The sequence below is a fragment of the Pagrus pagrus genome (genome assembly GCF_965226575.1).
Source record: "Pagrus pagrus genome assembly, chromosome: 22".
In the NCBI taxonomy this organism is placed as follows: Eukaryota; Metazoa; Chordata; class Actinopteri; order Spariformes; family Sparidae; genus Pagrus; species Pagrus pagrus.
Genome location: NC_140204.1, coordinates 2,893,522 through 3,032,281, shown reverse-complemented (window position 1 = coordinate 3,032,281; position 138,760 = coordinate 2,893,522). Strand labels below are relative to the sequence as shown.

General features: G+C 43.4%; 12 protein-coding genes across 28 annotated transcripts in view; 8 read left to right on the top strand and 4 right to left on the bottom strand.

Moving 5' to 3' along the window:
• Window positions 1-3,911, bottom strand: part of LOC311251107 (uncharacterized protein) — an 8,565-nt gene extending 4,654 nt beyond the window's left edge. The window contains exons 1-5 of one of the 6 annotated variants that reach the window (XM_084343404.1): window positions 3,889-3,911; window positions 812-879; window positions 553-650; window positions 315-437; window positions 109-220 (exon numbers count right to left, since the gene is read on the bottom strand). In XM_084343404.1, coding sequence (XP_084199530.1) covers window positions 109-220; window positions 315-437; window positions 553-650; window positions 812-875 — 397 coding nt within the window. In that variant the 5' untranslated portion in view covers window positions 876-879; window positions 3,889-3,911. Of the gene's footprint in view, window positions 1-108; window positions 221-314; window positions 438-552; window positions 654-811; window positions 880-3,152 lie in introns of all 6 variants that reach the window. The other 5 variants (XM_084343401.1, XM_084343400.1, XM_084343403.1 and 2 more) reach the window with 5 other exon arrangements.
• reeld1 (reeler domain containing 1) lies at window positions 3,850-13,651 on the top strand. 3 transcript variants are annotated; one of them, XM_084343393.1, is made up of 6 exons: window positions 3,859-3,925; window positions 5,905-6,163; window positions 8,601-8,810; window positions 9,477-9,777; window positions 9,884-10,044; window positions 10,134-13,651. In XM_084343393.1, the coding sequence occupies exons 3-6, from the start codon at window positions 8,603-8,605 to the stop codon at window positions 12,821-12,823; spliced, it is 3,360 nt and encodes a 1,119-aa protein (XP_084199519.1). In that variant the 5' UTR covers window positions 3,859-3,925; window positions 5,905-6,163; window positions 8,601-8,602; the 3' UTR covers window positions 12,824-13,651. The 3 variants fall into 3 exon arrangements, with proteins under 3 accessions (XP_084199521.1, XP_084199519.1, XP_084199520.1); XM_084343395.1 differs by lacking the exon at window positions 5,905-6,163 and having other exon boundaries at window positions 3,850-3,925; XM_084343394.1 differs by lacking the exons at window positions 3,859-3,925; window positions 5,905-6,163 and having other exon boundaries at window positions 8,414-8,810.
• On the bottom strand, window positions 8,770-24,263 carry slc10a7 (solute carrier family 10 member 7). Of its 5 annotated transcripts, none has more exons than XR_014621351.1 (14): window positions 23,964-24,263; window positions 23,315-23,568; window positions 21,659-21,741; window positions 21,410-21,546; window positions 20,413-20,488; window positions 20,249-20,287; window positions 20,105-20,140; window positions 19,438-19,521; window positions 19,143-19,308; window positions 18,813-18,864; window positions 18,590-18,663; window positions 18,354-18,499; window positions 16,989-17,162; window positions 8,770-8,788 (listed from the first exon to the last, which is right to left on the bottom strand). XR_014621351.1 is itself a non-coding variant. In XM_084343409.1 (14 exons), the coding sequence occupies exons 2-13, from the start codon at window positions 23,412-23,414 to the stop codon at window positions 18,047-18,049; spliced, it is 1,014 nt and encodes a 337-aa protein (XP_084199535.1). In that variant the 5' UTR covers window positions 23,415-23,568; window positions 23,964-24,263; the 3' UTR covers window positions 14,541-17,162; window positions 18,020-18,046. The 5 variants fall into 5 exon arrangements, 3 of the variants coding, with proteins under 3 accessions (XP_084199535.1, XP_084199534.1, XP_084199536.1); XR_014621352.1 differs by lacking the exon at window positions 8,770-8,788 and adding an exon at window positions 12,585-12,648; XM_084343409.1 differs by lacking the exon at window positions 8,770-8,788 and adding an exon at window positions 18,020-18,067 and having other exon boundaries at window positions 14,541-17,162.
• A 94-nt stretch (window positions 24,264-24,357) lies between these two features.
• On the bottom strand, window positions 24,358-29,465 carry ttc29 (tetratricopeptide repeat domain 29). 3 transcript variants are annotated; one of them, XM_084343396.1, is made up of 12 exons: window positions 29,365-29,465; window positions 28,001-28,101; window positions 27,760-27,825; window positions 27,231-27,290; window positions 26,985-27,148; window positions 26,695-26,871; window positions 26,395-26,607; window positions 26,021-26,106; window positions 25,804-25,895; window positions 25,323-25,446; window positions 24,984-25,073; window positions 24,358-24,669 (listed from the first exon to the last, which is right to left on the bottom strand). In XM_084343396.1, exons 2-12 carry the CDS (start codon window positions 28,081-28,083, stop codon window positions 24,511-24,513), a joined length of 1,314 nt encoding a protein of 437 aa, XP_084199522.1. In that variant the 5' UTR covers window positions 28,084-28,101; window positions 29,365-29,465; the 3' UTR covers window positions 24,358-24,510. The 3 variants fall into 3 exon arrangements, with proteins under 3 accessions (XP_084199522.1, XP_084199524.1, XP_084199523.1); XM_084343398.1 differs by having other exon boundaries at window positions 27,760-27,822; XM_084343397.1 differs by lacking the exon at window positions 29,365-29,465 and adding an exon at window positions 28,256-28,434.
• A 3,045-nt stretch (window positions 29,466-32,510) lies between these two features.
• Window positions 32,511-38,183, top strand: LOC311251961 (endothelin receptor type B-like). The gene is made up of 7 exons (XM_084344685.1): window positions 32,511-33,660; window positions 33,950-34,077; window positions 34,534-34,732; window positions 36,325-36,477; window positions 36,557-36,690; window positions 36,782-36,890; window positions 37,583-38,183. Exons 1-7 carry the CDS (start codon window positions 33,094-33,096, stop codon window positions 37,679-37,681), a joined length of 1,389 nt encoding a protein of 462 aa, XP_084200811.1. The 5' UTR covers window positions 32,511-33,093; the 3' UTR covers window positions 37,682-38,183.
• A 2,230-nt stretch (window positions 38,184-40,413) lies between these two features.
• LOC311251550 (transmembrane protein 184C-like) lies at window positions 40,414-45,348 on the top strand. The gene is made up of 12 exons (XM_084344023.1): window positions 40,414-40,707; window positions 41,721-41,895; window positions 41,973-42,103; window positions 42,365-42,401; window positions 42,646-42,851; window positions 42,934-43,008; window positions 43,390-43,483; window positions 43,568-43,680; window positions 43,796-43,895; window positions 43,999-44,076; window positions 44,366-44,459; window positions 44,607-45,348. Exons 2-12 carry the CDS (start codon window positions 41,779-41,781, stop codon window positions 44,879-44,881), a joined length of 1,320 nt encoding a protein of 439 aa, XP_084200149.1. The 5' UTR covers window positions 40,414-40,707; window positions 41,721-41,778; the 3' UTR covers window positions 44,882-45,348.
• Window positions 45,349-47,984: 2,636 nt separating this feature from the next.
• LOC311251549 (NLR family CARD domain-containing protein 3-like) lies at window positions 47,985-58,636 on the top strand. Its single transcript, XM_084344022.1, has 11 exons — window positions 47,985-48,139; window positions 48,862-48,961; window positions 49,084-49,167; window positions 49,945-50,028; window positions 50,671-50,757; window positions 51,079-51,134; window positions 52,083-53,862; window positions 54,273-54,446; window positions 54,542-54,715; window positions 54,917-54,963; window positions 55,237-58,636. Exons 2-11 carry the CDS (start codon window positions 48,867-48,869, stop codon window positions 55,770-55,772), a joined length of 3,117 nt encoding a protein of 1,038 aa, XP_084200148.1. The 5' UTR covers window positions 47,985-48,139; window positions 48,862-48,866; the 3' UTR covers window positions 55,773-58,636.
• Window positions 58,637-60,411: 1,775 nt separating this feature from the next.
• On the top strand, window positions 60,412-66,976 carry LOC311251397 (uncharacterized protein). The gene is made up of 6 exons (XM_084343795.1): window positions 60,412-60,507; window positions 61,628-61,724; window positions 62,411-62,473; window positions 62,838-62,888; window positions 63,292-63,393; window positions 65,614-66,976. The coding sequence occupies exons 2-6, from the start codon at window positions 61,630-61,632 to the stop codon at window positions 66,038-66,040; spliced, it is 738 nt and encodes a 245-aa protein (XP_084199921.1). The 5' UTR covers window positions 60,412-60,507; window positions 61,628-61,629; the 3' UTR covers window positions 66,041-66,976.
• Window positions 66,977-67,639: 663 nt separating this feature from the next.
• On the top strand, window positions 67,640-74,479 carry LOC311251395 (uncharacterized protein). Its single transcript, XM_084343794.1, has 10 exons — window positions 67,640-67,817; window positions 68,652-68,763; window positions 69,611-69,682; window positions 69,844-69,891; window positions 71,217-71,405; window positions 72,103-72,195; window positions 72,606-72,707; window positions 73,025-73,126; window positions 73,241-73,416; window positions 73,944-74,479. Exons 1-10 carry the CDS (start codon window positions 67,652-67,654, stop codon window positions 74,153-74,155), a joined length of 1,272 nt encoding a protein of 423 aa, XP_084199920.1. The 5' UTR covers window positions 67,640-67,651; the 3' UTR covers window positions 74,156-74,479.
• Window positions 74,480-77,507: 3,028 nt separating this feature from the next.
• On the top strand, window positions 77,508-98,275 carry LOC311251548 (serine/threonine-protein kinase DCLK2-like). 2 transcript variants are annotated; one of them, XM_084344021.1, is made up of 17 exons: window positions 77,508-77,796; window positions 77,933-78,086; window positions 78,257-79,628; window positions 82,719-83,104; window positions 86,066-86,192; window positions 87,656-87,787; window positions 87,881-87,969; window positions 88,086-88,158; window positions 88,773-88,878; window positions 89,327-89,384; window positions 89,535-89,654; window positions 89,743-89,889; window positions 89,996-90,129; window positions 90,215-90,292; window positions 90,414-90,510; window positions 91,315-91,395; window positions 91,788-98,275. In XM_084344021.1, exons 3-17 carry the CDS (start codon window positions 79,193-79,195, stop codon window positions 91,911-91,913), a joined length of 2,190 nt encoding a protein of 729 aa, XP_084200147.1. In that variant the 5' UTR covers window positions 77,508-77,796; window positions 77,933-78,086; window positions 78,257-79,192; the 3' UTR covers window positions 91,914-98,275. The 2 variants fall into 2 exon arrangements, with proteins under 2 accessions (XP_084200147.1, XP_084200146.1); XM_084344020.1 differs by lacking the exon at window positions 77,933-78,086.
• Window positions 98,276-98,358: 83 nt separating this feature from the next.
• Window positions 98,359-109,799, top strand: LOC311251860 (uncharacterized protein). The gene is made up of 5 exons (XM_084344505.1): window positions 98,359-101,327; window positions 103,662-104,039; window positions 104,181-104,918; window positions 105,437-106,019; window positions 108,314-109,799. Exons 1-5 carry the CDS (start codon window positions 99,631-99,633, stop codon window positions 109,448-109,450), a joined length of 4,533 nt encoding a protein of 1,510 aa, XP_084200631.1. The 5' UTR covers window positions 98,359-99,630; the 3' UTR covers window positions 109,451-109,799.
• Window positions 109,800-110,344: 545 nt separating this feature from the next.
• On the bottom strand, window positions 110,345-135,396 carry LOC311251986 (uncharacterized protein). Of its 3 annotated transcripts, none has more exons than XR_014621473.1 (18): window positions 134,914-135,396; window positions 128,366-128,402; window positions 125,680-125,720; window positions 123,908-124,013; window positions 123,150-123,285; window positions 122,535-122,694; window positions 121,196-122,455; window positions 119,218-119,289; window positions 117,776-118,046; window positions 116,918-117,203; window positions 116,626-116,826; window positions 116,184-116,236; window positions 115,778-116,013; window positions 115,014-115,045; window positions 114,649-114,823; window positions 113,563-113,651; window positions 112,047-113,063; window positions 110,345-111,996 (listed from the first exon to the last, which is right to left on the bottom strand). XR_014621473.1 is itself a non-coding variant. In XM_084344728.1 (17 exons), the coding sequence occupies exons 1-17, from the start codon at window positions 135,005-135,007 to the stop codon at window positions 112,956-112,958; spliced, it is 3,357 nt and encodes a 1,118-aa protein (XP_084200854.1). In that variant the 5' UTR covers window positions 135,008-135,396; the 3' UTR covers window positions 110,345-112,955. The 3 variants fall into 3 exon arrangements, 1 of the variants encoding a protein (XP_084200854.1); XR_014621474.1 differs by having other exon boundaries at window positions 110,345-112,184; window positions 112,221-113,063; XM_084344728.1 differs by having other exon boundaries at window positions 110,345-113,063.
• Window positions 135,397-138,760: the final 3,364 nt, after the last annotated feature.

Here is a 138,760-nt window from a genome sequence, read left to right as displayed (position 1 = left end):
GCATTACAAACAACAAATCATCAGATACAAGATTTGTGAAACAGTCGCACAAAAAACGACTTGGTTAGGTTCAGGAGAAGAAAGTGACATTTTTTTTTTTTTATTTACTTTCTGGATCCATTTGCATGCAAGCCCCGCCCTCGCTGGTCTTTTTCTGCGTCTGATTGGTCCGATCATTGATCCTGGAGGGGGAGTCATCGGTCCAAACCCAAGAGCCGTTCTTCAGAGAGGAGAACAAGGAGCATGTTTGTGAAACTGCACAGACAAACTCGTGCTTCAACTACGCCCTTTTGTTCTGTGCTGTGTATAATAACCTGTTGTGCCTGGTATCCACCCAGCCACACAGGAGTGTGTGTGTTCATCAGCTGACGCACAAACTGCCTCTCCTCCGGGGTGTGAAGGGACGCCAGGTGACCACCTGTCTGACAGCACATAGACTACACACACACACACACACACACACACACACACACACACACACACTTAACCTTACTGCAGCCAGGTAATAATCGCAGGTGTTATGAAATAAAATGTGTGTTATCCTCAGTTTACCTCAGCAGAGCTCCAGGAGCTCCACACAGGGTAGAAAGCGAAGCATCTCTGCCCGAACAGGAGCCACCGAGGTGGGCACTGAGAGGCCTGCTCCGTCCCTGCTGACACATTATTTTATTGTCAGTAATAAAACACATGAAATATGACTCGGATAGACCGTATTCACACGGCGGCCATCTTCCTCTGATCAACCAAAAAGTGGTGAAATTATGAAAAAGAAAATGGCCGCCGTGTGAATATCATCTATTGTTTTTCTTACCTGAAGATGAAAGTGGGGCTGACAGGAGGACGGCCAAGACGAGAGGAGCCAGACACACCATCATCTACCTGTAACACACACACACACACACACACACACACACACACACACAGAACAGGTGTCATATACCCAACGAACCACACACCGATAGGTCAGTGTTTCTAGGCAACACAGTATCTGCTGAGCGTCATACGCAGGAGAAGAAAGAGGAGAGGAGGACAACATTTTGAATTTGACAAACACAGCAGACAGTCGGCTACGTCTGTGTCGCCCGTGGAGAAAGTTCCCCGCTAGCAGCTGACCCTGGGTTAACCTGGCTAGCCCCGGGGTACCTGTCTGTGGGGAACACACAAGTGGTGCCCTGCAGTGGAGCTGAACTTGTTCTGAATGTCGTCTTACTACTCTAATTACTTTAAGCACCGAGCCCCACGTTGAGTGGATTGTCTGGTTAGCCCACTTTGGAAGGCGTGAACGCATCCTTAGCCTGGAGCTAACTGGTGTGTGATAAACCCTTCAGTCGTTCAGCCTCTCGCGTTTCAAAACACAGCTACAAAGTGCTTCCTGTGGTTGAAACTGGACCTTTAAGGTCTCATCCGTTCAGTTGGGTCTCACTCGATCCCGCCCGGTGCAGAACCTCTCTGTCTGCTGGCTGTCGGATCTGGATCACGGAGGCTCAGGAGACCAGCCTCTCCCCTCCTCTGTTTGCACTGGTTATCAGCTTGAACCTTGTACCGCAGGAGGCATCCGCATTATATTACTGTTGTGTAACGTCTCGGCTAAGTGTGGCCGTCGAGCGGAGAGGTCGAGGAGGAGGGTCATGAGGCTTGGACAGTGCCGGGGACATTTTCACATCACATCCGTCTACGCAAATAAGCTGTGTATATTTGTTTATTTGTCACACGCAGCACTCTCACACCCGGCACGCCGACGTTAGCCTCAGGTCAGCAGGGTTATCCCAACTCTAGAGCAGCGCCGTCACGGTCTGAACACAGGCCAGTCGTTAGTTTGTGTTGGCAGACTCCATATCTAAACAAATCGTGAGCGGAGAGACGAGACGAGGCCGTCCACAGAGAAATCTGAGCCTGAGCATACGCAGTGTGAAGAGTCCTCTACAAGACAAGTGAGCAAACCCAACGAGCCGCCAGACGTGGCTGAAGTCCTCTCGATGGACCTTGACTCAAGAACCTTTTGTCAAACTTCAATGAAAGTTCAGCCTTCAGCCGTTTTTAAACATTCACGTCATCGTTTTTTGGATGTTTGCTCCATAAAATGTCAGAAAATGTCTCCAGAAGTCCAGGATGACGTCCTCAAGTGTCACAGACGAGGACAGACAGCAGAAAATATTCACATTTAACGAGCTGGAGTCAGAGAATTTTCACTTAAAATGACTCAAAGCGATTCATCAATAATCTAAATATATGAATCGCTGCAGCTCTGTGAACATTAAAGACATGTTTAACCAGCGACTGTGAGGTTTTGTTCACTTGTTCAATCTCACTTTATGTTTTTAATGTTAATTCTGCAAACTAACCAGTAAATATTAATGCAGTGAAATAAACAAAACGACATTGATGGAGAGTAGAGACACTCTCCTCGATCATTTCCATTCATTGCCACTTAAACCTCAGCACATCTCACACGTAGCCTACTTTGTTACTTCCCTACGTTCGTCGGGCAGGTTTAACTTCCACTTTTAGATTAATATTCAACATAACCCACAAGCTAAAGGTGAAAGCAGTGTTGTTAGGGTCTTTGTGTCCTGTGTCTTGTAGCCTGCAGCTTGTAAACTGAGTCTTTTCAGGTCAGCTTGTGACCTCGGGGCTCCTGGAGACTTGGATCACAGCAGACGAGCTGTGCGGAGACATTTTATCTTTTCTTTCGTGGACCAGGAAACTTCACCTGACTTAAATAACGAGTGGATTTACACTGTCGGATGAACAAGAGGCACTTGTTCCCACTGAAGATGTGAGAAGACAAGAACGACTCTGATTTAATCATTAACTTGATGCATATACGAGCTGATAGATGTTGTACTTTTTTTGACTTCACTTTAACATTAAAAACACACAAAATGAGATATAATTGACTGGAAATGAGACAAATAAACCTGGTGTAAGTTATTGCAGAGAAAAAGAAACAGACTGAGGAAATCTTCCAGTTCAAAACTGTTTACAACCTTCAGTGTTTGTTTCAGGAAATGCACTTTGGAGTCTTCACACCACTGAAGGCAGTCATTGAGAATTAAGTCTAATCTGCTTAACTGCAGTGTTAAAGACATTTTAACCTGCTTATATATAAATATATGTATACACACATATATATAAATATAATGCTCACCCACCTGAGCTCAGCTGGAGGTCCTCTCCCCTCCTGTGTGTATCCACTTTAAACGGCTCCTCCTATGTAACTAATATTGATGCACGAGCTGGAAAGACTCGACCCTGAAGTATTCAAAGTAGCGTCTGTGCCGTGCATCAGTCACATTATGCGGTTGTGTTTCACTGCACCCTGAGTCAGCTGTTCCTGTCGGACTGGTTTTATTGCCCAGAGGCGAATTTGACTTACAGACAGTACCTGGTATTGATTGTAGGAGTTATCATTGCGTGACGTCCATCGAGACACAAAAACAAACAAACAAACAAAAAACGCTTGGAAATCATAGGGGGGGGAAAAAATCGCTTCCAGAACTCGCCTTAGAAATGTCGGATTTTTAAGTTTTCTTCACTATCAAAGCAATACGGTGTCAGTTACGTGTACATCCATGAATACGTCGCACACAGCTGCTGCTTGTGGTCAGTTCGGCGCACTTTAAATGACAAAATGTAAACTAATATAGGCATGTCAAAGAGGAAAGTACTGACATTGCACGTGATGAGGTCCCACGGTGTTAATCTGAAACAGTGAAGGCTTTATGGTCAGCATGAGGCCGCGCACGCCCCCACACACTCGTTCAGCCGTGCACGTCTCATAAACAGGCTGTAAGATGAACTCAGAGGTCCACTTGGGTCAGGACGGACCAAGTTCACCTGTGAGAGGAACCGGCTCAGAAGCAGGCTGCCATCTTAAAGTAGCCTCACCTTGGTCGACTGAAAGCCCCCACGAGCCTGATTAAAGGTGCAGTATGTAGGAATTGGCCACATGTTGAATCCAAGACAAGACTATCACCATAGTAACCGCTAATCGCTGCTGTAAGCTAGTGAGCTAATTTAGCCGTGAAGTTGGAGTTTGGTGTTTACATCAGTAGCACAGGGCCGGGACGGGCTAGCTGGTTAGCATGCTAACTACAGTAGATATCTAACTTCAAAACTGTTATTTCTTTTAGTTAATTTTTTTATGTTTTCAACCAAAATCTTAAATTTTGCACCTTTAAGTATCAAAATTAATGTTCTGGCAATAAATATACTTAAGTGGGCTAGCTACAAGTAAAAGCTAATTAGCATTTTATCTATATAGCATACCGAGGGTCTGAACGATGATGTGTCGATTCAGCAGAATCTTTGTTGTTTTTATCCCAAATAAAATAAATTAAAATGAGCAGTAACTGAGTAAAAGAAGTATCTATTAAATGCAGTTAAAGGTGCAGTATGTAAGAATTGTACTTGGCAATGTACAAGATAAATGTACTTAGTTATATTACATCACTTTTCATAACATTCAGAGAAAAACAAGCGGTAGAAAGATTTGAATAAAATACTGAAATCATCGATCTGGTTGCTTCCTCTGTTGTAAATGGATTAATGCATCATCTCGTCTGACGCCAACACAAACGCTTCAGTCATGTCAACAAACAGCCAGCCACTGTTTCACATGAGACATGAACAGATACAGAAGGAAATTATGAACCCTCAGATGCACAAGTGAGTCCAAACATATTTGTAAAGAGAAGTTTTTTTTAATCATTTTAGGTTTCAGCTAACATATTTTTGATATCAGATCATTTACATCGTCACTGTTGGACTCATTATGGACCACAGAACCAGAAACATCACCTTGTTTTCCTTTTCAGAGCCTGCTGCCTTCACTACCCACAATGCAATTAAGCCACTGAGTGACAAAAGCTGCCAAATGTCCGCTGTAGCTCGTCTTCCTGTCCTCTCATCAGTGATGAGTGACGAGTCTGTTGATCTGAATTTGCTCTTTAGCCGTTTCAGTCGTAACAAGGTGCTCGTTCGACTAAAATGAGGAGCAGACGTCTCATCTTTTGTGATTTCATTCTTCTTCTACACTCACAGACAGACAGTCAGACACCTGAACAGTGATGATGACAACAGGAGGCAGAGAGTAAATAACAGATATAAGAGATGAAGTGTTTGGGAGATCCTGGAGGGAGGCGGCCACAGCTGGTGTACATCCTGTTAGGTGTGTGTGTGTGTGTGTGTGTGTGTGTGTGTGTGTGTGTGTGTGTGTGTGTGTGTGTGTGTGGTGGGATCCTGATCTCATAGAAATGCCCCGACTAGATAAGAGTGTCTCTGCTGCAGTGTGACATCTCCCTCCGGGCTGAAACTCGGCCCTCATTGTTGCCTCGTTGAGCTGCTTTGTTGTGCAGGAATGAGTCTTGGAAATGAGATAGTTTCCAAACAAACAGGGAGCAGCACATCACCAGAGGGACCGCTAACAGCTGCTCACTATACACTCTCTCTGTTGCTATCTGTGGCTGTACTGTAAAGTCTGCGGCTAACACCAGCTGAAGATAATTTCATGTTTTGCTTTACAACATAAAGTTTGAATTATGAAGTTATTAAATTGACATCCTTACATCTGAGAAGGTGGAGCAGGAGAATGTTTGACATTTGGCTTGAAAAATTATTAAAATGATTAATCGATTGTCAAAATAGCCTGAATTTTATATCAACGTATTGTGTCGATTGTAACCGAGAAAGTAAAATATCTTAGGATTCATCATCGTAAATAGTTATAGAGTAGTATAAAAAATTAGTCATTGGGCATTAAAACAAACATCAGAAAAAGGAAGCAGCCATGACATGATTTGGCTTCCATACACACACAAGAGCATACTGAAGCTTATTATAGTTTTATCCACATTGTGTGTAAAATTACCTGCAGATCTATACATTCTGGTTCTACATCTCCAGCCTGCCTTCGTATCCTGGACCCTTCGTTCCCTCCAAACTTCAAGCTCATCCTCACACACAAACTTTAAAGTCACACTCACTGCTCTCTGTTGGGAGTCCTTCCACACTCAACAACAACAACTAACCTGGAGGACTGCGAGGAGGAGAAGAAGAAGAAGAAGGAGGAGAAGAATAAGAAGAGGAAGAAGAAGGAGAAGAAGAAGAAGAGCATCAGGTCACTGAGATTTTCTTCACATCCTGAAGGTTACTGCTCCATGAGGTAAGGATGCTCATGGATCAAATTCATCCAACCACCTGAGTGTTTCTGTCACCGCTGCACTGTTCATTCATTCATTTGTAAACCAGTGATGGATTGTAACTAAGTACATTTACTCGAGTACTGAAATGTTGAGGTACTTATACTTTACTTGACTATTCCCCCTTTTTTTCTGCTATTTAAAACTTTCACTCCACTAACAATGATTCCAATCACCAGGAAAATGCTGAATATCAGATAAATGGTCGACTATTGAAAATTTCAGCAAACGTCATGGGGATTTTTTTTAATGACAGTTGAAATACGGGAAAATGATCAGTTCTGCAGACGACAGGCCTTGTTTTGTGTCTCAAATCATACAAGAGTAGGTTTCCAGAGACAGTTTAGCCTGGGCTAAAGCAACACTGGCAATCCTACACTGTGTGCTCTTGTTTTGTACATAACCACAATGAAAAACAGGCTATTTTGCATTTCTGTTTTCTGGCGATTGTATTTCTTGTTATACCGAGACCAGTTTTTACATTTCTATTTTATAGTGAAAAAAAGAAATGCCTTGTATTTTAATTTAAATTGTGGGTTGATTTAATTTTTGCATCATAAAACAGAAAATCAAATAACCACTCAGAATATTAAATGACCGAAAATGTACAAGCGAGAAATGTGTTTGTTTCATGATGGCACCCCCGAGTAACAAGGCAACATCGTAATTTCTTTTGTTATTATAGGGTTGCATAGCAAAATTAGGGTTCATTAACTCCTTTATGCTTCACAAACATAGAACATAAATACAGTTATTTATACACATATATACATATATTGTGTAATTTTTAAATTTGAGTCTGAGTGTATGTAAACAAAAGCAACAAGATGGTGATGAAAATAAGCTCAGGCTCTTCACATTAAAAGTTTAACATCTGGTAAACACTGTCTATCAACAGGTCTCTGTAAAGATGTTCTAGGATGTTTTGGTGGAGACAGGACTCTGTAAAGATGTTCTAGGATGTTGTGGTGGAGACGGGTCTCTGTAAAGATGTTCTAGGATGTTGTGGTGGAGACGGGTCTCTGTAAAGATGTTCTAGGATGTTGTGGAGGAGACGGGTCTCTGTAAAGATGTTCTAGGATGTTGTGGTGGAGACAGGTCTCTGTAAAGATGTTCTAGGATGTTGTGGTGGAGACAGGACTCTGGAAAGATGTTCTAGGATGTTTTGGTGGAGACAGGACTCTGGAAAGATGTTCTAGGATGTTGTGGTGGAGACGGGTCTCTGTAAAGATGTTCTAGGATGTTTTGGTGGAGACAGGACTCTGTAAAGATGTTCTAGGATGTTGTGGTGGAGACAGGTCTCTGTAAAGATGTTCTAGGATGTTGTGGAGGAGACAGGTCTCTGTAAAGATGTTCTAGGATGTTGTGGTGGAGACAGGTCTCTGTAAAGATCTTCCTGGATGTTGTGGTGGAGACAGGTCTCTGTAAAGATGTTCTTGGAATGTGTTGGAGGAGACAGGTCTCTGTAAAGATGTTCTATGATGTTTTGGTGGAGACAGGACTCTGTAAAGATCTTCCTGGATGTTGTGGTGGAGACGGCCTCTGGTTTCCTGTTGTTTCTTGGCAAGCACTATACAAATAAAATGTATCATTGTTATTATTATTTTGCCAGCCTTAGTCCCATTTGTCCATTGTATTTTCCAGTGACTGGACATTAGCCAGGAGCAGCCTACAATCCAAGCTGGATTCCATCCAGCTCCACTTCCATCTTCCTCCACTTTCTCTCCTTGTACGTTAATTTAACAGAAGACCTGCAACACTTAATTCTGAGAGTGCATTTAGGGCAGGCAGTAAAATTTGGGCACAACGATAACTAATCGTTTGCAAACATAACATCAGTAACAAACAGTCAAATCTTGTATGAAGCAGTTATTCATAATTTTATCAGCGCAGACAGCTGCACTGAGACAATCAGCAGCAGCTACTCAACACAGAAGCCACAGACTCGTAACCACAATTAGCTTTACAACAAAAGTCTCCTTATCTTATTTGCAAACATGAACACATATCTTGTCCTGCACCTCAGCTTGATCAACAAGCCACAAAACAAGCATTTACCAGGCAACAGTGCACTGATAATTTCAGTTTGCTGCTGCTCAGCTGCAGCACATTAAACAGCACATAGTGATCTTATCTGCAAATGTCATGGTTAGGTCCAGTAAGATGCTGGTGTGGCCCTTGCTTCAAAACTAACACGCTGTTTGCCCACAACATACAGGCTACAGCCCAGATGTTTTTACTCTATGATGCACTCAGCCTGAAAAAGCCACAACTCCTTTTACTTCATTATAACATGACATTAAAAAACATTATTTTAAAAGGGAATGTGTGAATGAGATTTTAGTTGTACTCGTCCAGTAAATTGTCTCCACTGTGTCTCTTTGCTGTGTTTGTGTGTAGAGATGCAGTCCATCCTCCACTGTTTCAGGGTGGTTGTGGTCTTATTTACTCTGGCTCCATCCACCCTGTCATTCTCCCATGGTGCCAGCCACGCCTCCTGTCGTGAGATGATTCCCGGACACATCCGCGCTCAACCCCTTGACCCGAAGCAGAGCCACATCACCCTGCGCACATCCGCCTCTTCTTACCTGCCCGGACAGTTAGTAACAGGTAGTGGATAACTATTATTCAACTTGTTCACTAGTTAACTAACTTAGTTCCTTATGTCAATGCACCTGACTGTACATGTTTTAGTTGGTAAAAGTAACGTCAGATTAACAAAAGTAAATAAGTAAACTATCGAATCGAGTAAGTTTAGTTTATTTTAAGAAAAAACAGGAAGAGGAAATACAGTCCTTTCTATTTCGGCAGCGACCTCAGTAAAATTTACAGCAGCAAAAAAGGAACTTGGATGAAGTAATAAAAAATCTGCATTAAGAAGAAGTCAGGGTGGACAGTTGGGTTAAAAAATAATGATTTCAGGAGACGCAGTAGTAACCAAAATGTTTTCTTTAAACCTAGTCTAGTACTTTTCGACCCTGAACCATACTGTGAGCATACGAGACACCACCTGTCGCTGGTACACTACATCGGTCATGTTTTGAGAATGGTGATGTTTTTCGGAATCACTGGCAATCAATCAATTCAGGTATAACGATGTGTTGGAAAAGAAGAGTGGGAAAGTGACAAAGCGAAAATAAATCCATTATTTAAACTTATAAAGATAGTTTTTTCGTCAAATGGTCGAATCGTCTTGTTGTAACTTTTAATTGTAACAACTTGTTATTATTTAATGTCTCTTCTTCTGTTTCTCTGAATCCATACTCTTATCCCCAGTAACCGTCCGAAGCTCTCGGGACTTCATGGGTTTCCTGCTCCAGGCCCGCAGTGCAGAGGGGGCCGAGGGCAGGGCTGAAGACGGGGTCAGGGCGAGGACTGGATTTGGGGCTGGGGTCTCATCTACAAGACTGGGCCCGTTGCTGGTGGGTGGTTCCTGGGCCATCACTCCCCCTGGCACACACACCCTGCACTGCCTCTCGGAGGGTGATACCCTCACACACTCTGACAAACAGCTGAAGAGAAACCTGTCGTTTGTGTGGAGGGCTCCTGATAGACCGATGGGCGACATCAGGTTCTAGTAAGTATGAACCTACCAGTTCAGGGTTGTCATTGACCACAACCTAGTCAAGTACCATTAGGAATCTTACTGTAATGTACATAACCCTCTTTGTCTGTCATTCCAGCGTCACAGTGGTGCAGTCTTACTTTGTATATTGGGCAGGTATTGAGTCAACAGTGGTGCATGATGGGAGTCATAGTCCTTGTTGTGGGCATAACATCACAGAGATGGATGGAAGCAATTCAATTTTTGTACAACAGGAAGATGAAGTTACTACTCTGCCAGGTACGCACCTTGTGCAATGATGAGCATACATATCAAATGTCCTATTCGTTATTCCTCCGGTTATCTAAAGTTTGTTTGTTGTCGCACAGCTCTCAGAATCCATGGAGCATCAAACAAGCTAACAAATGAGATGACCCACCCTGCTTCTACCCCAGTGCCCCCTACAACAACAAGCAGTCGAATAAGAAGCTTCAAATCTCAGAAAACACCAATAGAAGTCACTCTTCCACTCTTGGAGATGAACAGCTCTGCAACTTTGGCATCCCTTGGAGTTCACCATGAAAGGAACAGCCCTTCGTCTTTCGTTTCTCTTGAAAATCCTTCTAAAGGCAGCGGGACTAACACTCATGCAACGTCTGGATCCCTTTTAGGTGTAACTGAAGAGGCTCAAGAGAGCCCCTCCTCCAACCTTCCTTTTATAGCCGTTTTCTCCTCAGCTGAGACAAGAGGGATGGAAGCAACTGCCTCTCCTTTGCCCAACATCACAGTGCAAAACTCACCCAGTTTTCTTACCCTCATTCCCATTCCCTCCCTGAACGGTGGCGAGATCGAAAGAAAAGAGGCAAAGATGAAGTCCCCAGATCCAAAACTGCCCACTGCTCCTGAAACAAAAGGAACAACATTAAATCCCGAAACCACCCCCACCACAGCTTTATTTTCAAGCAATCACAGCTTCCACACCACAAATCTCCCAAGAATATATATATCCAAGAATCCAAGAAGATCAATCCAGGCCCAAACTAGTTTTGAGATTGAGAGTAGTTCATCGCAGCCTTGGCTGACTAGCATAACCAATTCCAAGGTGAGTCCAGTCAAGGATGAAGTTGGTAGAAAGTCCATGCTCCACTCCCAAACCTATCTTCAGGTTCAAACTTCTCCATCCAAGACTTCTTCAAGTTGGATCTTTCCCTTCATCCAGAAATCTTCATCTACGCCCTTTGCCAAGTCCCAAACTCCTACACCAAACCTTATTGTCCCATTCAAATCTCCTACCCTTCGGTCCTTTCTCCAGTCCCACACAACCTTATCTGTTCCCCAGGGCCGCCCCATTTCCCACCAGTCCATTTTCAGCAAACTCCTGAATGTCCTTTCCTACTACCAGCCCATGAGTGATTCACCCAAACGTCAGCTTGAAAACAGTACATCTAAACCCAACACTAGACAAACCAGTCCACCTCACCCTCAGGTTAAAACAACAGCACCTTTAAACAGCCCTCTTCAACCTCAACCTTTGAAGAGTTTCCCTCAAGCCCTGCCCCAATCGTTCCTCACTCAAACTGAAGATCAAACTAGCCTTCAACAGACAGACCAGTCCCAATATGATACACCACCTAAGGCTTTGAGAATCTCCCCCCAAACATGGTCCCAGCCCCATTCCCAAACAAGTGCACCACAGGCACACATCTTTGAATGGAAAAAAACCTCAGTAACTCCTCTATCCATCAACCCTCTGCCCTTCACATCAAGGTTTGACCCAACCTTAATGCTTGATAAGGCTAAGGGGAACAAAGATCTTCAGGCTCAAGCGGAGATCGAAACCATGAGCCCCATTTTTGCCTCAATTCCCTCAGTCACTCCTTCTCCTTCTTTTTCTTCTTCTTCTTTGCCTACTTCATCCCTCGTTCACCGTGGTTCCACCACGCCTCTTCCTCGCACTGGAAGTTCAACCCTGCTGTCCACAAAAACCTCTTTCGCCCATGCTACTTCCTCATCTCTTCCCTCATCCTCCTCCATGAAGAAACATCCCAAAACAGCTCCAGTCCTTTCTGCTCTCCCTTCTCCTTCCCCAATTTCCATTCCTCCTAATTTTTTCCCCACCGAAACTTCCTCACTTTCTCCTATGCCATCCTCAGTAGCCTCTTCTACCATACCTTCCTTGCACATCTCCCACTATCCATCGTCAGCTCCCTTCTTTTATTCAGTCCCTCTATCAACTTCTTCTACATCTCCCTTGACCTCCTCCCAGTCTATCACAAGTTCAACCTCACCTACGACTTCTTCTGCCACCATTTCCCCATCCCTCTCCTCCATAGCCTCATTTGCTTCTTCCATTTCTGCCTCATCCATCTCTACCTCTACCTCAACATCTTCTTCCTCCTCACTAGGTCCTTTATCTTCCCCCAAGTCATCTACCACCTCTTCTTCTTTGGTGTCCTCCCAGCCTACCTCCTCTCACCCAGAACCCTCCCGAGCTCCCCGTCGCTCTCTCTATCACGCCCTTACTTCCACCTCCTCTCCTGTGCCTTCTCAACAACTCACACGGGGTCAAATGTTGCTAATCCAGAACCGCATCGCATCATCTGATCCTGAGCCCAACGACTACTTTCCAACACCAAGAACAGTGGTTCACCCACACCCAGAGCCCCATCCAAACCTTGACCCAAACTTCAAACTAAATCTTGGCCATGGGTTGAAACCAAACCTTCCCAAGATTGATACTAAACCCAGACATCCCTCCAATCACCCTGGAACTCCCGACAAGGAAGGGAACTATCCAGACATTATCCCCAGACATAGCGCCTTGGAGCTGGGCATGCTTCTGGGCTGCTCAGCTGGCTTGGGCATGCTGCTGGTGGTCGGGGTAAGGTACATGTACCGTCAAACCTGTGGCAAACGGACAGAGGTGACACTGAATGACAGGGAGAGAGAGTATGGGAGAGGTGAAAGAGGGCTGATCCATGTCCAGGAGTGTGGAGATTTGGTCAGAGTCCGGAGACTCAGAGACAACAGTTTTGTGCTCCTGGCAGAGTATGATATACTGACACCACCTGGAGACTGAGATACTAGCTGCTGATCTAGTTAGTTTGAAATACCAAAGTATTAATGGTACTAATGAATTGTAGCATTATGTTACTAACTGAAAAATACAAATAAAGTCACCTTGTCATTGGGAGCTAGGTGCATGCCTTTTGAATTTGTTGGTAAGTATAGCTAGCTTACAGCGTTCTAAAATCATGACCACAAATGAATGAAACAAGGTTGTTTTTATGTATTTTACCCCACTAGCTTTGAGGCTTAAAGGAACAGTCCACCCAAAAATTTAAATTAAGTCATCATCTACTCACCCCTGACATCAAGACAGTGTACATAGGGACTTGTTTAAAATGTACAGAAAGGCCCAAATGCCTGCCATACAGCTAGTCTGGCATAATCCAAATCTGAGTATTCATTGCAGCCTCTAGGGGCAATTAGCATGTCAGCAGGAGTGTTTGTCTTGTTTTCTAGAGATTTTTGCTTGGAACACGTTTAGAAAACTAAAACTACAATCTGCTTCCCGATATAAAGGAGATTAACAGACAACCTTAAGATGACAAACACCATTTGGTGGACACTTTTTGTTTGTTTTTAACGTGCATCAGAAAGATAAATAGACACGGTTTCAACAGACACCACCAGTGCCACAGGCTGTTCTTTCAGCTCTATGATTGTATAATTACATAACGTTTTAATGTAGAATTAGCATGCTGATTTAGCATGCTAACAGGTAACACTGTGATCAAGATTTTGTCCCACCAATGTTCATGTGCATGTACTGAAATCACCAAAGACCACCGAAACCTGCTAATCACATGACTACTTCATCTTTTTGTAAATTGTCATGTTAAGTCACATGGATGCATTTAATAATAAAATATATCTTCAGTATTATACAAGGTGTAATTCTTTATTTTGGCTCTTTTTGTAGGTTTTATGGATGGCAGTGCTGGTTGCTTAGTCATTTCACATCCCGTGGTTGTTTGTTAGAAACAGCACAAGGCCTCTAGAGTCTGTTGGCAGAGATTTCACAGCCTTATTTTATCATTACTTCATCCAAACGATGGGACAGAAGAGCCATCTGTCCAAAAACAGTCGTGTCGTTGAAATGAATGCACTGCCAATATTTCCCTGAGTGTTTTTCTGCAGTTAGATCAGATAATAAATACAAGGATCTATTCAATATTTTCTGTATGTAAACAGGCTGCGAGGAGGAACGCTGATTACAAACATGGATGTGACAAGTCAGACAAACAACTTCAACGCACTTATCTCTGGAGGAGCTGATTAACGTCTGGGTTTCCAGTGGGCAAACTGTTCAGGAGTGTGTAATGATAAAGTGAACAAATACCTGGTCCACTTAGCAGCACACAATCATTATTTAAAACTGTCCTTCAAGCAAAAATACTCACACCCTTTACACAGATATAAGAAACTGAAAAAAAATCCTGATCCACATGGTAGCATGTTGCAGAAAAAAGAAAAAAAACACACCTTTTAAGGTTTAAAGGTTTATTTCCTTACGTTTTTTATATATTTATATAAACAAGTAACAGAGCAGACCCATACATACCCTGATGAATGTATTTCCCTCCCCAAATACACTGCTGGCATAACAATCACACTGTAAACAGACAGAGGCTGACTGTAAACTCGACCCTTACTGGACGACCAATGAAATTGTGCTGTATAGGCTTCATTAACCTCCATAGTAACAGTGGCTGACTCCGATGTGTTAGAGACGAATAAATCCCCAACAACAAGGCTGCAGTCATCTTCATCTCAGGTTGGGGAGATGTGATAACTCCCCTTGGTGCTTTTCACGCTGCACTTATAGCCCCGGGCTAAGAAAGCGTTCACACTGACACGTTTCATAGTGGGCTAACCCCGACCTTAGCCGAGGTCTTGCTGGCCCTGCTCAAGAGCAGGTTAGCCCCGACTTTGTGGGGTTGTCCCGAGAAAATCAACTAAACACGGGGCTAAAGTAATCAGAGTAGTTACACAACATCCTAGAAAATTCAGCTTCACTTCAAAGCACTTGTGTGTTGTGTGACAGTTAACCCAGGGCTAGCAGCAGTGCAGTATACAGTATGTCACATGAAAGCCCTTAAAGGTGTCAATAAGAAGGCCCTAGGGGAAACAGAATTGACATAAAATACCAGAAGTAAGGCTCCTGCAGGTAGTGACACCAACAAATAATTACTGTAATACAGCCCCTGAGCAAAGTCACGCCCTTGTATTGTACATTTTCCATACACATGTGTCAGAAGTTAGCTAACATTGGCTAAAAATACTGGGATACTTGTATGAATGGATGGAAAATCATGCTCTTTCATGGATGTCATGTGTTGCAGCTACAGTTCTTATTGGTTATTTGATTACAAGACAGTCACGTCTGGGTAAACAACTGGCTACCCTGGCAACTTGTTTTACTTCTGTTGTCATTTTCAGCCGTTACTGTAGCATTTAAAGATATATAGTTTAACACTGTGGTCTGACCTATCTGACATTTCTGCTGTGTTTATTTAGGTACTGTGTTGCTTTGCTAACGTCTTTGATAAACTGATGTACACAACAGCGACAAAATTTATCAAATATGCATTTTAGATGAATGAGATGCTCTCAACTAACATGGAGTGCAGGGATTTTCTACCTGGAAGTTGTTGTCAACAAACACTGTGACTGGTTCTACACAGGTAACAATCGGTCTGTTGGTTGGTCCACTTTGGTTCAGACTGAAATATCTCAAAAACCACTGGATGGACTGTCATGACATTTGGCACTGACATTCATTGTGCCCAGATGATGAAGCCCAATCACTTTGGTCATCCCCCGACCTTTCCTCTAACACCACCAGTGGGTCAAAGTTTTTAATTATCCTGTGAAACATCTCAACATCAATAGAGGGATTGTTGTAGAAAATATTCTGTAGACATTCATGGCTGCCAGAGGATGAACTACTTAGACTTTGGTTATCATCTGACTTTTCCTTCAGCGCCAACATGAGGTTAAAATTCTTAAGTGAAATATCTCAACAAATATAAGATGGATTGCCATGAAATTTGGCACAACGAGGGAGCTGGATTAGCAAGATCACGTAATCATGTGACCTCATGAATCCATCTTGCCAGGCTTCAAGCTATGGGCTTGAACCAATCAGCGTCCTTTGAGGAACTACTGGCAACTATGGGTGTGGTTAAGGTGTTAGAAATGACTGTTAGTTCAAAATCACTCAAATGTTTGTATCTACCGAGCATTGTTTTATGACCACACATCACCAAAACGGTTGGCATTTTCACTGCTGTGCTTTGGGTTTAGCCATTTAGTGTTAGCATATTAACACAAAGATGGTATTCATGGAAAACATACCTGCTGTTAGCCTGATTATTGTGAGATTTTAGTTGGTGATCAGTATCATATGACTGTGTCAACCTCACCATATCACAGACTTAGAACAGGGTATCATCTACATACAGGTTAATACGTAGAACAAAGAGCAGTTTCAGCTCCGTAAAACGTATTTTCTCTGCTCTTTACTGTGCTAGACAACGCCTGTAAGCAAGGAGCCCACACCATAATCTGGCTTCCTTGCTGATCCAAGTTAAAACGTTGTGGAAAGGAGTTTGATCAAGAAAGTAAATCAAGCAAGATGAGAGAAATAATCTGCAGCGACTCACAAGAGCTCACAATATTTTGCCAGCTAAATTAGACTCCTTTACTCAATGTCCATGTCATACCTTCATCATTAGGAAAGATAATGTTTTAACTCAACACCATCATCTTAAAGGCGTCACCATAGGACTGTTTCAACAAACACACATGTTAATTAAGGAAGTGTCAAAAATCCAAACAGTTCTCATTATTACTGTATAATAAATCAGATAATCCAGCATTTGTTTGTTTCTATCAAGAACATAAATGTAACAAATGTCCACACTTTCTGGCAGTAACAGCTGGAAGAAAGAAAGAGTAGAAAAAAGTAGAAAATAGCAAGAAAATTAAAAAAGACTGGTCCTGGTAACTCCAAACTTCCTGTTTCATTTGTTTGTAAAAAGAAACAGCTGACCTAGTTTACTTCATATAAAAATAAAACTTGTACTTTTGATTCTTTTAAATATAAAAGAATATATATGATGGAAATCTGAAATATCAGTTTTTTGTTGACTGAGAATATCGAGATGAAGGCACACCTCGTCCACTCCATCAGGCTGAGGTCTCTGTTCATTGGTTGTAATAAGGCACATACGACTGTATCCCTCCACTGCAGTCCACCATCACAGCACAAACTCAAACGCTAGTGCAGAAACACCAAAATCTTCATTTCAGGTTCGTCAGATGGGCTGAAGAGCCGACAGTTTCACCGCCTGAACAGAAAGAGAGGGGAAGAAGCAGAAAGTGTAGAGTGAGAGATTCAGATAGAACAAAAACAGAAGACAGAAAGTGAGGAACAGTTTAATCTTCAGGGCTAAAATGTGACAATTTTCAAAGGGAGTCTGGTGAGTGAATCCACCGTCACTGCCACCAACAGGCAAATCTGACAAAACACAACAGGAGGAAGAATCCTGGAAGTTTGAACATTCGCTGTGTCATCTGTCTCCACTGGTACTGGTTCAGTTGTTCATGTCAGTCAGACAACTTGAACCACATGTGATTGGCATTTTCCAATTTTGTGACATTTTATAGATTACTGATTAAAAAATTTACCAACAGAAACTGATAAGTAGATTTTATAACATGAAGAGGTGCATCAAACATAATTAAGTCACATTTTTTGACAAAATTGAAACAATGAAGATTTAGTAAGATATTTTTCATGGTTTTCACACGTTCTGATTGATGATTTACAGTAATTATCTGTCATCTTTTTCACCCTCATCACACCCACCACCATCCGACCAGGACAACACCACTGGCGCTTAAAGCGAAGCTGGTGAGTTTGCAGCAGTGAGTCCAGCAGCTGAGTCATGCAGATTGTTTTCCTGACAGCAGAGGAAGCTGTTGAGCTTGTTTTTAAACACTCTGCACACAGATGGAGAGGAGTTCAAATCATATCATCTCATAGGTCTACAGTGGTGGAGAAGCTGCTGGACACACTGTCCACAAGCTCACATGAGCACAACAGATCTGCACTTTTGATAATGAACGGCAGGAAGAAGAATTACAGGTTTCCTTTTAATAGAAAAGCTTAATTAAGTGGCTTTGGCGTCAGTTCTCTACTCACTCTGGGGAGAAGTGTTGGAATGTGGCCCTATCTCAACAACAGACTAGACTGTAGGAGAGGAGACAAGGTGAAGAGGTTAGTGTTGGAAACCAGCTGACGAGCTCAGGAAGGAGACGGCAGCAGTGATCCAGTGTTTGTGTTAACCAGTGTCTATGTGTGTGAACCAGTGTCTCCATGTGTGTGAACCAGTGTCTCCATGTGTGTGAACCAGTGTCTCCATGTGTGTGAACCAGCGTCTCCATGTGTGTGAGTAAACTAGTGTTTATGTGTTTGTACCAGTGTGTGTGTGTGTGTGTGTGTGTGTGTGTGTGTGTGTGTGTGTGTATGCGTGTACCTTCTGCCGGCTGGTCATCCAGCTGCGGATGGTCGGTACGAGTATGGAGCCGAGCAAGATCTGAGCCGGATGGTAGATCAACAGCGGGACCGAGATCAGAGAGAGATGCTCGTAGCCTTCAAACACAATCTTTAACATGGGGATACCTGAGAGGGGGGGGGAGAGAGTGAGTTGCAGTGCATGTGTGTGTGTGTGTGTGTGTGTGTGTGCATGTGTGTGTGTGTGTGCGCACATACCCAGAGTGAGAGACTTGTGTGTGGAGCAGAACACGATGGCGACCGTGTCTGCAGCACTGAATCCTGAGCCCGACCTGCAGAGACAAACAGGAAGTAGGAGCTCATCAGTCGCTCTGTGTTGTGACCTCTGACCTCTGACCTGCTACTGCACTTATGTAAAATGGTTCAACTACAGAGGAAGAAGAGCTGGAGGGTAAAAGAGGAGGAGGAGGAGGAGCCTCACCTGGTAGAAAAGGCAAACGTGAGCAGCATGAAGCTCACCTGGATGGAGAAAACTGCAGAGAACAACAAGAGAGACACATTTACTTTCCTCGAGGTTTGAGGTGATGAGCAGCTGAACCATCCTGTCGTCACCATGTATCTAATGAACGTTAGCGCCGTGCTGCTGGGAGCTCCACTTCAAACTCTCCCAGAACACTGGATCACGGTACTTTAACAGAACCAAACTTTTTTCAGTGGTTGATTTGAGTCTTTTACTTATTGATCCATGGGACGGTGTCGTAAATAAAAGAAACTTCCTGCACACACACACACACACACTCAGTGTACTGACTGATGAGGACGACCAGCAGCAGGCTGGTGGGGTCCAGCTCGATGTTGGGGTTGCTGAAGGTGTCGCAGAAGGTGGTGTAGATGATCATGAGGAGGACGGCGCTGCTGACGGTGCCGAACGGAGGCTTTCGCCGCTCCAGACACTCCCTGAGGAAACCACGACACACCTGCACACACCGAGGACAGATTTATCACACAACATCCAGACATACTGAACTATTTCTGTATATACACACACACACACACACACACACACACACACACACACACACACACACACACACACACACTCCTACCTGACCCAGGATGAGAGGAACCACCACAGTCATGAAGAGCTGAGAGAAGATGGAGGAGAAGGGAACGGAGGAGGAAGAGCCGAGCTGGAGGAGGAGAAGGATGTGAGTCAAACAAACACAAGCTTCACACAGTTAATTCACTTTATTTACATTATTTATTCATCTCAGGTACAAACAACCAACAGATTTAATTCAGTCTACCTGCACTAACTGATTCTGACTCCCTCTTTTTGCTCTGTTTTTGGTCTCTACCACTCCCATAGCGCTGTGTTTGGCAGCTCTTTTCAGTCTTAAAAGCTCTTTAGATCAACGTACACTACGATGTACAGCAGCAGCAAACATAGTGACAGACCAGCTGGTGAAAACAGTGAAGCATTTAGCAGCTAAAGAGCCAGATATTTCCCTCAGGAGGTGGTGGAGACCAAAAACGGAGCTAAAAGAGAGAGAAAATTGGATTTACATTCATCAGGTGGATGAAAAGTTACTACTCCAAAGTAGGGCTGTCATTATCGTAACCAAACCAGTTCATGACAACGACATTGTTGCGACATCTAAAGGAATGTTTTAATCTTTATACAGAGCCAGGCTAACAGTCCCCCCTTCCTCCAGTGTTATGCTAAGCTAAGCTGTGTATTCAGTGCATTAACACTCAGCAGGTTTGACTTACAAACAGCAGCAGCAGCACTGGAGTCACTATGATTCCCTGCAGGACAAAGAGAGACACGATTACAGCTTCGGCTCCCCACAGAGCTCACACTGACGTTTCATCCCCGCTCGACTCCTTTAAAACTGCAGCTTCATCTCAACTTACCAGGAAGCTCCCGAACGCCGAGTTAAAGATGGCAGCAGCCTGGAAACACACGAACACGGTCAGACTTTTTAATATCACGACTCAAACACCGGAGGATAATGAGGAGTGTGTGTGTGTGTGTGTGTGTGTGTGTGTGTGTGTGTGTGTGTGTGTGTGTGTGTTACCTCGTTGCCTCCGACAGCCTTGGTGAGAATAACAGCGGATGAGACCGGAGGGGGCATGCAGCTCACCGTCTGTAACCTAGGCAACCACAGGAACAGGATGAAGAGGACGAATCATCATCATCATCATCTGTTTCTATATATAAGAACATTTTCTCTCCTCTGACAGCTTCCTTCAGAGGTCAGAGGTCACGGTCAGAGCTCACACACACACACACACACACACACACACACATATATGGGTAATATTAACAATACTAATAATAATGATAATAAAGTTTAGCATGTGGGACAGTTAGCATGCTAACACGACAAACAAAGATCAGCATGTTAGCATTGACATAATCAGAATGTTAGCATGCTAGTGATAGCATTTAGCTCAAGGTACAAGTAAGGAAGTACAGCTAGCATGGCTCTAAAGTTGTGTTGGCTGAAAGTGTACACACATTTGTTGTATTCATGACTGAGATGAAACATTTCATGACTAATAATTGTCATTGTTTATGTGTAGTTTGTCCACTGTATTGTAATCATGTAACTAAAATATCAGCGCTGCAACAAATTAATCAATTTAGTGGAAAGAAACGTCAGAAAATAGTGGTTTTCGTTCCTCAAAGAGCCGTTTCATAGTTTCATAGCGCCCTCGTGTGGTGTGGAGTTTCATCAAACAAAGAGACATAGAGAGACTTCTGCTGCTGAGTCCGTCTAAAGATCATTTTGATTTGAGGGAAACTCAGCAAGTCTGTTCAACACACACACACACACACACACACACACACACACACACACACACACACACACACACAGCCTGCAGTAGCAGTGAATGTGGGTCTTTGTGTCCGAACATAACTCGTCCTTCAGGTACAGTAAGGCAGGAATAAAGGGTGGCATTCACACACACAACCCCCCCCCCCCCCCCCCCCCCCCCCCCCCCCACACACACACACACACACACACACACACACACACACACACACACACACACACACACAGATCCTACCCTCTGAGCAGCCATTGGTCGATGGCGGTCAGTGCGAGCACTCTGAGCAGCAGCCAGACGGCCAGAGGGAAGAAGATGAGCGTGAAGGACTGAACGAAGAGGTGGAGCCGAACGTGAAGCAACGCGCTGGTCAACTCCTGCAGACAGAAGAAGAAACAGAAGAAGAAGAAGAAGAGGAGGAATAACTTAATCACTCTCATTAATCTACAGGTTAATTATCTATAAACGTGACTGTCTGCCGGCTCTTACCTCTGTTTTCAGCGACAGGCCGCTGTTGAAGAAAATGAGCGAGACGGCGAAGTACGCTATCGTGATCTCCGGCTTCAGTGGACCTGAGAGAGAGGACAGAGAACAGTGATCACAATCAATTATTTACCACTGTAACCATGGCAACGGTCCTGTATCACACTGTGCGACTCAAAAGACTTCACAAAGTAATAAATGAATAATAATCAAGTCACAATAATAAACGTTTCTGCAGCTCACGATGCCAAAATACACCGTGACAGTCTGACTCCATCTGAGAACGGCAGTCAGGACACAGCGCTGCTAATATAATTTATAAGATTGTTATTATATTAAAGATTATTTAATATAATATAATCTTAATATAGTTTTATCTCGTCTTATCTTGTGTCAACAGTTATTTTTATCTGTGATATTTCTGTTGAAATCGATAAAGTGTTTCTGATTCTGACTGATTGTCGATAATAAACAAAAATCGCAGACTTCCTATCTTCCTGTACTCACTGACTTGTAATAAGAGACGGCAGCTATCGAGGAAACCTTTATGTTACATGATACTTCTGAACAAAAGCACTCAGCTGTTTGATGCTGGAATTTACGAGGCGCACCTGAAGGCAGCGTGCACAGTAGCAGCAGGAGCTTATCTAATCTGCAGGATAACATGTGAAGGTGTGACTGATCTCTGATTACAGTGAGTCCACCTATCAGTGATGGTTGTAATCACCACTTCCAGGTGAAGTCATCACAGTGAGCTCCTCCTGGTGTCACCAGGTGCTCACAGGTCAGGTGCTACAGGGTCACATCACACCTGACATCATCCACCGCTGGGTTTAAACAACAGTCAATTACAACAGATGATGTGAGCCAATAACATAGTGTCGTCGTGCATGCGCACACGGGAGCGCGGAGCGGCGATTGACACCCAACCGAGGGGTGTGTTCAAGTGTGTGTGTGTGTGTGTTGACATACTGCTGAATGCAACGTGTCACTACTGCACCAGGTAAGGAAACACACACACAGGAACCACTGTGAGGGCGAGCCCGTCAGCCCAGATGCGCCTCACTCCATCTTCCACACGATGACTGACGAAACTCCATTTAGAAAATCCTTAAATCTACAGTCACCTTCCTCTTTGACAGCCATACCCATTAATTATACCACTACTTTATACGATAACATAGCTAATGAGATTCAAAGATCACTTCGGCACACATCATGTTCACGAAGTAACACGTATTTAAATACTAAATCAACATTTTGGATTAATGAGCTTGTATTTCACACTGTCTCCGTCTCAGCGCGACGGGCAGAGCAGAGTTGACCAAAGTCTAAAAGTTGTCAGTTTGTTAAAAGTTAAATGGAGGCTGGTGAAACACTCCCATGCCGAATTTTTCAGCGGCTCCTCACGGTTAATTAAATATATCAGTTATTCCTCTAAGAGATCAGAAGTGCCTGTCAGCAAACTGAGAAGATAAAGAGGGGAAACTTTTACCAAGCCTGGCACAGATACAGCACAGGGAGCCCTGCTGTGGGTTAATATCTGACAACTGGTACCGGTCGTGTCCACATGCAGATGTTTGAGTGTCTGTGCTGAACTTCAGTGCGTGTTACGACCTGATGAAAAGTGGCTGAGCAGATCCCGAACTCCGACCCACTCACCTCCTCTGACACCGACGCTGGGCTGCAGTTTGGCCGATAAGATGACCAGAACGATCCCGATGATGAACCACTCCTTCCGGACCCTCGCCAGGAGGCCCATGTTTCGGTCCCGGGGTTCACCGGATCACCGCGCCGGGCCCCAGTCACACCAGCCGGACCCAAGTTGTACAACTCCCGAGCCTCTGCTCCGGAGGGTTCCTGTCACACAACACAAGCAGAACCAGCCGAGCCACTTCCGGACACATGGGCCGCGGCTGCCGTAAAGACGGAAGGAGAGGCGCAACCGGTTTTTAAATTACCGCATTACAGCTGAAAGGAACCATTAATTACACCATGAATAAAACATAAATAAGGTTTTATAAAGAAAACAGACCGTTTAAGTTGAATTAATGATGTAGTGTATAAATAATAAATGTACTTAATTCCTAAAATGCTAATTAAAATAATTATAAAAGAATATTAGCTCATTATTTGTAGTTTCCACACATATGAAGTCTTTATATTTATTTTCCTTTAATCACAATGTGTATTTATATTTTATGTGTACGTGTCTCACGCTTTTCTGATTCTGGCAACATTCAACAGCACGGTACATTAATGGTTTTATAATCCACACACAATAATACAGTTGCTGACAAGACGTTCAGACCTTCATCCTCCTCTTCGTCATTTGTTTCTGCTCCACAGACACAAACATGAACATCTGCCTGTCTGGTGTTTGTCCACCGAGGCTCCACCATGAATCAGACTTGGCTCTGACCTGTTGAGGCGAGGACACAGGTTCTGACGGTGTCCTGTGGCGTCTGGTACCAGATCTCTTGAGTCCCGTGGGTCGCGTGGAGCCTCCGTGGATCAGACTTGTCTCTAAGATCTTGGAAATGTGGAGGCTGCACTGTCCTGCCATGAGGGGGTGTACCGGGTCTGTAATGCTGTTGGGTCGATGGTCCACATGAATGTCAGGATCCAACATTCCCCAGCAGAACATTTGATTATAACGAGATGTCACAATGTTGAGATCAGATGAATTATGATGGAGGCTTCCACATCTCTTATGTTTTTATTATGTCACTACTTTGTTACAAAGAAATGAGACGATATCAAACACATTAACATCAAACGGTTCTGATGAAGTTCTCAGGAGGTCGTCTCTCTACACTCCCTCCATCCGTTGTAGGCAGCATTATTCACCAGGACCATCATGTGTCAGTGAGTCGGTACCAGTCTGCACTGACTTCCTGAAGTGTTCTGGTCTGTTTCCAGGCCACCAGTCGTCGCAGAGCGGCGGGCGTGGCCGACTCCACGTCAGCGCTGTACTTCCTGATCAGAGTGTGGGCGCGAGCGCTGGCCACCAGCACCTGACGGAGCCACAGACACAGAACAGCTGTAGGAGATGTTGGATACAGTCGGACGTGGAGGACGAATCTTTATTATATTAAAGACGGTGTCTGTAGGACGGCTGACGTGTTTACGTCACCTTGTTACCTGAGGTGGATGACCAACAATCACATTCAGTGTTTACATGGTTTTAAGGAGCTAACATAAATTTACTGAACAGATTATTAAAGGTTCACGCCACCGCTCTCAATCTCAACCTGACTGAGAATAAATTCAGACCAGTCTCCTCCTGATGAGAAAGCAGCGGAGGTCCTGACGTCTACAACAACTGTACCTGTGCTCTCTGCAGCAGAGCGTCGTCCTCCAGGCTGCAGGCCACTTCATAACCCTGCAGGAAGAACTCACAAGCTCTCTGACACTGACTCTACAGAGAGACCGAGAGGGAAAGATCATTACTCAACAACATCAATAAGATGAAAACGTGGTAATATTTGTTTAAGTGCTTAAGAAGTTGGTATGAACTTAAAGTGCTTATAAATAGTTTAGTAGCTTTAATAACAATATGTTTACAGTTTAAATAAAGAAAATAAAAAGTTAAGAAGCTAATCTACAAGTTAATGGTAGTAAACTGTGTGTGTGTGTGTGTGTGTGTGTGTGTGTGTGTGTGTCGTACCCTCGTGTAGTAGATATTGCCCAGACACAGGTAGGCGTCTGCCAGGTTGTGTTGCAGTCCGTTGCTACGGGAGATGTCGACGAACCTCTCCAGACAATCGACTGTCTCATCTACGTTTCCCTCACTGACACACACACACACACACACACACACACACACACACACACACACACACACTTTGGTTAACTCCGTTTTGCAGATCCAGAGACTGTATGAGCGGCGAAAAAAATGACCCAAAATATTGAATTTCTGCCCAAATACATCTTAATTTGTGTTCATGATGTGAGCTGAAATAACAACAGGGTCGTGTTGATCATGTTAAAGTTTAAACTGATAGAATAATTAATGAGTGTGTTCGTGAAAAAGGAAGATGACTGTTAATTTTGCGATTTTCTAAATGTAGTTTGGTTTTTCACAGTACGTATTGTGGCCAGTAGGCTCGTGTGTGTGTGTGTGTCTGTGTGTGTCTGTGTGTGTGTACCTCTCTACACACTTGGCCATCACCTTGTAGCTCTTCCCCAGTCCGTCTGCGTCCTCCAGCGTGCCGAAGATCTGCATGGAAGTGTTGAGGAACTGGAAACACGAACGGTGAATAAAAGAAGCATCGTGTTGATTCATCTTCGAGATCTGATGACGTCACACACACACACACACACACACACACACACACACACACACACACACACACGCTCAGGTACCTGTTTGGCTCTGTCGTGGTCTCCTGCGCTCTGATAGGTCAGTCCCAGTCGGTACGAGGCCTCGCCTTCCACCTGTTTGTCTTCAGCTGAAACACACACCAGTCACTGCACATCTTCACACACACTTCCTGTTTACTCTCAGAGACAGCTTCATATTCGAGTTTTGTCCCTGCAGGCCACCGTACATCACACACACTCTAACAAACTTTATCATTTTTTGGTTGCTGCCCAGTAAAATTCATGTCTCCTCAACTATCAGGTCACAATATGATTAATCTTGAAACCTGAAGAGTACATTTCTTTGCCAACACAACACAACACAACACAACACACACACACACACACACACACACACACACACTGTGTCCACGTACACTCGATAGCCATGCTGTAGCCCTTGTGGAGCAGCGTCAGGGCCTCGTTGTAGTCCTCGGCCTCCAGCGGAGCATCGGCCAGCCGGCTGTAGATCCTCCACAGTGTTTGGCGAGCCCGGAGCCTCAGGGGCCGCCCGGCCGAGTCCAGCCAGCCGCCTTCCTCTGCCTGCTGGATGCACAGCTCGGCCTGCTGCTGCGCCTGCTCCAGCTCACCTGCAGAGGAAACAAATCACCTGAACGAGGTTACCTGCATCTTGTTTCACCAGTCATATAAGTGTGTGTGTGTGAGATGACGTCCACCTCGCTGCAGGTAGAGCTCAGCCATGCACGCCCGGGCCTCGGCGGCCGGCCTCGAGCTGCCTCCCGGCTCTCTGTCGACACAGCTGTGGTAGAAGTGCAGACTGAGCCAGAGGTTCTCCAGAGCCGAGAAGTACTGACCCAGTAACAGACGCTGCTCACACACCACCGACCAGGAACCTGCACACACACACACACACACACACACACACACACACACACTGAGTCTATAAGTTTTCCCTCACGGTGATTGCTCTGTGTGTGTGTGTGTGTGTGTGTGTGTGTGTGTGTACCCGTCCTCTCAGCCTGCTCGACCAGGCTCAGGTGAAGTCTCATGGTTTCCAGTTGGTCCTGTTGTTGGTCCAGCGGCGTCTGAAGCCTGACGGCTGATCCCGGTTCAGCCGCCGCCCTGCGATCCTGATCGGAGCTCAACAGGAAGAAGAGCTCCGAGAACGACCTGACAAACACAGTTAACTCTAAAAATCCTCAAAAGCTCAACAACAACAGGACTCGACAACACGCTGACAACAGACAGATACCTGTGAAAGCCTTCTTGAAGCATCTGCACACAGATGTTCTGCTTCACGCTGTTTCTGAACCTGGAGAGAAGCATGAAGAGCAGAGCGAGGGTCAGTACTGAAGCTTAATCTGAGTTTGGGAGGTTGTGACTCTGTGTAGCAGCAGAGGGCGCACTAACATCTTCTCTTAACACCAGTGAGCTCAGAGGGTGAAAGGTTTCCTGCTCAGGAGTCTGATTCAAAGTGATTCGTCTCAAAAAAAAAAATTGTCCAAATAAACCTTAGACCTGCCTCGGTCTGCTGGATAATGAAGTATATAGACTAAATAACAAAGTATTTAAATGTATAAGAACTTGAATTTGACATTAAATGAAACTACTGATTATTATTCTTTTATTTTATTCTTAAATTATTTTTCTATATGGAGGATAACGGACATCTCATCGAGCATTATCCCCGATATGTAACACAACAGGACACACTCTGGGATCGTAGGACGGGTCGGCCGGCATCCCGTCAGTTTTCGGATCTGAATGTGACGTTAACTCACAGTGAAATTTCTTCTTTGGAGAGAATCTGAGCTGATTTATCTGACGTCTTCTGCTGCTTCCTCCTGCTGACAACAAACACACATTCATTTTTTGACTAAGCAGTAGAATACTCTTCAATTTCCAGATCACCGAAACAGGAAGAAAAGGAGCGTCTTAATGTAAAAGACTTGATACTTCCTTTACTATTACACCTGCATCATTTCCTTCTTAATTAACACTTGAACTCTGCAGCTCTTCTACCTGAACTGAGTACATCTCCTCCTGTTGGTAGCAATCTCTGGTAGAAAAGGTCCAGAGTGTCGCTGTGACGCTGCTGCGTTCATCTTCACCCGTCAGTCGAACTAAAGGAGAGAGGAAACACAGCGACACATCATCTGAAGTCCGACTGGATTCATCTTTCTATATCAGATCATCATTTTCATATTTTCTGTTCTCATATCCCCTTATGCTGACATTTTCTCATGATATGTGAATGTAATCGCTGCTCAAACAAACCTCCAGTAGGTTAAATAAAATAATGCTGAGGCACATGGACTGTATTCATGTCAGGAACAGTTGTCGGACTGTGTGACGTGGCTGACAGCTCAGGAAAACACCAGTACGTGGACCTTCAGGAGGACTCATCCAGAAAACTGATGTTTAAATACTGTTTTCTTGTGCTCCAGTGCTGCAGGTTTAAGTTGGATATTCGACAGACATTCGCAGCCACTCACACATTTCAAGTGCACCCGTGTTGCAGACTTTACAGTAAACACACGGAGAAGACGGCTACAGTGTGAACCGACTTCCTGTTTTCAAAATAAAAATGTGGGATATTTAAAGCAGATATACTGTGTTTAAAGCTATTGTCAATTGATCACATGACCTGGAAGCTATTGAGCTAAAAGCTAATATTTCCATATAAAAATTAATACAAAATATTTAGAGATGTAAAATGTAAAAACAAGAGGTGTATCTCATGCAGCATTAGCATTTTAGCTCAATAGCTTCCAGGTCATGTGATCAATTGACTCAAAATCAGTGTGGGATCATGTAACTACACTGGCTGCATGAGATACGCCTCTTGTTTTTACATTTTACATCTCTGAATATTTTTTATTAATTTTTAGACTACATGTAAATATTAGCATTTTAGCTCAATAGCTTCTCAATAGCACCTCTGCTTTAAATATCCCACATTTTTATTTTGAAAACAGGAAGTCGGTACACGCTGTAGCCGTCTCCTCCGTGTGTTTACTGTAAAGTCTGTAATACGGGTGCACTTGAAATGAGTGGCTCGCGAATATCTGTCGGATATCCAACTTAAAACCAACTTCCCTGAAGTGTTATACTCATACTAACTTTAAATCCCCACACAGATTGTCACATTTGCTGGAAAAGCGGCAAATAAACCCAAAACTGAGTTAGCTAAAGTTTTGCTAGCTGTTAGCCTAGCTAAAGCTGCTATAACTAACTAGCTAGTTAACCGTTAGAAAGTAAGTCACCGTGTCACGCAGAGCGGACAGACCTGATGCTGTCAGACAGACGCACAGGTGCACTGACACACCTGTGCGTGCACACGCTGAATAAACAGGTCAAACACAGAGTTAATGACAGAAACTCACCGCGGCTCAAACAACCTGTTCAACTCTCTCCAACGTCACAGCACAGCTGAGTTACGTCGTCGCCACGGCAACAGGGACAGGCCGCATTCCAACACGAACACCCTGCTGCCTGCCCACTGCTGCCTGGTTCCATTCAGACACAGTGTTCCACTGAGCCTGTTCTTCTGCTGAGCTGAGAATATGTCAGCTTGTTTGTTTGTTTGTCTGTTTGTTTGTTTCATGTATTAATGTGAAGTTTTGACACACAACAAACATCAAAGGTCATATTAAAGGTGTAACACACAGGCTATCAAATCAGAAATACATGGATTTGAATGTAACAATGTGACCAGGCAGCTCTTAGTGCAGTCAGCAGAGGTCCCTGCAGTGTGTCGTACCGGTGTTTCCTTGCAGATGTTGCAGGGAAGCGTTTCCGTGTCTCCACAGCTGGGATGGAAACTGCTCTGTGGTACGAATGTGTTTCTGTCTCTTCAAAGCGTCGCCGAGTCTCATAAAGCTTCATGTTCAGAGTGGAAACCAGCAGCAGCTGACAGAGGGGCTGTTTCCTGTCAGTCCGCGTCACGCTCACTCAGCGTCTGGGTTTGATTTGCTGCCGTGTTTGTTCTTCTCGCTCTCATAAGCCTCAAGTGTAATTTGTTCATTAACCAGCAGAGCTTCTGAAGAGAAAAGTGAGAATTAAACACGTTTATGTTCACATTAGCAGCGGAGACGAGATAACTAGCAGACACGTGGTGGTCTGACCCACTGACGTCGAGGCGTCCTGAAGAAGTTTGTGCTTCTGCTTCAAATTAAAGACAAACCCACTTTACAAAAGATCTGAGTTTCATCTCTGCAGTAAACTTTATGATACAGCCGGCGATTTACATTCGTCACCTCATTGTACCCAACATGCTCTCTGTTCCTCCTGGTCCTCACATACAGTATGAAGACTCAAACATCAACCATGAACAAACAACCGGGTGATGTTTGTCAGAGGACTTCTGGGGGGTTGTGACACTATATGACACATCCCCTCATGTGCCTGCATGGCTGAAGTCACGTACAGCCTTCATCTGTTTATCTCTGCGTTTACTGTAACAAACAAACACACAGCGACGCTGAGTCAATGTCCACTGAGCTGGAGTCAGGGAGAGAGGAGGTCAGAGGTCACGGAGGAGGGATGGATGGTTGGATGGATGGATGGATGGATATGTGTGTTACAGATGTGTAAACACAACATACTGGCTGTGAGTCAGACAGATGTTTAACCTCTCCAACACAGCTGATCACGGACAGATGTGAAGAACTTTTAGGATCATCTAAGATCATATAAGTTTCAACATTTGTAAATGTGAAGCCACTTGATATCATTTTCACGCAAGTAGCAACAAAAACAGATGTTGGTCGGTCGGTTTTTGGTTGGTTGGTTGGTTGGTTGGTTGATGGTTGGTTGGTTGGTTGATGGTTGGTCGGTCTGTTGGTTTTTGGTTGGTTGATGGTTGGTTGGTTTTTGGTTGGTTGATGGTTGGTCGGTCGGTTGTTTTTTGGTTGGTTGATGGTTGGTCGGTCTGTTGGTTTTTGGTTGGTTGATGGTTGGTCGGTCGGTTGGTTTTTGGTTGGTTGATGGTTGGTTGGTTGGTTGGTTTTTGGTTGGTTGATGGTTGGTCGGTCGGTTGGTTTTTGGTTGGTTGATGGTTGGTTGGTTGGTTGGTTTTTGGTTGGTTGATGGTTGGTCGGTCGGTTGGTTTTTGGCTGGTTGATGGTTGGTTGGTTGGTTGGTTGGTTTTTGGTTGGTTGATGGTTGGTCGGTTGGTTGGTTGATGGTTGGTTGGTTGGTTGGTTAGTTGATGGTTGGTTGGTTGGTCGGTTGGTTGGTTTTTGGTTGGTTGGTTGGTTGGTTTTCTGATTGGTTGGTCGGTTGGTTGGTTTTTGGTTGGTTTTTGGTTGGTTGGTTGGTTTTTGGTTGGTTGGTTGGTTGGTTGGTCGGTCGGTTGGTTTTTGGTTGGTTGGATTTCCACAAACCTTGGCTGGAGGTTGGGTCTCAGCTCAGAATAGACTCTTAACTTTAACTCTTGGTGCAGATCCAGGAACATTTTCTCTCTTTCTGTCTGTACTGTTGGGCCTTGGTGAAGGTTTGCACTCTACTGAGTGCCATTCTTGTTTGTTCAGGATGTTTCTGTTCCCTACAGAACAGGCAGTGGTCGAGAATAGGCACGTTTTTTGACACATAAAAACAATCCCAACACTGTGAAAACCTTCCTTCCATGTATTTAAAGGAACAGGATATATTACTTTAACAGCTGCTGGAAACTCTCAGAAGAAAAAAAAAGGACGTTCCTGATGAAATATGTTTGAACCAGAAAGACTAAAGAGAAGAAGATGGTGTCAGAGAGCGCTGACAGAGAGCAGGACTCAGCGGTGTGATAAACTCAGTCTGAGGTCTGGCACCAATCGTGTTCAAACGCCCCAATAAAGTCAAATTTGTTGTTTGAATACGGCAATAAATTTTACTGCCTCAATTTCCACAACATTGTTTTATGAACAAACTCTTAAGTGGGAAAAGTTCAGAGTCACTTCATGTCAGAGTGTTTACGAGATGTTCCACTGTGGCTGAGAGGAGGAGGAGGAGGAGGAGGAGGAGGAGGAGGAGCAGGAGGAGGAGGAGACGTCGCTTACGTTACAAATGCATGTTTTCCCTATATGCAGATCTAATATAATAACATTCTAGGTTGTTTGTTGTTGTTTTTTACAGTATTTATTTTCAGTTAAACAGAATAATGACAATGTTTTATAATGTTCTGGTGATTCAAGTTATATATTCTCTGGAAAATACACAGACAATTGCTGTTTTAGTATAATGTTAGAAATATGCCACATGTTTTCTATATGCAACATATATTTAAACTAAATAGATGTTTAAAACATAACTTACATCATATTATATATTGAGTGTATGTGAACTTGTCCGATGAGGAGCAACAAAGGAGGCAAGAGGAGAGAAAGTGTGAAGAGAGTGGAGGGAGGAGGGGTAGTGTGGGCGAGCGAGCCTTAATGGCTATCAGAGAGAGAGAGAGAGAGAGAGAGTAAAAACTGAGCTCGACCAGTGAGACTTCATCAGTTTGGTCTCGACTAAGCAGAGGACACGTCTCCTTCTCCTCCTCCTCCTTCTTCTTCTTCTTCTTCTTCTTCTTCTTCTTCTTCTCTGGTTAAGAGGGATTTATTAAATACAAACACAGGTGAGATTTTTAAAAACTTTTTCTTTGTCAGCTGACTGTGATTGTGTTTAAGGTCTTAATCTACATTTCATCACTGTTACTTCAGACGCTATGCTAATAAAACTGAATGATGACATTTTATAACATCGAATAACAGTCCAGCGTTCAGGTCTGAGAGAGCTGTGACAGTGGTGGCTCTCTCTTCTCAGAGCAGTTTAGCATCTTTAAGCTAATTGTTTTGGTTCAACCATCTCAAGTCCGAACTGACATTTTAGGAAACATCTTCATATATTTTATTTCTGCAGAGTTGTGCTTCATAATCGACTTCCTGTTTTGTTTTCATCTTGATTCTCTCAGAGACACCTGGAGAAAACCTTCTCCACTCCTTCCTCGTCCACGCTGACTTCAACCCGGAGAACTTCACAAAGCTGGTTCTGGACTCACAGAGGGTTGTAGGATCTGCTCCATAGCTTGCTCAGCAGGCTCCGGGAAGATTTCTGGAGTCACAAAAGTGGATTCAGTCGAGGGTTCAGGAATGGCGACCGGCTCGGGTTCCAGACTTCCCTCCATTCATGAGATGTTCCCCGTGCTGCTGGTCGTCTGCTGTCTGGTGTCAGTCGATCCAGTTGGTTGCCGCAGAAACGTCTCTTCTGATTCATCTCAGCTGTCAGATGCCATGATGTGGCCTGACTTCCATCGCACTGAGCCGCCTCTGATCCGGAGCTCAGACGGAGGACAACATCCGGTGCAAGACACTGTGAACGAGCCCTCAGCGGAGAGAACAAGGTCAAAACATCCAAACAAGCTGAAGCACAGACACGAGAGGAAGTCCCACTCCAACTCCTCGGTGCCGGTTCGCAAGGAACCGGTAGCACCGCCGCCGAGCTGCAAGCGGGCCACGTCGATAAAAACAGCCTTCAAGTACATCAACACGGTGCTGTCCTGTGTCATATTCGCCGTGGGGATCATCGGCAACGCCACCCTGCTCAGGATCATCTACCAGAATAAAAGCATGAGGAACGGACCCAATGCTGTGATAGCCAGTCTGGCCCTGGGAGACCTGATCTACATTGCCATCGACATACCGATCAACGTCTACAAGGTGCTGAGACCCACACAGAAATGTGCTTATAAAGTAGATCTCAGTGTTAGTGAAGCCTTTGTGCATGAGAACGTTGCTGCATCCACCGTATTTCACCACCACGAGGGCAGAAATGCATTATGGGTACAAAACACCCCCCCATGCTCTGAGTGTGTGTTGTGTGTCTCAGTCAGGAGGTTGAGTGTCACACTGATAATAGCAACTAAAATACCTCACAGACACTGATAACACACTGTGATGCTATGTTAATGCTGTGTGTGTGTGTGTGTGTGTGTGTGTGTGCGTGCAGCTCCTGGCGATGCGGTGGCCGTTCGCTGACAGTGTGTTCGGCCTGTTCCTCTGCAAGCTGTTTCCCTTCCTGCAGAAAGCTTCAGTCGGCATCACCGTCCTCAACCTGTGTGCTCTGAGTGTGGACAGGTAACAGACACACACACACACACACACACAATATACAACCACACACACACACACACACACACACACAATAATGCCAGTGAACAGTAACTAAAATAGGCTGCTTCTTTGGAGAAAGAAAACGAGTGGAGAAAACCACCAGACTCCCTTAGAAAAACACTCAATTTTATGACTTGTTGCCTGAAGTGAAACTATATAAACTTTGTGAAGCTCCGTATTTAATATTGTAAATATTAAAACTCTGAGTTTGCATTTCTTCTACAAAACTACAAAGTCTCTTTAAAGTCAGAAGTTCATGCTTGAGGACACACAGAAGTAATAATAACTGTGCTACCTGTTGCCGCTGACAACAGAAACACCCAGTTATCTTTTAATTAAAACAATTAGTCACTTAAATGTTCAAGTCATAAATCTCCAGGAAGAATAGATGATTAAATGAAATGATACTGTTGGTCGCAGGTATCGAGCGGTGGCGTCCTGGTCCCGGGTTCAGTGCACAGGTGTTCCCACGGTGACGGCGCTGGAGATCGTGGTGATCTGGCTGCTGTCCATGGTGCTGGCCGTGCCCGAGGCCATCGGCTTCGACATGGTGACCTTCGACTACAAGAACGCCACCATCAAGACCTGCATGCTGCAGCCCAAGACGCCCTTCATGACTGTGAGTTACAGCACGTGACTGCATGTGTGTGTATGTGTGTGTGTGTGTGTGTGTGTGTGTGTGTGTGCGGTCTTGTGTTGACTCGTAGAAACAGGTTCTTCGTGTCTGATGGGTCCGTACAGAACCTCAGTGCTGCTGTGACTCAGCATTAATATAGTCGCCCAAACAACCCTTGTGAAACATGTTATATATGACCTCAAACTGAATGTTTTGCTCAGAAAGTTCATTGACTTTATGGATTTAAGCAATTAATTCCCGTGAGACGATGAAGAGACGTACTTTTAAAGGTCAGTGGGTGAAGACATGTACGTGCAGCCGGACTCGTCTGCGTGATGGATGGTCTCTGTGGGGAATACAAGTGGACTCATGATCTGTTATGGTGTTTCAGGGCGGGTCTCTTTAACTCTGATGGTTTACAACATAATTTCCTGTTTATGTCGGCAGGTTGGGACTAAACACAGTCTGCTCAGGCACTCAGGACTGACTCTGGGTCAGCTGGCCTCCTTTAGACTGCTGTCAGTATAACCAGCAAGCCCTGGGCTGAAGTCAGGGTTAGGTCCCTTAACCCGAGGCTAACAGCCCCCTTAACCCGAGGCTAACAGCTCTCTTAACCTGAGGCTAACAGCCCCCTTAACCTGAGGCTAACAGCCCCCTTAACCTGAGGCTAACAGCTCACTTAACCCGAGGCTAACAGCTACTTGAACCCAAGGCTAACAGCCCCCTTAACCTGTGGCTAACAGCTCCCTTAACCCGAGGCTAAAAGCTCCCTTAACCTGTGGCTAACAGCTCCCTTAACCCGAGGCTAACAGCTACTTGAACCTGTGGCTAACAGATCCCTTAACCCGAGGCTAACAGCTCCCTTAACCCGAGGCTAACAGCTACTTTAACCCGAGGCTAACAGCTACTTTAACCTGTGGCTAACAGCTTCCTTAACCTGAGGCTAGCAGCTACTTTAACCCGAGGCTAGCAGCTACTTTAACCCGAGGCTAGCAGCTACTTCAACCCGAGGCTAACAGCTTCTTTAACCCGAGGCTAGCAGCTACTTTAACCCGAGGCTAACAGCTACTTTAACCCGAGGCTAGCAGCTACTTCAACCCGAGGCTAACAGCTTCTTTAACCCGAGGCTAACAGCTACTTTAACCCGAGGCTAACAGCTCCCTTAACCCAAGGCTAGCAGCTACTTTAACCCGAGGCTAACAGCTTCTTTAACCCGAGGCTAACAGCTACTTTAACCCGAGGCTAACAGCTCCCTTAACCCGGGGCTAACAGTTACTTTAACCCGAGGCTAACAGCTTCTTTAACCCGAGGCTAACAGCTCCCTTAACCCGAGGCTAACAGCTACTTTAACCTGAGGCTAACAGCTTCTTTAACCCGAGGCTAACAGCTACTTTAACCCGAGGCTAACAGCTCCCTTAACCCGAGGCTAGCAGCTACTTTAACCCGAGGCTAACAGCTACTTTAACCCGAGGCTAACAGCTACTTTAACCCGAGGCTAAGAATGTGGGTCTATAGATGTTTTGAAGACGTTAAAGAATAAATCCCAACATGTTTTGGTGCTCTTGAACGTGACATCGTGCTTCTCCACGTTCCAGTTCTACCGGGATGCAAAGGACTGGTGGCTGTTTGGGTTCTACTTCTGCGTACCTGTGGTCTTCTCGGCGTTCTTCTACGGCCTCATGACCGGTGAGATGCTCCGACACCGGAAAGGAAGTCTGAAGATCGCACTGAGCGAACACCTCAAACAGGTAGACGCACCAACACGATGAGGTGATTTCTGACGATGACACAGAAAATCAGCTTCTGACGCAGGTTTTCTCTCCACAGCGCAGAGAAGTGGCCAAAGCCGTGTTCTGCCTGGTTCTGATCTTTGCTCTGTGCTGGTTCCCTCTCCACTTGAGTCGCCTGCTGAAGAAAACCGTCTACAGATCCAACGACGCTCACCGCTGTGAACTGTTGAAGTAGGTGCAGAAACACTTTCACAAAGAAAACATAACTTAACAATCATTCAGTCTTCCACCGCTGATGTGCGTTCTTCTTCTGTGGTTGCAGTTTCCTGCTGGTGCTCGACTACTTCAGCATCAACATGGCGACCATCAACTCCTGCATCAATCCCATAATCCTCTTCTTCGTCTCCAAGAAGTTCAAAAACTGCTTCAAGGTAACAAACCAAACATCTTCGCGAGTCGTTTGTCCGTGAGCGTCCGAGCAGCTGTTGATCTGTTGCTTTTTCCCGATGTCAGCGTGACATCACGATGAGGTCACGGGGTCAGAGGGCGTGAGACGCAGATATGAGAGACGCAGGAGGAAACGCTGTCAGACGTGTTTGGGACTGAGGAGTGAGAGAGCGAAAGTTAAACATAGAAAGGTCGCGACCTTTGATAAAAGACTTGTGGGAAGTGACCAGTGACATATCTGTTTAAAGGGGCACTCCACCAACCCCTGGTGATGTCATAGTGATGTCATCACCGTGTATTTCTTCTTTAGTGTTTTTTGTAGTTTTGATGCCATGTACTCGTCATCACTTGTAGTTTTTTCTGCACTTTTCCTACATTTCTGCATTAAAACGTCTAAAAAACGACTGGACCTTTGTTGAGTTGTGTACTTACATGACACCCAACTGTGTCCAAAGGGCGTTTACAAAGAAAAGATGCTGTTTGTTGCATTGTGGGAAATGTAGTTTCAGCTTAAATACTCATCAGGACTAAATATCAGGAGATCTCAGCCTCTGTTGCCTCAATGTTTGACCTCCCTTGGTCTCCCTCAACGTCACGGAGGTGCAGTATTAAATCTCTGGAGCATCCCTTTAATCAAAGTGTCTCCCTGTCTCTCTCCCTGTCTCTCTCTCTCCAGTCCTGTCTGTGTTGTTGGTGTTATTCTGGCTCTCTCTCCAACAGTATGCTGCCTCTCCACCACGGGACCAGCCTGCAGTACAAACACACTGACCACTGAGAGACCGAGACACAGAGAGAGTCCACATCTTCATCTTCACCTTCATCTTCATCTTCATCTTCATCTGCACTCAGAAACTCAACCGGACAGAACAAAGACATCCAGCACACTGAGAGAGACGCTGCTGTTTGACTCTGAGGCTGTTCAGACGTGGTGTTAGCATCCGTCCTGATCCGATCCGCGCAGGTGTTGAACGCCTCCAGGACCACATGTGTCCCGGACCACATCCAAGAACCGCCAACTGACATCCTCTGTGAAACAAGAAGAAGAAGAAGCCACAACAACGGTCTGATCCCCATGTTCTTCACTGTAATGTATGTAACATGTCTGTGAACACACTGTCCACTCAACTAGTAACCACAACATCACCAGACTCCCTTAACAAATCATGCAATTTTAGGATTTGTTGATTGAGGACAAACTTTGCTAAACAGCTACAACAATTTCTAAATCATCGGTGCCTTCTCGTTAATTCGGCAATAAATTCACAGCATTAAGTTCATTCTGTCCTTGTAGAAAGTGCCAGTTTGTCGCATCCCTGCACCAGCCTGTCTGCTACTTAAACTGATTTCACCATTTACATAAGAAAACAACATTTTAGTGACAGTAAACAAGTCATAATGTACAGATACAATAAAGAGTAACCAATATAGGATACTTCATAGATGCCATGAGGAGGAAGACCCCAGACTCCCTTAAAGATCACTCAATTTAGCGATTTGTTGAGTTAGGAGAAACTTTATAAACTCTGTTAAATGCAGTCTGCCTAAAATTCTTAATCATTTGTGCCTTCTCGTTAATTCGGCATTAAATTGAATACATTAAGTTGTTTCTTTCCTTGTTAAAAGTGTCGGTTTGTCTGCTTGTAAAACTTATTTTACCATTTCTATAAAATTAATGAAAGAAGACGAAATTTTACAAATACAGTAAACAGTAACCAATATAGGCTCCTTCTTTGTCCCCTCTGGGAAGAGTCACCAGACTCCCTTTAAAAATCACTCAATTTAGTGAATTGTTGAGTTAGGAGAAACTTTATAAACTCTGTGAAACGCTGTCTCTGATGAATTCTTAATTATTTGGGCCTTCTCGTTAATTCAGCAAATGTTCTTCATGAAGTTCTTTCTTTCTCTGTGTAGAAACATCATGTTTGTCTCAGTGATGTACGTGTTTATTTGTATACAGAGCAGAGGAGTGAGGTGAGGGATGACCAGGTCTGAACAGGGACTCAACAGATTACCACTTTATCGATCCTCTAATGTTTAGCTTTTACCCTTTCATTGTGTATTTATTCAGTTTTAAGTATTATATATATTGTTTTAGACTAATTATTGCTTGATGATATATTTTACACTTGATGGCCAAAAGTATGTGGACACACTTTCTTGTACTTCTGGTTCGGGGCAGTTTTTTGTGAGTAGTATTTATGTCATTATGTTTTATGTGTAAAATATTCTGTTGTAACTGTACAGAAATAAAACAGGTCTGAAGTGTCGGACTGCACTAGCGCCCCCTGGAGGCTGAAGTCTTCATCACAGCCCACAATATGAACTGCTGACGGCTGTGACTGAACAACATACGGGTCATACGGTAACTCATAGTAACTATTGCTCTGACGTCACCAATCCAATCTGAATTATTATGAGTTTTGTTTATTAAAGTATGTATTTGTATATTGTATTTGTATGTGTGTCACCAATAAAGCTGTATTCTCAAAGGTCTCACAAACATCTGCTCTGGTTTGTGCAGATGTGTCAGTGTGGGAGCTAAATGTCTGCTTTGATTAATTTTCCAGTCCGCTGCCCACAATACAGAGCTGCTGTAAAGACACACACACACACACACACACACACACACACACACACACACACACACACACACACACACACACACAGTCATATGGTTCCCAGCTGAAGAGTCTACAGTCATCCCAGGCTGGATGCTCACAGTTATGGAGGACTGATAATGCCAAAAAAAGAAGTAAAGTAAGTGAGAAAATATATAATAATAATAATAATAATAATAATAATAATAATAATAAATGACTAAGATATTTATTGCAAAATGAAATGAGGGAGCTGCCGTTCAAACCGTGTTTCTGGGTCAACTTTTAGCCTTTTGATTGTAAATTACTTTTACATTAAGAAGCAGAAATGCAGAATGAAAATATAAAATAACAAATAAATAAATAAAATGTCAAATTAAATAGGACCATTAATAAGGATGTTAATACAGATGCAAATTATACAATATTTTTGGTGTGTTTGATTGAATGTTAATTTATTCATTGAGTCATTTGATTTTGTCAGATTTGTTCCTCCGTACTCGAAGCTAACATGCTGCTGTTTAGCGTGCTAGCGTGCTAACATGCTAACTCTTCTGAGTAGCAGTTTCACCTCCTCCAGTTAATATCTCACTTTTTGGTTTTAACTGAAGGACATTTACAAGATGGCGGCTGAGGACTTGTTAGTTGTTCAGGTGTGATCTTTGTTTGTATTGTTTTGTTTTGTGGTGCGTTCAATGTTACAGTAAACTAAAGCTTTCCTGTTTATTTACCCACCATGACTTTGTTTAAACGACATTCATCTATTGGAAATAAATGATCATATAACCTGATCATTATGGACGCAGTTTGAACAGGATGTGGGTTAAATCAAGATGATTCAAGAGCCTCGTTGTGTCTCTCTCCTGTGAACCACGTGACCGATCGAGTCTGAGATTTCCTCCCCGTGACGCGGGGCCATGAACACCACACGGGAGACAGGAGGACAGACGCGGACAGCTGCCGCAGCCTGAAGCCGTCCGCTGCGTGGACCGGATCAATGATCCATCAGTGATCGATCAGGGCGGCGATCGGAGGATCAGTAAACAGGAAACAGCTGATCGTCGGTGTGTGTGGTCGCGCGGAGCAGAGATGCGTCGCCTGGTAACGGAAACAGAGCCGAGGAGGAGACCAGGCCGAGCATCTCTGTGAGGAGACATCAGCACCACGGTCCAACAGCCTCATCGGTCATTATTGATCTCATCAGGTTTCAGCTGTTTTACCTCCTCGATGACCCGTTTTCACTGTCGAGTGGATGAATATGACAGTTATTAGCTAAAAATACACCTAGAATGACTGTGTGGTGTCCACTGGGTGTGTTTACAGTGACATCAGTGCATTTTATTATTTAATTACGTGGGAAATTATATATTTTAATACATTTTTAACGTCCATGATATTGTAATAGGACACAATTTATAATGTAATCTTTGTTTTTAACCCTCATATTCTCTATAAAGTGCGTCTGTCGAACACAAGAGTCAGTTTAACTTCATTTAAATGCTGAAAAATATCTTTAAAAAGCTCTGTATTTAATTAGGTCTGTTATCAGAGCGGGAAGGAACGACTGAAATGCTAATGTTACAGCAGAAGTGTGTTTCATTAACGTTAAATGTTAGCTTTAGCCACCTCACAAGGTCTTTGTGACAGAAACAATCAACGTTAATGGATGAAAAATGAGTCAAATCTAATTTCACATCATATGTTGAGATCATGAACACTTTATTATTTTGACAGAACTTTATTCCACCCAATTTTTGTTTATTTGAACGGAGACGCCTCGATCGATAACGTTAGCTAGATTTCCGAGCTAGCTGCTGTTAGCTTCTGAACAGTTAGCTCCCACCTTGAACAGGAGCACAGAAAACCTTAAAACCTTAAAAAATACACTTTTCTTTAATTGTTTTTTATTTTAATTCAAACGGTTTTGTTGTGACCAGTTAATTAGCTCGCTGCAGTGGAGTAGCCTACATCTCAAGAGTTAGCTTTAGCATTTAGCTCAATTTTGGCGAATGTCGACTCACAAACGTGCTGTTGACCAGTAATGAAGCTGCTTTAGCTCAGGAGGGTAAAACTGTGGTCCAGTATTAGCTAGTAAAGAGGTAAAAACGCAATGCTATGTGCAGTTAGCTTGTTTGTGCTAACATTGCAAAATATCCCCAAATTGCCTCCTCAACATCATACATCAACGTCACGTAATCTCACACGTTCGTCCTCCAGGTTCGGCCTGAGGTTTTAGGATGTGCCTGTAGTCAACGCTGAGGGTGAAGCCGCCATCATGCCGTTTTCGTGTGCAGAGTGGAGGAGGTGGATCCGCCCGCTGGTTCTGGTTCTCTACGGCCTGCTGCTGGTGGCCGTGCTGCCGCTCTGCATCTGGGAGCTGCAGAAAGACAAGGTAGACTTCCTGCAGGATCTTGTCTGTTGAGCTCTGTGAACAAGATAACCGTTAGTCACGCAGGTTGTCCTCCGCAGGTCGGGACTCACAGTAAAGCCTGGTTCATCGCCGGCATCTTCGTCTTTCTGACCATCCCAATTTCACTGTGGGGGATCCTGCAGCACATCGTCCACTACACCCAGCCTGAGCTGCAGAGACCCATTATCAGGTGGGAAACACACACACCTTTAACTTGAAGTGACTTTAAAGGAATAGTTCACATCACTAAGGAATGAAAACAGGACACGTTCTTTGGTTTTAAGCCCGAAAACAGCAAGTTTGGCCTCAAGTTTCATCTCAACTCTCTCTCAAACTGTTAAATGTCACAATATAACATTTTTTTACAGCTTTAACTTGTAGAAAAACAAGTAACACGCCACAGTTAAAATGACATTTTCTTCTCCTCTTCCTTCCCGTCTTTCTCCACCAGAATACTATGGATGGTGCCAATCTACAGTCTGGACAGTGTGAGTCATCACACACACACACACACACACACACACTGAGGAAGTGACCGTGATCTGCCCACTCTATTACATTATTACATTAGGTTCCCATGGCAACAGCCCTTAATTGGAGGCAATGGGACGGAGTCACAAGACCAGAGGACACACACAACCTTCTGTGTTTTGGACTTCATGTTATCGCACCATCTGTGTACAGTTAGCTACCTCTCTAAAGACGACCCTCTCTCTCCTCCGTCCCGTCCAGTGGCTCGCTCTGCGCTATCCCAGCCTGGCCATCTACGTGGACACGTGCAGGGAGTGCTACGAGGCCTACGTCATCTACAACTTCCTGGTGTTCCTGCTGAGCTTCCTCAGTAACCAGTACCCCAGCCTGGTGCTCATGCTGGAGGTCCAGCAGCAGCAGCCTCACCTGCCGCCGCTCTGCTGCTGCCCGCCATGGCCCATGGGAGAGTAAGAGGAGGATACACTGTCACAGTACGATAGAAAGATGGACGTGTGGAGGTTAAAGCGCTTCTCTGTCCTCCTCTGACAGGGTGCTGCTGTTCAGGTGTAAGCTGGGAGTCCTGCAGTACACCGTGGTCCGACCCGTGACCACCGTGATCGCACTGTGAGTTCATACTGTAACCATGGTAACAACTCTGTTCATACTGCAGTCACATAACCAACAACAGACGGTAAACAACACAGCTACATGTTTGAATTTATGCTCTGTCACCATTATCCTGGCCGAGAAAACTCACAATAACGAGATTATGGCAGTATCTATAGACATTTGAAAGAAAATGACAGCATCCTAATCCGTCTTTGACTTTGTTTACTGTGTTTTCTCACTTTTTGGCAAATAAATTACCATCAAAATACAGATGTAGGGAGGTGGAGAGAGTCTGTAACCATTACTGTGAAAGAAGGTAGTCCCCTTAGTGCAGACTGAAAACACAGATTGAAGTGTGTGATCTGAGAAGATGGTTGTTTCCTCCTCTCCCTGCAGGATCTGTCAGCTCTGTGGGGTTTATGATGAAGCCAACTTCAGCTTCAGAAACGCCTGGTCCTACCTGGTCATCATCAACAACATATCTCAGCTGGTAAAGACACACAAACCCTTGTCATCATAACATAATGCATTCCCAGAAGTGCACACTCTAACACATGAATCCCTCTCGGTCCAGTTCGCCATGTACTGCCTGGTGCTGCTGTACCGGGCTCTCAAAGAAGAGTTGACTCCCATCAGGCCTGTGGGCAAGTTCCTCTGCGTCAAGCTGGTGGTGTTTGTTTCCTTCTGGTAAGGATGGAGGGGTGAAGGGAGTCGTCTGCTACGTCTCTCGGTTTCATATCATTGTAAACTGAACGACCAGGACATTTGAGGACACTGTTTGAAGCTGTCCTTCTCTCTTCAGGCAGGCAGTTTTCATAGCGTTCCTGGTGAAGGTCGGTGTGATCTCCGACAAACACACCTGGGACTGGGACAGCGTGGAGGCCGTCGCTACCGGACTGCAGGTACACATTGAAAGAGTCATGTGAATTTGTATGTTGGGATGTTGTTGCCAAACGAGCACTGACGGTTTCTCACCTTGACGAACTGATTGTTCAACGGATATAGGACTTCATCATCTGCATAGAGATGTTCCTGGCTGCCATCGCTCACCACTACACCTTCACCTACAAACCATACGTACAGGTAAAATCTGTCCGTCTGTTCATTTCTATCTATGTCTATCGCTTTCAAGATACTGTGTATCTATCTCCATCAATCTCTACCTCTTTCTATCTCTGTGTCCGTCTCTATCCACCTCTAGTTATCTCTCTGATCGATCTCTAGCTTTTTGATCGCTGTCATCTATCTTCATCTATCTCTTTGCATTGATCTCTGCCTCTGTATGTATCTCTATCTGCATTTTTCCATCTATCTAGTTTCACCTCAGTCTGTCCTTCTGTATCTTTATTTTGTTGTCCGTCCCTCCGTCCAGGAAGCGGAGGAGGGATCGTGTTTCGACAGCTTTCTGGCCATGTGGGATTTCTCTGACATCAGAGCTGATGTGACAGAGCAGGTCCGCCATGCTGGTGAGTGTCTCAGTCCGATGAGTCAGTTAAACTCATCAATAACAGGAAATTAATCCTGTTTTGTACTCTTTTTAATTTAACCCTAATTTGTTTGTTTGACATTGTCTCAAAGAAGGTAGAGTAAAAGTAAGTATCCTCCTCCATCAGGTCGCACGTTCCTTGGTCGTCCCAACAAGATGTACTTTGGCAGCGTAGCTCGACCCGAACACACCGAACACACCGGCCTTCTCACAGCCACCTCCCAGGACCCCATCGCCGTGGCAGCCACGTCGATGCCCTCCTCGCCTTCCTCAAGTGGGCGGTACCAAGGCCTCGGCCACACCCCCGCCCCGCACTCCATCTCCGCCCCCGCGGGGTTCACGTCCTCCTCCTGGGAGGACGACAGCGACAACTCGCCTCCTGAGGCGGGTGATACCAAATAACAAGAACTGGGAACTTTTCTCTTTACGTCTTTTGAACCGTTGTTGTGATGAGCTTTGTTGCTGCGGACAAATAAACTCGGATTCTGTTTTAAAGTCAGAATAAAAACACAAACCTGAACTCTCGTCTACAATTTAGTGAAAAAGAAGCTGATTCACGCTTGGATTTTATCAAGACTGATGGAAGGAAACCAGAGAAGAAGAAGAGTCTGCACTCTGTGATGTCAAAGCCATGTTTGTTGAGAAACGTATTTTTGAAATAATCAGCCAGTTTTAAATGTTTGAAATCTGTATTTTGATGTCTGATGATGTCATTTTGATAAACGTGTCTCGAGCTGTTGGAAGGATGTTTGATGTTTTCATCAGAAGAGGAAGCAGCTGGTGGGTTTTACATTGTCACAGTGCTGAAGTGTCCTTGAGCAAGGTTTGACTATTTGTTAAGTTATAATAAATGAACATGACATATCTAATCATGAGAAACTGTTGTTGTTGATGTGGTTAGTCTGGAAATGTCAAGAAAAACAGCCTCCTGAGGACGACGGATACAAGGAGGACAGTCCGGTGGACCTCATGAAAAACTTTGTACGGTAGGACAAATAATTTATTGATCCTGTTGATGTTTGTCAGTTTAAAAGATAATTTTCCAAGTCAATAAAGTCTCAGTTTGTTGTAATTAAAGTAAAATTACTTTAGATACCAGACGCCGTCACTAACGACACTGTTGGCTGTTTTTATTTCTAAACTAACGCTCCTTAATTGTGATTTTAAAATGTTTAATTTAAATCAAACATCACAGATCATCACCATGAACTCTGTGAGGCAAACAGAGAAAACAACCGGATGTATGAGTCATTTCTTTTTTGTACTCTGTCGCAATCCAGGAAGAGGAAGTGTCAGTTATAATATGGCAGTTACTTTACGGTTGAACCCCCATCTGTCAAACACCACAAACAGACAACCACCACACAGACAGGTGTCATTAGAGGAGACAAAGGAAGGAGAAAGGTTTTCTGACAGAGATGTGAGTATCAGTTCAATTTAAATTAATCTGATTAGCTCATTTCATCGTTGTAAATGTAAAAAGGGAAGTCCTCTGCTTTGTTTGTCACAACGCTGTGCTGCAGAATCAGAATGAATCATCCAAGTATGTCGACGCATGCAGCTCAAATTAACCGTCAATATACACGAAGATGGATTAAAAACTGTACTGACACTAAGCTGCTCCATTCATGGGAGTGAGAAGATATTAATAACATGTCGTAGCACTGAGTTTATATTATATTCTTATATGATCAAGCAACAGTGTTTAAATTGCATTTAATGATTTGATTCCCTCCTGGTTGTGATGTTTTTGTAATTTACAAGCTCTTAACATGACTTCAGAGTATGTGAAGAGATAAGAGACTAATAAATAAATAAAGTTCAACAGATAAGTAAATATGCCATTAATGCACCAAAAATGTTAAATATAAATGTAGGCATTAATTAAATCAAAAATGTGACTTAAATTGATATTTCTGTTTTATTTTGCATTTAATTTTATGTATTATTATTTACAATCTTTTTTCTTTTCATGTATTTGTTTCTGTATTCTTTCCACATTGTATTTAGCAAGAAATTAAAAACAAATAAACAACTCACAAAATAATAAATAAATAAATAAATGTTTCAATGAATGAAAATAAATGTTATAATTAATGTTCAAATGCATCAAAAATAATATGATAATAAATATACAGTGATTTTTTAAAATAAAATATTAAATAAAATAATCTATGATTTTATTAAATAAAATAAATGTGTTTTAATTAGCTTCTTTATTATCCCATTTATTTTACTATTTTATCTATTAATTTATTCATTCATAATTTATTTAGTTGTGTATTGTTTTGTAAAATGCGAAAGGAAAAGCTTGTAAAAATAAAAAATAATTTTGTAAACAAAAATGAACTAAATAAATAAATTAGAGAAAACAAGCACGAATTAAACAGAAATATATAAATTCATAAATATCTATCAATGTCATTTTTTGTGCATTTAATCGTCGATAATTCAATTTATTGAGAAATCTATTTTTTAAATGTTTTTTAATTTAGGCCCTTTCAGTCCTCCACAGGGTCAGTGAGGCTGTGCTGTAAGTGAGAGGTTGTTAAAGGGAAACAACAATGGTTCATTGTTGAACTTCAATAAACTCCTCTTTGATAAGAAAGGTCAAAGAGCATCATTCATACAAAGTTTCTCACGCCAGAGGAGCTGCTGAGCTCGATATGAAGTGTTCAAAGCAAACTTCACAATTCAAATCAGAGAAGCACTGCTGCACCGGTTCAGTGTCCATTTAGAGCTCCTTTGGTTTTTTATGGATTATTTTTCCAGCAATCAAAGAACAAAGGAACAAAAAAAACAAAAAAAACAACAGAGGCCCACCCAGGTGCATCATGGTCCTACACACCTGTCCTTCTACCTGTGTTGAAGGACAGGTGTTACCAAACAAAACTAAAAGCTAACCAGACAAAACTGAACAAGGAAATAATTCAACCAAACAAATAATTAGTTAAATAAAATGCTATCAAACTCTAAATGAAGCAAATCAAACACAATATATAAGTTATCATAATAACTCAACCTGACCTTGACCTTCATGTTTTATTATTATTTATTATGAATTATTAAAAAACAAGTTACAAAGCGCTCAAAAAAGTGTAATCGGGAACATTTATTTAAAAAAAGTATTAAAAGTACTCAGTGAAGTTAAAATGTCCCTTGTGAATGAAACAAGTTTTAAATTAACTTTATTTATAAAGCATAACAAGTCATATTTTACTTTAGAAAGACATTTTGAGAAATAGTAATAATAATATAGATCAATGACACAGAAATGCAACTGACAGACACAACAATCAAACATCGACTCACTGCACTTGTTGTTATTCTCCTTCTGATCCACAAGATGTCGCTGCAGATCCATTATAAAACACAGCAGGATCACAGCTTCATCAGCTTACCTCAGAGTTTCTTTAAAGCAGAACTGTATCAGTTACATTAAAACCAAATAAAACAGCTGACACCACACAGGCTGCAGATCCTCTTCACTCATTGGCTCTGTGCTTTATTTTGAAAGAGGATTAGGCGGAAGTGGAGACACCGAAACTAAAAAGTGTTGGGGACTTCCGTCATTTTATTATCGCGTGACAGACAGCGTTGGTCAACAGAAACAATTTGGGATAAAAAAGCAAGAAGCAGAAAACGTGTCGGAGTTCAAACGTGAGTACCTGTTAATGGTTCCGTGTGTCTCCTTGTGTGATGTCCGGGTTCGTTGTTTCCTGACAGGCAACATTTTTAAAGTGCGCAGCAGATATAAACGAAGCTGAGACATGGAGGACAGTGACGACCAAACATGAGTCACGTTGCTACGTTTTGATAACGACTGAGAAGATACAGACAGTAGATAATAACACAGGTTTAAACCAGGGCCCGAGTTATAATCTGAGCTTTGTAAACAAACAGCCTGAGACAAACGGATACAAGAATAACTTAATGAATAACATTAGCCGAATTAACAAGAAGGCCCAAGTAGTTAACAATGTGTGTAGACAGAGCTTCACAAAGTTCAGACAGTTTCTGCTAACGCAACAAATCTTAAAAATGAGCGTTTTTTAAAGGGAGTCTGGTGACGTTCTCCACTTTCTACAAAGAAGCAGCCTATATTAGTTACTGTTTACTTTTTTTTATTTTTTATAATCTGATATGTTAACAACATACAGATTAAAATCTATAAAATTAGCGTTTTTTTAAAGGGAGTCTGGTGACTTTCTCCAAAGAAGCAGCCTATATTAGTTACTGTTTACTGGATTTTTATAGTTTGACATGTAAATTAGACAGAAATAACAATAAACAGGTGAAAAAGATCAAATAAAGTGACAGAAACGCTGATGTAATGCTAAACCACGTCCTTTACTAATCTTCTGAAAGTTGTGTTTCTGCAGTAAAAATGGCCGAGAGGAGAAAGAGAAAGCGAAACGACTCTACGTCGTCCTCTTCGATGTCTGAGCAGCCGGTCAGCTCCTGCAGTGAGCCTCCTGTGAGGTAATATTAGCCTCATGAATAGGCAGGCATAGGTCATCCTAAATGTTGTGCAGTATTGATAAAAACATTCACATTTGAAGGTTATAAAACTTAATAAGTAAAACATGTTTTCCTCTTTTTAGTGAACCATCCACAGCTCCCAGTGTCGTCTCTGTGAAGAGTGATTCATCCATGTATGAGCCGCTCAATTTTAAGAAGACACGAAGGTAATTTGATTCAGTGTGTTCTGTGAAGTATAACATCTTACATCGACAAGCATATTCATTTGAGTGCATCAAATATTCCTTTTGTAAAATGAAGGTGATGTCTACATATCTCTGTCGTGCAGTTCTAGCTGACCGAATCACAATGTTTGTTTACAACAGCTTCAGCTGCTGCATCATGCATTAACTTACAGACAATTTAGCCGTCTCTTTTCATCGTGTTATTTTAAAGTGTGCACAACAAATTAATCGAAAATGCATGTTGGATGCCGTCATAGCTTATTAATAACAACACTTTCACTAACGGTACATTGAACGCCTAAATGAGCTGTTGAAGATAATGACAGCTCTAATAAACCCAAAACATGCAGTTAATCCGAGATGTGCTGTTGTGTAGATACCAAAGACGTTAGCAAAGCAATATAGTACAAAAACATGTAAATCACAGCAGAAACATCAGACACAATTGTACTTTACTACATATCTTTAGATGTTACAATAATGGCTGAAAATGACAGCAGAAATGAGTTTGCCGATTTTACACACACACACACACACACAATGCAAATCATGCCAGTTTTCTACCCAGAAGTGACTGTTGTTGTTAACATGACATCACGGTGATTCGGTCTATACAGTAGGCTATATATATGTGTGTGTGTGTGTGTGTGTATATATTCTAAGTTTGTGCAGTATTAATAAAAATATGCACACTGTACATTATAGCTGTGTTTTTGGTTGGTGACTTAGTTAAGTAAAAAGATGTTTTCCTCTTGTTAGTGAACCGCCCACAGCTCCCAGTGCCGTCCCTGCGAAGAGTGATTCATCCATGTATGAGCCGCTCAATTTTAAGAAGACACAAAGGTAATTTGATTTAGTGTGTTCTGTAAACTACATAAGCATATTAAAGTGAGTAAGATTATAGTGATGTCTACATATCCCTCATGTATTTTGGGTCTAATGGTACACATACATATTTACCCAAACCTTTGGGTTCAGCACATTTGGTTTGGTGCATGACTTTCTTCTGTGTGATCCACATAAACACTGTTGAAAGTGCAAAATTCCACCCAGACAAATGGCAGTGGGTCTGTTGCTGTCTGTTAGCTAAGCTGCTAACCAGGTTAGCCCCTGGAGTTTTATTTCAGAGTGTTATGAATTACAGAGCTAGTAGAGATATAATGGTGGTGGGTGCAGACGGTTGTTGTCGACCTGCACAAGGCTGTTGATAGCTCAACATCACAGTGATACGGTCTCTAATGTTGGACTGTAATGATTGTGCATCTGTCAGCGCCTTGTACTTGTAACTCATCCAGGAATATGAAAGATCACAAACTGTAGTTAACCATTTATTTCAAAAAGATGATATTCCTGGACATCTAGAGTAACACTGACATTATTTTGAGATTTTTGCATCTGCAACTATTATAATTGACTCTGCTATTTTGAGTTAAGCACACTAGTTGTCTTGTTTGCTGGATAGATAAAAAGATTTTGTCTCCACAGTGTGTCCACAGCTCCCAGTGTCGTCTCTATGAAGAGTGATTCTTCCAAGTATGAGCCTCTCAATTTTAGACTTCAGAAGACACAAAGGTATTTTCATTTATTCTATGAAATTAACAATTAAAGCATGTAGTAGTTTTAGCATAAAGACACAATTGTGGTTAAACATGACTGTAACCAGCAGGATGTCAGCGAGAATAAAATGATGCCCTTTTAGCGGCATCATGCAGTTTGACAAACTTGGGCCGATCACAGATCTCAGTTTTTAACGATGCATCTCGGTGTGATCGACAGTTTGAAATATCAATTCAGACAATAGAACCAGCCGAGACATTGTGAAGCTGACAGTAACATGATGTCATCGTAACACATCTGGCAGGACTAATGTGTCGTTTGTTGATCACCTTACAGCCAACAGACTGGAGAGCCCGCCAGCTGTCCAATAAAACATACTGAGGAAGATATCGGTAAGTTCAAACTTTTGTGTGGCCTTGTGACATTAAAAGACATTTGATTATGTATAGTTACTTTAAAGGCTCGGTAGGCAGGAATCCTAGAAAAAAGGTGATCGTTGAGTCTACACGGGTCTCATCTCCTCAGCTCTGACCCGAGCTCCTCCCACCAGACAAGCACGGGCATCTGATGCACGCGCTTCATACACGTACCCGATAGTCCCTGCCCGAGGCAATCGCCAACTAGCCAAAGCTTTTTTTTTACGTTATCCTCCATAATGTCCGAGTCACAGGTAAGAAAATACTTTTTTGAACACATGAGCGATAGTAAATAGTATTTATATTTAGTGTAAAATAATAACATGTGTTACCCCCATGTCGACAAGAGGCAATACTGAACAGTGCTGAATTAGTTCATAAGACTGAAATGGATAACTAACTTTACTCGTATGTTCACCTGTGTGAGTATGCTTACGCGTCACTCATTTCAATTGTCCCGATCATGATTGCGATTGTTAAAATTATAGAAGGGAATTTACTGTCACTCTTAGCAAACTTGGAGGTATGTGAAGACGTTTGAGGTGGAATAGTATGATTCAGGACTCTAACGTAGCAACATAAACTTGATCTTGTATTAGCAGCAGCTGTATGCCTTTGGCTACGGTTAGCAGAAGGCTAACATATTAGCCTAGAGGATGCGCCGAGGTCTGTTCTTCTCTCACATCACTTCATTTACATTATCCCCAAGGTTATTATGGAAGTTTTTGCCCAATATTGCCAAAAATAAGCTGCCTACCGAGCCTTTAAGGACAGGCACACAAATATTTCTCTGATGATATAACATTGTGGAGGCATTAAATTATGATCAAAATTGACATTAAAGTCAAGCTTTTGTGTTCACTTATGCTCTTTTCATGACCTAGCTGAAAAGATTTAATACCAAGCGTGTTTTGATTGTGACAGGGCACAGCCACCTTTTGGAAGCAAAGAAGAATCTGAAAGAAGCGATGCAAAAGAAATATACTTTGACTTCTGAAGGTAATGGTGACCAAGCGAGCCTGAGCGGTATCTACACAGAACTCATCATCACCACTGGAGAGAGTGAAGGGCCACATGACGAACATACGTTCAGAAACATCAAACATAAATTGGAAAGAAAACTTTCTAAACAATCAATCAACCTCAGTGACATCTTCAAACCTTTGTCTGGCCAAGAGACATCCCACAGAACAGTCCTGACAAAGGGCGTCGCAGGCATCGGTAAATCATTCGCTGTGCAGAAATTCATCCTCGACTGGGCCGAAGACCGGGAAAACCAGGACATTGATTTAATTTTCTGTCTTGCTTTTCGAGAGGTGAATTTGAGTAGAGATGACAAAAGCTTGCAACAGCTCCTGACTGAACTTCACCCTGGACTCAGAAGTTTGATAAATTCAGAGGATTACAACAGGGCAGACGTCATGGTGATCCTGGACGGGCTTGATGAAAGCCGTTTTCAACTGGACTTTGCGAAGAAGATGGTAACATCTGTCAGTGAAGTGACCTCTGTGGGCAGTCTACTTACAAACCTCATCCAGGGTAACCTTCTTCCAAATGCAAAAGTCTGGATAACTTCCCGTCCAGCAGCAGCCAGTCAGATCCCTGCAGAGTGTGTCGACATGGTGACCGAGATAGGAGGGTTCAGTGACTCACAGAAAGAAGAGTACTTCAAGAGACGATTTAGTCCCGACTTGGGCCTTGCTGACAGGATTGTTTCGCACATTCGCTCTTCACAGAGTCTCGACATCATGTGTCAGATCCCGATCTTCTGCTGGATTTCTGCGGTATTGTTTGAAGAGATATTTGGAGGAGACGAGAAAGATGAAATTCCTCAAACTCTAACGGAGATGATGGCGCATTTCCTGTTTGCCCAGACCAAACGCAGAAGCAGAAAATATGACGAGATAACTGAGACGAACAAGGAAAGACTTATGAGGAAACACAGAGAATTCCTTCTGAAACTTGGAAAACTTGCATTTGTCCAGCTGCAGAAGAACAACCTCATTTTCTATGAAGAAGACCTAGAAGACTCTGGGATTGATTTAACAGAGGCAACAATCTACTCTGGATTTTGCAACGCAGCGCTGAGGGAAGAACACGTAGTTTCTCAGAAGAAGGTCTTCTTCTTTGTACATCTTACCCTACAGGAGTTCTTTGCAGCTCTTTTTGTCTATGACTGTTTCACAAACAAAAATGCAGAAGAACTTGGCCACTTCCTTGATCTGAAGGACGAAGAACATACTTTCCTTGATCTTCTGAAGATGACAGTTGATAAAGTGCTGGAGAAGAAGAATGGCCACCTGGACTTCTTCTTGCGCTTTCTTCTTGGCCTTTTGGTGGAGTCCAACCGCAGAGTTGTTCGAGGTCTGCTGACGACGCCAGAGCCAAGCCAAGATACCGACAAGAAAATCTTGACTTACCTCAAAGCCATCCGAAGGAAAGCCCTCCCGCCAGAAAGCAGTATCAACCTCTTCCAGACCATGGTTGAGATGAGAGATCACAAAGTCAAAGATGAGATTCAGGAATTTCTCAAGTTGTCAGATCGCTCCAAAACAGAGCTGACTCCCCTGCACTGCTCTGCGCTGGCCTACATGCTGCAGGTGTCAAAGAATGATCTGGAGGTGTTGGACTTGAAGAGTTTCATCACATCAGAGGAAGGCAGACGGAGGCTGATACCAGCTGTGAGGAGCAGCAGAAAGGCCATGTACGTTTTCTTTGCCTGTAATACATAAAATAGTCATGTTGAAGTATTTCTGTTAATTGTGGGGTCTGCAATGGTGTTTGGGTGGGTTGTTTCTTGTAACATGGCATCCAGATGAGTTTCCCAGCAGAACATTTGATTATAGTGCCTGGTCTGGAACCAGGTCGTTGTGTTTCGATGGCCAAAGAACTGGCTGCTGACTGGTTCCAGTACCTAACCCTAACCCTAAGTCTGAACCAGCACTAGTACCAGCCCAGAACCAGCACTTGGTTTGCTCTGGACAAAAAGGGGTATAAGTGGTTTTAAAGTTATGGCTGATGGGTGTCCTCCCTGTTCTGGATGGAAAGTACACCCTTGATACATATTTTAGGTATATCTTTATTTTTCATAGTAAGCCTGTTCTCTACCCTTAGACTTGCAGACTGCAAGGTGACAGAAGGGTGGGTTGAACACCTGGCCTTTGGTCTCAAGTTCCCTTACGTACCTCTAAGAGACCTGGATCTGAGCAACAATGACCTGAAGGATTCAGGAGTAAAGCTGCTCTGTGATGGACTGTCGAGTCAATACTGCAGACTGAAGATACTGAGGTATGTAGTTTGCAGCTTCAGTCTGAGCTGTGCCACTATCCTGCTTCAGCTTCCACTTCTGAGCTACGATAATAAACCACACTTTGTTTTCTCAGGTTATCAGGTTGCCTGGTCACAGAGGAAGGCTGTGCTTATCTGGCCTCAGCTCTAAAGTCCAACCCCTCCCATCTGAAAGAGCTGGACCTGAGCTACAACAACCCAGGAGACTCAGGAGTCAAGGCTCTGTCTGAACTGAGCAAAGATCCACAACACAAGCCCATCAAACTCAAGTAATTCCACTATAAAGTGATTGATTTTTTACTCTTTTTTTACTGAACTAAGTGAGCGAAGCTGCTGGGCTAACACTACATATGCACTATAGTGAGATGGAGTGTGCTGCCAACCATGAAACTAAATTGTTTTGGTGAGTTTTACACCAAAGCCACAGTGTTTGAAGACAACAGCTTTAATCCTCATTTCTTTCTTCACAGTGTTGAACATGGTGGAATTCACCGGATGACACCAGGATTCAAGAAATGTGGGTATCTTTTGCAAAAACAGTAATCTGAGACAGGTTCAATTAAATGTTGTGTTACTACTGTTTTTATTTTTTACATTGGCACCCCTAGGCTAAAATCGGGGTTAGCTTGTGCTCTTTTAGCCCAGGGCTAACAGCTCCTTTAGCCTGGAGCTAAGTGCGGCATGAAAAGAGTCCTGTTTGTACCAGGAATCTTTGCTTGGAGTGACTACTTATGAACCAATCCATTTCTCCATCTTATGCTCCTGCACTGACGTGTTTTCTTACCTCCAGATGCCTGTGAACTCACTTTGGACGCCAACACAGCCCACAAGAACCTCCTCTTCTCGGAAGGGAACAGAAAGGTGACCTGGGTGGAAGCAGAGCAGCCATATCCCGATCACAAAGACAGGTTCGATCACCGCCGACAGGTGCTGTGTGAACAGGGTCAAGACGAGCGCTGCTACCTGGAGGTGGAGGCGTTGCAGCCCTTCAGTATTGGGCTGACGTACAGATCCATTGGCAGGAAAGGAGATGTGGGTGATCGCAGGCTGGGACACAACGACAAGTCTTGGTGTTTCACTTGCTCTAATGATGGTTGTTATGTTTGGCACAATGATGAGATTGTCAGTACTCCTCAGTCCATCTGCTCTCGCTCCAGTCGGGTGGGAGTGTATCTGGACTGGCCGGCTGGGACTCTGTCCTTCTACAGAGTTTCCTCCGACAGTCGGACGCGCCTTCATACCTTCGAAGCAAAGTTCAGTGAGCCCCTTTACCCTGCTGTTGAACTTGAACCTCAGTCTTCTGCATTATTTTGTCAGCTAACATAACTTTCACTGCACTCACACGAGCAACCAAGGGTGTAGATTTGCATGTGGATGTTCGGGATATGTCCCTTAGCAATAGCTTTAGCAATCTAAACTTAATGATTAATGGCTCCTACCCGTTAGTAGCAGATCTAAGCAGAGTTGCCAGGTTTGTCTCTGCAAAACGATGGATGAAGAAAGGCAGAGAGAGGTAACTAGAGAAAGAGGACCAACAGTTTGTTCGAAGCTGAGTCCAACTGGTAGTTTGAAAAAGTTGAGTAGCTAAAGAGCACTGCGAGTAGCTAAAGCTTGCTCAGTCAGTGGCTATATTGCGCCACATGCCAAGAGCCGGTGTCACAGTGCAGTTGGAGAGTTTCTTTAGCTTCAGTAGGCTAATTTGACGTAAAAACGAGTGAAGTGGATGTGGGTGTGGCTAATATGAGCGATACAGGGTGGCAGAGAGACATAGAGTTTTAGAGGACTCCACCAACACCTCCCTCAACGCTCCTGTTAGATCAAGAGGAAGATAACGGTTAAATGAACGCTTCCCACAGACTAGCAGTCAAGTGTAGTTTTGTGTTAGGGAAGTCGTTAGCAAGCAACATCCTCCCCAGCTCCGCCCTCTCATGCAGATAAAATAAAAACAAACTCAAGGCCTCAAAACGGTAGTCCACAAACCAGTGGGTGAGAGATAAATGATTGTGTCCCCAGTTTGAAGCTTTTTCTCAAGACTGCTTCAAGATTTAATAGAGTGTAGATGATCATTTTCTTGAAACAGTGCCAGAGTTGTTGAACAGTGTTGACTATTTTTGTAATATAATTGTAATATGACTTGTAATGTATTTCTTTCAAAGTAATGATCTCAGTCTTAGCCAGCAAAACTCCTGTGTGTGCTTATGAAACAGAGGACATAAACACAAATTCAAACATGTCCCTGCCAGTCTTTAATTCAAACCGACACCCTCTCCAGCAGCAACTGCAGAAACCTGCTGTTCCTGTTTTGAGTTTTATATCCATTTTTCTGCCATCATGTCCAGACAGACGTTGAAACTCACAGATGTATTTCCTCGATGAAAAGCTTTTGGTTTCTGCATACTGTGTAAGATTAAAGTCATAGACAGTGTAGATTTGTTTGCAACTAACTTTAAATGACACAGGTGTGACCAAATCTGTACGACTGTAAGGTTGTTCTGTTGTTGTTTTACTAACTTTTATACATTTTATCATTTAACTTTTAGCTGTACAGGTGTGACCTATTTTTTTCTTTGTGCAGATTTGACCAATAAAACTCTGATGTAATGTTTAGTGTTTTTATGTGGCAAACAACTGATTGTTTCTATCTTTTAAATGCTAACAACATTAAATAACACAGGATTGACCCAACAACTTTAAATTGTGCGGATTAGACGTTTGACTTTTTGGTTTTAGTTCAGTTTTGTTCATGATTTACAATCTTTTATTTACAAGTTGATTTCAGCTGAACAGGTTTGAATGACCAAATAACTTTTAACTGTGACGCTGTTGTAAATAAGTTATTGTTATTCAGTTAATTGTGAGTATTGTATGGCAGTGTAGAGATGAATACTTTACTGTTTTATGCTTTTGGATGGATGTGAATAGGTAACAGTTGTTTGATTGTTTCAGTTAAGTAAGAAGCTGTACCTTTTTATATTGTGTTGACCTTTGCCACTCTGATTTTTTTTTAAATGTTTCAGTTAATTAGCTGTATCATTTACAAGATAGAGATATGAATGATGCATCTGTGAGTTTAGACTCTACATCAATAACGCTGATATACAAAGAAGTTGTGTTTTCATTTAAGTTTTAAACTCCTGCTGCTCTTTTTGTAATCCACTCTTTCAAAACTCTCTACACTATAAACTCAGCTGTACCTTTGCACTTGTAAACTTGCCAAACCAGTCGCGGAAATGGCTGCTACTTTTTTTAAAAACGTGACATTTTCACTTCTCACATGCGAGTTTCATACCATCACTTGTGTTTCTGTGTAATATATATACATTAGCCTCCATGTGTGTTGAGCTGTATTAGCTTTGATTTTGTACATCAGCGTGTGTTATGTTGAAGTTGTGTGCATTTATGTGTTCTGAATACTGTTTCAAGTTTTTGTTGTGATTTTGTGGCAGACTGTGTTTTCCGTCATCCTAGCAACATGTATCCAGGGATGCTAATGTCTATTGGTCAGTCCTTTTTGGTCCAGACTGAAACATCTCAACAAATATGAGCTGATTACCATGAAATGTGGTACAAACATTCGTGATCCCCAGAAGATAAATATAAACGAGTTTAATGGTTTTGATTTATGACCAAATACCTTCAGAATCCTCATCAGCCTCAACTGTACTGTTAGCATGCTTATGCACTAAACATGGATGGTGAACATAGTGAACGTTATACTTAATTGGTGATAGTTGTTAACCATCAGCATCGTGAGCATGTTAGCATTCTGGCATTAGCATTTAGCTTAAAGCACTGCTGTGTCTCAGCACAACCTCACAGGATGCTAGCATGGCTGTAGACTCTTAAAAGATATAAAATGTAGGAGTTCTGCATTATATGAACGACTAGATGTGTTTTATATATGTTGTTGAGTTGTACACCTACATTAATCAAAATGTTCCCAACAATGTTTAAACGGCTCCAGATCAGAGCAGAATCTGATGTATTTATGGGTGAGTGTTTACTCCTCCAGAAGATCTGGCTCTGCACCCGACTTTCAAAATAATCTTGAATTATAGCAACACATTTCAATGATCTGACCAGATGTAAACAACTTTAACATGTTTGTATTATGTTTGAACTGTGTGCATATTAATGTGTTTTTAATTCTGTAGGTTTGTGTTCCATAAGTAAAAGTTGACATCCCTTTATTTACTTTAGGAGATTGTACTTTATAGATGGTATTAATATTCCAGTTTCATGATGTTGTTAAGTGTTGCCTTAATATTTTGTGGCTGAGAATAAGAAGCTTTTCCAAATCAAGTTAATTACACTGTTATGTAAGGTATTAAAAGATTAAGAATTATAAATAAATATGTCAAGTATTCAGATACAGTAAACTAATATTTGGGCTCACATGTAACACATGAAGAGTTTATGTGAACAAATAAATGTCGTTATTCATCAAAACAACCCAACAGTAGATTAAATGATTTCCATGTGTATGTTAACAAAAAAGATGTATGATCTGTCCTGGTAGAAAACTCACCTTTATTTACTTTACCTTCAATAAAAACATATTGTTGCAACAAACACTCTTTTTAATTATTTATTTTTGTTATTATTATTATTATTATTATATAAAATATATACAAATGCATGGTTATATGGTCTTACTACTGATTGAAGATTAAAATACAAAGATAATTATATTTTCTCACAATGCTTTATGTCTTGCAACTGTACTGCATTTTATAATTGAGCCTTACAAAATACATTTTCTCATGAATGTGAATGATATATATTATATGCAACGTCAAATGTATGCAGTTCAGTTACATTATAGCCACTTTGTACGTGCATGTTACAAGTAAAGTTACTGCATCAACATAGTACAGTCAGCCATATTTAAAAATGTTTGTTGTGGTATTAATGAGCTGAAATAAACTGCAACATCCTTGACACAGTTTGGGGTTCCAGATTAGCATACTTAGCTTTAACATTTTTCCTTTTCTTCTGATAAATAATATTGTAACACAATTTTAAAAATGTACCTTGTGACTCAATCCAACCATCAACACTCTCTGACGCTCTGACGTACAGGTAGGATATTTTGTACAAATCTGAATGAACTGTTTCCACAGAAAAAAAACCCTATATTTTTATAGAAAATGTCTTCTCTTTGGGTGTCATGTGAATTCAAACTTTTGGATAATAGTATGTGGGATATAGGGATGAGAAAACAAGGGGCGACAAGGCAGCTGCTTTGACGCCCGTGCAGGAAGTCTCCAGACTCCCCTTAAAATCGCTCAATTTCGTGAGTTGTGGCGTTAGGAGAATCTTTCTAAACTTTGTGAAACGCTGTCTACAACAAATCCTTAATCACTTGGGCCTTCTAATGAATTCGGCATACGTCATCTACAACTGCTTTGACGCCGGTGGATAAAGCCCCCAGACTCCCTTTAAAAATAGCTCAGTTTTGTGAGTTGTGGCGTTAGGAGAATCTTTCTAAACGTTGTGAAGCGCAATATACAACAAATTCTTACTTGTGTGGGTTTTCTAATTAATTCGGCAAAGGTTGTTGTAAAAACGGCTTCTTTATTCAGCCATCAAACGTCATCTACAACTGCATTGACGCCGGTGGATGAAGTCCCCAGACTCCCTTTAAAATACGCTCAATTTTGTGACTTCTAGCGTTAGGAGAAACTTTATCAACTGCATTAAACGCCGACTACAACAAATTCTTAACAATGGTGTACTTCTTATTGATTCGGCAAACGTTATACATCAAGTTATTTCCTTCTTTGTGTAAAAAACCCCGTTGTATCCGTTTGAAGTGATAATCGTGTGTTTGCACACAGAGCGGGGAGGTGAGGTCCGATCAGAAGAGTGATGACGTCTTCCCTACGCGTTACCGTACATAATGATGTATGCGCGCAAGCGAAATTTTAAGTGGCGCCTCTACTACCGACCCGCCCGCCTTAAAACACCTAAAGTGAAAGTAAGTTCGTCAGAAGTGCGGCGAAGTGTGTGAGACGACGAGGAGGACTTTTTTTGGAGGGGAAAACAAAGAAAGTCCAAAGTAAGTTGTCCTTTATGACTCCGTGTGTGTTCCGGTACCGTTAGTTCTGCTGCTGCTCTACCTGGTGAGTTACAGCCGTTATAGCACAGTTGTACCGGAGCAGCTGCTGTAGGCCCACATCCTCCTGCTGCTGTTAACGGTCCACAACAGCCCGAACCGCTCATCATAACATCATGATGTGCGTTTACAAAGAAGCCAGTGAGCTACTTTAACATGTAACAGAGAAATCTACATTTAAAATGGGACTGTTATTATTTTTATAAAGATACTGAGGCCTGCCGAGCAGAAGGGTAGGCGAGTAGGCGAGAGGCCATAAAGTAAAATGGCTGCCGTGTTTCCCAGCTGAAGACCACGAAGGTCAAAGCCAGCAGGGGTCAAACCCGGAGGGTCCAGGGGGTCACACACAGGACAGGTTACAGTATAAGACAATAAAAACAGCTGTAACCGACACCAGTCTTCATTTTGTCAGCACTGAACAACAGGTCACTCTTTATGTGAGCTAACGGTTAGCTGAAGTTTGCTAACTAGCCACAACAACATTAACCAGTGTTTGTAGCAGCAAATTAGCATCGAGCTAGCTTCCTTAGCTGGCAGGGTTAGCAACACTACTTCTGGTGTCTGGATAAAAGTGTCCTGTAGTTGTCACCTCAAGTTAAAGGGGCATTATGTCGTTTGTGAAGGATTAATTTAAGCCCAGAATTTTAATATTTATAATATTAATGCAAACTTTTCTACATCAGTGAATAAACAAGCTGCTCTCAGGGGAAAAAAGGTCCGAGAACACTGAAGCTAGAAAGGTGGCAGGGTCCACCACATATAAACAAAATAAAACTGTATAAACTGTGTTGTCCTTTAAGGTCAGATTTTTATTTCACAAGTTTAACTTTTATCTCATAATTATGACTGTGGCTCTGAGCTCTCATGGGGTCTGAATGTATTTATTGTAACTCAACTTTGGACAAAAGCTAAATGAATATGATGTAAACATGGTGCTCTTGCAGATTGTCCTTAATTATCCATGCCTACAATTGAAATTAGCCCCAATTCTTGATAAAACGAAGAAATTTGTCACTTACAAGCCCTCTGATACTTTTTAAAAAATTATTGTTATTTATACTAGAAATGGCCGAGAAGAAGAAGAAGGAGGACGAGGAAACCAGCTCCTCCTCTTTGATACCTGAACAGTCAGACAGCACTTTCAGAGAGCTGATGATCAGGTAAAAGCAGCTGTGATTAAGAACCCACTGTAAAAAGTTTGTATCAGCACATTAACATGGTCTATATACTACATTAATCTAAAGTCTTAATGTTGAGTATATCAAGCAGGACTGTTGAGGCCGGTCTCATCTCCAGAGGGTCAAATACCAACATGTTGTCTGTACAGGCGTCTCATACAGACACTGAATCTCTTCACTCTGCAGCAGACGCTGTAAAGCAGCTCCCGTGTGAAACTGGGCTAAAGTAATCAGAGTAGTGACACAACATTATAGGAAGTTGAGCTTCACTTCAGAGCACTTGTGTGTTCCTACAGACAGTTAACCCAGGATGAGTAGAAGTGCAGTGTGAGTCATAAAGACCTGGGCTGAGGTTGACCTGGGTTAACTGTCTGTGTGAAAAGGGGCTAAGTTAGCCCAGGGTCACCTGTTAGCACAGAGCTAAGGATATTCAGTGTGAAAAGCCCTTCTGATCCTTTCTTTAACGTGTTTTATTCACAAACAAACATTTTGGCCAAAGAGACGCTGAGGGCCGTGACAACGCTGCGTTGGTATTTGACGACCAGGGATGAGAACGTGTTGCCTGTTGCTAAGTAACAGCCTCACAGAGCTGCTAGCATGTCTGCACACTGTAGAGTTATGTTCAGTGGTTTCTAGATGTTACTGAGTGGATCATCTTCTCTGAACAGTCCACATCTGAGTGAAGAGGAGTCCCTGGAAGATTTCATTTCCGTGGTCAGAGAGATTTTCAGGTAATCCTGCATTTTGTTGACTATTACATTCACATTAGTAGGTTTCACAACCCAATTCAACAAAAGTCTGACGCTGTGTAAAACATTCATAAAAACAGAATACAATCATTTACTGACTGTGTTTACCAACAATAGTTTAATTTACTTTCTGTTTAATTTGTTTCACACAGCGTCCCAACTTCTTCAGAATCAGTGTTATAGATGTGATCTTAGTTGATGAATAAGTTTGAATTAAAAATGATTTTTCTGTTTTGAGAGCGTATGCAGCTCCCAGTGCTGCCTCTGATAAGATGGTCAGACCACCAAGGTAATTTAATTCAGTTTACTCTGTAAAATATACAAAGCATCTCGTCCCTGTGAACAGTGAGTCCTCCATGTCTGAGCCACCTGACTCTCATCTTCAGAAGACACAAAGGTAATTTAATTCGATGCTTTCTGTAAAATAAACTCTGTATCCTGCATCTAAAAGCATATTAAGGTTAGCTCATCAGAGATTCAAAGTGGCTGTAGTTCATACATGATGTACATCTCAGGTTAGATTAGATTAAAGTGATGCCCTCATACGTCTGTCGTACAGTTTGACAAACATAGTTTCATGTTTATGGACACAGCACAGAGGGAGACATTGTCTCTTCATGTTTCCACCATGTGGCGCTAGAGAACACTCACATATCAACAACATAACAACATATCTGCTCATTAAATAAAAGTGGGGACCACAGCAGCCCCATCTTTTTTACCTATACCTTATCTATAATAAAAATTAGACATGCAAAGCTAACCAGGCGCTTTTGACCCTCTTTTTTTTCTCTGTTTAGTGAACCGTTATGTGAAACTGACTCCCCAGTGTCACATGTCTCTATGAAGAGTGATTCGTCCATGTACCAGCCGCTCTACTTCAATCTTGAGAGGAAACAAAGGTAATATAATTCAGTGCTTGCTACAGGGCGATAGTCTTTTAAGCAGGCTGGGTTGGTCTTCGTGGGTACGGGGACAATAGTGGACGACTTGAAACATGTGGGGACGATCGAGTGGACCAGAGACAGGTTGAAGATGGAGGTGAACACTGGAGCTAGCTGGTCAGCACATGACTTTAGCACCCTCCCAGGGATGCCATCTGGGCCAGCTGCTTTCCTGCAGTTCACTCGTCTCAGAGCTCTTCTGACGTCATGCTCTGAGAGGGAGCGGGAGCGGTCCTCCCTGGTAGAGTTGCCCGTGCTAGCCGTGATGCTAGACGCTGCTGTTCTCGAAGCGAATGTAGAAAGAGTTTAAATCGTCCACCAGTGAGGAGTCTGCGACTGCCGGGTTGTGTTCGTACCTCCTCCGTAGTCCGTGATAGTCCGAAGTCCTTGCCACATGCTTCTGCTGTTGCGGTTGCACAGCTGAGCCTCAGCTTTGTCCCTGTATCGCTTCTTAGCCGCTTTCACTGTTCTCCTGAGCTCTTAGGACAACGCTTTGTAGGCTGGCATGTTGCCGGACCTGAGACCGTCGTTCAAGGCGGCGCGTTCGTTCAAAGCCTTGCGGACGGACCAATCAACCCACGGTTTCCGATTGGGTAAAACTTTCACAGTTACCATAGGACAGATATCGTCTATCAGCAGTGTTTCCCCTAGGTTGACTGGTTTGGGGGGGGGGCTACGCTATTTTTATACTTTTTCGCATCATCATCATTAATTATTATTATTATCATCATTATAATTATTATTGTTGTTTAAAGTGAGCCTCTTATCGTTTAACAGAAAAATACATCATACAAACAGCAACTTTTGCAGCCTTGTCAGTCTGATGGCGAGTTATCACCTTTCTGTCATCACTAACATGTTAATAATCAAAGAAGCTCTGAGGCTTTGTTCTATATGTTATAATACAAGATTTCAGCATTGAGCTACAATCAGGCTACATTCATGACTCTGTACAGTCAAACTAACCAAAAACTTCTTATTGATCATCATTATAAAGTTTCAGGGCGGTCCTGTAACCATGGTAACTCACGGTGCCAGAGGGGGATGAAGCCATTTACACAGATACACTGCAGACAAAGTCCAGACTATAGTTGTTATTTCACACATGTAGCACACAACAGGAGACTCTCCGTGTCAGACGAGTTCTCACGGTGCCCCCCCTATACAATGGTAGGGGAAACACTGATCAGTGTGGATGTGAAGCACGTCACCACTTCCGTAAACCTGTCAACGTCATCAGAGCTCGACCGGAACACGTCCCAGTCAGCGTCACTCAGCGCGTCCTGAAGCGTGGCCTCTGATTGGGTGGACCAGCGTCTGACCTCTCGCGTTGCCGGAGCTTCTGTTTGTATACTGATGTGAGGAAGATAGCTGCATGGTCGGCCTTCCCAAAAGCTGGGAGAGATGATGCTTTGTAACTGTCCAAATTGTTCTTTCCCCTGGTTGGACATGAGATGTGTTGAAACAGGTTAGGCAAAACCCGAGTGAGGTTTGCCTTGTTAAGATCCCCAGCGACAATGAGTGTGGCGTCTGTTTCATACTCCGGCCCGTTTTCCGCGGTGTTTCTTCCTCCTGCAATTCCGCCGAGGCCCGTCTCCATTGTTAGGGTGAGCGTCCCGGATTATCTCTTTCAGCCAGGTGTGACTATCGCCTATAACTTCAGAAACAAAGTGTGAAGTTAAGCCTAGTTTATGCTTCTGCGTCGCGGCGACGGCGTAGTTACGTCGTCGATGCAGACCCCTACGCGGACCCTGCGCCGTAGCCTGACATGCGCCTCCAAAAAATCCTGACTATGCGTCACGTCGACGCGTCGAGACGCGAACGGCAAGGACTGGGATTGGTCCGCTCAGACCGTAATTTCCGGCAGTTGCTTTTCCGGTCAACAGTATAACAACACCGCCAGTTACTTCTGCTGCTTGCATGCTTGTCTCCTATTGCTTGTGAACTCCATGCTTTGTGAGATCCCAGCAGGGCAGGAGGAGTATTGGTGTTGTGCAGCATGTAGCTTGTCCCCACACTGTGACCAGAATGGTACACAGCATATCCGCTCTGACCGCAACTGCAGTGCAAGAGAGCAAAATCCCCCCCAGTGCTTTCTGTAAAATATTTGAAGTATCTTGAATGAATGTTAGTTTCCGGAGGCTCGATTGACTGTGTGTCTTGTTGGTCACCTTACAGCCAGCTGACTGAGGAGCCCTCCAGCTGTTCAGTGTGGGAGGAGGATGTGAAGGATCCAGTCCGTTTACTCTGTGGACACCGGTCATGCAAACAATGTGTCTGCTCACACTGGGACCAGTATGGTTTAACAGCTGACTACCCCTGCAAGAAGTGTGGAAAGAGATCCGAAAGAGATCAGGATCTCCAGTCTGTTCTGCTGGAGAAGACAATCAAGAGAGTGGAGACGGAGACGGAGAAGGCACAGGCAGAAAGGGAGAAGGCACAGGCAGAAAGGGAGAGGGCACAGGCAGAAAAGGAGAAGTTTGAGCTGGAGAAAAGGAAACTCACTCTAGAAATCCAGTCATTGGAGCAACAGGGCAAATACACCAACTATGATCATGGTGTTTATGTTCCAAACAAAGGAATAACATACATCCCATACATCTAAATACATTTATCAGTTAAAGGGTTAGTAAGTTGTAACTGTTGCCAAAATGCAACCTCGGCTTATTTTGTGAATGTACCCGAGTCAAACCTTTGTGTAAAAGCATAATTACGATGAAAAAGCCACTTTTAGGTTCACCGTAGGTTCGTTTCAAAACCTTCTTTTTAGCAAACTCTGTGTACACAAACAATGTTCTCAATGCTCGTGTTCATGTGTAGAGACCCTGGTGATACTACGAGCAAAGTTACATGTTGTGTTGAGTCTTCTTAGTGTTTTAAAAATAGAGATTTTGATGCTACCGTAAAGTTGCCCCAGGCACACCAATAAAAATGATTTTGACCTGGAAATGAAACTACAGTGAATCTTAAAAGTGGCTTTTTCATCGTAATTATGCTTTTACACAAAGGTTTGACTCGGGTACATTCACAAAATAAGTCTGACCTGGGACAGACGAGCCTGTACAATATGTAACTCAGTTTAATGATCCGGTTAATGACCAGGAAGTGTATTTTGACGTTTATGTTGGTGGCAGTAGTTCACCTGACGTTATGTTTACTGATGACAGTCCGTTGACCTTCCTGGACTTGTTGCAGCGTCCTGACCAGCAGTTAATCAGGTGGTTGCTGTTTTTGCCAACATGTTACCTGGATGTTTGTTATGTAAAGGAGACAATAACTTGTTGAGGCTTCACACTACAAAAATATATTTTTATAATGATATATATAATGGTGTCATGTTGTTTTTATTACCTTAAACATATCATTAGCACACAGTGTTCAGTATTAACATCTGTGGTTTTTATTAAACTCTTCTTGTACGTTACCTTTAAGTTAATATGTTTCTGATTTTCTTTGTGTTTTCATGTAACCTCTTAACATGATTAACCTGTTTACTGATTCTTACCTTTACTTACTTTAACCTTCAATAAAAACTTTGTTGTAAAAATCCTGTCTGTATTATTTTTTAAAAACATAGACACCAAAAAGAAAAATGTGGAAGCTGTGTGAAGATTAGAAATTGAACCTTACAAGCTACATTTTCTCATTAAATAAGTATTTTGTGCATCCAAGTTCAATGTATGCAGTCTAGTTACAGTTGATAATTATCAGCACGATTAATCATTTAGTCTTTACAGTTTTTAAAAGTTCAGAAAATGTGTTCAAAAGTCACGTCTTTAAAAATCGCTCAATTTCGTGAGTTGTTGCGTTAAAAGAAACTTTATCAACTTTGTGAAGCGCAATATACAACAAATCCTTGCTTGTGTGGGTTTTCTAATTAATTCGGCTTCTTTATTCATCCGTCAAACGTCATCTACAACTGCATTGACGCCGGTGGACGAAGTCCCCAGACTCCCTTTAAAATACGCTCAATTTTGTGACTTGTGGCGTTAGGAGAAACGTTATAAACTGTATGAAACGCTGACTACAACACATTCTTAACAATTGTGTACTTCTTATTAATTCGGCAAACGTTATACATCAATTTCTTTTCTTCTTTGTGTCAAAAACCCCGTTGTATCCGTTTGAAGCGATAATCGTGTGTTCGCACATAGAGCGGGGAGGTGAGGTCCGATCAGAAGAGTGATGACGTCTTCCCTACGCTTTACCGTACATAATGATGTATGCGCGCAAGCGAAATTTTAAGTGGCGCCTCTACTACCGACCCGCCCGCCTTAAAACACCTAAAGTGAAAGTAAGTTCGTCAGAAGTGCGTCACAGTGTGTCGGCTCGGTGTGAGACGACGAGGAGGACTTTCGTGGGGAAAACAAAGAAAGTCCAAAGTAAGTTGTCCTTTATGACTCCGTGTGTGTTCCGGTACCGTTAGTTCTGCTGCTGCTCTACCTGGTGAGTTACAGCCGTTATAGCACAGTTGTACCGGAGCAGCTGCTGTAGGCCCACATCCTGCTGCTGCTGTTAACGGTCCACAACAGCCCGAACCGCTCATCATAACATCATGATGTGCGTTTGACAAAGAAGCCAGTGAGCTACTTTAACATGTAACAGAGAAATCTACATTTAAAATGCGACTGTTATTATTTTTATAAAGATACTGAGGCCTGCCGAGCAGAAGTAGGCGAGAGGCCATAAAGTAAAATGGCTGCCGTGTTTCCGGTTAGCTGAAGTTTGCTAACTAGCCACAACAACATTAACCAGTGTTTGTAGCAGCAAATTAGCATCGGAGCTAGCTTCCTTAGCTGGCAGGGTTAGCAACACTACTTCTGGTGTCTGGATAAAAGTGTCCTGTAGTTGTCACCTCAAGTTAAAGGGGCATTATGTCGTTTGTGAATAATTTTAATATTTACAGTATTAATGCTGGCAGGGTCCGCCACATGCAAACAAAATAAAATAATATAAACTGTGTTGTCCTTTAAGGTCAGATTTTTATTTCACAAGTTTAACTTTTATCTCATAATTATGACTGTGGCTCTGAGCTCTCATGGGGTCTGAATGTATTTATTGTAACTCACTTTGGACAAAAGCTAAATGAATGTAATGTAAACATGGTGCTCTTGCAGTATGTCCTTAATTATCCACGCCTACAATTGAAATTAGCCCCAATTATCAATACAATTGACTAAACTTGTCATTTACAAGCCCTCTGATACGTGTTTCAGCTGCAGCAGAAAAAATGTCCCAAAGGAGGAAAAAGAGGAAGCGAGCCATCTCTTCATCATCCTCTTTGATACCTGAACAGCCAGACAGCCCTCGCAGTGAGCTGTCGATCAGGTAATTAGCACAATGGACCTATGTACTACATTCAGCTTGAGTCCTAATGTTTAGCATATCAAGCAGGAATATTGAGACCACCATTTTGTCATATCTGTAAAGGCGTCTCATATATATTCTAGTATATTCTGCAGCAGACGCACTGGGCTGTAAAGTAACTCCAGTGTAAACCTGTTTGAGGCATTATGAGACTATTGGAGCAACTGCCTCACCTGATGTTGCATACAGAGAGTCTGAAGCAGGGTGGGGGGTCACATGTGAAAAGGGGCTAATCCCATATTTCCATCACATCTGCCGACCTGGCTCTACTCGGTTTGACTCAGTATAGCAGGGATTAACAACTCCATCACAACTGTTCTACCTGCTTGAAGGTGAGTCTTAAAACAATGACGCGCTTGTCCCGATCCCCACAGTACTATCAAAGAATCAACGCTAACAAAAGTGGCGCCGGTAATTCACTTACAAGCACGTTTAATTTACTATAACTTCTTTAAAATAAAGCCCCCTGTCATGTAGTCATCTAAGAGCTCTTATTTTGAAGCAGCAGTACAGGAAACGTGTTTTCAGCAGCAGTAACTAAACACGACTTCTGAAACAGCTGGAAGGGAACACAATGAAACAGGCAGCTGTCAAGTGGAGGATAAATTGTTTAAAGCGTCACAACTCAATGAAACAAAGCTGCACAATTAAATTATTATATTCCAATTCAAGTTATCCAAGGCGGCACTAAACTAGGAAGTTAGCCGGCTTGGTTGGCTGAAATCTCTAGTGCACATGCTCTATGGGCCCCACAACATGGAAGATCCAGGTATCTACATAGCCACTGGTGTCAATCTTCTCTTAACAGTTCACAGGTGACTGAAGATGAGTCCTCGAGTGAAGATCCACTTGATGCCTTTTTGGATGAATTGTTCCAAAGGTAATCCTGCATTTAGTGTACTATTAATAACACATTCACATTTGTAGGTTATACAAGGCCAGTGTTTTACACAGCTTCCCAACTTCTTTGGAATCAGTGTGATAGATGTGACCTTGGTTGCTGAATAAGCCACATGAGTAAAATGATTTTCCTTTTTTCAGTAAGTTCACAGCTGCTCGTGTTGCCCCTTATCATGGAAAGACACCAAGGTAAATGAATTCAATTTATTCTTTAAAATATAAAAAGCATCTCACATCTGAAAGCATACAGTGCCTATTAAAAGTATTCACCCCCTTAATTGTTTTCCCGTTTTCTTGCTTTTATAAATGTAATCATGGTCAATATACAAAAAATGTACAAAACAAAAAAATTAAAAACTGTTTGTCGAAGTGAAAACTGATTTTTCTGCAAAGTAATGTCAATTAATTAAAAATAGAAAAAATTAATGATTGCATAAGTATTCACCTCCTTCAAATCAGTATTTAGTAGATGTACCTTTGAAGGAGTTAAGAGCTTCAAGAGCTGAGATGCAGAGTAGTCATAGGTGTCTTGGCAGATTTACACATGTGCCATATTCCTTCCATTTCTTAATGATGGATTTAACTGTGGGGGAGGTTCAGTGACTTGGAAATGTTTTTGTATCCAGTCACCCATTTTACATTATATATTTTTTAATTAATTGACATTACTTTGTAGAAATCTGTTTTCACTTCAACATTACATTTTATTAATACGTTTTTTGTTTTGTATATTTTTTGTATTTGAACCATGATTCCATTTATAACAGCAATAAAATGGGAAAACAATTAAGGGGGTGAACTTTTTATAGGCACGGTATTTAGGCGAGTTCATCAAAGATTTGTGAAGAGATACTGAAACCATTTGTAACAGTTCATGTTGTCTGTGGAAATGCAGAGTTTCAGCTAAAATAAAGTGAAGCCCTCATATCTCTGACATGCAGTCATCGGGCAGATAATATAAATCCTTCAGTGGGAGAAATGCTCACTGGGTAATATTAAACAAAACAATAAATGTGTTATGTCTTCATGAGCCTGAGAGCCCTCTGCTAACTGTGAAAATAGTAGGATTTACAGGAAGCGGTATATTCAGCGAGAGGGGAGCAAGGACACCCCTTTCTCTGACACACTAACTATTATAATGCTAATCGATCTTACTGATTTAGCTCCTAGTAAACTTAGATGATTCCACTCAATGCTACTACAGCAGTGCACATGCATAAGTGAGAAGATGCTAAAGAATAATCGAATTAATGACGCTGATAGTTAAACCTGGCCGGGGGTCATCCACGATCACGTGATTTCGTTGATATAAATACTTGACCTGCGCAAGACAGAAGTCATCCGGTGTTGTCTCTTTGAAGAGTGATGCATCCATGTACAAGCCAGTTAGCTTTAGTAATGATAACACTGTAATCCTACCTGCTGTGTACTATTAATAAAAACATCAACGTGTGTATGTTATAGATGTGTCATTTGTAAGTTACACTTAACATAAAAGATTTTTCTCTTATTAGATGTCCGTTAGGAGGAACTGAGTCCACATCTCAAAGTGCTGACTCTGTGGCGTGGAATACACCCAAGTTTATCCCGCCCAGCTATCCTTTGTGGCCCGGTCATGGTTCGTGGCCCGGTCATGGTCTGTTCCCCGATTATGATCCGCGGCGCAGTTCATTGGCCAGTTATCCTCTGCAGAAGAAACAAAGGTAATTGAACTAGTGCTTTCTGTGAAATATACAAAGTATATAAAAGTATAGCAAGGTTGGAAAATTCTCAGTCAAGTTACAACAACTTCCTGTTTCATGGTTTCATGGCGTTCAATGAAAACTGACAAGCTGTACAATGTGGCACCATGAAGGTCCTAAGGTGATCTGGTCAACCTGCTAGGAGGATAAGTAACATCAAAGTGTAGCCACGTCCTGTGGCCAGTAGATGGCGCTGCAACTATAACTGAACACTGGCATGTAGATGTCTTCAGGCTGGGACTTTGATCAAACCTGGAACATATTAAACAATAGATGGTGGAGTTGCATCAACTTCTTGTTTAATGGCGAAACCTCAAAATTCAATGCGCCGCCATGAGCACGGTGTTCAATCGATCCTCATTCAATCAGTCTTTATTTGTAAAGCGCCAATTCACAACAAAAGTCTAAACCAAACTCCTTGTTTAGTTTATTTCAGTTCAGTGTAGGAGGAGTTCTTTCAGGTACAGCGCTGGAAATGTCAAAACAAATTACAACTAAATCCAAAAAGGCCGACGACAGCCGTTTTTTCATTGTCTTTTCATGGGAGAAATGCTCCCTGGGTTATGACATTTTATATACAACATTAAATGTGTTACGTCCTCATGTGCAGCACACAGACTACTGAATAAGTTATGCATAAATATTATTTTCTTCTCAGTTCACCGCGCTGTAGTGTGCGTCCCCTTCTCTTCGTGAAGAGTGAACCATCCCCGGATGAGCTGCTCAGCTTCAATCCTCAGAAGACACAAAGGTAATTTAATTAAATATTTTCTGTAAAATATACTAATTATCTTGATTTTAGAGTCATTTGTAATAATTGTGGATTATAACTGAAGTAATTAGTGTTTTATTCTCATTAACCATATGCTAATGTTTTGGTTTCTGTACTAACAGTCAGAGTTATAGTCAATGAACCATCATTTATTATTTACACTTTTTTAAATAAAGGAAAAAATGACCTATGAACCTAAAACATACTAAACTGAAAACCTACAGACCCCTGACTGTAAAACGAGGGTTACAGATGTAACCACGGTTCTATGAACCTCCAGTTTCAGTCTCTCTGAATCTTTTGAGCTGTTTAAAGCTGTTGCTGTCCAGCCAACAGTAAGAAATGCACAACTGGCCGACAGCTCTTAACCCCCTTTTTTCTGTTTTTAGCGCACGGTTACGTGAAACTGACTCCACAGCTTCCATAGTCTCTATGAAGAGTGATTCATCCATGTACGAGCCGCCCAGCTTTAATCTTCAGAAGAAACAAAGGTAATATAATTCAGTGCAGTATGTCGCGTCTAAAAGCATGTTGAGGTTAATTCATCAGAGACTTATAGTGGCTGCGGTTCATTACTATGAAGGGCTGCGTAACGATTATTTAAAAAAAAAATCAAGTAATGGATTCATCTATAGATTATTTTTTGGATTAATCTAACTATATTTCTTTATTACTCAATTTTTTTTCTCTTCTTGAAAATTAAAATTTATTTTTTCAATTTTATTTCATCACTGGAGTCACATTTTTCCATCAGTGTGGAGTGAGGAAAATAACTGAAAGGATTAACTGAAGGTTTTTCTCTCTTTAGTGAACCGTTACGTGAAACTGACTCCCCAGTGTCACATGTCTCCATGAAGAGTGATTCGTCCATGTTTGAGCCGCCCAGCTTTAAACTTAAGAAGAAACAAAGGTAATATAATTCAGTGCTTTCTGTAAAATATGTGAAGTATCTTGCATCTAAAAGCCGATTAATGTTAGTTGTCTGAGGCTAGACTGAGTGTGTGTCTTGTTGGTCACCCTCCAGCTGTTCAGTGTGTGAGGAGGATGTGATGGATCCAATCCTTTTACTCTGTGGACACTGGGCATGCAAACAATGTGTCTGCTCATTCTGGTACCAGTACAGTTCAACAGCTGACTACCCCTGCAAGAAGTGTGGAAAGAGATTCAGAGGACACCAGACGGATACTGAGGACAACAACAGTAAGTTTAAATGCTTGATTCAACTATGCCTGTGTTACATATTAATTTATTCCTCTATTCTTCTGCCTTTGTTGTTAAATGGCGGTTGGAAAACAGCTTTTGGGCCCATTAAGTTCATTTTAATGATGCAATACGTAAGAAATTAGCCACCTGTTGTATTCATACTCCAAACAAATAGGGGGCGGCATATCACCAGAGTGACCGCTAACTGCTGCTAACTGCAGCTGCTGTTAGCCATGAAGGTTCAGCATGAAGCTAGTGGTCGTACTCGCTGACTCACCTGGCTGGGAGCTCAGAACAGGGGGGTGTTGGTGTTGTTTCCTATCAGACTATCACCTCTTGAGGTATGAAGTGGCTAGAGGCTAGCTGGTTAGCATGCTAACTTCAGTAAATATCCCCACAACATTATACATACATCAACGTTTGTATACGACAACGTTAAAGCTGGTGTTTCTTCACAAGCTGTTGATAATGTGAGTTAATAAGTCAAACATATTTCACCTTTAATGAAGACGCTTCTCTTGCAGAGAACCTCAACCTGCCTTCAGCACCACGACCGGCTCCAGAAGACACAACTGAACCTGTTCGAAGACAGAAGAGAGATCAGGTTCTCCAGTCTGTTCTGCTGGAGAAGACTATCAAGAAAGTGGAGATGGAGACGGAGAAGCTCGAACTCGAGAAAAGGAAACTCGCCTTAGAAATCCAGATATTGGAGCAAAAGGGCAAATACACTATATAATGATGTCATGTTGCTTTTATTACCTACACACATCATTAGCACACAGCGTTGTAGACCAAACAAACGTAAAGCTGCAACACAAAGAAACATTCAGTTTTAACATCTTCCATATTAAACAACCTTGTCCTGCACAGATAAACTCTTCTTGTATGTTACCTTAGTTGTATGTTTCTGATTTTCTTTGTTTTCATGTAACCTCTTAATATGAATAACCGTTTACTGATTCATTTTATTGAAAAGTGTCTTATTTGCTCATGTTAAAGGACCATTTATTGTACTGATTCTTACCTTTACTTACTTTAACCTTCAATAAAAACTTTGTCATAAAAATCCTGTTTGTATTATTTTTTAAAAACATACACACCAAAAAGAAAAATGTGGAAACTGTGTGAATACACCTTAAGAATTGAGCTGCATTAGTAACTGAACCATACAAGCAACATTTTCTTATAAATAAACAGTTCAGTTACGTGTATATATGTATGTTTGTAGTGATGTAGCTAATTATCAGCAAGATAAATTCATGTGTTCATCACAGACTCCAAGAGCCCAAAGTGACATCTTTATAGCTTCTTTTGTCAAACCAGCGGTTCAAAACCCAAAAACTCCTCATTTACTGTCAGAAACAACAAAGAAAAGCAACAAATCGTCACATTTAAGAAGCTGGCTTGAGATTTTTTCCCCTTGAACATTTAAAGGGGCATTCTGTAGTTTTGTAGAAGAAATTCAAACCCAGAATTTTAATATTTACAATATTAATGAGGTAATAATACAAACTTCTGTCCATCAGTGAATAAACAAGCTGCTCTCAGAGGAAAATAAGGTCCCAGAACAGGATTTGAAGCTCGAAAGGTGGCAGGGTCCGCCACCTTTAAACACAGTAAGAATTTGTGTTGTGGTTTAAGGTCAGTTTGTTTATTCAGTCATGAAAACAAAGAGAGTTTGTTTGTTTATTTAGGGTTAAACCCTGTGGAGGAAGTATGAAGATCCTTTAGTGTGTAACACAACATGTAAACATGCTTTAAACATCTTCTGTGTTATATTTATATTTATTTGAACATCTGACGTAAAACAACATAAAACGTCCACAACACTGTACAAGTGCACCATTAATTTGTCCATAATTAACACATGATTTCAGTAAGCTGACGTCTTTGGGTTATTATGCGTATTGATTCATGTGTGAGAGAACATAATGGCTCGTTCACCTTGTCATATCTGGATGAATGGTTCACTGGTTTGGCTGGCAGTGGGGGGTGGGCCGGGTCGGGCCGGGCCGGGCCTGCTGCCTCGGGTCCCAGCTGTCCCCCCAGACACACAGAGGGAGGGAGGGTGGGGCCGCTTCATCCATGTGCCACAACAAGAGCTTTGACTCCTACAAAAGAAAAGAGGATGCATGTGATACACGTGAAACACAACACGGCTGAGTCAAGTCAACGTTGGATCGGTGCTGTTTGGTTATCGAGGCCAAAAACCCAAACAAATAAAAGCAAGAGAGAAAAGAAAGGAAGCCCGACAACTCTGGGACGAAGTGTGTTCCTCCAAGACTTAGAAGACCAGGACCACTGTCACGGCTACCCAATAAATATTATTGAGCACACAGAGAGGAAACATGGGGAAAGCTCGCTCATCAACAACTTAACTGTTTAATCTTCAATAAAAACACGTGTGTCAAATTAAACAAACTGGTTTTATTGGACTGTTTCCAGTCTAAGATGAACCAATCAGCTTCATATCTAACAAACAGACATGAAAGTGGTATCTATCAAACCATCCAACTGTAAACAAATAAAAGCAAATATTTGTTTTAATTTAAGGCACATTGAATAATGTTGAATTAACCAAGTTAGATATATAAAAGTCCATCATGCCGTCGGCCTATTATTGTTATTTAACTTGATTACTGTGCAGCAGACATCAGATCATAGATCGGTCTCTGTTTTGTTGCTAATTATTAAAACACGACAGATAAACCCTTCTACTAAAAGTAAAAATGAGCAATAAGCAGAGACAACGAGAGCTGTGCCGACATAATGTCATCAAATATTTAGCCGGCTAATGGATCATCTTTTATTCAGAGGTTTTGGTTCTTAATCACTTCACAAGTCTGTTTTGTAACTTGTTATATAAAAGAAAACATATATTATCATTATTAACTGTGATGTTATTACTGGTATTGGTGGCGGCAAAACCACCAGCGAGCCACAGCAGCAGTGAACAGATCATAGTGTTCAGAAGTAAAACCAGAAGTAACAACCAGCACCCCGGAGGCTAAATTAAGACTTTAAATGTAATAAATACAGATAAAGAAGTCTAAAAACGACATGTTGTAGTTTAACAGGGAGCTTATGTGCCAGACTACAGCACGTTAGCTCGGCCGGGCGGACGCTAACGTAACTCGTTTCTCCTTAAGTGTCCTGACAAACACGACAGCGGTATCATAATGTAAATTGTTTTTAAAAACAACTACCACCAGCACGTCTCACTTGCTAATGTCATATTTGTTTAATCTGTGGTTTTCCCTTGTTGTTCCAAGCTAACGTTAAGCTAGCTTGGTTACAAAAAGTACCAACCAGCAACTTTTGACTAAATTAGACTTTAAATGTAATAAATACAGATAAAGATGTATGAAAATGACATGTGAGTTAGCTTATGTGCCAGACTAAGCTAACGTCACTAGCCACAGTCTAAGCTAACGGTCTCCTGGCTTCATATTTAATGTGCAAACATGACAGCGGTATCATAATGTAAATTGTTTTTAAAAACAACTACCACCAGCACGTCTCACTTGCTAATATCATATTTGTTTAATCTGTTAAATCTGTTTCTGGGATTTGTTTTCCCTCGTTAATCCAAGCTAACGTTAAGCTAGCTCGGTAAGTACCAACCAGCACCTTTTGAAGCTAAATTAAGACTTTAAATGTAATAAATACAGATAAAGATGTATAAAAATGACATGGGAGTTAGCTTATGTGCCAGACTAAGCTAACATCACTAGCCACAGTCTAAGCTAACGGTCTCCTGGCTTCATATTTAATGTACCAACATGACAGTGGTATCAATGTTATGTTAATTGTGAAACATAAAACAAAACAAAATTCCCTTTAATCTTACAATTTCTATTAATTTAGTAAAAATAAAAAAAACATTTTTTTTTTAATCTTTAAAAAAAAACATCCACCATTTTATCTTAAATATTGTTCGTGCGGATGTAAAATGAGTGATTTTATGACAGTAAACACAATAAAACTAAACTGGATGTGAGACAAAAGACAGAAAGAGCGAGAGAGCAGGAGGAGGAGGAGGAGGAGGAGGAGGGGACGTTGTCATCACGTACAGCCGCGGATGAGCGGGGAGGGCCGGGGAGGGGCGGGGGCGTTCAGCCGGTCTCTGCTCTCTCTCTGCTGCAGCGGCCATGCTGCTGTCCGCCGCCTGTCTCGGTGCATCCCGGTCCTCCGCCGGTAACCTGCCGCCGCCGCTGCATCCCTGAATCCCGGGTTAGCGGACCGGCCTGGACCGGGTTGTAGCAGCGGATCAGTCCGCCTGGAGCCGCCGGATCCACCGGAGCAGACCGGAACAGGCACCGGGGGGGGAAGAGGAGAAAGCCTCCATAGCAACAAACCGGTTTCACGGCATTATTGGTAGGTGCCTCCCTCTGTGTGTGTGTGTGTGCGTGTGTGTGTGTGTGTGTGTTGGGCGGATGGATGGAGACAGTCAGATGATCACAGCTCAGGTTTTCATCACAGTTTGATGCAGGAGCTCCAGTTTTGTCTCCAGGTGGATGTAACGTGACAGATCAGTGGAGGAGCTTCACTGTGGCCTCCTCTTCATGGAGGTGTCATGTCCCTGTAGCACGCTGCCTGCTTTAACTTGCAGGTCTGATTTGGACTGAAACACGTCCACACTCATGCAGACGGTGCTGGAAGCAAAGGTACCGGTACTGATGATGTCCAGAGGACGTGTGTGCAATTCAGCCACCGTCATTAGTCTTCGCTCCTCTAATGACTGAATCACATTTAAACGTTTCTAGCTACTGGAGCTTAATGTGTCAGTTGTTTCATCTCTTATCCTGTCAGTGATTGTCGTCTCTTCTTTTGTCAGTGACGGAGGGATGTTGAGGTCGCTGGGAGACAAAGTGTGACCGGGACAGAGCTCCCCCCTCCCTCCATCCCTGAACAAACTGGATTACCAGGACTGCAAACCAGCGTGCCAGGTCTAAAGCGTGATCGCTCGGACTCAACGGGCTTGTCCAGGATCTACATTACAATGTGCTGGGTTTAGAGCCGGATCGCTGGGACTACAGCCGAGTTACTGAAACAGTGCAGGAAGGTCACTGCGAGGACACGTCCAAATTATCAAGTAGGGAATAGACGTTCGCTGGGATAACTGTGGATAAGACGAAGACGATCCCTTAATTTGACAGTCTGAGGTCCGGTGCCACTAACATGGATTGTGTCCATCTACAGCCATCACAGCATCCGAGTGGCCTTTGACTGATCGTTGCAGGTGTCCGGATTAAAGCATCAATGAAATACTTGAATTTCAGAGTTCTTCTAGTAGAGAAAGTCCTGTTGGTTCTGACAGTGCCCCCTTTAAAGGTTTCATGGTGTACAGTTAAGTTTGAGTAGTATACGACTGGATGTGCAACACCGATACTGGGACTACATCCTCTATCTTTTTACTGGTATTACAACTGGACCAGGTACAGGTTACCAAAAGACCAATCGACCAAGTGGACTACAAAGACCTCAGAAGTCTTAAAGGTTACAGTTCAGAATCTACAACCACATTTTAAGGACTACAACCGGATCCAACCAGAGAGTCTATAAAAAGGGTTCTGGTCACGCTGATGGGATTATAAAATATCCTGGTACCAGAAAAGTTCCCAGAGTCACCTAGCTGTTATCGGTACAGCCGAGGTTCTCTCGTTGTAAAAGACCAAAAAGGAAGTTAACGAGGATAAAAGTCACTGTTTATGTCTTTTGGAGGATGAATCTGAAGTAGCAGGATCTGTGTTGAACGCTACCGGACCACATCATGTCTTTGAGTAAGACCCTCGAGCTGGAGCACTTCGATGAACGCGACAAAGTTCGCCGGGGACGCTCCACCCGCACCAAGAGAGATGACTCCACTGCCAGCGCCGGCGGCGGGGGGTCCGGCCCCAGCTCCCGGGGCAGCAGCCTGGTCCCTAGCCCCGCCCACAGCGCCAACTGCAGCTACTACCGGACCCGAACCCTGCAGGCGCTCACCTCGGAGAAAAAGGCCAAAAAGGTGCGGTTCTATCGCAATGGAGACCGCTACTTTAAGGGTCTGGTGTACGCCGTTTCCAGTGACCGGTTCCGCTCCTACGATGCACTGCTGATGGAGCTGACGCGCTCGCTGGCGGATAACCTGCACCTGCCGCAAGGGGTCCGCGCGATCTACACCATCGATGGCAGCAAGAAGATCACCAGTATGGACGATCTGGTTGAAGGTAGGACCTTCTCTTGGGTTTATCTGATGTCACTGTGTTGGTGTTGTTCCTAGAACGTTACCGCCATAACCCAGGAAACAGTAATATTTTCTGAGATAGTTATTGTACCGTGAAAATGTCGATGAAGAGCGATATCAGATTGTTCCTTGGGTTAGGGTTAGCCCGATGTACACACTTGTCGTGGTTAGCTGGACGGTCATTAAGATCCTGGCACTCTTTAATGGACTGCTATCGGCTACAGAAACCTGATCCAACCCTGACCCCTGGACCACCTTGTTTAAATAAAATAGTGAAGACATTTCTGAATATATCTTTCTGAAGCGAGTGAAAGACAAAGTTTACCAACAAACAGACTAAAACGGAGGAACTTGGATCGAGACACCTCTGATGGTGCATTGCGGCTCAAAACATTTAATTTCTAGCATTTCTGTGGGAGGATGTGTTGTCGATGTTACTGTCTGTCTTTTAAATATGATGGTTTATTATCGACAGAAGGTTTAAAGAGCTCATTGTGAATGAAACAGTGTCTCTACTGTCTCTGCGTTGTCACACTGCCAAACTTGTCTCTCGTAGGAATCAATGGACTTTCAACCACCAGCAAGTCGTGATCGTCCAGACTTCCTGTCACTCTCTCCGTCGATCAATCGATCGATCTTCCTCTTTAAACTTCCTCACGGTCTCCTTCCTGTTTGCTCCGTCTTTGTTACTCAAACACACCTGAATTATTTATTTCTTTGTACAGCAACAGCCGGATAATAAGTAGATAATCGATACAGAGACCATCGGGTACATAGTTTATTGAAGTCAATGAAAATGAAGTTTTCAGGGATTTATATCCACAACAAAATCTTACCGGTGTCCCACTGGGTTACATGTGTTATGTCCTGACTCTGAGAGGAAGTAAGATAACGTTAATGTATAAAAGTGGACGACAGCTGGCAAATAATCCTAATCTGAAGTTAAATGTACACGCATGTAATGACATTTCTTTATAACAGTCCAGTCCATCTGCTCCTCCTCTGTCTAAAGTCGTTTAGACCGAAACAGACCAGCGACTGAGTAACATCACTTACCATCAATATTGACGTGTGACTGGTTGTAATGTCCGTTAATGAGAGTTAGAGCCAGGAAGCTGTTCAGCCAGAGACGTACTGAAAGACAGATGCATCACTCTTCGGCTCTTTGTGGAATTAATAAACTACAAACAGAGCAGAGCACGACGGAAACTCGTCGATCACGACTTCTCTGAGCATCCGAGCTGCAAGTGTTTGTTTGGAGGCTCTCCAGCACCAGAAACTACCGAACAATGTTAACAGATTTGTGTTGCTGCACTGTTGCTGTTTTTACATGTTGATCGAGCAGCTGTGACAGGAAATTGGACTTGAGCTATGACACCTAGAGCTGCAACGATGAATCAGTCAGCTATTATTCGATTGAGTAATTTTCTATTTTCTCTCCTCTATGACGGTTAACTGAATATCTTTGGGTTGTGCACAAAACAAGACGTCATCTTGGGTTTTGATTGACATTTTCCACCATTATCTGACCGATCTACTTATCAATTAATCAGAACTCTGTCAGAACAATCTCACCTGTGGACTAAATGCCACATTCAAGTCGTTTGTCTTGTGATCGTTTACATCAGCTTTAATCACAGTCATGTTGATGAGGTCCCTGAACACTGTTGGAAGCTAGAGAGATGGCAGGGTCCGCCACGTATAAACACAGTAAAACAGTATACATTGTGTTGTCCTTTAAGGTCAGTTTGTTTATTCAGTTTATGAGTTAATCGACAATGAAAGACACGACCGATACACACGTCAGAAACTGGTCCAGCTCCGAAATGACAAAAACACATTAACCAACTGACAGGAAGTGATGCAACGCTCTGCTGGCTTTTAAACTCGGGCCGCAGTCTGAGATGTTTTATTTATGAAGCAGCGATTGTTCTAGAAAAGACAGAAAATAGTAAAAAATACATCCATAATAAGTTGGAGACGACGCCGTGTCTCGAGCAGGCTCTGAAAAACGTCATTGACGTTCCCATCGTCCCGTCACGGCCCGTCAGCAGGAATCGGACCTGTAACACGGTCCGTGTCGCTGCCTTGCTCTGCTGCCGGCCGGCCGACACACAGAAGGTGTCGTGTGTTTAGTCAGTCAGGTATTTGAATGGAAAAAAAAAAAACCCAGAGCGGTTTGTCCAGCTGGTTTGAATAGCAAAGTGAAAGTCGGCACATGGAGAGACAAGGTCACACACACATTACCTGCAGGGAGAGATAACGAGTGTGTGTGTGTGTGTGAACATGTAATAGGATGAGAGAGAGAGAGGAAAGGTGTGTTTTTGAGGGCTACACAGTCTGACAAGTTTGTGTGAGAAAGGTGTGTGTGTTGGAAAGATAGCGAGCTCAGAGAGGGAGGAGACGGGAGGGGAGCCATTTTTAACCATATAAGGTAAAACAGGAGAGTGACTGTGGGCTACTGCACACGTGATTGGCTGCAATCTGCCAGAGAGATTTAATATGATTTATTACTTTAATATAAAAGTTGTAATTTATTAAAACGACGCTCGGAGGACGTGGAAACAATGAGACTTGTTGGGCGTTTAAGATGTTTTAATATCATAATGTCACACGTAAGAGACACTTGTGTACCGCTGGGTAGATTAGTAGTGATGTTGTGCATCATGTTATATGAAGATATCATGTTTTTTTATGTATAAAGTAAGTTTAAGTGTCAGATAAATGTAGTGGAGTAAAAGTACAGTATTTCCTCTCTGTGTCTGTATCATATAAATATAATATTACAACCTGAACGCTGCTGTTCATTGATTTCCATGTTTTCTTCGTGGATCATCCGCCGTCGAGGACGCTGCCGTCTTTCTGACTGACAGGTCGCTCAGCAGAGTGTCGAGCTTAGAGAGACAGACGGGAGTGAATCTGACATCTGCTGTCACCTTCACTCATCCACACACACACACACACACACACATTACATTATAAAGTAGCAGAAAATGGAAATACTCAGTTGAAGTACAAGTACCTCGATGTCCAGTAACATAACGTCTCCTTCTCCCGCCCTGTCTTTACTCAGGTGAGTGCTACGTCTGTGCCTCCAACGAGCCGTACCGAAAGGTCGAGTACACCAAGATCTCCATCCCAAGCTGGAAGCCCGGTGCCAGTGCCGGGATAGCCCCCGCCGGCTCGAGCCGGCCCGCGACGGCGTCCGCGGGGGTGTCGGCGAGCACCACCGTCCCCAAAGAGCGTCCTGAAGTTCGGGAGGGAAGGGACAGCAAAGACTACATCAAACCCAAGCTGGTGACGGTGATCCGCAGCGGCGTGAAGCCTCGTAAGGCGGTGAGGATCCTGCTGAACAAGAAGACGGCGCACTCCTTCGATCAAGTGCTGGCCGACATCACGGAGGCCATCAAGCTGGACTCCGGGGCGGTGAAGAGGCTGTACACGCTGGATGGCAAACAGGTGAGGAAGGGTTCGGTGCTGCTGTGTCTTTTAGCTTCGACAGAAAATGTTTGTCAGGACCTCAGATTCAGGTGTCAATGCTTCAGATCAGAGAGGGACGACTTCTCGCTTCTTCTTGGTGGCTCAAGGTCAAAGGTCAAAGTCACTGTGACATCACAATATTCTGCTAAAAATGCTCATTATTCCACGCACAGCTCAGGAACGGCAACTTGAGGAGGTAAAGTCTAGTTTTGAAATATTTCGGGCATTTTTTATGGCTTTTATTTGATGCTTGACAGCAGAGAGATGACAGGAAGTGAGTAATGAGAAGGTCTCTGGACGGACCTGAACCGGAGACGTCGTGGTTCATGTTCAATCGCCTTAAACTATTGATTTCAGTCATCTCGCTCAGATTTAAACTGCAGTAGGTTCACAGCAGGCGAATCGAGTTACCGCACTTCATTATTAGATGAGTCCTGGAATGTGTTCTCCGTCTTTAAGGGCTCGTTTTCAGCCTGAAGTGTCGGGACAGCGAGTTCAGTCTCCTCGAAGCTTATTATTCACGACTCTCAGCTAAATGTGGCGTCTGTTTGAAGCCGCCGAACTGCGACAGTCAGCTAAAGTTAGCTTCTCCGTCCTCGTGTTGAACAGACGCTGATCCTCTCTGAAGCTCCTTTTGTGCACTCAGATCCAGTCGAAGAACGTGGATTTAAACGTATCACACATTCACTGGTGGGAGGCTATTTATAACACACACACACACACACACACACACACACACACAGTATTTGAAGTTACAGATAAGACTGTTGGCTGTGACACAATGACAGTGAAGAGCTGAAGAAAATCAGAGAGCTTGTTGGAGTAAACACACACACACACACACACACACACACACACACACACACACACACACAGCGTCAGCCTTGAGAAAATAAAAGCAATGTTTGCGTACACTGCCTTCAAAACAAAAGCATCCATTACAGTACAGCTCTTCAGTATTTTATGATTTTATTTTTTAAGTCCTTCCCCCGTGATATATTTAACTGAGCTGATGTCAAAATGTAATTTTTTTTTACATACACAATAATTAATTTAAAGAGTTTACAAAGTGCACTCGAGTAAAAGTCTTAAAGTATCTGAGATTAAATGTACTTAAGCATCAAAAGTACAAGTAAACATATATTCAGACGTGTGTATACACTGTTTACTAATCGTCGTCTGATCTTCAGTATTTTTTGATTGTCAGAGACAATGTTCTACTTCAGCTCTGATACAGCAGATATGGTAATCTGCAAAGTAACTTGTAACTAAGGTTGTCAAATACATGTAGTGGAGTAAAACGTACAATATTTTGTCTCAAAAATGTAGCAGAGTGGAAGTAAAGTACAAGTACCTTAGATTTGTACTCAAGTACTTGAGTAAATGCGCTTAGTTACATTCAGTGACTGGTAACTAGTAACTAGTGTCAATTCAATGGAGAAAAATGCAGAAAATGTAATACTCAAGTACAAATACCTCAAAATTACTTGAGTGAATGTATGTAGTTAGATTACATCACTGGTATCGAGCCACAGCAGTAATAACAGCTTCAGTAACTTACTTAATGAGAAATACTGAAGGCTTTTATTTTGAAAGGCAGCGTGTCATGACGAGAGGCTTTTATTCTCTTCAGCCTGAATGAAACAAGGCCCGAGTGTGTGTGTGTGTGTGTGTGTGTGTGTGTGTGTGTGTGTGTGTGTGTGTGTGTGTGTGTCCTCCCCTCGTCCTTTCAGTTTGTGCAGCCACCTCAAGCAGCGGGACAGAAACCCCATCTCACACACACACACACACACTACACACTGCAGTGTGGTAACCATGGTAACCAGCCATCCAGTAACAGCCCCTTTCCTCCTCGCGCCAGACAGACACACACACACACACACACACACACACACACACACACACACACACACACACACACACACACACAGACGGTGCAGATCCGGAGGCGTTGGGTAAAAGTAAACCGGGGGGGGGGGGGCAGCGGGCTGGAGGAGGAAGTGAGAGGTAACATGGAGGACAAAAGGAGGGAGGAGGATGGAAAAGAGGACAGAAGAAGAAGAATAAAGGTGTGAAGTTATTGTGTAGATGTGTGTATTTACTGTACGTGTGCCACTTCCTGTCGAGCAGCCGCATCATTAACATTCCTCGCTCTCTGTTCAAGACATAATTCAACAGTGTGAAAGATCAATAACTCCGATCTGTCCTCTGAAAATGAAGCTGCAGGACAGTTAGCTTAGCAGAGGCTAACAGTGCAGGGAAAACGGTCTGAAAGTGATGAAATCTGCCTTTAAAGCTCACTGAATAAAGGAACAGTACACTCAAAATTATACATCCAGTCACTCACACTAACACAACATGCCGATATACTGGCTTCTTTGTTGCCAGTGGAGAAAGTCACCAGACTCCCTTAACAAATCACTCGATTTAGTGAGTTGTTGAGTTAAAAGAAACTTTATAAACTCTGTGAAACGCCGTCTCTGACAAATTCTTCATTATTCAGGCCTTCTTGTAAATTCGGCACAAGTTAAACTTTATTTTTCTGTCTGCTTTTGTATAAAAACCCTCCTGTCTCAGTGATGTGCATGTTTCTTTTCATTAAAAGTGGGGACTTTCCTGATTATAAATGTGGGAGCCCAAATAAAACAAAGTGAATAATCCTGCCAGACTGTACTCAGGTAAAAGACAAATCCGTTGCCTCATGTCTCCTCTCTGTCCGTCTGTCCGTCCGTCCATCTGTCTGCTTAAATCTGGGACATTTTGATGAATGATTTGTATTTTAATCCTCAAGACAGTTCTTAGACAGCACAGTGTGTGCTTGTTTTTGTGTCCATTGAAGCGCTGCCAGCAGAGAACGTGATTAGAATAATATTCCCAGCTGTCGTCTGCACACACACGTCTGGTTGATTCATCAATGTGTGTGTGTGTGTGTGTGTGTAGCTGACCTGTCTGCAGGACTTCTTCGGCGATGACGATGTGTTCATGGCGTGCGGGCCGGAGAAGTTTCGCTACGCTCAGGACGACTTCGTGCTCACACACAGCAGCAAAACACCGACTTTTGTGAATGGTGAGACACACACACACTTTTTAATACTTTAATTTACTGAATTTATCACGTTTTCTCTCATTTCTGACACTTTGAGGACGCAGCACTTTACTTTCTGTTCTTCTTCTCTGTGACTGCGCTGTGTTTCTGTTTCCTTTTGTTCCTGACGTGACTTGAAGGTGCATGTCAGGATATGAAGTCTCCTCCCAGCTCACGTCAGGGATTTTCTTTCATTAAAATCATGTTTAAACTTCTATTAAATTAAATTATTAATTCATGGGCCCCGCTGAACTCCATATACTCCTCACGTTATACATTTTTGAAGTTTTGGGTGTAACTTCTGGTTTCCCGAACATTTCAGCTCTCTCGCTCTTTTGGTTTCAGAGTTACGATGTCGAGTTTCACCCACATTTCACATTTTTTTTGTGATTCCTGGTGTTCTGAACCGATCAGCTCAGTTTTCACTGTTTTGGGTTGAAGCTTGTCCTGAATATCTTATTCACAACATTTATATAGTTGTTGCTGAATGTTTACATCAAATTAACAACAGGAAGTCGTGAAGTGTTGAAAGTGTAAAAAATGTCTCCACTAGTTTTTACTCTTTGAGTTGTTTGGACCTGAATGTGTCACAGATCTTGTTAAATAAAGCTTCCGTAACTTTTTGGGTTATTGAGGATTAATTTAATTTCCCTGAAACTTCAGTATGTGGAAGTGTTGAGATTTATTTCGTATATATATTAAACATTCAAGAATTTTTGTTGATATTTGTTGAATATCAGCAATTTCATTTCAGGATTTTGTGTTTCATGAGTTTTCGTGTACGTTTAAGTGATTTACTTTACGTAGAAAGACAGAACAATAATTTCCTGCATTTAAGGAGGATAAGTCCACAAAAAGAAGACAATAGAAATATTCATAAAGGTCTGTAGAACACAGACTGTAGACTGGACCCAGTTTCTGTCTTTAGCTGTTGTGAGGACAAAGTTTTGGACCCTCGGTAGATCTCACCACACTGGGGTTGAGTCAGTATGAAACTGGTGACTACACAAAACAAAAGACTGACGACACCTTATCAAAGAAACGGTCTGAGAGGAAAGAGCTCGTTTCTGAAGACGGTGGATTGGATCAAGTGATTCCCAGCAATCGAACACTCCTGGCCATTTTTGTGGTTCTGGCCCTGATGAGGATTCATCGAAGCAGAACAAGGGGCTGGTTATCATCTGAAGACACTTCTTAACACTTGTGTCCCTAAGTGGGAATAAATGAGGTTTATTATTTCCTTCTCCATCATCGTTTCTGTCAAGACAGTCAGAAATAGATTTTTTTAAATAAAAAAATCTATTTCTATATATAGTATAAACAAGCTGTCAGATTAGTTACAGAACATTTATCGCCTCTGACAGATCAAAGATAAAGTAATCTAGTAAACAGACACCAGAGTAAATACAGTCAGCTGGTCTCTGATGATGAGCATCTGTCTCCAGACTGCAGAACCAAGGTGTCTCGCTCCATCGCCCCGTCCAAAGCTACAACTCCCAAGACTCCCAGCAGCTCCGGCTTCTCCTCCTCCAGGACTCCGCCCAAAGGCCCGGCGAGAACCAAGTCTCCAGGTCCAGGTGAGAACCAATCAGAAGCCACACGATGACACATGTAGCTGTGAGTCACAGATTACTTTGACCAATCACATGGCTCCTTTCTCTCGTGTGCAGCCAATGAGGCGTCAGGATCGCAGTCAGGTGGGAGGACGTCGCGCTCTGGCACCTCCTCCACCAGTCCGGGGACACGACGCAGCCTCAAGGTGGGACTGATTGATCGATTGATTATTGATTGATTGGCTGATGGATGATCAGTAGATTTGCGTCTAAATATGATTTTTAATATTTTAAGACTAAATCTCGTTATTTCGGTCTCCAGATGTCTCCTCGTCGAACTTCCTCTACTGATGTGAACGGAGAGGCGGAGCAGCCAGACGACACCGCCGCCGAAGGTGTGTGTGTGTGTGTGTGTGTGTGTGTGTTTGTGTTCTGACCGTTTGTATTTAAAGTTTAGACCCAGTTTAAAATCTCAAGCACTGACTAAGAAAGCTCGGAGTTACAGGATTGACCTCTGTCCACACATTTGTTGATAAGAGTCCTGCATCAAGCGACTTTTCAATGTTTTGAGGCTGTGTGTTTTGATGCTGTGTGTTTTGTGGCTGTGTGTTTTGTGGCTGTGTGTTTTGATGCTGTGGGTTTTGAGGCTGTGTGTTTTGTGGCTGTGTGTTTTGAGGTTGTGTGTTTTGTGGCTGTGTGTTTTGAGGCTGTGTGTTTTGAGGCTGTGTGTTATGAGGTCGAGTATCTAAGTTAATTTTTAAAAGCAGCGTCTCCAGAAAAAACTGAAGAGCCCTAAAAAAACACTCTCTGTGCAGCCTGAAAACCTCGAGCTTCTGCATCACACGGAGCAAAGACTGAAACCCTTTGAAGCAGAAAAGACTTGAAGCCTGAGTTTCTGGGTTCAGAAGTGAACTTTCACAGCCAGAAGCTTCATGAACGCTGTCAGAATGTGAAACGTACAGAGCTGAAAAAAAAAGTCACTCTCAGACTTTTTCTTCTTCTCCCACAGTGAACGGTAATCGCTCTGTTTCTTCCTCCATCATCAACGAGAAGTACCAAGTGGGTAAAGTGATCGGAGACGGAAACTTTGCGGTGGTCAAGGAGTGCGTGGAGAGGTGAGGAGCATAGAAACGTACCATTTAAAGGAACAGTTCACCCCAAAAATGTAAATCCAGTCATCATCTCCTCCCTCCATGCTGATATAAAGTCAGGGAAAGTTTCGTAGTCCACAAAACATTTCTGGAGCTTCACAGCAAAACAAACTTCAGGACAGTTCAGGACAGGACAGCTTGGGACAGTTCAGGAGGGATATATCATCATTAATTATGGATTTTGGAACTAAGTAGAACCAAGAGCGGACCATAGTATGGAAGGAACTGTATCAGAACCTGCAAGACAGTCCAGTCGTAAGATGCAGGCAGGGCGAACAGTCTCCCATTCATACTGACTGGTGGTGGGATCTGGAAGAACACAGAGGACTAACAATAATAATAATAATAACAACAATAATAATAATAATAATAATAATAATAGTAATAAGTCTTGTTGTGTTTTGACTGACAGGCTGACGGGACAGGAGTACGCTCTGAAGATCATCGACAAAGCTCGCTGCTGTGGGAAGGTAACACCTTCATCCTTTTATTCTAATAATAGGCAAAACTGACACAACACCGAGCATAGAAGTTTAGATTTTTGTTAAAAGATAAATATAATGAAGCTTGTGTACTGTGTGTGTGTGTGTGTGTGTGTGTGTGTGTGTGTGTGTGGACAGGAGCACCTGATAGAAAACGAGGTGGCGGTGCTGCGGAGGGTCCGACATCCCAGCATCATCCAGTTAATCGAGGTGGATGAAACGCCCAGTCAGCTGTTCCTGGTCATGGAGCTCGTCAAGGTGCCTCTTCTTCTTCTTCTTCTGTTCCCCTGCTTTCTATGTATTTCTTCTTCTTCTGTTGTTATTCTCACGCCTGTGCCTCCTTCAGGGCGGCGACCTGTTTGACGCCATCACCTCCTCCACTAAGTACAGCGAGCGTGACTCCAGCGCCATGGTGTTCAACCTGGCCGGAGCCATCAAGTACCTGCACCGGATGAACATCGTCCACCGAGACATCAAACCGGAGAACCTGCTGGTACGATGTCACATCGTCATCATGACACGACACCAGATACCACCTGAGAAGTCTGAAAACTGAAAACACGGCTCTAGTGTGACGTGTTTGTCCGTGTGTCCTGCAGGTGTGCGAGTATCCAGACGGCACTAAATCCCTGAAGCTGGGTGACTTCGGTCTGGCGACGGTGGTGGAGGGACCGCTGTACACCGTGTGTGGCACGCCGACGTACGTCGCCCCGGAGATCATCGCTGAGACCGGGTGAGAGAGGAGACGAGTCGAAGGCAAGTTTCTGGGTCAGAAAAGGTGAACTGACACTGAACTGTGTGTGTATGTGTGTGTGCAGGTATGGTCTGAAGGTGGATATCTGGGCGGCGGGAGTGATCACCTACATCCTGCTGTGTGGATTCCCTCCATTCAGAAGGTCAGTGGAGACGATTGTTTTGTTTTATATTAAGTATCTGGTGTTTTTAGTGACATCCATAACTAAGTCGTCTGTTTGGTCGGTTCCTTTCATAACGTTTCCCTCCTCTTCCTCTCCGCAGTGAGAACAATGTGCAGGAGGAGCTGTTCGATCAGATCCTCAGAGGGAAGCTGGAGTTTCCGTCTCCGGACTGGGACACCATCAGCCTGCCAGCCAAGGTACCGCTCGTCATCAGATGGGGCGTTCACACGCTGGGGGGGACAGTCCGACATCAGGACACTGCAGTCAGCTCAAACACAGTTCAATGACATTTATTCAAACAAAGTAATAAAGACTGGGCTTCAACCTTCAGTCGTCTTAAGTACAAAGTGAGAAACCGTCAAATACAAGTTGTTTGTTTTGCTTGAAATCATAATTTCATTAATAAACATGTTTGTTTTTTTTTGATGAAATTCCTCCTCAGCTGTTCGCAGTCGTGGAAGAAGTGTAGAAATACTGTAACACGTTTAAGTACTACTTTAGAGTTGTACTGAGTGAAAATACATCAAAATGTTATTAAAATTACTAAAAATAAAAGTACCTGTTACGCAGGACGGCCCATTTCAGGATAATGAAGAGTACAATATGTTATTGAATTATAATAATCGATACAATTCAGTTTTAGCTCTTATCTTTATCCACAATAATACATCATAATGTTTCTTTTCATTATATTTAGACAAATTAATCTCAACCAAATAAATAAATAAATGTAATCGAGTATAAAGCAGATTATTTCTCTCTGCGTTGTAACCAGGCAGAAGTATGAAGTAGCAGAAAATGGAAATACTCAAGTAAAGTACCTCAAAGTTGTACTTAAGTACTCGGGTAAACACTTACTTTCCACTTGTGTTAACACACGAGACGTAACGTGTTGAGCTTCAGCTGCGACACACTGTTGATTGATTACTGAATCAATAAATCTAAACGCTGTTCATGTGAAAGAGTTCAGGCTGCTGACAGTCACATGACCTGCTCCCCAGATGCTGATTAGCCAGATGCTGCAGGTGAACGTGGACACTCGTTTCACTGCCGAGGAGGTCCTGTCGCACCCCTGGGTGACGGTAAGCGCACACACACACATGAATGTACACTACACACATACAGACGACAGTTTTATCACCCAGATTTTCTAGAAATCACTTTGTTTTAAGACTTTTATGAAAACTTCAGCTTCTTTTTGTCAATAACTCTGTAAAACACGGGACTGATTCTCTCTTCTTCTTTTAAACTTTGGAGGGCCGTCTTTAGGTGCAGTGTTTTATTTCAGCCACCGTTTTAAAAAAAATCTGCAGCCACAAAAGTTTGTTTTTTGTTCACTTGTTTCTTTAAAATAAGTTTCTGAAACTTAAAGTTCTCTGAATTTTGAAAGTGCTTAACTTAAAAAAAAAAAAAGTAATCTGAGTACTGACTCTGTGCTTTGGTTCAAACGTGTTATTGATGTGTGTCTGTTTAGGATGAGGCTCCTGTAGACTCCAACACTGTGAGCAGCACTGAAGACCAGACCAGTGGAGACGCACCGGAACCAGAACACGAGTCCCCGATACTGGAAACCAAACAGGTTCCTTCCCCTCTGGTCTGAACCACATTCCCCTTTTTCATCGACTGGAAACCAAACAGCTCGTTTGATCTGCTGGAAAGTTTCCACACCTCTGGTCTAGACTCGTCCTGGACTCAGGAAGTTGTCCTGTTTTCTTTTGAATGAAGACTAAATGACTTTCATCACCTCCAGTGTTGAACACACCCTGTTTGCTCTTTTGGAAACCAAATGAGTTTTATCTTCTGGAAGCCAAACAAGTCCACCACCATCGAGTCTAGGATCGGACCCGATTTCACCACCTGGAAACCAAATGACTTCTCTCAAACCTGAACTAGAAAACACTATGTTTTATCTTCTGGAAACCAAACAAGTTCCCTTATTACTGTTTTTTGGACATGTTCATTTACATCTTCTGTAAACTGAACAGAACTTATTAAGTACAGTATGCTCTACGGAAAGTTCCTCCACCTCTGGTCTGGAACACCTTCCTTTTTCTTCTCATTGAAACCAAACCAGTTCCCTTGTTTTTGTTCCAAAACACATTATTCATCTACTGAAAACTGAGCAAGTTCCCTTAAATCTTGTCCCAAGTACATCCTTGAAACCAAGTCAGTTCCCTCACCTCGGGTCAAGAACATGTTTCCTTCTACGTACTGGAAACCAAACAAATTTCCTGAAATCTGCTCTAGAACTCAACCAGTTCTTCCACTGAAAACCAATTGACTTCCCTCGCCTCCTAAGTCTAGGACGCACCCAATTTCATCAACTGGACACCAGATAGGTTCCCAAATCTGTGGACTAGAGCACGTCCCCTCTAATCAACTGGGAACCAACAAGTTCCCTCACTCATGGTCAAGAACTCGACCTGTTTTTTCTATTTCTTTGATTTACTGGTAACCAAACAAGTTCCCTCGCTTCAAGTCCAGAACTTCTTGGTGTCTACTGGACACCAAATAAGTTTCCCTCCTGTTGGTCTTAAAGACCTTCTGTTTTATCTACTGGAAACTGAGCAGGACTCCTTAACTTTAGTCCAGTCTTTATCTCATAGAACCGGTCCTCACCTGTGGTCCAGAACAACACTAAACTGACTGAAGACTTTCAAGAGTCCTGTTTCTGCTGCTGCACTGGAAAGTATTTAAATTCTCCTTGACGAGCTCCGTTGAACTTCTGTTAGACGTCCATTTTGCTCGATAGGAGGAGTCCCATTTTGTTTTGGCTGGACATTAATGAAGTCGCCTCACTGCTGCTTGGAGGACACCCACCATATCAACACTGGGACACCATGAAGGTGCTATTGGACACATCCTTTTCATCACCCAGTGTCTCATGGGACTGGACCCATCTCGTGAAAATGGCCCTTACCTCTGGTCTGAATGATGAACTCAGAGGCTCTGAAAAAGTCTCAAACCACTTTCATAAGGATACAAACAACTGATTCACTGGCAAAAGGTCCCTCTGGTGTAGGGATTATTTTCTCTGTAGTCCCTGACGCTTGGCGGCCAGGATGTCTTCCATTTATTCTGGGAAACGGTCCAATTCCTCCTGCCTTTACCCTACAGCTCTCCTTCCACTGACCCGAAGGACGTTTCTCATTTCCTCTACTTGGTGCCCACCAACCCAAGGAGATATGAGTACTGTGCCTGTTTATGCTGCTGATGAATTCCCCTTAATATCCTACATGTCAGCCGTTTCTTCACCGGTTCAGCTCCTCAGATCCCAGCTCCTGTCATCAGCTGTATAGACGGATAAGGCTCATTGTTTTCAGTTTTTCATTTTTGTTGCGGAAATATGTCTTTGTTTTTAGAGAGGAGGGAATAGTTTGACATTTCGGTGTGAAAGAGTTGGATGTTCCTCTATACCATTCTCATGTCTGTAACATAAAAGATGGAGGAGGAGCCGGGGGTCATTAGCCTAGCTTAGCTTGAATACTAAAGGATACCGAAAAGGGGGAAAGAGGAAGCCTTAGATCCAGCTGTATTTTTGAGCTTTGAAGCTAGCCGTTTCCCCCGTTTCCAGTCTTTAAGCTAAGCTAGGCTAATCACCTCCAGACTCCAATCTTCTCACCAAAACATGAACTGGTACAGATTTTGATTCCACGCAAATCTTATGTTTAAAACCAAATTTCCACTTGGATTTCAGTAGCATTGATTCCTTCAAAACCTTTAACTTTTTAAACTAATGTTCTGAATAATAAGGAGTTTCAAAACAATGAGCCTTATCCACAAAGACTCAGTGTCCTCCTCCACTCCACTGAAGGACACTTTCTATCACCCAGCCCCCGTCCTTCCCCTTCCCCCCCCCACGCTTCGTACTGTAACTCAAATCAACCGAGTGACTTCCAAACCTCGCAGTTTAAAGAACAATCTCAACAACCTTTCGAGGTTTCTACCTGCAGTATGACTGAGGTGAAGGGCACGTTCCAGTCCAAACCCAGAGCTCCCTGCCTCTCTCCTCCTGCCTGCAGTAAACGGAGGATAAAACATGTTGTATATACTGTAAATATCACTCTTGTCTGTTGGTGTCTATCTGTGTGAGTCAGTTGTGAAGTAGGGAAATAGTAGCAGTTTGAAAAAAAAAATAAAAATACTACAATGAAAAGAAACAATCTCATCATAGACACGATGTGTCAGCGCCCTGAAAAAACCTTGTTTTTCCTCAAAGTTTTAGATTTTAAAGATGATTTTTCTCATTGATATCGAACAATTTGCAACATTTTTAAAATCTACAGTGGTGGAATGTAACTAAGTATAGTTACTCATGTACTGCACTCAAGTATCAGTACTTCTATTATACTATTTCTATTTCATTACTCTGTTGACATTTCAGAGAGAAATACTGTCCTTTATACTTATTCATATATGTATTGTAAAAAACGACCAAACAGTACAGTATATAAAAACTGAGCCTAAATGATTAATCAAGTTATAAATTAGTTGAATTATCTTAAAATTAAGCAGCAACTTTTATAACCTAAAACATTTCATGGTTTCAGCTTCTCAAACTTGACGATTTGATGCTTTTCTTGGTCTTACAGTGTTATTCTAATGTTTATAAACCTTGGCCCGATTCGTTTTTTCCATTTTCCATTTACAGTTGTTAGCCTACCCCTTGTTTTCAAATGCCCCATTGCCCCTCAGAACAGAATTACAAGGAGTAGTCCCCCAAATAAATGGGACCACCCTTGAAGACCCTCATACTGGGCCTTAATTTAATAAATGAATAATGAGTACAAACAGTTTTGGCATTGATGGGGCTGCAATGTAAACATTTGGGGCTGCATCCGTCAGTACGTCCACTAGGAGTGTTTGCTCTTGACATCGAGGAACTTCAGAGATAAACCCTTTTGCCAAACTCGCTCTGTTGAAAACCACCAGACTCCATTAACAAAAACACTAATTTTATCTTGCCGAACACGGGAGTTGCTATTTTTTTCCGCTTCGTCGATCCGTTCGTCTGTTTGTAATATCTTGTGACTCTGGTGTTTTAAAAAGTTAGTTCAGAAAATAAGCAACAAGAGAAAATAATCGTGGGTTGAGTCCAACTAGAAATTGTTTTAAAATGTACTCCCAATTCTGCTTAAACATTAATTCATTCCCGTTAAGAAATAAAGCTATTTACAAAGTTTATCAATACTTGTACTCTTACCTTACATGTACGATGCAGGACTTTTACTTGTAATAGAGTATTTTTACAGCAGGGTGTCAGTACTTTTACTTCAGTAAAGGATCTGAGTACTCGCTCCACCACTGATGCTAAAGTAAATAACATGAGATTCAAGGTTTCTGAGGGTTGCTGATGAACTGTAATGAAAGAGTTCTTACCTAAAAGTTCCTGATTGATCAGGTAGCAAACGTTGCCTAGCAACAAAGGACTTGACAGTGATGGATCTCTTTCCTTATATGGACATGTGTCTGTGAGATGTGACGTAGTGGGTCACCTACAGTACCAATCATATCGCTCCATCCACACATCCATCATGTTGTCTGTTGATGTTACAGCTTATACGAATCACTGAGGACGAAGAAAAGGTGTGTGTGTGTGTGTGTGTGTAAATAAGTGTGTGAGAGATGTTCTGAACTACAAATCATGTGAAGCTCAGTGTGTGTGTTTTGTGCGAGTGTGTGTCTGCATCAAGGGAAGGGGGTCACTTAGTTTTAAAACTTGAGAAGTCAGTCGTCACCTGGAGGATAAATGTGTTGACCTGATGCAGTGTTATGACCTCACCATGACCTTTGAACTTAGCACGACCTTTCCATGGCCTTGACCTTTGGCGGGAGTCGCTGATTAAGAGTTAGACGAGGTTGTTCTGTCGAGGCCACGTTGCAGATCTTGAGCGGACGACTGCGAGACCTTTAAAAAAAACGCGTATTTATTTTTCTTTAATGAATAGACTCAGAAGATTTAGCATCAAAGACATTCACAAGTTATTGTTTTCTGGATTAAGAGGTGAACAGTAAAAAATTCAGCATGACAAAGTTTTCTACCTGAAACATGCAGCTAGGATCCAGGAAATCAAACATTTCCTGCATTTGTCTCCAGCGGATCAATCTGAAATATGTCAGGCAGTAGTTTTGTACAGTCTGGTGGAGTTGGAGGTGACAGGCTGCACACCTTCAACTTCTCAGTGAGGTAACTAACTCCTTTCCCCTCATTGATGTTATCAGCTGAAAAAAAAAAGCTGAAAGCTGAACTGATGAAACGTTGTAGATATTGTGACATGCTATGCACCATGAAGCACATTGTCACTTTTCTGCCTTGATTACATATTCATGATGTTCACCTCTACAGTGTTTAAAATCTGTCATGCTGAAAAAAAAAGAAGACATTTAACGATCCTCATGAAGTCGTCTCCATGCCAACACTAATCGTCGACACATCGGTCCTCACACTAGTTGTTCACTTCCTCCTGATTGATTAATCGACTTTTCAGCAATAAAAGTCAAACTCTTTCAATCAGCGGCTCGGCCTCTGACCTTCTATGCCTGCTATGAACCCAGTAGTCTTAATTCTTTTCTCTTTGCTTTAAACCAAACCAAAAGGAGCCTTCTGTTGACGCTGTTAGCGGTGCAGCCACACCTGCGTCAACAAGCAGCTGAAATCTTCTCCGTCTGCACGACGTCTGTGTCGAGCTGCCATCTGACGCTGATGTGCAGTTAATGAAAAGCAGCACAGACGTGTTTTAGAAGTGAGGAGAGGCGGCAGAGAACGGATCAGTACCATCAGCAGTAACGTTAAATAAACTCATCGTGGGTTTGGCACGTTCCAGCCAAACGGGTAACGTTTCTTTAGACTGACTTTGGATATTTGTTTTGGTTCTTGTTTTTCCAAAGATGACAGAGAACTGACATAAATTAAAGGAACAGTTCAGCCAAAAATGTAAATTCAGCAAAATAGCGTCGCACACGTGATGTCATAGACACGCTCCCGATGAAAACCAGGGGTTAGTGCTCACGCTGTCTGAAGCTACAGTGAAGATTAAAGTAAATAACGTCTCTTCTAATCAGTTTCTGGGGACTTGGACGACGCTGGACGAGCTACATGGAGACGTTTTATGTTTCGTCTCTAGCTGCTTCAGTTGTTTCAACTCTGTTTTACTGCAAAGCTCCAGAAATGTTTTGTGGACGACGAGACTTCACCTGACTTTATATCAGTATGGAGGGAGGAGATGATGACTGGATTTACATTTTTTGGGTGAATTGTTGAGTGGATTTCAGTGATTTGACTCGGGGTGGCTGCAGGTTTGAACCCTTTGTCTGTGTTTTTTAATGCAGTGTGAATGTGTGTGTGGTCATTTCACATCTCGCCTCATGTTAGACAGGAACTGTTTGTTTTATTAAGTGCAGTAGACAAATTAGGGATGTGAAACCAAACTGGGCTGGTTTTCCTAAAAGGATCTGAGGTTCAGTTCAATCAGCTCAAACATGATGACTCGATCATTTTATTCTGTAAGAAGTGGTCATGTTTTAGTTTTGAAGACGATCCAGTGACTCGACTCAACCTTGAACGTGGCAGCGAACAGAAAGAAGCCTTTTGACGCGTGAAAAGGTTTTTAATTCTTTAAAGATTATGAGCTCAAACTTTCTCAAAGTTGATTCACTTTGAGTATTTTAAAATCTAAATTAAATCTCTGCTGGCTTTTTTCTCTGCAAGACACTTTTAGGAAAACTAGTCCTGGGTTGAAGTGGAAGGAGATGTGAGGAGAACAGTGTTTTGAAGACATGTTGTAGACATGTTTTAATGCTAACAACGATCTGTAACGTGACGTGTGTTGATATGAAACGTGTGTGTTTGTGGCGATCAGGCTGCAGGCGTTCGGCCAAAAGAAAAAGCCTGATGTGCATCGAGAAAAGAAGCGATCGACTGTGAAAATAAAAGAGTGATGCAGTGGCATCATGTTAACCTGCTGCGTCTGTTTCTGTCGTCTTCTTACTGAGCTGATAAAGTGTCTCTACTGTACAGGACTTCAAAGATTTCTGACATTACAGCAGAAGCAGATGTAAATGATCCAGACCGGAGCCCGACTGATACGATCCCTCAAGGCCGATTGTTCTGCTTTGCTTCACCACTGAAGAAAAGTTGTTTTGAACCATCTGTCGCTCGTTACCATTACCAAGCTTGAACCTGTGAAGAGGCCGGTTCACCACCAACACCAACGCCTCCATCTCAGCGTGCAGTCATGACATACATCGTTAGGAAGCTTAGATTCTGGTGGTTCTGTTCATGCAAACCATTTCAAGATAAAAACCTCATCAGCACGGTACAACCAACCAACCAACAAACAAACAAACAAACAAACAAACAAACAAACAAACAAACAAACAAACAAACAAACAACTCACAGACTAACTGTCTTCTCTTAGTCCCAAACGTCCACTAGATCCATTTCAGTCTAAAACACAATATTTCATGATTAAACGCTGAGAAGAAACTGAGCACGGACGCTTGTTCCTGCTCTTATTATCCCTCCACATCAGCTAGATCCTGAGATGGCTGCCGTTTGATTGACAGCTCATCTTCTATGCCCGCCCCAGAGCCTGCAACAGCCAATGAGTGAACATGTAGCGACCCACTCTCTCTTCTGCCTCCTCTCTCCTGAGCCACTCACACGCCAGCCTCCAGATGATTGATGCATCATGTAGCCAATGAGAGTTCAGATCCAGTAATATATAGTTTATATCCGTTTTTAAAACCATAAACTTGGAAATTATGCAAGTTTGTCATTTTATGTGTTTTGCTCTTTGAGTAGGCTGTTTTTCCACCTAAACACTTGTTTTCAACTGTTATATATGTACAAAGTTGGTGTAAATAAGGAAATAAAGAAGGATAAAAAGTATTTTGAGGTCATAAAATGGCTTTATTAGCACTTCTGACAGCTCGGGGAGAAAATTCAGCGTACAAAAGAGCCCAACACCTCGTCTGTACTCCAATGACTCAACTACAGCTTTGGATTTACTCTGGACGACACTGGGACAGGTGCTGAGGACAATGTTACGTACATTTCCAGGATTAAGAGGTTAAAAGAGGGCAGAACAGGCTGCCAAAGTTCAGACCGACTGTAAACGTGTAGATACGAGTAATAAACGCTGCCAAAGTTCAAGCTGCTCCTTTTCTCTTATGAAACAAAGACTGTTAACCCTCCTCTGACTGTATATTTCCCTCCTCTCACAGATTGTTGATCTCACCGTGCTCCAAAGTTCAACAGCTGACAAGACAAATTGCTGCAATTCAATGAGCCATAAAAGAGGGTTTGGTTTCCTGCATGATGCTTTTATTCACTGTGAGGAAAGTTCAACTCTTCAGACAGTCGCTGTTGTTCAGAGGTGAAATGGCGCAGCAAAGAAAACAAGCGGACGAGCTGAAATTCAGCTGTTCGATCTGTCTGGATCTACTGAAGGATCCGGTGACTATTCCCTGTGGACACAACTACTGCATGAACTGTATTAAAGCCATGTGGGGTGAAGAGGATCAGGAGAAGACACACAGCTGCCCTCTGTGCAGGAGGAGCTTCACACCGAGGCCTGAGCTGCTGAAAAACACCATGTTGGCAGAGTTAGTGGAGGAGCTGAAGAAGACTGGACTCCAAGCTGCTCCTGCTGATCTCTGCTATGCTGGAGCTGAAGATGTAGCCTGTGATGACTGCACTGAGAGGAAGCTGAAAGCTGTCAAGTCCTGTCTGCAGTGTGTGGCCTCTTACTGTGAGCAACACCTCCAGCATCACTATGAATCAGCTGCTTTAAAGAAACACAAGCTGGTGGAGCCATCCAAGAAGCTCCAGGAGAACATCTGCTCCCGTCACGATGAGGTGATGAAGATTTTCTGCCGCACTGATCAGAAGTGTATCTGCCTCGTCTGCTCAATGGACGAACATAAAGGCCACGACACAGTGTCAGCTGCCACAGCGAGGGCAGAGAAGCAGAAGCAGCTCGCTCAAAGTCGGCAAAACATCCAGCAGAGAATCCAGGACAGAGAGAAAGATGTGAAGGAGCTTCAGCAGGAGGTGGAGACCACCGAGCGCTCTGCTGATAAAGCAGCGGAGGACAGTGAGAAGATCTTCACCGAGCTGATCCGTCTCATGGAGAAGAGACGCTCTGATGTGAAGCAGCGGATCAGATCCCAGCAGAAACTGGATGTTAGTTGGGCCAAAGAGCGTCAGGAAAAGCTGAACCAGGAGATCACTGAGCTGAAGAAGAAAGACGCTGAGCTGGAGAAGCTCTCGCTCACAGAGGACCACACCCAGTTTCTTCACAGCTTCCCCTCACGGTCAGCACTTACTGAGTCTACAAACTCACCCGGACCAAAAATCGACCACCTGCAGTTCTTCAAGGACGTGACAGCAGCTGTGACAGCAGCCAGAGATAAACTGCAGCAGATCCTTGCAGAGAAGTTACCTTTCGTGGAGTCAACGAGCAGAACTGAGTTCTTACAATATTCACGTCAGATCACACTGGATCCAAACACAGCACACACTCGTCTGGTTTTATCAGAGGGGAACAGAAAAATAACATTTAATAATAAAAATACACCACATCCTCAACATCCAGACAGATTCACTAGCGCATGTCAGGTGTTGAGTAAAGAAGGACTGACTGGACGTTGTTACTGGGAGGTGGAGAAGAGCGGAGGTGTTAGAGTAGCAGTCGCTTACAAGAGTATCTCAAGATCAGGGGATTTAAATGCAAGTTTGTTTGGATACAATAAGAAGTCTTGGTCATTATATTGTCACAGTAGTTATAACTTCATGCATGACAATCAGCTGACTTCCATCTCAGTCCCTGGATCCTCCAGAACAGGAGTGTACCTGGATCACAGTGCAGGTATTCTGTCCTTCTACAGCGTCTCATCCGACACGATGAGGCTCCTCCACAGAGTCCAGACCACGTTCACTGAGCCGCTCCATGCTGGACTTTGGCTTCATCCCTCTAATGGAAACACTGCTGAAGTGTGTGAAGTGAAGTAGTTATTAAAGAGGCAGAGGAGAGTTTAACATCAGAGACGTGTTGTACCTTGTCTCTCTTTACAGGGAGAACTGAAGTGATGTGGGCCCTGATGGTTCTGCTGATTGGACCTCTTGTGTGTTGTATCGATGCAGAATGTGTGTATATGTGTGATGGTGATGAAGCTGCTGAGCTGTGTGAGCACAAGTAGACGTCCTCATTGAAGAAGCAGTGAGTCGAGCTGACATCGTTCAGCTTGATGCGTCGTGTGTTAGTGTGTGAAACTCAGATATTACAGAGTGTTTCCTCTGAATGTGATCTGAACCGGGTCGACTTTTATTCATGGGACTTTAAATGTCCGCCTCCACTGATTCTGTCAACTGTGATGAATCTGTGAAATATAATAAATGTGACGAGATCGTAGAAACAGACTGTTTGTTTCAAGTGTCGTTCTTCAAGGAAGGAAGGAAAATAAAAAGAAAGAAAACACAGCAGAGTATCAGAACTTCTACTTCAGCAGAACACGCTGCCAAAGTTCAGACCGACTGTAAATGTGTAGATAAGAGTCATAAATGTGGACAAAGGTCAAGCTGCTCCTTTTCTGAACTTACTGACACGCACACATCCAAATAAATTAAAGATGAAAGAAAGAAAATACAAAAGAAATAAAATAAAATAAATACAAATAAAGAGAAATGAGTGAAGTGTGTGGATGAAGCGATCAGGTGTGAACATCAAAGAGATGGAGATGAATCATGTTCAGCTGCTGTGTCTTTGTGATGGTCATCTTCCTGCCATGATGATCAGCTCCATCTACATGAGAGACTTCAGATCTAGTAGTTGTATCAATGTCTGCATGTAATCAACAACTGACTGTCAAATCAAATAAAGAACAATTCAAAAACATTGTGACAATATTAATTGTCACTTAACATTTAATTATACAGATATATAATACTGTAGATACGTATTAGTTTCTTCTCTCTTTAAGGAAACGAAGGGCTGCATTTCAAAATAAAGTGTGGCAGCAGCTTGAGTTTCCCTTTTTCTTTGTTAATGTTTCACATCTTAACAGTCTCAACCAATTTTACAACAGATAGATCTCAACACATCTTAACAATTGAACAGCTGCTCTTTCTTTCCCCCTTATATCACACTTCCTGTTGTTCACTGAGAGAAAGAGGAGCAGGAGGAGAAAGAGGAGGAGGAGGAGAAAGAGGAAGAGCAGGAGGATGAGGAGGAGAAAGAGGAGGAGGAGGAGAAAGAGGAAGAGCAGGAGGATGAGGAGGAGAAAGAGGAGGAAGATAACGAGAAGGAGGAGGAGAAAGAGGAGGAGGAGGAAGAGGATGAAGAGAAGGAGGAGGAGAAAGAGGAGGACAAGGAGAAAGATTAGGAGAAAGAGAAGGAGGAGGAGAAAGAGGAGGAAGAGGAGAAAGAGGAGAAAGAGAAGGAGGAGGAGCAGGAGCAGGAGGAGCAGCAGGAGGCTTGCAGCTTGTGGGGACAGAAGACCAACAGAAGTCAGAGACGTGATGTCCACCAGAAGAAGCAGATTGTTTCTGGGTGTAAATCTAAACTACAGGAGACTCACTGAGACAGAGAGCGACCCGCTGTCAAGTCAAAGACTAATTAAAGGCAAAGAAGTGAGTTGAGTTCAGATTGAAAGGCGTCATAGAGCCAGTGCTGCTCAGAGATCCTGAAACAGTTCTGCTGGAAGGGGGTCCAGGACGCAGGTAGTTGGTTCTGAGGATGAAACAAGTTTAGACAAGATCGGAGAGCTGAGACGAACTGAGAATCAGCTGAAGGATGTTTTATAATCAACTCTGACGAGGAAGCCAGAGATGAAGAGTTCATTTTGGCTCTAATCTCATAAATTTTTTTTCAAAAGAAATCAGAGAAATCATTTGTATTAAAGGGTGAACAGCTCACAGACTGTGGTGTCTGAGTACGTTTAGCCACAGTGTCAGAGAGAAATCTACGGTTGTGTTTATTATCGTTTATTAGGCCGGAGAAATACGCTGTTACGCCGTGGGGCCGCGCGCCTGTGGACTCACCACCCGCAGGGGAGAGCGATGGGGTCGGGTGCAATGTACATCGGGCAGCAGGCGAAGGGGGGGACCTGGTTGTCCTGACCCCCGGCTTCGCAGACTAGCTCTCGGTACATGGAATGTCACCTCTCTGGTGGGGAAGGAACCGGAGCTGGTGCGGGAGGTAGAGCGGTACCAACTAGATATAGTTGGGCTCACCTCCACGCACAGCACCGGTTCTTGAACCAAACTCCTTGAGAGGGGCTGGACTCTCTCCTTTTCCGGAGTTGCACACGGTGAGCGCTGCGGGCGGGTGTGGGGATACTCACAAGCCCCCGGCTGAGCGCCCCTGTGTTGGAGTTTTCCCCGAGGGATGAGAGGGTCGCCTCCATGCGACTGCAGGTCGCTGGGGGGAAGGCTCTGACTGTTATTTGTGCGTATGCACCGAACAGCAGCTCAGAGTACCCAGCCTTCTTGGAGTCCTTGGGTGGTGTCCTGGAAGGGGCTCCACTTGGGGACTCCAAAGTTCTTCTGGGGGACTTTAACGCTCACGTGGGTGACGATGGGGAAACTTGGAGGGGGGTGATTAGGAGGAACGACCTGCCCGATCTGAATCTGAATGGGGTTCTGTTATTGGACTTCTGTGCTAGTCATGGATTGGCCATAACGAACACCATGTTCGAGCATAGGGTGGCTCATAAGTGTACCTGGTACCAGGCCACCTTAGGTTGAAGGTCGATGATAGACTTTGTGGTCGTATCATCGGACCTTCAGCTGTATGTCTTGGACACTCGGGTGAAGAGAGGAGCGGAGCTGTCAACTGATCACCACCTGGTGGTGAGTTGGATCAGGTGGCAGGGGAGGCTGCCGGACAGACCTGGGAAACCCAAACGAGTAATGAGGGTGAACTGGGAATGTCTGGCGGAGGCCCCAGTCCGTCAGGTCTTCAACTCCCACCTCCGGAAGAACTTTTCGCTCATCCCGGGGGAGACTGGGGACATGGAATCCGAACGGACCATGTTCAGAGCCTCCATTGTAGAGGCGGTCACTAAGAGCTGTGGTCAGACGGTCATCGGTGCCAGTCGGGGTGGAAACCCAAGGACCCACTGGTGGACACCAGCGGTGAAGGAAGCCGTCAAGCTGAAGAAGGAGGCCTTTCGGGCTTGGCTGGCCCAGGGGTCTCCTGAAACAGACGACTGGTACCGGGAGGCCAGGAGGGCTGCAGCTTTGGCGGTCGCTGAAGCAAAAACCCGGGTGTGGGAGGAGTTTGGTGAGGCTATGGAGAAGGACTTTCGGTCGGCCTCAAGGAAGTTCTGGCAAACCATCTGGCGACTTAGAAAAGGGAAGCGGGCCTCAGCCCAGGCTGTTTTCAGTCGGGGAGGGGACCTGCTGAACCGGACTGGGGATATTGTTGGGCGGTGGAAGAAACACTTTGAGGACCTCCTGAACCCAGCCAACACGTCCTCTGTAACTGAGGCAGAGTCTGAAGACTTGGGAGAAGACTTGTCCATATCCCTGGTGGAGGTCACTGAGATAGTCAAGAAGCTCCCCAGTGGCAAGGCGCCAGGGGTGGTACCAGGCCACCTTAGGTTGAAGGTCGATGATAGACTTTGTGGTCAGAGTGGCAGACCGGGGTGGTGGTTCCCATTTTCAAAAAGGGGGACCGGAGGGTGTGCTCCAACTAACGGGGTATCACACTGCTCAGCCTCCCTGGGAAAGTGTATTCCAGGGTGCTGGAAAGGAGGGTCCGTCCGATCGTGGAACCTCTGATTCAGGAGGAATAATGCGGATTCCGTCCTGGCCGTGGAACAGTGGATCAGCTCTTCACCCTGGCAGGCTTGCTGGGGGGGTCATGAGAGTTTGCCCATCCAGTCTTCATGTGTTTTGTGGACTTGGAGAAGGCCTACGACCAGGTCCCCCTGGAAGTACTGTGGGGGGTACTGAGGGAGTATAGGGTACCGGGGCCGTTGGTACGAGCTATCCGGTCCTTGTACGACCAAAGTGAGAGTTGTGTCCGTATACTCAGCACAAAGTCAAATATGTTTCCAGTGGGTGTTGGACTCCGCCAGGACTGCCCCTTGTCTCCGATCCTGTTTGTGATATTCAGGGACAGGATCTCAAGGCGCAGCCACGGTGAGGATAGTGTCCGGTATGGGAACCTCAGAATTGCGTCTTTGCTTTTTGCGGATGACGTGGTTCTGTTGGCTTCCTCAGCCCGTGACCTCCAGCAGGCATTGGGGTGGTTCGCAGGCGAGTGTGACGCAGTCGGGATGAGGGTCAGCACCTCTAAGTCTGAGGCCATGGTTTTCTGCCGGAAAACGGTGGATTGCCCCCTCCGGTTGGGGAGTGAGCTCCTGACCCAAGTGAAGGAGTTTAAGTATCTTGGGGTCTTGTTCACGAGTGATGGGAGAATGGAGCATGAGGTGGACAGACAGCTTGGTGCAGCGTCTGCAGTATTGCGGGCTTTGTACCGGACCATCGTGGTGAAGAGGGAGCTGAGCCGCAAGGCGAAGCTCTCGATTTACCGGTCCATCTATGCTCCAACCCTCACCTATGGTCACAAGCTGTGGGTAGTGACCGAAAGAACGAGATTGCGGATACAGGTGGCCGAGGTGGGTTTCCTCCGTGGGGTGGCTGGGCTCAGCCTTGGGGATGGGGTGGGGAGCTCGGACATCCGGAGGGGGCTCGGAGTAGAGCCGCTGCTCCTTCGCGTCGAGAGGAGCCAGTTGAGGTGGTTCGGGCATCTGATCAGGATGCCTCCTGGGCGCCTCCCCTTGGAGGTTTTCCAGGCACGTCCAACTGGGAGGAGACCCCGGGGCAGACCCAGAACCCGCTGGAGAGATTACATATCTCATCTGGCCTGGGAACGCCTCGGGATCCTCCCGGAGGAGCTGGAAAGTGTTGCTGGGGAGAAGGAGGTCTGGAGCTCCCTACTGAGCCTGCTGCCACCGCGACCCGACCCCGGATAAGCGGAAGAAGATGGAATGGAATGGAATACGCTGTTCCAGCAGCATTAAGAGCAGGATCTTATCTGAACGAGTCACAAGATCTGCGATAAACTCACCCAACTCTTCTATGAACTGGGAGTAAGAGGTCTGTAGATGACCACCAGGTGGAAGCCTGTTCCCTGGACGAGGCTGTTACTACTTGATGAAGATGGTTTTAAAACCAGAGCCTCAAAGTCAATTTAATATCCTGGCTGGAGCTTAAACTGAAAATAGATTTGTAGATTAGATCAACACCTCCCCCCTGTTTAGAGGCCCGAGCAACATGGACGTAGTTATAGTCAGGAGGGGAGGCTTCATTTAATGGTTTCAGCCATGTTTCATAAGACAGTCATGGCCAGCTTCTGCTCAGTAATCAAATCATTACTCAGTCAGGCTTTGGTGGACAGTGATCTAATATTAATGAAGCCAAATTTGAGGGTTTTAAGCTCATTGGAGCTGCAATTTCCAGTGACGGGCCGTTCAGTGGAGCTCATGGTAGATAATGTGTTAACTGGAACAAAGTACCTTTTGGTAGGAGTAAGTTTTGGCTGCCTGCAGGTCGGGATGACAGGATGCAGTAGTGACTAGCTTTGGTATTTTATTATGCAAGACTGTGTGAGGAGCCTGCTGAGACATTTCCCCCACCTTCACACATTTAGAGGATGATTCAATGAGAGAGTGCGGGGGAAGGTGATAGCTTAGTTTATAACATTGAGACTATCATGTCCCTGACTAACCATATTAACTAGGCTAGTAGACTCAAACCAGCACTAACTATCACTAGCAGGCTCTCTAGTCACCTGCGACCTGTGAGTGCTAGAAGTTCACAGCCAGCAATGAAACTGAACTTCACTGGGTACGTCCGCTTTGGATACTTGAGTAGATTCTGCTGCAAAGCATGTTTACTTCAACTGAACTGAACTTTTCAATGCAGCGTTTTTTTTGACTCGTAGCTGGATGTTTTTCCCACGATGGTTTTTGTGCCGTCACCTACAGAAAGCAAAGGATCGGACTGCTGCTCACACAGCTCGAGCCACATGGAAAAAGACGGGAGGTGTAATGTTTACAGCGTGTTTAAACTGAGAAGGTTTGGTTTGAATGCACACAGAACGGCTGAGCACGCTGTTAAAGTTCAGGCCAACTGTAAACGTGTAAGCGAGCGCTGTGAATGTAGAAGAAGAGTCATTTCCTCGAATGATGCCGAGTGTGACAGGACAGGACACTTTAAACTGGACGAAGACCTCGCCCACAGAGACTGAAGAGGACGTTTGACTGACCAACACAAAGACAAATCTCAACTACTTACAAATATACTGAGACAAAAACAACAGGCGCATCTCAAGTCATGATAACAGATCAATATATCAACTCAAAGCACTGCTGTAAACCTGCACAGGACAGCTGAACACGCTGCCAAAGTTCAGACCGACTCTCAACAAGTAAAGGAAGCTTTAAATGCAGCCGCGCTTCAAACTGCTGCAGTTGCTGGTGTGAACAGACTGATGACGCCTCCCTGTTCTCAAACACAGTCTGACTGGGTTTCCTGCTTCCTGCCCATCAGATCTGCAGTGTAGAGACGCTGTGACCAACATGCTGTGACGTGCAAGAGGCCGCCTCTTTACCGCAGATCAGCATGCAAATGTGACAAACTGACGGAGGGTTTGGTTTCCTGCGTGACGCTTTTATTCACTGTGAGGGAAGTGAAGCTCTGCAGACAGGCGCTGTTGTTCGGAGGTGAGATGGCGCAACGAAGAAACCCAGCGGACGATCTCTGTGGAGCTGAAGATGTGGCCTGTGATGTCTGCACTGAGAGGAAGCTGAAAGCAGCCAAGTCCTGTCTGCAGTGTGTGGCCTCTTACTGTGAGCAACACCTCCAGCATCACTATGAATCAGCTGCTTTAAAGAAACACAAGCTGGTGGAGCCGTCCAAGAAGCTCCAGGAGAACATCTGCTCCCGTCACGATGAGGTGATGAAGATTTTCTGCCGCACTGATCAGAAGTGTATCTGTATCATCTGCTCAATGGACGAACATAAAGGCCACGACACAGTGTCAGCTGCCACAGCGAGCGCAGAGAAGCAGAAGCAGCTCGCTCAAAGTCGGCAAAACATCCAGCAGAGAATCCAGGACAGAGAGAAAGATGTGAAGGAGCTTCAGCAGGAGGTGGAGACCACCGAGCGCTCTGCTGATAAAGCAGTGGAGGACAGTGAGAAGATCTTCACCGAGCTGATCTGTCTCGTGGAGAAGAGACGCTCTGATGTGAAGCAGCGGATCAGATCCCAGCAGAAACTGGATGTTAGTTGGGCCAAAGAGCTTCAGGAGAAGCTGAACCAGGAGATCACTGAGCTGAAGAAGAAAGACGCTGAGCTGGAGAAGCTCTCGCTCACAGAGGACCACACCCAGTTTCTTCACAGCTTCCCTTCACTGTCACCACTTACTGAGTCTACAAACTCACCCAGACCAAAAATCCATCAGCTGCAGTCCTTCAAGGACGTGACAGCAGCTGTGACAGCAGCCAGAGATAAACTGCAGCAGATCCTTACAGAGAAGTTACCTTTCGTGGAGCCAAAGAGCAGAACTGAGTTCTTACAATATTCACGTCAGATCACACTGGATCCAAACACAGCAGAGAGATGTCTGGTTTTATCAGAGGGGAACAGAAAAGTAACACGTAATGATAAAAATACACCATATCCTCAACATCCAGACAGATTCACTAACACACAGCAGGTGTTGAGTAAAGAAGGACTGACTGGACGTTGTTACTGGGAGGTGGAGAAGAGCGGAGGTGTTATTGTAGCAGTCGCTTACAAGAGTATCTCAAGATCAGGTGTGTTTGGATTCAATAAGAAGTCTTGGTCATTATATTGTTACAGTAGTTATACCTTCAGACATGACAGTCAGCAGACTCCCATCTCAGGCCCGGTGTCCTCCAGAACAGGAGTGTACCTGGATCACAGTGCAGGTATTCTGTCCTTCTACAGCGTCTCATCCGACACGATGAGGCTCCTCCACAGAGTCCAGACCAAGTTCACTGAGCCGCTCCATGCTGGACTTTGGCTTTATGGCTCTGATGGAAACACTGCTGAAGTGTGTGAAGTGAAGTCGTTATTTAAGAGGCAGAGGAGAGTTTAACATCAGAGACATGTGTTGTAACTTGTCTCTCTTTACAGGGAGAACTGAAGTGATGTGGGCCCTGATGGTTCTGCTGATTGGACCTCTTGTGTGTTGTATCGATGCAGAATGTGTGTATATGTGTGATGTGATGAAGCTGCTGAGCTGTGTGAGCACAAGTAGACGTCCTCATTGAAGAAGCAGTGAGTCGAGCTGACATCGTTCAGCTTGATGCGTCGTGTGTTAGTGTGTGAAAACTCAGATATTACAGAGTGTTTCCTCTGAATGTGATCTGAACCGGGTCGACTTTTATTCATGGGACTTTAAATGTCCGCCTCCACTGATCCTGTCGACTGTGATGAAGCTGTGAAATATAATAAATGTGACGAGATCGTAGAATCAGACTGTTTGTTTCAAGTGTCGTTCTTCATCGAGCCGCGTTATCATGTGAGGTGAACTTCAACATGACGGCAGCACAGACCTCCAATAAGTGAAGGAGGGAGGAAAATAAAATGGAATTAGTTAACTTCAAACAAAAAAATAAATAACATTTAAAAGAAAAGAAAAATTAAAATTAAGAAAATTAAAATGAATTAAATTAAAAATAATGAAAATAAAAAAATATCAAAAATAAAAACAAGTACAATAAAAAATAAAAATACAAAATAAATAAATGACTAAAATTAAAATAAAATTAAAATAAATTAAATTTAAAAAAATAAATTGAAAAAGTAAAAGTAAAATTTACTAGAAAAGAAAAAATTTAAAATTAAGAAAATGAAAAGAATAAATGAAATTTAAATGAATTAAATTAAAAAGAAAGAAAATAAAAAAAGTTCAAAAATAAAAACAATAAAAAATAAAAATACAAAATGAATAAATTAAATTAAATTAAAATAAAGAAAAACAAACGACTGAAATGTGTCAAAGTTTTATTTGTATTAAAAGTTGGAATGTTTGTTTCGACATTAAATATGTTACAAAGCACGTCATGAATCTCTCACACACACACACACACACACACACACACACACACACACACAGTTTAAAGACGCCACATGTGAAGTTTCTCTCTCAGTTGACACAAATTCGTGGCGATGACGCCTGCAGACGATCGATCGGCTCCGTCTCAGAACAGAGTCCGACATCAGCACCGTCAGTGTTTTGCAGGCGGCAGACGGAGTCTCGATGGCCGAACGTTGGTTAACGTGACGTCACAGACTTCAACAGTCATGAGAGCGCTGTGGGAAACATCCGCTCTATACATGTAAAATAACCGTCAGCTAACAGGGAAACCTGCCGGAGTAAATGTAGATCTGTAGGTTACGTGTTGTCAGAGTCACAGGTTTGATCTCTGCAGCAGGGAGCAAAGAGTCGGACCTCCAGGTGTCAGATAAACAACTCAGAACACAAATGTAATGGGACCAACTCAGCGTCATCACTGCTAGTTTACTGACAGCTCGTTGAGAGAGAGTCCTCCATGTTTCATCTTTAAGAACAACAACACCTGATGAGACTCGGTGGACGAGGACGACTGGAGTTCAGTCTGCAGACGTGAGCTGCTGTTTCTGAGATGTAGTGTTTGAACACAGCAAACATGTTGAGAGAGCGCTTACAGAACAAAAGATGCACGTACGGTACATGTTTAACACCGTACACACGATAACGTGACACTTCAACACTTCCTGTTGCTGGTTCAGCCCAGCATGGTGCCAAACGGCCTCACGAGGCTGTTTAACTGCAGGAAGTCTAACGTGGGCGTGAAGCAGCTTTAACTTCCTCAGACCGTCAGAGCAGTTTCTGTATGAGTGCTGTGTTCATGTGACATTAAGGTCACACTGTTATAAACTATGAACAGGCTTCAAGTGTGACGTTGAAGCTTTCATCCAGAAATATGTTCACAATCCAAGAACAAGTGTGTCGAGTACGACTGAGCTCCATGACTCATCTTTACATCTGACCTGTGTTTGTGCTGCTCGCTGTTTAAACCTGTTAGATGTGATACAGTCACAGAGATGATGACTGAACCAACGTTTGTTTCCTTTAACAGCTCGTCTGTTGGAAAAGGTTCTGCAGTGTCGGATCATCGGGTCGTGTTCTGTTTGTGAAATGATCCAGTTGAGTCAGACATTTTGTTTCTGCTCAGAGTTTATAGAGAAACATGTGCAACAGATAAATTGTCTTTTATAAACAGCTGAAGGTTCCTACAGCGTCGTAACACACAGACGTCCACTTTAACTGCTCTGATGTCTCCTGTCATACAAGTGGCCGTTAGCCACTGATGCTAATTGTGCTACGAGTTATAAAGCGTTTCAACACCGAGCCGAGCTTCCCAACAACCAACCACAGACGCTTCCTGTCAGGCTGCAGGAGAAAGCCAACATCCTGTCTGTCTCTCCGTCTGTCTGTCTCTCCGTCTCTCTGTCTGTCTGTCTGCCTGCCTGTCTGCCTGCCTGTCTGTCTGCCTGTCTGTCTGCCTGTCTGTCTGTCTGTCTGTCTCTCTGCCTGTCTGCCTGCCTGTCTGCCTGCCTGCCTGTCTGTCTCTCTGCCTGTCTGTCTCTCTGTCTCTCTGTCTGTCTGCCTGCCTGTCTGTCTGTCTCTCTGCCTGCCTGTCTGCCTGTCTGCCTGCCTGCCTGTCTGTCTCTCTGCCTGTCTGTCTCTCTGTCTCTCTGTCTGTCTGCCTGCCTGTCTGTCTGCCTGCCTGCTTGTCTGTCTCTCTGCCTGTCTGTCTCTCTGTCTCTGTCTGTCTGCCTGCCTGTCTGTCTGTCTCTCTGCCTGCCTGTCTGCCTGCCTGCCTGTCTGTCTCTCTGCCTGTCTGTCTCTCTGTCTGTCTGCCTGCCTGTCTGTCTGTCTCTCTGCCTGCCTGTCTCTCTGCCTGCCTGTCTGTCTCTCTGCCTGCCTGTCTCTCTGCCTGTCTGTCTCTCTGTCTGTCTGCCTGCCTGTCTGTCTGCCTGCCTGTCTCTCTGCCCAGCAGCCGATCAGCTTGAAGCTCCACATGTTCAGTGTCACTCGGGGGTTCTGGTCGGGCTCAGGATGAGAATGATGCTCTTCATGGTCCGAAGTGTTAAAGACAGAAGTGAGTTTTAACTCAGTCGTCCTCTCTAAACCTGCTGAGTTCAGGCTCTCCAGTTCAAATACTGACACCTGACGCAGAACAAACCGTTCTGAGACGGGTCCGTCCAACATTTTCCCGTCATCCGGATCCATTTGCAACATTGACACAAGTTCAGAGCTGAGACTGAGCTTCAGGAGGGAAAAGAAAAAAGTTAGATCCAGTCCAGGCGGGAAACAGAGGAAGGAATCAAACCCGACAGGTTCGACTCCGTCAGGAGATCCAATCACGCCTCAGAGTTCATGTTCATCCTCCTCAGCGACCAATCAGAAGTGAGCAGGCTGCTGTATGCACATTAAAAAAACGCCTGGGAAGTTTTGGAAAGCGCTGGAGCACGTGTTCGCAGGTGTGACAGGTGTTCACCAACCTGCTCACAGTTTATTTCCTGTTGGCCGACTCGTCAGGATTTCCTCCTCAGAGGAGTGAAATGTAGTTTTTAGGCACGAGCCCGCGCTTCTCGCCTACAACTCCCATAATCCACTGCTCATCCACAGACTCCACCTGCGTTAAGATGTCACCGACCTGCAGGACGACGACAGACAGAAACATGACTTGTTAAACTGAAACTGCAGTTTTGAAGCGTGTTGCTTTAAATGAACGAACACAAACATGCGTCACAATTTAACTGGGTGACGATGACACAGCACAACATTTTTAGGCTGTTTCGTGACAAGATGTATCTCAATGTTTTGAAATCTCAAAAGCACAGATGGCTGACAAAACCAAATATCACAATATTGTTGATTGAATACTTAGATATCAATGTTGTTGCAATATTGTGGGAAGTGGAACAGTCTGGTAAGTCCAGAAAATGACATTACTTTACTGAAACGAGACTTTAAATCCAGGAAATAAAAAACACTTTTGTCAAATCACCGTATGAAACATCCAAAATCTAAGACGGGAACTTGACTCGCATCACGATAACAATAAAATATCAACATGTCGCTCAGAACTGCGTCAAATCTGAGCGAACTTCTTCCTACAGCACAGAAAACATCGACTCATGTGACACACACACCTTCAACGTGAGCTCATCCTCGCTCTCCGCTGTGAAGTCGAACTTGGCCACGGCTTTCACCGCCGACTGCTGTCCTGTGATTGGCTGAGCTGGAAGCAGGAAGAGGAAGTCGTGATTAGAGTGATCACACACAAACACACACAGCCTTTCTTCCCCCTACCCCCTTCCCCCTCTTCTACAACTTCCACTTCACGACATCCTCACGGCAGGTTCGCCACATCAGGTACCATCTCAAACCTTCAAGTCTAATGACAAGTGTAACGGAAAGCTCGACCCTACGCCGCCTTTGTTTGTTCACACTGAACCAAAAGAGCCGTGACGGCTGCACCTGTAAATCTAAACATGTCTCCACCGACTGTTTATACGTTTTTTTTGCTCTAAATGACATCATCACATAATCACCATCAGTAAACAGAGGACCCCGTCTGACTCTCACTCACGAGGAGGGATGCTGTTTTCAGGGGAAAAGCTTTTTCTATTCAAGTTTCCAGAGATTGTCACTACAACAACACCGATAACAACACATGGAAGTGTGACAGGAGTCGGTAGGTCGGACAGGGTGACGTCGCTTTGTGTGTTGAAGTGTGGGACATTTCTCTTTCATTTGATGAGTGAAGGGTCTGATTGTGAACGCTGCCTCAGACCGACACACTCCTGTCCACACAGACGCCGTCTCGCCTCTGATACCACCTCTGCTGGCGGATCAGAGGCGCCTTGAAAAGGCAGTGTGGCGGTGTGAACGGGGCCAGTGTGTTCAAATAGTTGTGAGTGACGACCTGCACAAATGTAGACTGCTCAAACTAAGATATATCAAACAGCAGACGTGTTCAATTGATTGTAAAGTGTTGTTCATTGACGGGGACAGTTGTAAAACCAAGCAGCAACATCAGAGTGTAAAAAACAGAAGATGATAGTTTCTGTTTCTGCCACAGAGACAGATGTTTGTCTCAAAGCTCGTCACCGCCCTACAACTTACAGGACGGCGCTTCATTCAGCTGCGAGTGTAACTGCAAACGTCATGGTTTGTTTATTTCATGACGTGTGTGTGTGTGTGTGTGTGTGTGTGTGTGTGTGTGTGTGCTGTACCCTGGCAGGGCTGTGTGAAGGCAGCAGGGTAGAGTCCCTCCCTCCCCTCCAGTCGTCCTCTCCTCCACTCAGCGTCGATGTGCTCTGTCACTTGGATCAGCGCCCCCTTGTGGAAGGACAGATCCTCTGCAGTCTGACCGGGGAAGTCGAACAGAGCCACGGCCCACTCCTTCACCTGCACACACACACACACACACACACACACACACACACACACACACACACACACACACACACACACACACACACACACACACACACACACACACACACACACACACACACACAGATAACACATTTAATAAATTCATCTGTATGCATCTTTGTTCAACAGTAAAATCACACACACTTCTACACACACTCACCTCTGAGTCTGGGTCCTGTGATGTCTTTGGTGCTGTTGAGGATAAAAAACAAAAAAAAAACGACCATTACATTAAAAAGTCATAAAACTGCTTCAGCTGCTTTAATTTTGATGTTTGCAGCGACTTTGATTTATCAGATCGTCCTCAGAAAAGTGCAGAGAGGGTTTGTATACAGGAAGAAGCGTTTAGCAGAGAACAAACATTATAAAAGTGTTAAAACCAAACTGCGTCCGTGTATTTAGTGAACAAATTTCTACTCTTTCCTCTCGAGAGCTCGTGTCTTTATCCTGCTGCAGTAAAATGTAATGACATCATAAAGACTGGAGTCGATCACCACAGAGACGAACTTCAGACACATCCATGAAAAACAGGATTCTCATCTGAAGCCTCGATTCTAATACAACAAAAGCTTGAACGTGTGTTTGTCTTTAATCCTCAATTAGTGTAACTACTTTAGAGCTATGGTGCGTTCATGTGGCGTCAGAATAATTGAAAAAATGAGTTCCCGATTGGGGGGAAAATTCACATAAATGCCCCCTCGGGTGAACACATGGCGGACGAACAACAAGTTTGGTTGATCAGAAGCCAAAATCATACGTCAGCTATAGAGACAAGACGGAGAATACTTTTTACATAATAAAGTTTTGACCAATACAAATAAAACACGTCTTCTTAGTAACATCCACGTCGTCATGAACACACCATCATCAAATAAATCACATCCATCAGCCAGAGAAGGTAAACAAGACGACCTCCCAGCTCACCGATGCTTTCTGTTGGCGTTTGTTTGTCCGTCTCCGCTGACGACGGCTCCGGCTGCGACAGCTGCTCCACCACCTCGGTGAAGCTCAGCGGGAATATTCCGATTCGCCCGTGGATCTGGCCCCGCCCCCACTGCGGTCCGACAAGCTCCAGGAGGGCGATGACATCACCCTGGGAGAAGGTGAGCTCGTCGTCCTCCTCGCCCTCGTAATCGAACAAGGCGACGCACCGAGGACCGCTGCGCACACACACACACACACACACACACACACACACACACACACACACACACACACACACACACACACACACACACACACACACACACACACACACAGAAGCAGGGTGAACAGATCTGTTGATGTTCAGTTGTGAGTCTGCTGCAGTTCATCGTGTTGTGTGTCTGACCTGACGGGAGGAGGGTCGGGTTGTTCCTTCTGCTCAGTCGGCGGCAGAATGGACTGAAGAGAAAGAACGAGTACTCAGGTCAACTCACATCTCGTAAAACAAAACGTTAGATCGTAGGAAACTGACGCAGTTGAAGGAATTGATTTTATGTTGGAGACAAGGGATGGATGATACCTGAGGTTTAATACCAGTACTATTCAGTTTATAATATCTCACATCACAGAATAATGGCCACTGCAGCTGCTCAGAGGGAGTCGGTGCAGATCCAGACCTTCTCGTCAGATTCTGCTCTGATCCGGAGCCGTTCACCGACGGGAGGAGAGCTCAGAGATTACATTTTAACTTCTTTGGTGTGTGACTCTGCTCGCTAACATAAGCTCGCCGCTAACGTACAATATGGTAATCTGGCTACGAGAAAGCGTTTCTCTCGGTGTTCCAGTACCTGTGAGTCTGATAGGCTGAGGCCCTCCAAGGCAGGTTTTGATTGGCTGTCCTGATCTGGAGCAGGCTCTGGTTGGATGTCCAGGTCCAGGAGACACTGTGACGGGTTGATGAGCGGGGTGACGGCCGGCTGACTCCTCCCCTCACCTGACAGATGCTCTGGCGGGCTTGGGTCGTCCAGGACGATCAGGACTTCCTGTTTCTGAAGGTTTTAACAAATGACATCAGAGCTCAAACCTATGATAGTATTTGTGTGTGTGCGTGTGTGTGTGTGTGAGTGTGTGTGTTCATACCGGGTAGCTGTTAAAGAGGGGGTGTCCAGGTTTAGGGCGGGGGGGCAGAGGCGGTCCTCTCTTCGACGCCTTTTGAGACTGAACCTGATTGGCTGAAACAGGAGAAGTGGTTTGTGAAGGCGAAGGCTGGCTGGCCGGGGAAACGGAGGGGGCGGGGCTTGTTTTGGAGGGAGGAGGAGTCATCTGGTTGGACGAGGAGGTTGAGTTGATGGCTGGAGGAGGCGGTCGCCCAGGGGTGGACTTGATTGGTGGAGGACGGAGGGGGAGGAGCTTCACACTTGAAGGCCTGGGAAGAACAAAAGTAATAAGGACGTATCCACACACATAAAAATACTTTTTAATGGGTATTTTGGTGTAAACTAAATTTTAGACGTGCTAACCAAACCTAAATCATTTCATTACGTCATCATTAATAATTAGATTAATTAGATAATAAATAATCAGCACCCAACAAGCTTAATGATCGTAATGGTGCCATTGAAAAACAGCTTGGTTGCTGCGATCTAAAGCCCGTAATGGAAGAAAAAGCCCCGATAACTTCTCCCTGGAGGCCGGTTCATTTAGGAGGCAACACTCAACACAATTTATTCGAAGCTAGGCGGCAAAATCTGGTGAGAAAAATCAGGTCAGTGCACACATGGAGCTGCTGGAGACCACAGCTGCAGTCAACATGTGAAATTAGGCCAAACAATGATGTTCCAGTTACACATCTGGTGTAAAAGTGACAAAGATGTCCTGGTCAAGATGTTTGGACGACAGCAGCAACCGAATTATGAATCATAAACTGCAAAGAAATAAGTGCTGATGTATTAAATAAGGTAATCATCCCTCGCCTAATGAACAGGCGGTCCAACTCACCGTGGAGGGAGAGGAGGGTCTGCAGTGCTGGTAGCTTCTGGTTTGGTCGGGATCACTGGACCTTTCCTCAGAGCCGGAGCCGGAGCCGGAGCCGGAGCCGGAGCTGGAGCTGGAGCTGGGGCTGGAGCTGGGGTTGGGGGTTTGAGCGCCGGTGTTGGTACTGAAGGTTTGGGGGCTGTGGCCGGGGCAGCGGCTGCAGGTTTGGGTGGGACTGGGTTTGGATCTGGAGGCGATGAAGAGGCTGCAGAGGGTTTGGGGCCCAGAGTTGGAGCTGCAGGTGGAGAACAGGTGTCAGACATTCATACATTTAAACTTCTCACAGAAGATTAAGTGCAACGAACAACTAGGGATGGAAATCATCAGCAACTTCCTTAATCAATAGTCGGCTGCCTTAACAATCGATTATCGGTTAGTCGTTACTAATTTATGAAATATGCTGCGTGTTTTCCCATCAGAAAACTTTGTAGGCTAAAAAAACACGTCTAAAAGCAGAAGTGATGAAAGTCAAGCTGCCAACATGTGTTTCATGATGTCCTGCACTGTGTCTGGATTCAGACCAGCTGTTAGTTAGCAACCAGTTAGCATTGGAGGCTAACAAACCATCTCTGTGTGTGTACAGTGAGTGAGCATTCAGCCGCAGCCACACAGTGAACAATGGAGAGTTCAGAGGGCATCAGGGTCGAGCTTGAATAAATCAAATGTGCAGATATAAGTTTGATCGGTGGATACCGATAACGACCTGCTTTGACTACTGATGTGCTCTATTCCAGCCACATGATTGGTTCGGCGCGGCGCTATTCTCATTATCATTGGTTGTTCGTGTTGTCTGATGTTTTGGGGGTGACATGGGTGTACAGGCCGCTCCAAATTCAGGGTAACCACTGCGCAGATGCTCTGTCTGTTACACAACCGAGTGAGGAGCTGTGACGTTTATTAACACAAGAAAACATTTAGCTTCTGGCTCGTGGCATAATGGGAATTCTCTGTCAAGTCGACCAATCACGCGGCTCGACAGAACACCACAACACACACACACACACACACACACACAACTGTGACACATCAAACTCACACAGCAGCACCGACAACAGTGAGGGCTTTTTTCTGCTCACACAATCGCAGCGTTTTTCTTTCACAAGGTTTGGACTGAATAATGTCACACACACCCCCCCCCCTTCTGCTCTGCACACAAAGACTCACACACACACACACACACACACACACACACACACACACACACACACACACACACAGCATGTAAAATCTCTCCACATGTTTGCATATTTCTGCAACAGAATGAGCAGCAAGATTTGTGTCTCTAAGCTCTCAAACACGCCATTGTTCTCAAGCTACATCGTGATAACACACACACACACACACACACACACACACACACACACACACACACACACACACACACAAACACACTCTCTCTCTCTTACCGCTGGCTCTGCGTGGTGAGGTCAGTGCTGCTGGCTTGGTCGGGACGCCTGGACGACCACTTCCTGCTTTCACTGAAACAACAAGAATCAGCAGAAACATTACAGCTGCTGCAGGACATCCGACGTCATAATCCTTATTATTATTATTATTATTATTATCTTCAGAGATGTTGGGGACAACTGCTCCGTACATAAACTTAGTTTTACAGAGCCGTTAGTGATTCGAGGTGGAGCTGCTGATTTATTGGATTTAATAAATGACTTTATTGCAAGAAATACGTAGAAATCAGGGAAGAAAACGCTCTCAGACACACTCTAGCTAACAGTTAACCTTTTTCTTCTTCTTCTTCTGTTATTTGGCGGTTGGCAACCAGTGTTCAGGTGCACCACCGCCACCGACCGTAACAAATTATGAACAGAAAGAAACAAAACGATTTAAAAGGTGCCGAACTATTCAGTCTATTATTAACACGATAACAACAGCTCAGTTTTTGAATAGCCAGTTCGCTTGTCGTCTCGTCTCGGTGTCCCGTCTGTGTTCGCTGCTGAACAGAGTTTCATTGTAATCTGAGTCCCAGGGAGGTTTCAGGGTAAACAGTGGAGTAGTTCAAACGTTAGCATCAGCGCTGTTCACTCATCTCATCTTTCAGGTGATGAGTCGGCACACATGAATCTGTACGAGCGTCTCCAGGTGACTCACCTGTTCCTTTGTGTGTTCAGACTATTGAAACTGTTCAAATGTTGACCTACTGGAGGTTTAGGATACAAAACAAGCATGAACAAAACCAAAGCTTCCCAAAAGTTAGCCTGACAATCAGACTCAGTTTCACTTTAATATTCATTATTCTTGATTTGAAAGGCTGAAATAAATTAGAGCTGCTGGTTTCAGATTCAGAGGCTTCTGAACTCAGAGGCTTGGGACAAAAAGAGCAATTAGAAACAGTGATGACCATTATTTTTACAATTTTTTGACGTTTTATAGACTAAATGATTAAGAGACTAATCAGGAGAATAATCGTCAGATTGGTCGATAATGAAAATGATCGTTAGCTGCAGCTCTAAAAGCCAATTTGCAGTTATTTGTAACACGTCACACTTCAGTTCTGTTGAGCTGGAATCACTTTGACCTTACACGTTGTTACGTTATCTTTATTGATCATCACAGAGAGGACACACACCGATCAATCAGTGGGAGATACAATGTGCAGCCGAGCCTTCAACGCTGGTTTATTATATTATATCCAGGATTATTCTGGATTTAGGATCATCCCGATAAAGACAATTCACAACAATCAACTTATTCTGAGTGTTTTTTATCGTCCCAGTGAAATAAATTAAATCCTGGTGTCGGTTTTGTTTCAGTCGGTGTTTTCCTGTGTGAGCGAAACAATTGCTGATGTTTCTGAACATACAGTGACGACAGAGCCTGTGATGACTGAAATCTAACAAAACGATCCAGTTTATCACAACTGCAGCTGTTCTGCTAACAAGTCTGCCGCTCAGTCAACAACGCTCGACCAAACTGAAAGCTTATCAGCAGCAGCTGCACGTTCAGGTTATCTGGTAGATAAGCAGTGTAAGCTGGAGCAGCACCTCCTGTAAATATTAGCGAAATGACCTGAACCTCTGCACACGCACACAAGCTGTTCACCAGCTCAGTGACGTCAACTTTAAATGGTATAAAGGCAAACGTTTAAAATCGGCGGCCGACGTGCCTCAACAGTCAGGTGTTCTGTCGAAGGAGCACAGACCTCCGATGTTGTGTTTCTCTGAAATGATCCTGATAACGTGAGGCCGGAGCAGAAATATAACCAGTTTAGCCGCTAACTGCTGCTCATTGTATTTTGTTATACATCCATGACAAAGATTACTTCATCACCTCTAGACTGCCCTCTGACTTGTTTTTGCGGTTCCTCGTGGCTGCCTGCAGAGGTCAGTAAAGATCTCACGCTGGTGTTAACAGCAGAGAAACACTCACCAGTTTGGCTCGTTGTCTCCGGCGTCTCGTCACTTCCCGTCTCCGTCTGCGCTCCACTGCCGACCTCCACCGAGGGTCTCGGGGGGAGGGTTGGGGTGGTGCGTCCAGCCGCGGCGCTCTTATCCTGGTGTGGCGCTCCTACGCTGGCCCTGGGGGCGACTGTGGGTCTGGGCGGAGGTTTGGGGTTGGCTGAGGACGGAGGCTCACTGACGGCGGGGGTGAGTTTGGGTGGAGGGGGTCTGGGGGCCGGGACAGGGGCAGCTGACTGGACGGTTTCTGTAGCTGCCTGTGGTTTTGGTGTAACGGCGGGTTTTTCAGGGTTTTTGCAGGGTTGGGGTGTCGGAGCCGGAGCCGGAGCCGGAGCAGATTTTTGGGTCGAAGAAGGTTCAGTTTGAAGTTTAGTGTCTGTAGAAGCAGCTTCAGTTGTTTTCGAAGCCTCAGCGCTTCCTGTGTCTGCTGACGCACCTCCGTCTTCCCAGAACACCTTGCTGGATGGTTTGGCAGCGTGAGAAAAGTTTTTGGGTTTCGGGGCGACCGTGGGAGGGACAGACTTGGCTGGTTGCCCCTGGAGACGAGGGCGTGGTCTTGGTTCGGGTCTCTTTGGGGCGACAAAGTCTCTGTTGTCTCCACAGCTCCCATCAGCCACCTGCTGCTGCTGCTGCTGCTCGAAGGCTTGTATCCTCGCTCTCAGAGTCGCCATGTCCTCCTCGTCCTCCGCCCCGTCTCCGTCCTCGCTCTCTGATTGGCTGTGCCCACTGCTGTCGCTGCGGCGATCCGGGAAGCCCCAGTCGTCGGTGCTGAAGGCGTCAAGCAGCTCCTGGAGGTACTTCCCCTGACTCACTTCCTGGTTAGCGGAGTCACTTCCTGCGCGGGCAGCGAGCGTGGCCAAACCGTCCTCACGCAGTTTCACCAAAGTCTGAACTTTAACCTCGCTGCTGATTGGCTGTAGACTGAGCCGGGAGCGGGGCCGTGGCTTAGGGCGCTCCAACAAGACGCGAGACGAAGCGGTGGGCGGAGTTTCTACGTCAACAGCTGCCGAAGACTGATCCCATTGGTCAGTTTGAGCACCAGAGGTCGAGGTCAAAGGTGAACAGAGTTCAGTGAGGAGGTCACAGCACGGCGTGTGCGTGTTTGGTACCACGCTGTCACCGTCAAGGGAGGAGAGCGTTGACTGGCTGGGAGTGATGGTGATGTCATCAACGTGAGGCGGTCTGGGAGGCTGAGGGAGCGGCGGCCGCGGCGGTCTCACTGGTCTCCTCGCTGCACACAAACACACGATGAACTTTACTCTCACAAACAGAATATGAGCCTGAAAACAGTCACGTGAGCTGCGTCTCACCCTGCGAGTCCTGAGGGTCGGGGGCAGATCCTGGGTCAGTCTGCGTGGCGATGGTTATTGTAGACGCTGGATGTGATAAGGAGGAGCAGGAGGAGGAAGAAGGAAGGAGGACCTGCTCCTGTGTCTTCTCCCTGATCACCTCCTCGTAGGACGGAGGAGGCTGATGGAGACGAACACGGAGAAAGTCATTTCAACATGCGACACTTAAATACGTATTTCAAAGTTGGAACGATGTCCCTTTCATAATACTGAGCCGTCTATCTGCGCCATGTTAATAATAAGCACTCCTGCTGATGGGTGACGTAACTTGTGGGCATTGCCTGTTTGTTTTTTTGGCTCAGAGTCCGTTTTAATACAGGAAACACTAAAACAGGAAAGTAACATAATCTTTGTTTATAGTTTAGACAGTTCGGAGTTCATTGGCAAAGTTCCCATTTGAAGGAACATAAAAAACAGCAGCAGCAGTTCAAATCTACAGATGTTGACATGTGGATGTCGCCACCTGCAGGCTACGAGATTATTAACTAGTCTGACAGAGTTTTAGAGAATGGCGGCCAACTACTCGACAAACAGCCTTCAATAACATAACCTCCATGTTCACTCAGACGGCGTCACCTGTACGGTCGGAGGGATTGTGGGTCCCCAGATCTGTGCGGCGGGAGGAGGGGGAGGCGGGAATCCTCCAGAAGCTCCGGGGAACCAGGACGTGGAGGCCAGCGGCTCCGCTGACAGGATGGTGATCTCTGGTCGCCTAGCAACAGGCCCAGATAGCAGGAAGTCACCAACAGAGAAAGATCAATGTCACTGACACACATGAGCATGTTCAACAGCCGAGGGATCGAATGTGACGACTACAGATTTAACACATGTTCCTCTGCTGTTTGAACTGAAACAGCTGTGATGTTGTTGTTGTTGTTTTCTTTGAACACAAAGATGTCCAGTTTGCAATTAGATTTTTTTTACTTTTAATTAATTATCCAAACTATTTGCTTTTGTGTCACCAAATCAAAACAAGCTGCAAAGAAACATTTGAATTCCTTCACTGGAAATAGATTTTGCACACTTGTGTCGAGCACTGTTGCTCGTTGCTTAATGATTATTTATAAATGTTTATGTTGGCTAAAATCCAGGAATAATCCCAGTGTGTGAGGGTGAGGCAGGAAGGAAGTGGGTGATAAATTCCTAACAAGCTTATTTAGTGTCAACACAAACACTCACGCTCGCTTGTTGACTATAAATGTTCTTTTCCTGACTTGACAAATTAATTAAAGAGCATCAACATGAAACTGAACAACGAGAGTCTGAGTCTCCGTCTCACCGTCAGTTTACACTTCTGAACTTTAAGTTATTCGTACTTTATTTTTCTGTCTTACCTCCTGTCTCTGTCTCTGTCTCTGTCTCTGTCCCTGTCCCTGTCTCGCTCTCTGTCTCGCTCTCTGTCTCTGGACGACTCGGAGAGAGATGTCGACCTGGTGGAGGCTGACGGACAGAAAACAGCAAAGAGTTAAATACAGACAGCCGTTAGATCATCACATCTGTGAGTATTTTCAATCGCATGTTGCGTCTGTAATGACACAAACATGAGATACTTCACTACATTTATCTGAAGCTGCAGGACAGAGAGGCCACGAGATCTGTTATCTCTTCCTCTGTGGTGTCCTGACAAATAAAGTGACAAAGAAGCTGCAACGATAAGTCGATGGAAAGAGAAAGTTGCTGCTTATCGATACTCGATTACTTGTTTGGCCGTCTGGTTCCAGCTTCTTAAATGTGAGGATTTGCTGCTTTTCTTTGCCACTCCTGACAGGACCGCAATCTGAAGACGTCACTTTGGACTCTGGGAGACGATCTTTTGGAAATTTTATAGACTTAAATCGATAATGGAAATAATCATTAGTTGCAGCTCTAGGGGAAATTCAGATCAAGTTTCAGGGGGTAGAAAATAAGAACATATGAATTTGACTACTAGCAGTTCTCAGTCTGAAAGTCTGCTGTGTAGATAAACTGTATTCAAACCCACAGAGCTTTATTTAAAACCCTTATTAAAGATAACAACACCAACGAGAGGAAATGAAGCACAAGGCATCTCTGTGTGAATGTGTTTTTGTCATTTAAAGCTACACGAAGGAAATCTAAGGGACTAAAAGGGTACAAGTGGTTAAACAGCAGCCTGGTGGCAGTCCAGTTGTTGGGAGTTGCTGCCTTCCTGCCCTGCTGGATTTTATTACCCCACAAAAGGCATATTTTCCATTTTTAACCGTCCACACTTTTCCAGGACACAATTCAACTGGACTCCAGTTTTCTACAAAGCTCTGCTGAACAAGTTACCGTCTCTCTTCAGCTGCTACAGTTCAGACACAAACGCTCGACCACCGACACCTCGAGCGTGAAGTGAGTAACACAATATTCGGCCATATTTCAGGACGATATAACAAATCTTGCTTCACTAAATATACTGAGTTAGACTGATTTGAACAAAATGACTTCACTTTTCTGAGAGGAAACAACAAATTTCAGGCCTGAATTGGGTTAAGAAGTTTGTTTTTTCCTCTGATGTGCTGACCCGTTTCTTCAAGTGCATTCCCCTGAGATGGAAACTATAAAGCCGGTCCTCACACACCACTTCCTGTTCTTCATTTGTTTAATTAAAGGTGCAATAAGCCAGAATTTTATTTGATGTCGTTATGACGTCCATGTACTGCAAAATTATTTACTGAAGCTAGCATGCTAACCAGCTAGCCCCAGCCTGTCACGGTCCAAAGCTCCTGAACACTCCCCAACTGCTCCACACCCCTAGTTTGGGCCGCTCGCTGTATAGCTAGTTGTTAGCAACAATTAGCAATTATTCCAGTGAAATGCTGCCCCCTGTTGTTCTTTTTTTTTTTTTACATATTGCACCTTTAAATGTTGGTTTATTCTTCAGGGCCTGATTCTTGTTAAACTCTCAAGTAGTCTTTCATTGGCACTCGGTAGAGCGCATACCTCTGCCAAGGCCAAACAAACTCACTCACAGATATCAGACACCTAGTTAAGTAAAACTTTTTTCATCAAGACCGATTTCAACACGTTGTTTGGAGAGAACCGACTGTCGTTGTACTGAAAGAAGAAGAGTGACTTCATGAGGAGGTCGAGGACGAACACTCACTTCTCTTGATGGCAGCTCTGATGGACGAGAGAGGACCCTGACTGCAGAGAGAAAAGAGACAAAACATGAGTCACATTATTTCACCTCGGCCCGGTCCTCAGTTTTTCTTCCGACCCTCTGGGTCATTTTAGAAAAGTCCGGATAAAATGTCTGAAATGTCTTCCTGCGCTGGTTGAACGAGACACAACTCTTTTTATCTGATTTTAGTCCTAGTCACGTTTTAAAACTGCATTTTTATCAATAGCTTCCAGGTCATGTGACCCATCTTTTAACATTTCCTCTCTGTTTTGCTTCACATGCAGGCAGCTGAGGGTTATCGGCACATTAAATGACTGTTTCTCCGGTCTGCAGCTCGCTAACGTTAATTAGTGAAGATGAAAAGGCAACAAAACATCCTTTCATTCATCTCCCACTCGTCTGACGGCTTATTTATTGTGATGCATTCGCACAGAAACATTATATAAAAGATTAAAGTTTAGAAAACTGAGCTGATGTCTGGCTGAAGGTCTGTTTAACGGATATCTGACTGTGTGTGACGCCACGCTGCAGAGGCCTTTATACAATCTGACAAGGAAGAAATAGGCGTCAGTCTAGAGGGGAAAAACACTGCGAACAGAAATACAGATGTTGTTGTAGTTAACAGAAAGTCACTCTAAACAATCTTCTAGAGCAAAGGAATCTGCTCAGACTGCATTCTGCTCCATTTCCAGACAGAAAGAAGTTGGAAAAGTCCTGTTTACCACATTCCCAGACTTCACCTGTCTGCAGCCAGAACCGTCCAACGGATCCAAAGATCCTCCAGGACGAGTCAGGATCCAAGTTTGTCTCACTCAAACAGAGTTGTTGCTAGGCAGGTTAGGAGTCAACAGAGCCAGACTCACCCAGACGACAGAAGGAGGTCACACGTCTTTTACTTTCTCTCTCTCTTTTGTCTCGCTCTGTCTTTTTCTAATCGGTCTCTCGGCCTGTCTTCAGTCTCGGACCGTCTCTCTCTTGCTCTTTGTGCCACAGAGCTGCTAACCGTGAACAGACACACATGACTCACCCCTGACGCTGCCCAAACAAACAGTGATGGAAAAAAAAAAAAAAAACCCTCCTCTCTCTTCACTGAAGCAGGGTTGGACCAAAAACAGAAAACACACAGATGTTTTTCGGCCTGTCGGAGGTGTTAGTTCAGCTCGATGGTCATTGTCGAGGCTGTGTTTTGTGTTTTTGTGAAGTCAGAGTTGGTGGGCGTCTACGTTATAAACACTGCCGCTCTTTGCTGATGTCGTTTTTCTGTGTTTGGCAAACTTTGGAGCCGTTTCCTCTTGAACCATTACATCATTTTGGGGTGTGTGTGTGGATGTGGAGGCTGTGGATGTGGACCACGACTACAAAAGGTGGCAACAAAGGATTTACATTTCCACCACAACTGGGCCGTCTGCTTGAAGGTGTGTATTAAAGCAATGACGCCCTGACTCGATCCGCGCAGCACTAACGAAGAATCACCGCTAACAAAGTGGCTCCGCTAATCCAGTCACAAGCACGTTTCATTTACTTTAACTTCTTCACAACATTCAGCCATTTAAAAGCTTTTATTATGAAGCAGCAGTAACTAAACACGACTCCTGAAACAGCTGGAAGGGAACACGATGAAACAGTAAAACACAGCAGATGTTTGAAAGAACAAACAGGACGAGAGAAACTAAAGAGATTCAGTTTGAAGAGGTTTTTTTTCAGTTTTTTGGGGGGAGACGGTTGTGAGACATCACCACGGCCCGCTTGGAGGCCTTGCCTTGCCCCGGTGCAGGTCCATCGACGCAGCAGTAAATGGAAATCACCGCGGCTCGGCCAAACATGCTGCTGGAAAAACGGCCCTACTGTGACGTTAGCGTGCTTTGTAAAGCACATTCAACACTTTCTGTAGCCGCTTCAGCTTTAGACAGCTGATTATGGCTTTTAATGTGGAGCAGCTGCAGGAAGTGTTGACTCGGGAGTTACTGGAGAAAGTTTGGCTTATAAAAAGGTTTTAATTGAAGATAAAATGGTGACTACATCTACACAAGTTCACGAGCTGAAAAGGAAAATCTTCAAATCTGCGTCACAGGCTCGAGGGAACGAAAAGTCTGATGCTGAAATGAACAAAGTCTGCAGCTGACTCAAATATTTACTTTAACACAACAAACCCAGGCCTCAAAAAACGACTTCGTGGTGACTCCCTGACGGTCTGCTCGCTTTCATGACGGCCGATAAGCTGCTGTTCACATCCGACAGTTCAGTTTCTCCTGTTTCCATCTTTTAAGTGGAGTAAACTCAGACTGAGGCTCTGTTTCCCCCATGAACACACACACACACACACACACACACACACACACACAGCCTTTAAACTGTGCGACTTCTTCGGCTAGTTGCCATGCCAACAGGCCAACAGCCAAAATACTTTCAGGAGTGTGTCAGCCCCGCAGACCAAAGGAGAGGAAAAGTAGTTCCTTCGAGGACTCTGCAGAAAACCGTCCCGAGGTTCTGCTTTTTAAAATCTTTCACAGACGGTTTGAACGTCGTCAGAAAAGCAACTTTACAGAGATCTGAGCTTTCTGAAACATCAGACATAACTCTCTCTCTGTCTCCATGTGAGGAACAGTGAATCCACACGTCCTGGTCACAGACTACCAGGTGATATACAAAGAAGAGCGACATGTCTCACCTGTGACGATGCTCCGGCTTACGTCTGTCAGGACGACCTGGCAAGAAAAAAAGAGAGACTGTCATTTTGATTGCACGTCGAAACAGACTGAAGAAGTTAAATGATTTGCTTTGATCACAAAGCTCTTTCTTTCCACCTTTAAACTAGATGATCTGTGGCGTCCAGCAGATTAAAAAGAGAAGGTGACGTTGATCAAAGACCTCAAACACACGTGCAGGAGGTCTGAAGTCTTTATTTTAATGTCTTACATCTGGTTATTGTCTACAGAGAGCAGAAGTCACGCCCCGTCTGCCGGACCACCATGGGACCTTACTGCGTAAAACCTCTCTGCGGTAATGAACGGAGGGAGACGAATCATTTATTGATCCTGTTTGAAATGTGTCACGAATCACACGTTTGTTAATCAAGTCGATAAAGTCTGTTGTCATCAAACTAGTGAAACGTCAGACTGTGAAAACACGTCATTACAAAGACGACACAGCCAACAGCCTCGTTAGTGACGTCGTCTCCTAACTGAACCAGAACCAACTCTCCTTTCACAGAACTGCAGGTGTCAATATGAGCAGATTTATTGTGATCTTCATCTTATTACGACCTTTTCTGAGCCCAGCTGGCTCCATGTTGGTGTTGATGAGACGATGTAGTTCACCGAGGCTTTAACACAAAACTACGTGAGGTTTTACTTTAATTACGACAAACTGACAAACATATGTGAGATTCATGACACAATTCAAACAGGATCAATACATTATTTGTCTCTCTCTATTCACTACCAACATCTCAGACGATATATAGTTTCTTACCTACTTGTGCATTGAACAACCCACCAAGCTGCACACAGGTGTACCGAACGTTGTCCAAATGACAGCATCCGGAAAAAAAACACAACCCTTCCGTTGTTTTATCCCACAGAACAACCAGTTTCAAACATTTCACTGAACTGACAAAATATGTGTGTTCACGTTAACGACAACATCAACACAAAATGAGAAATACGTTTAACCTCATGAGCGAGTTGTTGATGCTGCTATCTGGGTCGAGAAACAAACAGCCACTGGTGAAACAGTGAAAACCCTCCCTCCATTCGGGCTCGTGATGAATTTGGATCCTCTATCACAGGAAGTGATGCGTTTTATGTTTCCAGTTTGTTTAAAATTCACAGAAGAAGAACTGGAAGTCGTGGCGGAGTGCATGCGAGGACAGTAGCGCCGCTGGTGGATGAATTAAAGCAAGTGTCCTCACTTGAACCTTCTGTCATCACTTTTTAAGTTGAACAAAAGACCAAGAGAAAAGAGGGGAAGGAAAGAGAAGGTAGTTTCTTTCTCTGTCAGTCTCGTAGCTGGACTGTTTTTCTGCATGTGTGAGTTTTTCCATTTCCTACCTTGTTTCCTCTGACGGTCCGGTCAGCTCGGCTCCCCGTGGTGTCCACAGAAAATAAACGTTGACGATGATCCAAAGACTTCTTTCTTCTTCTGTCATTAAAACTCTCAAATTGTCTTTTCTCTCTTCTGTCTTCTTCTTCTCTTCTCTTCAGCTCTTCTCTCTGTCTCTAAAACTCTGACTGGACCGCCCGTCTGTTCTGGCCAGCTTCCTGATTGGCAGAGGGCATCCAGGAAGTGGGGCCGTGATTGGCTGCTGCTGGATTCTGCTGCAGTCATCAGGAGGTTTAACACTTCCAGATGTTTGTCCTGCAGCAGGCTGGCAGAGCTCGGTGCTGGCGCTGCGTTTAAACACGCAGCTGCACGACGAAGCAGAATTTCTTCACCACTCATCATCTGTCGGGTCTGTTGTCGAGTTCACAGGTGAAGGCGTGAGAGACTGGAGATCGTGTAGCTCAAGAGAAGCTGAGCACAATGAAAGCAACAGACCTCACTTCCTCAAAGATGCTATAACACATTCAATAATGGATCAAATTCCCTCAACTCCACGAAACTTTCAGCTCATTCTTCTGCTTTTACAGCCCGTAACTTTACTGTTTTGGTTTCCTCCAACTGCTCCTCATTTTCAGACTCTGCGTCAGGTAGAAAAGTTCATGAACGTGAGCAGGCTCGGGGAGTTATGTAATCAGGATACAAAAAAAAAGGCAACTGTATTCTGGTAAACTTACAGGAAAATAAAAAATGTAATCAGATTACAGATACATTCAGTAAAAAAGAGGGTTACTGACAGAACTACAATTATAAATGATATTTTCACACTTTTACTCGAGTACGTTTGTATGGGGACTTTCACGTTTGTGTAAAACTGAAAGGTCGATTGGCAACTATCAATAACTGACAAACAAATAATCATCAATTCATTTTTTAGAGCAACAGTGCTAAAAAGTCACTGTTTCTGACGTCTCAAACGTGAATTTGTTGATTAATTGGGGAACTAATCTGTAGATTAATCAATAAAAAGCTCATTTTGGTGTGAAGCTTGTTGACGAGACTGATAATCTGATAATCAGTCAGGCACATAACAGGTCTATACATACATACATGTAAATATATGTATAATTTACTTTTACTCGTACTTTTGATGCTTAAGTAAAGTTACTGACGAGAGCTGCAGCTAAGAGCTTCTTTTCATTACTGATCTGTCTGTAAAACGACAGAAAAACCTGAGGTAATATCTTTTAATTGCTTTACATGTCACTGGTGGGAAACACTCGTTAATCAAAGCTGGTACATTCACATGAGACGTTTTATTATCCGTCACAATCAAAGACAAGTCTGTGTGGGACAGAAAGTGGGTCACTTTGTGGCGGGCGTGGGCGGCTGAGGCGGTCCTGAAACATTTGATTCTCTAATGAAATCTATTAGAGGATGACGCTCACCTACAACTTCGTCACAATGTCAACTAGGTCGAACGTCTTTCCTCTTGTTTTCAGACTGAGAAGCTTCACTGTTGTTCTCTTTCATTTCTCTTTCTACTGCAGAGCGCTCTGAATAAGCTGCATTTCGCAAAAAGCTAAGGCGAGGCTGAAGACAAACCCCCGTGGAAACAACAAACCTCACATGCCAGAAAAATTAATCACAGATTGTCTTTAAATCCACAGAGACCTGAACCACAGAGCTGGAATGCTGCACACAAACACAGTTACTTTCCAGAGTTAACGTTGTGTTGTTTGTCCCCAAAAGATTTACAGCGATCGTCTTTAAACCTCCTGCATGGTTTTCAAACTGTTTGTGCAGCTCTCGTGACTCTTTTCTCAAGTTAAAACAATCACATTATCAGCTGAAAGGCACATTTTTGAAGCGCATTCAATGAGAACTCTGTGACCTCACGATCACATGCTCGAGTTTCATTGCACAACAGCTGACTGAGACTCAGAGCAACACACACTCTCAGATGTGTGTTTTTACCATGTTTAAGCCTCTTTCTTGTAGAAGTTGATGATTTAACAGCACTGACAGGTGGATTTCTGCATTGTTGTTTTCAGCCTCAGAGAAAATGTCCTTGCGGAGTATTACTGCATATAAACAAAGTAGTATAAATAAAAAGTATGATAAAAAGCCCCCCAGTGATGTCACTCGGTGGTAATGTTGCATTGTGGGTATTGTAGGCGCCAGGTTTTGAAAAGAAAGAAGAATGTGTGGAATAAAACAAGGTGATATCTGGTTCAAATATTATCGATTTTGATAATTTGCTTTGAAGCTGTCCACAAAGAGTCCAACAGTGTTACAGGAGAGCAATGCTAGACCAAAACATGGCGCCTACATTACCCACAATGCAATGTTTTAGTTTAAAAACTGTAAGAAGAAACAACAGTGCTGACGTTATGTCAAAGAAGTATTTGTGTCGCAGAGATGTTAGCAGCTAACTAGCTAGCTAGCCTTGGTCCATCCCTGTCTTATCGTACCTCTTTGCACCTCAAGAGGTGATCGTCTGATAGCCCACGTAGTTTCAGCTGCCAGCGATATATGTTAGCATAATAAATGAGCCAAGCCGTGTTCACTCTGACCCCCGCCGAACGTGGCAACTCCCTAACGTAACCCAACGTACTGGTCCAGGCAAACTGTGATGTGACTAGCTCCCAAGCTAGCTGAGCCATGAGCAGCAGCTGTTGTTTACCTTGATGTTATACTGCGACAGCTACCTCTGAATTCTGGCTGCATTTTACAAACTACACATTTAAAATGGTGGACTGCTTTTCAAAACATCCCGCCTACATTACCCACAATGCAACGTAGCCACTGAGCGACATCACCGGAGGCAATTTATCAGATTACATCTTTACTCTTGAGCCACAGAAGACTTGATACTACCTTTTCCACATGTCCAGCAGCACTCCTCAAGACCTGTAAACACACTTTTTTGAGTTGGTGGAGTTGCCCTTTAAAATAAGTTTTTATTATTATTATTATCATTACCCTCTTGCTGCTGTGGTGTTACTGTGATATACTTCCCTGTCATATCAACTGTCATCAGGATTCAAACTTCCTGTTTCTTCTTCTTTGGTTTCTTCCAAACAAACTGGAAATTAAAAACGCATCACTTCCTTTTTATAAAACGCAAAAAAAGTGCAACCAAATGCGACAGTTCAGGTGATACTCAGGGATGATTTCTTCCAGGTAAAAGACTCGACTGAGTGTCTCGTGTCAGAGTTTCACTTCAGAGGGCGCTCAGACTTGTGTCGAAACATTTCCCAAAGATATAAGTTATAACAGCGAGAGGGCAGCACCATGACACTCAACTGTTCTTACGCCTGCATGTGTAAACTTTGACCCAAATGCTGCCTGACATGTCTGCGTGTTGATACAGGAATTTATGGCTTTGGGTTCAAGCAGGTCACGCCCACACTCACACAGCCCACGACGTGAATCTGTTATCTGGTGTTCAACAGCCGGTCTGTGTTGTTGTGTTTGTAAAGTGAGCCGGTAACAACATAAACTCTCTATTTTATATTTAACTCTTCTTGTTGTAAAACGAGACTCCAGCTGCAACTCACTGTCATCACCTGTAACCTTTCCACTGTTGTATATTTTCTTAATTAATCGATACATACTGATTGTTTGGTCCATAAAATGTCAAAAGATTTGAGGGTTGGCCAATCACAGCTTTGGTCGCAAAGATCCGGTATCGGACGGGCTGTACTTAAAATGACAAAAAATGCCCATAGTTTACGGTTTAAACTGCCCAAAACATGAAATACTTAGCTGAATTTCATGTTGGTAGAGCTGTGAGGATTCATTGATTCATCGTCAATCATTAAAATGATTGCCAACTATTTTCGTAATCGATTATTTTGAGGAAGCAAAGTCCAAATCCTCTGATTTCTGCTCCGTAATGTGAACACTTTCTGGTTTCTTTCCTCCTCTGTGACAGTAAACTGAATTTCTTTAGGCTCTTGGACATTTTTCACCATTTTATGAACCAAACAAACAAAATAACTGGTACTTTGTTGGTTGACACTCGGTCAATCAATGGATTAACTGGCTCTCCATTTAATCTCAACACTTAACTTGGAATTTCCACATTTTAAGAACTTAAATGCAACCTTGGTCGATAAAGTGTCAGAAAATTGTCAAAAATGTCCAAAACCCTAAAGATACCCTGTTTACTGTCACAGAGGAGGAAAGACACCAGAAGATAAACAAACGTCAGAAGCAAAAACAGCACATTTTTTGGCTTTTTTTGTTTAAAAATTACTTCAGCGATTCATCTGAAATCAAAATAATTCATGCTTGTGTGTATTTTTTTGCCTGTATTCAATAAATGTCGTTAAAAAGCAGTCAGAATAGTTAATAATTGGTTGATTTACACTCTGTCAATCAATGGATTAACTGGCTCTCCATTTAATCTCAACACTTAACCAAACTCCACTTGGAATTTCCACATTTTAAGAACTTAAATGTAACCTTAATTTCCTTGATTAATTGACTAGTTGTTTGGTCCATAAAATGTCAGAAAATATTGAAAAAGGTCCAAAACCCTAAAGATATCCTGTTTACTGTCACAGAGGAGGAAAGACACCAGAAGATAAACAAATGTCGGAAGCAAAAACACATTTTTTTTGGCCTTTTTTGCTTAAAAAATACTTCAAAATCAAAATAATTCATGCTTGTGTGTATTTTTTTTTGCCTGTATTCACCAAATTAAGTTAAAAGTAGTCAGAATAGTTAGTAACTGGTTGGTTGACAACTGGCTCTCCATTTAATGTCAACACTCAACCAAACTCCACTTGGAATTTCCCCGTTTTAAGAACCCAAACACAGCCTGGTGGTTCCTGTACGGTCACACTCATGACCCTGACGGTACAGACTCTGTAAGGTGCTCTCGGCTCTGCGGCTCTGTGACACCGTCATATTTGCATGTTAACCCTGTAATTTACTGCTGTTTTCAGTCCAGCCCGGCCCAGTAAGTGAGTCCTGAGACTCGGCCACATGAACACGAACATCCTGTTTCTACATGGAGACCTGCTGCAGGTGCTCCCAGTTTCAGTCTCTTTCACAGCCAGCTGACCCGTGTCATCTTATTATCCCCGCAGGGATCGATACACTGGGTCGGTACCAGGTGAAAACTCGTTGAAACAGACGATTAGTGGACGTGTTCGGTGTCGTTACCTCCGGAGCTGTTGGGCTGCCGTCGCACCACTTGTTCCCGGGTGTCTCTCATCGTGTTTTCCTCCTCCTCCTCTGACCGTCCCGCTTCGGCCATTTCTCCGGTCCTCCTCTCCGTCGGTACCGCCGCTTCTCCCGTCGGTCTGCCCGTCTGTCTGTCCGGGGGAAGTGGAGCCGGGTCACAGCAGAGACGGCACCGACATTACTCCTCCTCCTCCTCCCGAGCTGTCGTCGCTAACATCCAAACACAACAACTCCGGACGAGTTCACCGAGACGCCGTCAACTTCACCGCCCGACACCGTGAGCTCCGGAGCTGGACCAACTCTGCGGCTCGGCCCGGGGTTCGTCCGAACTGTGAGCAAGTTGCTGGGACAACAACAGTCGCTGTTGCTGGGACAACAACAGGCTCCGTGCTGGTTTCGGTTGAAGACTTTCTCCTGTTTCCCTCCGGACCGCGCGAGCTCACCGTACACTGCCGCACGCGCTCCGGCTGCGTGACGTCACCAACTGAAGAAAGGAAAAGAAAGACTAAATAAATAAATAAATAAATAAATATGGTTAAAAAATGTAATAAAATAAGTAATTATTAAATAATATTTTAAAAAATATGGCTATAATAATACAATATAAAATAATACTATGAAAAATAAATACAAATATATAAAAATATGAAAAGTACAATACAATAATAATAATAATAATAATAATAATATTAAAAAGATGGCTATAATATTACAATATAAAAATACTACTATAAAAATAAATACAAATATATGCAAATATTAACAATAACAAAAAGACAAAATTATGGCTAATAAAATAAAATTATAATACTATAAAAAGTAAACAATACATTCAAAAGATTTTCTTTCTCATTTACTTCTCAGGTCTTCAGGCTTCTGGCCCATGTTCCACCTAATGAGTTTCAGTTTTGGCCCCACAAGGGAAAAAGTTTGTGTATCCCTACCCCAGAAAGTTAAAATCTGGAACCCCAGAGGCACTGAAAGAGGATTGTTTTTGTTTATTTTTAAGTAAAAGTAGCAATGTAGAAATACAAAAATCCTGAATTCAAACTTTTACTGGAGGTGAAGTACAGAAGTATTAGCATTGAAAGACACTTAAAGTAAGAATATTAAGAAGTTCTGATAATGTAGAAAGTCAATAACAGATGCAAATGATTAGAACAGGGAGCTCACTGTATGTAAATGTGTTGATGTTGTGTTTACAGCGTCGCTGTGAGCAGAACTTCCTTCATGGACAATAAAAGTGAACTGAAATGACATGAAAACAGAATAAAACACAGAGAGATACCAGATGCAGAGAGAGAGAGGCTGACTCAGTGACGAGGTGGAAGAAGAATGTCAGCAGGTACTAACAGGTCCAGACTCGCAGCAGCTGCTGACATCAAGACTAATGTTGTCTGCAAGATGAGTTTCATTTTGAAATCAGGAGCTTAAATGTGACAAAACCTCTATGGAGTCTGGTTATGGATGAATACACTCAGCGTGCTACAGTAACTGTATTTATATAACATGGAGCTGAGACAAGCTGAGAAAACCAGCTGAGTGATGTCATTTATGTCTAAAGACCTTAAAACATGCTTTGGATGGACTTTAAAGGAAAAGATGAATCACTTCACATGTGAACAGGCTGCAGTGTACTTTTATTTTTCATATGATCCTGTTGTATAAAGTGAAATACATGTTCCTACAACATTGAGCTGTTTTATTATAATATTTTGAATCATTTTCACTTGACATTTTTACATATTTATCAGCACCTGAGTCTTTGTGTTGAATTGTGGGCTCTTGATAGATTTATGCTTTAACTTATATTTATGGTTGAGTTTGTGATTAATTAAAAAAAAAGACCTAAAAGTTAGCCAAAATGAATATGACTCCAAAAGGTACAAGTTTAAGGTACTTTTACTTTGAGCTTCATACATCATTTCCATACTTTTACTATATTTTTGTATACGTGTATCTGTAGTGATTGAAAGTAACTAAGTACATTTACTCTGCTGCTGTAGTTAGGTGTAATTTCGCATGAGTATTATCATTTCTTACTCTTTTACTGTGAACTTTGCATCTGCAATGAAAGAAAAACCTAACTCTTCCACCACTGTTAATCAGATGCTGCAGTAACAAGCTACTTTGCGAGGCAAATAAGAAATAAACCCACAAAACACATTGTTTTCCTTTACTTTAAAATACACAGTTAAACACACACTCTGTTAATGCATCTACAGTTTCTTGATTTAATGGTGTTTTTTGTGTTCACATTTTTAATTCTAGATTGTGGTACTGCTGCTTTTAATCACTTGCAGGAGATGATCACATCTTCCACCACCTTGAGTCATAAATCTATTAATGTATAATCAATTGAAATAATTAAAGGAGCACTCTGTAGTTTTGTAACCAGGAGAGAAAAGATCTTCACTGACTGATTAACAAACTAAATAAACAAACTCTCTTTGTCTTCATGACTGAATAAACAAACTGACCTTAAAGGACAACACAGCTTTACTTTGTTTATATGTGGCGGACCCTGCCACCTCTCTAGCTTCAAACAGTGCTCTGGGACCTTGTTGTCCTCTGAGAGCAGCTTGTTGGGAAGAAGTTTTAAATCAGTTGCAGTTTCAACATGTGGCCACCAGAGAGCGGCACTGACGCTTCTATCCAGTCAGCAGCGACATCTGGATCATTTAAACCAGCGTCACTGTAAAAAAGAAAATACAGTATTTTGATGTTAAATTACATATAATAATGTAATATATAATGAAAACGATTAATCAAGATTCTTTTCATATGTTTCTCCTTCTTCTTCTTCTAATAGGCTGGTGTTTTCAAGTTACGCAAACAACAATATCACTGTAAAGTTCAATAACTGGTCAATAACAGACAAAGTTAAAAACGTTTGGAGACAGTTTTCAATGGACAGGAGGGGTACGATCCATTGTAATCTGAAAAGTAACTAGTAACTAAAGCTGCAAGTAAAGTACTCTAACCTGGAGTAAATGTACTTAGTTACATTCCACTACTCTTATTACAGTTAGACTTCTTTTAAACGAGGCCGTGTTGTAAACCAGCTGATGTGTCTGTTGGCACTGACCCAGATGACCTGTGTGTGTGTGTGTGTGTGTGTGTGTGTGTGTGTGTATTGTTCTAACAGCAGATTAACAGCCAGCCGTTAACCTGTGTTTCCACGGTGATTAACGGGGCCTAGTTAACAGAATCACTCAGCAGTGGGGATACAGTGTGTGTGTGTGTGTGTGTGTGTGTGTGTGTGTGTGTGTGAGTGTGTGTGTGTGTGTGTGTGTGTACCTTTATGTAGGGTCATGGAGAACAAATGTTCACATTATGGGGGCTCATCTCCATTTTGGGGACGATTAAAGGATTTGTCGCCACATGATGGATCATTCAGTGTAAAGACTTGGTGGTAAAGGTCGGCTTAGATTAAGATTAAAGGGTTGTTTATGTTGGTACTATCTGAATATTTATACTTAAAAAAGGTTTCCAATGAAATGATCCTGTTTTTATCAGCACTACACGCTGACATTAGTACAGCTGCCTCTTTCTAAGACAATAATGTATATTATTTTTAAACTATGATCTTTTACAGTGAGTTTGTGTGTAATTTATTTTATGTAATGTCTTGTGTTTTACCTGGAGCGTGAGTCTGTAATAAAGTTTTGAATTGAATTGAATATAGTCTAGTAGCACTCTATAATAAACATCTTTCTTTGAAAGGAAATGAATGTCAACAACAGTGTATGATACTTTCAAATGTAAACTAAAAACCTATTATTCAATCTGGCTTTATGTAGTGTCTTATAATTCTTATGGTTTT

Coding starts and splice junctions, on each gene's coding strand:
- LOC311251986 (XM_084344728.1), bottom strand. CDS start 135,007: ATGGCCGAAGCGGGACGGTCAGAGGAGGAGGAGGAAAACACGATGAGA. Junction 128,403..134,913: donor GCAGCCCAACAGCTCCGGAG/GTAACGACACCG, acceptor TTTTCTTGCCAG/GTCGTCCTGACAGACGTAAG. Junction 122,695..123,149: donor CAATCCCTCCGACCGTACAG/GTGACGCCGTCT, acceptor CGTCTCCATCAG/CCTCCTCCGTCCTACGAGGA.
- LOC311251397 (XM_084343795.1), top strand. CDS start 61,630: ATGGCCGAGAAGAAGAAGAAGGAGGACGAGGAAACCAGCTCCTCCTCT. Junction 61,725..62,410: donor TTCAGAGAGCTGATGATCAG/GTAAAAGCAGCT, acceptor TTCTCTGAACAG/TCCACATCTGAGTGAAGAGG. Junction 62,474..62,837: donor GTGGTCAGAGAGATTTTCAG/GTAATCCTGCAT, acceptor CCCTGTGAACAG/TGAGTCCTCCATGTCTGAGC.
- LOC311251548 (XM_084344020.1), top strand. CDS start 79,193: ATGTCTTTGAGTAAGACCCTCGAGCTGGAGCACTTCGATGAACGCGAC. Junction 89,385..89,534: donor AAGCTCGCTGCTGTGGGAAG/GTAACACCTTCA, acceptor GTGTGTGGACAG/GAGCACCTGATAGAAAACGA. Junction 90,293..90,413: donor GGATTCCCTCCATTCAGAAG/GTCAGTGGAGAC, acceptor TCCTCTCCGCAG/TGAGAACAATGTGCAGGAGG.
- slc10a7 (XM_084343408.1), bottom strand. CDS start 23,414: ATGGGCCTCCTGGCGAGGGTCCGGAAGGAGTGGTTCATCATCGGGATC. Junction 20,288..20,412: donor AGGCTGTCGGAGGCAACGAG/GTAACACACACA, acceptor GTGTGTTTCCAG/GCTGCTGCCATCTTTAACTC. Junction 19,522..20,104: donor CAGTGCTGCTGCTGCTGTTT/GTAAGTCAAACC, acceptor CTCCTCCTCCAG/CTCGGCTCTTCCTCCTCCGT.
- ttc29 (XM_084343396.1), bottom strand. CDS start 28,083: ATGAACGCAGCAGCGTCACAGCGACACTCTGGACCTTTTCTACCAGAG. Junction 27,149..27,230: donor CTTCAAGAAGGCTTTCACAG/GTATCTGTCTGT, acceptor TGTGTTTGTCAG/GTCGTTCTCGGAGCTCTTCT. Junction 25,074..25,322: donor GCAATATCTACTACACGAGG/GTACGACACACA, acceptor GTCTCTCTGTAG/AGTCAGTGTCAGAGAGCTTG.
- LOC311251860 (XM_084344505.1), top strand. CDS start 99,631: ATGATGCTTTTATTCACTGTGAGGAAAGTTCAACTCTTCAGACAGTCG. Junction 104,040..104,180: donor GTGGCTCATAAGTGTACCTG/GTACCAGGCCAC, acceptor GAGTTGGATCAG/GTGGCAGGGGAGGCTGCCGG. Junction 106,020..108,313: donor ACATCCGGAGGGGGCTCGGA/GTAGAGCCGCTG, acceptor CGCACTGATCAG/AAGTGTATCTGTATCATCTG.
- LOC311251549 (XM_084344022.1), top strand. CDS start 48,867: ATGGCCGAGAGGAGAAAGAGAAAGCGAAACGACTCTACGTCGTCCTCT. Junction 49,168..49,944: donor AATTTTAAGAAGACACGAAG/GTAATTTGATTC, acceptor TCCTCTTGTTAG/TGAACCGCCCACAGCTCCCA. Junction 51,135..52,082: donor ACATACTGAGGAAGATATCG/GTAAGTTCAAAC, acceptor TGATTGTGACAG/GGCACAGCCACCTTTTGGAA.
- LOC311251395 (XM_084343794.1), top strand. CDS start 67,652: ATGATGTATGCGCGCAAGCGAAATTTTAAGTGGCGCCTCTACTACCGA. Junction 69,683..69,843: donor TTGGATGAATTGTTCCAAAG/GTAATCCTGCAT, acceptor TCCTTTTTTCAG/TAAGTTCACAGCTGCTCGTG. Junction 72,708..73,024: donor AATCTTCAGAAGAAACAAAG/GTAATATAATTC, acceptor TTCTCTCTTTAG/TGAACCGTTACGTGAAACTG.
- LOC311251961 (XM_084344685.1), top strand. CDS start 33,094: ATGGCGACCGGCTCGGGTTCCAGACTTCCCTCCATTCATGAGATGTTC. Junction 33,661..33,949: donor TACCGATCAACGTCTACAAG/GTGCTGAGACCC, acceptor GTGTGCGTGCAG/CTCCTGGCGATGCGGTGGCC. Junction 34,733..36,324: donor CCAAGACGCCCTTCATGACT/GTGAGTTACAGC, acceptor TCCACGTTCCAG/TTCTACCGGGATGCAAAGGA.
- LOC311251550 (XM_084344023.1), top strand. CDS start 41,779: ATGCCGTTTTCGTGTGCAGAGTGGAGGAGGTGGATCCGCCCGCTGGTT. Junction 42,104..42,364: donor CTGCAGAGACCCATTATCAG/GTGGGAAACACA, acceptor TTTCTCCACCAG/AATACTATGGATGGTGCCAA. Junction 43,896..43,998: donor CCGTCGCTACCGGACTGCAG/GTACACATTGAA, acceptor CAACGGATATAG/GACTTCATCATCTGCATAGA.
- reeld1 (XM_084343395.1), top strand. CDS start 8,603: ATGCAGTCCATCCTCCACTGTTTCAGGGTGGTTGTGGTCTTATTTACT. Junction 9,778..9,883: donor ATGGGCGACATCAGGTTCTA/GTAAGTATGAAC, acceptor CTGTCATTCCAG/CGTCACAGTGGTGCAGTCTT. Junction 10,045..10,133: donor TGAAGTTACTACTCTGCCAG/GTACGCACCTTG, acceptor GTTGTCGCACAG/CTCTCAGAATCCATGGAGCA.